General features: G+C 39.6%; 1 protein-coding gene, 1 long non-coding RNA gene and 1 other non-coding gene across 13 annotated transcripts; all 3 read right to left on the reverse strand.

The window, feature by feature from the left end:
* Positions 1–18825: 18825 nt before the first annotated feature.
* LOC137116762 (uncharacterized) lies at positions 18826–22168 on the reverse strand. The gene is made up of 3 exons (XR_010913584.1): positions 22014–22168; positions 21237–21297; positions 18826–20132 (listed from the first exon to the last, which is right to left on the reverse strand). It is a non-coding gene; the product is annotated as an uncharacterized lncRNA (long non-coding RNA).
* LOC137123083 (small nucleolar RNA SNORD67) lies at positions 21037–21150 on the reverse strand. Its single transcript, XR_010913803.1, has one exon. It is a non-coding gene; the product is annotated as a small nucleolar RNA SNORD67 (small nucleolar RNA).
* Positions 22169–25581: 3413 nt separating the features above from the next.
* lrp4 (low density lipoprotein receptor-related protein 4) lies at positions 25582–117338 on the reverse strand. Of its 11 annotated transcripts, none has more exons than XM_067495599.1 (39): positions 117003–117338; positions 102901–103150; positions 74248–74394; positions 56950–57066; positions 53183–53296; positions 52094–52210; positions 51299–51427; positions 48133–48252; positions 47845–47970; positions 46274–46399; positions 45592–45726; positions 44965–45090; positions 44320–44550; positions 43626–43782; positions 42886–43103; positions 37851–38027; positions 36009–36134; positions 35217–35425; positions 34759–34840; positions 34379–34484; positions 34090–34291; positions 33703–33892; positions 32732–32863; positions 32172–32312; positions 31998–32084; positions 31734–31905; positions 31332–31494; positions 30876–31101; positions 30459–30762; positions 30075–30293; positions 29786–29920; positions 29417–29525; positions 28916–29108; positions 28376–28489; positions 28118–28229; positions 27444–27502; positions 27184–27271; positions 26918–27080; positions 25582–25981 (listed from the first exon to the last, which is right to left on the reverse strand). In XM_067495599.1, coding segments are annotated over exons 3-39 (5565 nt in total). In that variant the 5' UTR covers positions 74249–74394; positions 102901–103150; positions 117003–117338; the 3' UTR covers positions 25582–25642. The 11 variants fall into 11 exon arrangements, with proteins under 11 accessions (XP_067351700.1, XP_067351704.1, XP_067351698.1 ...); XM_067495601.1 differs by lacking the exon at positions 102901–103150 and adding an exon at positions 26638–26699 and having other exon boundaries at positions 25850–25981; positions 26936–27080; XM_067495600.1 differs by lacking the exon at positions 102901–103150 and adding an exon at positions 26638–26699 and having other exon boundaries at positions 25850–25981.
* Positions 117339–144179: the final 26841 nt, after the last annotated feature.

Genomic DNA, 144179 nt, shown 5'->3' on the forward strand with positions numbered 1-144179 from the left:
TTGACATTAAAGACGGATTATTTTCCAGAGATTTGGTCGTTTCTAACTCATTACTATTGTGCTTGCATGGCTAACTCTAACTCTAACAGGCACACTAATATATAATCAAATCAAATGTATTTATATAGCATATAAAGATGTAAAAACAACAACCTGTTGTAAAGCACTTCACATATACAACATAAATTTATAAAATAAAAGAAAAATTTTTAACGTAAAATAAGATTGATCACAAGGAATAAAGAGGAAATAAAATGCAGAGACATAAAACCCTGATTAAAGAAAGTATTAGACTCTACTATTGTTTAAAATGGAGGAGAATAATTAAGTTTCAAGCAATGATTAAAAAGCTGCCACACCGAGGCTGCTCTGACATTTGGTCGTAAACTGTTCCATAATTTAGAGGCTAACGCAGCAAAAGCACAATTACTCCAATGTTTGTATTTGGCCCTTGGCACCTCTAAAAGAAATTGAGTTGATGTGAGGGATCTTGCTGGTTTGTGCCAAGAGAGTAATTCAAAGATGGTGTCAGTCCATTTAAACCCTAAAAACAAAAATAAGTTAAAAATCAGTTTTAAAAGCCAACTGGAAGCCAGTCAAGAGAGGCCAGGACTAGGGATGCATGGTCTAATAATTCCGAACTATCTGAAGATGAGAAAGGAATAACTTAACACCAGACTACAATGCTTAGTGGTGGTAAAGCCCGGAACTGATAGCAGCATCATTTACTAGTTAGAAAATCATTAAAAGAAGGCCAATTCACATTCTTATCCAGGTTTGGTTACACTAAAAGAAAGAAATCACTTGACTTTATTTAGCTGCAGCTGAAGTACACTTGACTTGACAACTGAGTTGATAAAATTTAATCAAAAATCCTGGTGGCTCAATGGGTAGAGCATCGGGTTGGGATGCAGAAGGCCACAGGATTGGCCTTCTGGCGCAATAGTGGTTTTTATGGATGCTGCTCTCACCTGAAGTTAGAAAATATAGTTTAGGAATCAAAAGGCATTTTAATAATATTGCTAGCATTATTTTTATAACGTTGGTTTGTGAATGTGTAGGATGTCTGGCTTATAGTTATTAACTGTGGCAGAAAACTGTCGGAATGAGAAACAGCCTTTACTGATATTACCAATACTCCTCCACAGAGAGAGAGAGAATCTCTTTACTCATTTAACTTGTGTCTTATAAATTTACATAAGGCTGTGTGTTCTCTGTGTCCTCCTGAAGTCCAACACAATTATGTTTTTATGCAATTGTAGGAGGGTCTATGAAACATAAATGTGCCATTAGGTGTCAAAATTGTGCTCTTAAAACGTGTGTATAGTTTTAAGACTGTTTAATTTTGCAAATGATCCAGAGCTTTGTACTTGTTGTGTGCATGGTTTCCTATGTAGTGTTTTCTTGTGGCTTGACACCCAAGGTGAATACAGGTAGGTGCAAAGGTTTTCTTAAATAAAGCGGCGGCTGTAGCTCAGTTGGTAAGTACACAGGGTTAGTCGTTCAATCCCTGATTCCTGGTCACTATAGCCAATCATTTGTGTTTAATAATAAAAATGGTATTGCCAGATTTCTACAATGAGCACAAGTTGCAATAAAGCTCTATGCTCAGACTTCCTACTGAATAATTATTATTCAACAGCATTGGGTTAGACATATCTGTAATATGTGTGATAATCAAACATTGAAAAAATAGAAATAAATCTATGACTCTAGTGGGGAAAGTTATTTGTTATTGATAAAAATATTGCATTTTCCACTGAAGATGTAAGGAAAGAAAGGCAATTTTCTTTGTTGTTGACAAGCACAAGCCAATAGAAAAGACAACAAAAATACTGGTATCTTCACATTTTACAGCTCTAATTGTAAGGCTATTACATTTTGGATTGCAGAATAACATACAGTAGCTATTGTACACTTTGGACTGAGTTGGAGGCACAACCGTACTTAATGTAAGTTAGAAACTTCATAATTCTCCTGGGGAAACCTGAGGCATTCCCAAGGAAGACGGTGGTAAGTTATCCCTGTTTGTTTTGGTCCTGCCTGCCACGTGTCACTACAAGTGTCTGGAATGCCCCAAGGAGACATCCAGAAGACTTTATGAGATTTCTATACCACCTCAATCACGTGCATTCAGTGTCAATGAGCAGCAGCTCTACTGCTTTACTCTTAACTCCTCATCATATCGCCGAGCTTGAAGAAAACTCATTTCGGCTTCCTTTGTTTTCACTTTCACTTCCTTAGTTAGTACCCAGAGTGTGTGTCCCCAGATCAGGTCACGAATGTAGATTCGTAAAATGCTAAATGCACAGCTCTCAATTGACCAAACAATCTGGCACAACACATTCATCATTGCAGAAGCTGTACTGATTGTTTTGTGAAAGCAATTTATTAAAAAGCATGTCAGAAAAAGAGCCGCTGAGCCTCTAACGGTCCTGTGGTTTAGTGACTGGTGTAAAAGTTTCCTCTATGCAATTCAGACAATATTCTCCCTCTGGGCTTAGAAAGGGGATTAGATTCATGTCAAGTTCACTTAAAGCAAGAAGTCAGTATAGCTATCTGTGACAAAATGCATATTTTATTTGGAGACAAAACTTACAATGAATAAAAGTTTAAAAAATCTTACCTTTCTAATGCATAAAAAAAATGCTCATAATAATGAAAGTGCTATGTTCTATTAATAATACAGCTATTTCTTTAAAACTGCCATTATTTGATAATTTACATGAAATTCTCTTGAGTTGGTTCAAGATAAGAAATACACATTTCTCTTTCCCTCCTGGGAAATACAAGACATGAGCAATATAAGAAGTGAACTGCACACCACCGCAGCAGTGTGGTAGATGGTGCACATGTGACACCAAAAGCAAGAGAAAATCATTCACACGTATTCACTGGTGGACATGTAGGAAGGATAAATGAGACACTAAGGACTGTTCACCCCAAATGGGGTTACATTATCTTTATTCTACCTCAAGCAATTGAGACAAACCTCTTATTGCTTAACTGGAACTCCTTGCTAATTAATTAAGCTTCCAGGGCCCCTGTGAGGTGAGTAAAATGTATATTTTAATTAAGAAGAAAAGCTGCAAGGTTTCAGTGGTATTCAAATTATTTGGACTATTCATTCATTAATTTAGGAAATTCCATTCCAACTGCTGGGGAGGGTTAGATTAAGGCTCTTGAAAAACATTTATCTAAGTATGGTATGTAAGGGTCTGCTTTCTTTAAAATGTTACACATTCCACCAATTTGATGGGCTAATAGAAATGGGTCACTTTTTTAAAGTAAAACAAGGCAAAACAAGTCGAGTCAAACTCTATAACTAGCTCTTTCAAAGCTGCATTAATGAATGTGTTATAATAACAATAGATATAAACTTTAATGTGAAAGGACTCACGTGTAAGGCATGTATAGGGTAAATCAATCAATGCACATTTAATACTTTATGTTGTCACAGCTGTTGAGATTCAACTGTGCCGAAATATCCAGACCAATAATGTCCATCTACAGTCAGAGAAACGTGAAGGAGGAAGAAACTGAGCTGTGCCAATGGCCAAAACCTCTCTCTCTTCACACATGAAAGCAACACCCTCCTTCTGCCAGATATCAGATAAAAAAAAAGGACTCAAAAATCCTAACTTCAAATTAACTGTCACGGCTATCACAGCTGCCAGCTGTCATAATTATCACAGAGGCATTGAACTGATTGCCAAAAGATGATACAAGGTTATCGCTTTGACAGGCCTATCTAATATCAAGAGACAAGCCCGGGGTTGGTGTGAGCATCTTCTGAGGCCCTAGTTCCCCTCCTGTTTAAATCCCCAACCTCCCACACTCTTCTGGTGTCCTGGGAAGTGCAGAAAGGGCAACTTAAAGTAATATTTCAACAGAAATATAGAATTCTCAGTATCTCACCCTTTGCAGAACTCTCACTAATTGCCGCTTGCATCTTTGCAGGGGACAGCAGCTGTAGCTTGTGCTTGGGGACACAGTTTATTGTCCATCCATTACCTCTTTGTGAACCAACAATCTCATTTATGCCAAAATCAAATTAAATATAATACGCCCTACAGATTTCATTACCTGCATTGCACGTGTCAGATTACTGTTTTCTGTGGTGATAGCAGGTTGTTGCAAGCAAGTGTTTTCACCTCTGTGTGTTGTTGGAGGAAAAATTAAACTGTACATGGAAAGAAGACAAACAGTATAAAAAGTCCACAAACACAGGGAATGGAATCCTAATTGTTAAGGAAATGTTGAAAAACTTAAAGAATTGTGAAATGTTTTGTTTAAACTGGCAATTTTGAGAGAAAAAAAGGAATAAATTTGTGTTCTGGTCTCACAGTCATTTTCTATTAGACAAATTGTGCCTATTTTAGCAGTATTTTATTGTGATAAGAGGTTGAAAATCAGAACTTTTGTTACGAGAGTTTTCACAGAATGAGACAATTTACGGACTTCTTAAAGAGTTCCACAAGTTTTCACTCAAACTAACACATTAGTTATAACGTGCAGGTGGTGAAAGTGTTGCATCTGTGTGATCAGATCATCTGCTGAGCTCAGCTGTTGGACTATCACTCCCACTGTTAAAACAAGTCCTTTTTTCAGGAAGTGTATACTGTAATTTTCTGCAAAAAGTATCATTATTAACAGCCACAATCTATAAATAACAATGCTACAGTTATTTGTCACAGTCAGTATAACAGATCATTAAAGTTATTCTCCCCAGGAGCAAGGCAAGTCTTCCTGCAATAGTGTTTTTGATTTTTAGAAACAGATCAGATTGAATCCTGTGAGTAAAGTCAGTGGCACATTGGTGGTATCAGACATGTTCTGTAGACCTGGCCGCAGGTCTACAGCATCAAACTTCATTTTTTCTTGCAGCTCTTTCCCTTGAGAGAATTTAAATGCAGCAGTTCTTATACACCTGGGTAAATCAGCAGAGGCTCCACAACCCGCTGCTGTATTTCTGAACACACTGAGCCACTCAGGTCTACAGTACATGAACAAAATCTTGGACAGAAACCAGACAGACAGCAAGAGAAGATGGGGGAGACAGATGACCAAGTCAGAGAAACAGAGGCCCTGCTAGAGTGAGGAAGTTATGGGAAAGACAGATCAAGAGTGAAATGGGACTGCTGAAAACATCCTAAATGTTTTCAGCAGCAGTCATTATGAGGTCACAAAGCATGTTGATGATAATGCCTTTAATCCTGCAATCTGTAACATATCGCAACCATCTAGAGGTGAAAAATAGTAAGTGCAATATGTGGTCAAATGTTCTGAATATGTTGTTTATACACATTTTTTTTTGTTTCGTCCTTCAGGGTCGCCACAGCAGATCATTCTCCGCATGTTGATTTGGCAGATTTTTTTTACGCCGGATGCCCTTCCTGACGAAACCCTCCCCAATTTCTACCGGGCTTGGACCGGTACTGCACAGCTGGGGAGGGGAATGGGCTGTTAGGTGTTCAGTGTCTTGCCCAGGGACACTTCAACATATAGCCAGGGCCGGGGATCGAACCAACCACCCTGTGGTCCGTGGATGACTGCCTTTTACCAACTGAGCTACAGCCGTCCCTGTGTTGTTTATACACATACTTGCTTTATACAAAGTATTCGTCTTTAGTATGACAGGCGAGGTTTATGTTATGAACACAAGCTTTTGTTAAATGGTTTTAGAATAGCTGTGGATAATGGAGTCAATTTAAATGCATTAGACTGACACGTGACTAGACCTGCCTGTGTATCACTGCAGCAAGTATTTGGGGCAAATTAAGCCAAAAACCCTCCGGACCATCTATGAACTACTAATAATGAACTCCCATGCAGTGAATATAATTATGCAAGTGCTATAATTTAAAATAAATGTGAAACAATGAGTTATGTATTTCACTATAGGTATAGTGTTTTTTTCTCCTAATAACCTTGTGTCATAAAAAAACTAATATTCTTATACAATTCAACTGCAATTATGTTATGTAGGGAACATAATGAATGGGTTGGTGGCCCTGTGGTTTAGCAACCACCCAACCACTTTTGGGTTTTGCAAATTTCCAATTCTGTAAATTAACAACATATTGTTAATTTGTTAATATGTCAGCTGTTTAAAGTAATGAGGAATGTGGCAAAGAAGTGAAGAAGAGAGTGAAGGCATGGTGCCGTGGATGGAGAACAGTGTCATGAGTGATCTGTGATAGAGGTTTTTCTGCAAGAATTAAAAACTATAGTGAGACCAGCCATGTCATACGGCCTGGAGACAAAGGGTGGAGCCGAAGGTGGCAGACTTGAAGATGCTGCGATTTACATTGGGAGTGAGAAGGATGAAGAAAATTTGAAATGAGTATATTAGAGGGACAGCACAGGTAGTACGCTTGGAGACAAGGTGAGGGAAGAGAGACTTAGATGGTTCAGGTGTGTGCAGAGGAGTGAACAGGTTATATCAGGAAAAGAACATCAAAGATGGAGTTGCCAGACCGGAGGAGAAGAGGAAGACCAAGAAGGAGGTTCATGGAAATTGTGAAAGAGGACATCCGAGAAGTTGACAGAGTGAGATGGAAACAGCTTATCTGCTGTGGGGAACCATAAAGGGAGCGGACAAAAGAAGAATTTTTTTTAATTAAAAAAAAAAGTTATCCTGTTTAAATTACATTCCCCCCAAACATAGATATGTGTGACTGCAGTTTGGTTGTACAGAAAATTACTTTTTAGGAGACACTGGTTGAACTGTCGACCAAGGTGTGTATTATAGTAGAAAATGATTTACAGATTTGCACCCAAACAGCAATACACAAATTTGCCATTGGAGTTGTTCCATGCATCACTCTCACGTCTAACAATTGCAAAGGTAGATTAAATTTAATAATCAGTTCTTTTCACATGTAGCCTAACTCTAAAAGGCCAGGTAAAGAAATTTAAATTAAACACCAAAACTTGGCTCAATGATTAGTTTCCTGTCAGTCTACTTTTAAAGGTTATGAAACACAAAGAGTTCACTTTCAGTTTATCTCTTTAATAATTTATTTCACTGTGAAGCCCGTCTGAGAAATTGAAATGGAGACGTACAGAGGAGAAATGACATTCTTCTGTGTCTTTTCATGGAGCAGCAAAGTGGAAGCCGGGGTTAATTTTTCTTTGAACATTCACTCACTTCATGGAAGAGCTTTCAAATATTCAAGACACGTCGAGTAAAATGTGTGGGAAATGTTAAATGTGAGATTTAGTATCTGTGAATCAATCAAAGGGTCACTTGCATTTTTTAACCAATTAAAACAAAACCCTGTGGCCACATATAGGTGTGTTTATATACACTCATCATGGACGTGCTTTATATGTTTGACGTAAGTTCTTAGCTGGGGGAGGCAGAACGCTCACATAACATGCATCTTTAATTAAAAAAATGAATTTGGTGCAGAATAAGTCAGAAATCAACATACCTAAGGCAATAAAGGAAGGGTTTGTTAGACAGCATACAATGGACTGACCGACACACAGGAAAGTCCAAGGAGCTCAGTGCAGAGACGTTTGTTCGGTTGACCACATGGACAACATTTTGTAGGAATAAGGCTGAAGCAATCAAGAGCACTGAACCTACTTTTAAGCACAGTATTGGTAGCGTGAAGCTCTGAGGCTGTTTTGCTGACCTGTTTTAGACCTGGTGCATTCACAGAGCGGGTGGAATAATGAAGGAGGAGACCCAACTCAGAATTCTTTAGCATAAATTCAAACTATCTGCCAAATGGTTCAAACTTTGAGAAAAATCACATGACAGATACAGCTGCCGTGTCGTAAGGAAGTGAAGCACCAAACTGTGTTTATTGGGAAGAGCTACTTTTGAAAGGAGGGGAGGATAGTTTGTTTGGTGCGAATACAAACAAAAACGAATACAAACAGTATTCGTTTTTGTTTAATAATTATCCGCTGATATGGATTATGGAACCATTCAGAAAAAGGACATTTTCACCAGTGTGGGATGATGTTAATTGTGTAAATGTTTTCCTTTCCTGGTTCCACTTTTGCTCAATTTTCATTGGAGATAATTGCGTTTAAATTCCTTTCTGAAGGACTCTACATTTAATTTTCTTTTCATTTCATTTGCAAGTACCCCTCACATAAATAAACAAGCACTCCCACTTTCACTTATTTTTCATGAATGACATTAACAGAAGTTTCACTTCTTACAAAAAGATTTCTGTAAATTTTGCATTTGTGCCATACACTCCATGAGTGCACCCAAAGGCTACTTCATGAGACGAAGTGCTCTAGTTCGTTTTTACTGGCATGTGCTAATCCAGGACGTGAACCCAATAGTGTTCTGTTTTTCTACACTTAGGCAGAGAACGGTGTATCCTGACAACTCATTGTGCTATTTGTGTGTGAGCTTACGTAGAAAACAACCGATGCATTTCAAACCCAGCTGGTCTTTTAGTAACATCTTGAGCTTGGTGCTTTGATTTAATTCACTGATTACAGCAGAGAAAAAGATGACAGCAAAGCAAACGTAAATTTGAACAATTAGACCTGTAGAATGTACAAATTGCCTTTTAGGAGTCCACAGGGCTCCTTAATTAAATGGCCAGACATAGCTATTTGCAGTACTTTGTGCCTTTCTGGGACTGGTTATGTTATTTCACATAGCGGGGGTAGGCCGTTTTCTATTTCAACATCTACCCCTGCACAAAGTCCATAAAGCCCCTCTCTACTCTGCTTGGCGAGGACCAGCTTGAGTGAAGCCTGCATAAACCCCTGATCTCAACCTCATACAACACCTTTTTAATGAATAATAGTGAACCTGTCATGTGCTTTTTCTTATGGTTGTTCCTTTTTTGTTTATGTAAGCATCATACCACAAAATTCTTGTATAAGTGGCTACAAGTTATTTGATGGTAAACCTGAGTGAGGACAACATTACAACTGATTGTCATCTTTCCTACTGCATTTGAAACCCTTTTTGAAGGCCTGGCATTTCAAGCTGGAGAGCCCAGATCTCCTCATTGACAGTCAGGGCAGCTGCATCTGAGCACATCTCACCGCCAAACTCAGCAATGCAGCACAGATGGCATCAAATATACTGCTTTAAGTCATCATTCACTTTAATGTTGCAGCTGCCTGGCTGGCAGAGGGCTGCAGTGCTCTCTTTTCACTGGACACTAAAAAAGTTACCTGCGTCCCCCCACTGACTTACAACAACCTGCTCTGTATTCTCGACCACAGGTGAAAGGCAGGGCGGCTCCCTTCTCACCTCCAAATTGAACAAAGGAGAGTAGACTTTATACTGAGCAATTCTGTATGTTATCAGCCCAGTATATAGTCAGCAGAAATAACAATGTATCCACCTAGAGCTGTAATGCCCCTTTTTCATAAATGCTCACAATGGCCATTTTCAGGACAAATCCTCTTTTTTTCTGTTGTCCACTGTGCTTATTCCATTTTTTTTCATCTGCAGACTTAGGAGTTTGCTGCTTGTATGAAAAGAATGACATACTCATCACAAATGCCTTTACAAAAATTGAGATATGATCTCTGAGTAAAATACTTTAATTGTCCCTGAAACAATATCTCTGTTCAGGAAAAATGTGGTGTGCACTTTTTTCACCCCCCTGCACAATATCTCATGTGAGGTAAAGCAGCCCCATGAAAGTATGATATTAGCAACATCGGTGACTCTGAAATAATCCTCACTATGACGTGACTATTCACCTGGATGTGACAGCTTAAAGGAGAGACAGAAGGAGGGCTTGAGGGTCTCTACAGGATTTTAAATAAGATGTTAGAAGCGAAACCAAACACACCAGCAATTTGACTTCACTACATCCTAATCGCTCACTGTCTGCACTCGCAAACTTCAAATGAAAGAAAGCAATTGAACCAAGAGATTGAATCTAAAATGAAATCCCTTGTATAATATCCGTTTCGTGCTCGCACATACAGAGAATAATAATATTCCATCTTGGAGGAAACCCAAAAATAACCTTATATGATCCTAAGAGCACATTACTGTACACGTACTGTCTGTTCTCAATGGAAAGTCATTAGTATTTAGTCTCTTACGCTTAATTAAACGTGCTCTAATCAATTTTATATTAACATCACACCAAATAACATCACATTTAGATTCAAGATTCAAAGAACTGTGTTAATCCCGAACGGAAACTGCTTAAATGAAATGTACAAGAATGTAATAAAAGGGAATTACCACCTGACTCTCCCTCAGCTCTGGTAAACATTTTAGCTTCTTTCAGCCCAGTGTTGTTGATTGTACGCTCCACAGCTTAATTGTTTTAGTTCACCCTCAACCCAGAAATTATGGATGTTTCCAGCAGCAGAACACAGCTGTTTTCAGGAAACAAAGACTAGTGTTCACTGCCTCCAACGCCACAAACAGTAGTTTATAGTCCAGCTGGTAGACAGTGGGGCATTAGCAGCTAAAGAGTCATACATTTCAGTCAGGAGTTGGCAGTTAAAAAAAAAAAAACGATGCCAACTATTAGAATGAGATTTTATTTTACTCGTAGTGCGAAAGAGTCAAGATACACAACAGGAGACACTTGACTTGACTTCCTGTTCCCTACATTACTCGTTACATTGCTTTGGCATTGCTTCTCAACATTTCCATGCATTGTCATGTAGTTGCCAGTTAACATAAGTTTAAACCTGGATCATTATTATGATTTTTTTTTTTAATAAAGTGAAGTAAAATATATATAAACTGTAGAAAAGATGTTATGCTTCCGAACGCCACCCAGTAAAATTATAAACTGCTTTACAAGATCAAAAAGATCATTTTTACACCACAATGACTCATTTAAAAATAAGACATATGTTTAAGTGGTATAAAAGCTGCATTTAATCAGCCTAACGCACAAAAATGTTTTGTCGAAGAAGTAATTTTCACTACTGCTGGCAGGGGTCTGTGACTTCATGATTGCAGCTCCTGTGGCAGAGAGGACATGACTCCCAGTAGTCAGCAATGTCCTGTTTCTCTCCTTCTCAATTGCTGCATCACCACTGTTATTTATGTAAAGCAAGGTACTTGTTTCACAACTGTAATGTGACTATTGGGTTCTGGAAAGTTAGGCATTAAATTACTGTGGTGGATCAGTGGTAGAGCATTTTGTTGGGATGCAAGAGGCCGCGGTTCAAATCCCATTTAAAATGTAAGGTTAGCAGCAGGAAGAGCACCCGGCTTAAAAAAAACTCATGCCAAATCAACATGTGGAACACGTTTCACTGTGGTGACCCCTGAAGGGACAAGCAGAAAGCCGCTGATGCATTAAATGACTGTGTTATGTGATTACAGTAATGTTGATTCTCTTTTGTTATGCAGCGTTTCCCTTTTGTCTTAGATTTGGTGATTCTGAATATTTCAAATTTTCTACTGAAAACAGAATTTAATGCTGGATCTGTCATTTTTGTGTAGACCGATGGACCTTTTGCTGTTCTCATTATTGCTCAAGACATGAGACGTAATTAGAGTTTCTTAATTTTAAAGAAAACCATAACAACATATTAGAATATTTCACAAATTAATGGCTGCAGCCTGTGGAATTGAAAAGAAATCTTTCAATAATATATATATATATATATAATATACATGTGTTCAAAAGCATTGTTTAGAAAATCTTGCATGATTTCAACAACCTCTCCAGTTTTTAATGTTACTGGCTGGACATGCACATTTTCTAAATTATTCTACTTGGTAGTTAAAACATCATGTAACATGATTTGAAATCTGAATATTTATGATTTCTCTAGCCTAGTATTTCGTTTTGGGATTTATTTGTCTAGTGGCTAAACTCATCTTAAGATCTGTTTTCAGTTGAGGACTCACTTTTTTTTTAAAACAATTATAGTTAACATCAAACCTTAAGAGTCAACATGAGAAATTCGCTCTCACTCCATCTCACAGTGCAGACTTTCCCATGTGTTGAATATTTTTCTACACAATTTACATTGTGCCTGCTCTTTAGAAAACTTTGGCAGATACTGTCCAAAATTTTTCCAAAAAAGTGTTTTCAGGCCAAGATAACAGAATCAAATTCTATGACTTTCCCATGTTTCCCATGGCCATACAATCTCTATAAGGGACTGACCTTGAGGCAGCATGGGAAAAAAGCTTAAATACAAAAAGCAAAGCACAAAAAGACCAAGACACCATGTTGGGATGTCAGATAAATATCCCAGCAGGACATTAGGGATAGCGCATGGATTTGTGCAGTCTCCTGGTGTATGTCAGAATAGAGGTGTGATCAGAGCAAGACAAAGAAGACAGATAGAGTTTAAGAAGCATGTAATTTTTAGGAAATATAACTATAATAACTATATTATCTTGAGTAAAGATCTTCAGCACTCATAAATGGCTACCTATGAGTTGAGTTGAGTCTAACATTGCTACTTGATTCAAAAACATGTATGCCTGCTGATTTAACCCCAAATCTGAATATCTTTAAAAAGAATGGGGTTCATTCCTTCAGTAAAGAAAGAGCAGCACTGTTCATATGTGCGTACTGTATTCTCTAGCCCTTATAAATGTTGTACTGTGATGTTTGCAGACACATTGTATCTGCACTTGTTTCTTCTAGTTTCTACTCTTTTTCCCCTACAGCTCTGGTCTGGTCTCATAGAACAGGTGAGGCCGATAATAAACTGTGGTCAGACTGTACAACCTGCTCTCCATCTGGATTCAGATGCCATAGTAGAATGAGAGGAGGGCGACAAAGGAAGAGAGGAGGGTGAGTTAACAGGGGCAGAGGAAATTTGGGTCACGCTTGAAGTCATAACGATGGCATAAAGCACCAGCACAATCTCTGCTACAACACTGAATAAATCATAAATGCAACACCCTTTGCAGATAATACCTAATGAGTCCTCTCCACACCCCAAGCAAGTGCGCAACAGGAATCTGCACTCAGCAAGTTAGACAAATTAATCCAACACATGACACTGAATACCACTAGTCACACACATGCACACACCTTCATCTCTCAAACTGTAGCCAATGACATTTCACAACCACCTTCAAGGCACCCAAACAAAGATTGATCAGTGCAAAATGGAGCAAACACATTACTGGACCGAGTTGTGTGAATTTCCATTACTGGCCTTCTAATCTGTTTATAAGGATCTTTTCTTAATGGGCATGAGCAGGGCAAGGTGTGTGTATTGTGTGAGTGAGAGAGGGGTCATCCGTCATGGACAGACCTCCCAGGATGTGAGCGGACAGCAGCGAAGGTTAATGTCAACCTAGATCTAACTGAAGCTCACATCTATTCAGCATCCAAATCTCAGGTGACAACTTTTAAGCGAATTTCCTGCTTTCTCCTTCGCTTGTCATCGACATCTGTGATACATATGGCTGCTAAACATGGATCATCTAAACGCAACATAATAGTATTGTCTCACTGCATTGTATTGCCCCTCAGTCAGGTTAATAATAAAATATTAATATTGAATATTTTGTTGGCTCTATAAACATCATCAGTAAATGTGTCAGTGTTTCAAATTTGTGTTATTAATAATTATACCAGGCTGGCCTGGATTTGCTAAAAATGCTCAAAAGTTCAACCACTCTGGTCATTGTCTGGGCATGGCAAACGGTTACACCCCATTAAATTACTGAAGAACTGTATTTTCTGAGAAGGTTCTGTGGTGTTGAACACCTAAACTACTCATCATCTTTGTATTTAAAGGATATACCCAAATTTGACACGTACCTATCTACCTACTTGGGTATATTCTAAAAATGCAACAGCACAAACTCACTCCCTTTGTATTGGGAAATGTTTACCAAGCCCACTGAACCACCCATCAACTCTGTATTTTCTTCTGTTTTACATTTCAGCAGCCCACTACTTCTGTCTATATTCTGAAAAACACTTAGATTTCCTTCTAAAACGCTGAACAGATTAGTTACTGACTGGGAAAGGGTGAAAATGAGAAATCTGAGAACAAAGGAGAGAATAATTATTAACATTTCTCTCTGTATAATGCTTAGGCGATGTAAAGATCCAATTCATTTCGCCACAGACAACATGAGGTGACTGTGTGTGTCAAACATGTAATTTCACACCTGCTGACTGCTCCATCACCTGTATGCCTCTACTGGTGCACGGGATACCAAGAAGTCATGATGTATTCATAAGCTCCACATGACTATGAAAATCAGGGGCTCTTTTTTTGGATGCGTCTCACCATAGAAATAAAACAGGCATGTCATGATTTCAGAGCAGAGGTGTTGCAATATTTTTGAAAGCCACCTCTGTGATATCAGAACGTGCACTCGTTGCTTTGATTTGCCCAAAGGCATAAGCTTTATGAAAATAACCGGCATGTTTTGGAACCGGATTTCTAGCAGAAAGACGTCTATTTAACATCAGCCTATTTTAGTTGCATTTTCCTGAGGTGAAATAAACAAACACTCTCTTCCTTTGTGTGCTCCCTTGTGGTTTTTTTGAACACCTACCGTGTCACTGAGCGGGATACGAATGTGCTGCATGCTGCTTTTATTAGGCAAGCGGGATTTCAGCCAAAGGCATTAGCTGTTCCTAATTATTATAAACCGTTTCCGGTTTTAGCCATTTTTCCACTTAACCTTATGATGACTCATAGCCAAATAAACAGCATTCAGAAAAGCCTCTAGTCTGGCAATGTGCACGTCTTAACATTAACATATTCTCTGCTTTTAGACACTTACCGTTGTGAGGTACAAATTAGGTTTTTGATAAAATTCATCAGTGTATTTTTATATAGCTATATCTCCTTTAAGGGGCTCATTTCTCCTAAATGAGCAAAAATACAACAGGAATGTTTCTTGTGCAACAGAAAAAAGTGAGAAATTATTACGTACATTAGTGTTTAATTATGTATTTTTCAAATATTTTTTATGTCTCATGGCTCTTTGTACAACAGAAGTATTATATCTGACACTAAGTGGAATGAGAAAGGAAATATGAGGAAGGATGTTTATAATGACAATGAAATGTTTGAAATTGCACCCTATCTGAAACCACACTGTTATACAAGGGTGCAAACACCGGTTAGGATGACAAGAAGTGAAGAAAGGTCAAACATTCAAGTCACAGCTTGTCACAGCTATTCAACAGACTGCACTAATGACACATCCAGTGTTTCCTATGTAGTCATATCACAGCAATTTTGATAGGGATCAGCAGCACTTTCAAAACAGGACCAAACAGGTTTTAATGCACCAACTAAGGATGTGAAGATGTGAAAATCTTGCTCATTTTCCCATTACATGAGGAGACAGTCCAGCAGAGAATTTTCAAAGCTGGGGCTGCAATGAACGCTCTTTATTGATGAATAAATGGACAAAACTGCAACGTTTGCAAAAGCCACAGCTCTTCCGTCATCCAGGCTGTAGTATTTCCACATGTTCAATTTGGTGGCAAATGGACAGCGGAAACAAAGAACCTGAGACTAAGAAGAAAAGTTCAGTTACAGGTTAAGCTCCTGCAGTTTAAAAAACAAACAAAAAAAAGCCCTAAAAATATGACCATGTGGAACTAACTACTGGATCTTTCTGCATAGCTGTTAATTAACAGGGATAGTGACTGTGAAATGAATCACACACACTGAGCTGCATCTTAACACGGTCATGTTCTACACTTCTGTCAATCCCAACCCTGAGTCAGTTTCTGTGAGGTTAGAGAAAAAAAAGAAAGAAAAAGAGGGGGGGCGAGAGAAAGATGTTCACCATCAAGAATGTCTATAGCAGATTGAACTTACTAAGGTTTCTAATGTCTGCTTTTGAAATTTTAAGGGGAAAAAATTATATCTATTCAAGCCATCTGTTTGTTGGAGATGAACTCTGTCAGACTAAAGAGCATATCTCCATGTAGGATATGCCGATCCACAATTAATTATTTTCCTCAAAATTCTAAAAACAATACTCCTTAATGACAACGTGAAAGAAGTTTGTTTGAAATAAAAAATTAAAACACATGTACATACGATCCATTTATCACCCTTAAGTTGTTTCTACAACTTGATTGGAGTCCACTTGTGAGAAATTCAGTTGTTTGGACATGATTTGGAAAAGCATACCTGTCTATATAAGGTCCCACAGTTAACAGTGCATGTCAGAGCACAAACACAAGTGATGACGTCCAAGGAATTGTCTGTAGACCTCCAAGAAAGGATCGAATTGAGGCACAGATCTGGGGACGGGTACAGAAAAATGTCTGAAGCATTGAAGGTCCCAATGAGCACAGTGGCCTCCATCATCTGTAAATGGAAGAAGTTTGGAACCAACAGGACTCTTCCTAGAATGGGCTGGCCAGCCAAACTGAGTGTCTGAGAGAGAAGGACCTTAGTCAGGGAGGTGACCAAGAACCCGATGGTCACCCTGAAAGAACTCCAGCATTTCTCTGTGGAGAGAGAACCTTCCGGAAGAAAAAACATTTCTGCAGCACTCCACCAATCAGCCCCGTATGGTAGAGTAGCCAGATGGAAACCCCTCCTCAGTAAAAGAAACATGACAGCCTGCCTGAAGGACTCTCAGACCATGAGAAACAAAATTCTCTGGTCTGATGAAACAAAGATTGAACTCTTTGGCCTGAATGTCACGTGTCATGTCTGGAGAAAACAGACACCACTCGCCACCTGGCCAATACCATCTCTACAGTAAAGCTTGGTGGTGGCAGCTCATGCTCAGACCTCAGACTGGGGCGACGGTTCATCATTCAGCAGGACAACGACCCTAAGCACACAGACAAGAGAACAAAAGAGTGGCTACTGGACAGCTCTGTGAATGTCCTTGAGTGGCCCAGCCAGAGCCCAGGCTTGAACATCTCTGGAGAGATCTGAAAATGGCTGTGTATCGACGGCCCCCATCCAACCTGAAGGATCTTGAGAGGTACTGAAAGGAAGAATGGGAGAAACTGCCCCAAAATAGGTGTGCAGAGCTTGTAGCATAATACTAAACAAGACCTGAGGCTGTCATTGGAGGCATTATTGAACCATAAGAAGAGAGATATTTTTATATAGGGAAGTCAGAGATAAGTTTAAAAGCATTATTGTATGTTTACACCCTAAACTAAAGCCATGGGGAGCAAGTTGAATATTGGTCAAGTTGCCCTTTAAAATATAATTTCTTGACCAAACCCCTATCAAAGAATTGTGACCTGCCTGGAAGACTAAAAGCTTCCATAATTGTGACTAAGGATGTGTCAAGCTACAGTCATCTGTACACACATTAGAGGAACACTGATATTCAACTGCCACCTGGTGGTAAAATCATATGGTAACGTGAAAGCTAAGATGGATTGTTATTTAAATTCGGCTTTTCATTTTACTTGTTTGAAAGCTCTTCTCCACTAGGGAAAGCAGCTAATCTAGAATTAAATGACTATTAGGACTCAATATGCAGTTTTCTTTTTTAGATCTGATATGTTAGAGCTGCATTTAATACTGAACTGGTCTAATTGCATCAGCAATACAACTACCCAGGGTCTGGAATAATGTATACAATATGTGAGCATCAGGGAGCTACTTCTAATGTGCTACAGACAGCAACCGATTTCCTTTATTCACTACAAACATTTTGCATTTAATAATTTAGGACTGTGAACAACTATCAAACCCGCACACCATCAACAACAGTAGTAAAGGTTTGAGGTAAGAATATCAGTCCTGATTACATTCAAAACTGAAAGGTGACCAGTACAACTCCAACGTAAACCCCCGTCTGTGGATTGAAGTAGAACTTGATCACAAGCACAATTCTAGAAAAGGTTAATCAGCTGGACTTTGTCATGGTTCATGCTGGGACTGCAACTGAATACAACTGCTGCCTTTACTTTTACTTACCAGGGTGTCTACAGGTATATGACTTTTAAATAAATGGAATGTGAAAACTTCTTAATACATGCTCAATTTAAATTTGAACTGAAATTAACTGAGTTGCTAGTGCTGGTTCCCATTTCATAATCTATATAGCAAACATAAGTAAATTCAATCTGAACAATTCCCAATTTCTACATGTTTATGTAGAATCCAAACTTCCATTTTTATTTGTCAACAAATTTAATTGTTTCCTATTAATTACCTAGACTGTGGCAGCCTCCACTAGTCTAATCAGTACTGCCAGTTATGCCACTCACCTTTAAGTGGTGAGACACAACATGTAGCGTGGATTGTATTTAAAAGTGTCTGATCCCACATCAGCCACTATACCATGTTAAAGTCTAACCATTCAGCATTTGAAACAATTATTGGAAGAGACGTGTTAGGAGTATTAATGTAAATAAACCAAGAATTTACCTGTTATTTATACAATGTATTTTTATATTGTACCAAAGGGGCTTAGTGCTAAACATTTGAGTCACTTAACAAATTTAGTAGTACTGCAATCAGGTTGCATAGATAAATGTAGCCCTATACATTTATCTACAGAATTTTACATTTACATACAGAAACCAAACCAAATCTTGGCAAACAATGTTCACTACAAAACACAAATCTTTTAAATCACTTTATTGCCTTATTAAAAACTTAAAGGGGGCAGTTGTAGCTCAGTTGGTAAAGGCAGTCGTCCACGGACCACAGGGTGAGTGGTTCAATCCCCGGCCCTGGCTATATGTCGAAGTGTCCCTGACACTGGGCAAGACACTGAACCCCTAACAGCCCTTTCCCCTCCCCTGCTGTGCAGTGCCGGTCCACACTTTACTGTATGACATTTAGTGTGGATGGCAAAGTATAATTTCATTGTGCAGGGAAACATGATTTCTGTCTGTGCATATGACAAACAATCAATTCTCACTCAGAAAGCATGTTGTTATAACACTGACCACAGGTAGCATTACATGAATTATGAACTTTTATCTTTAAATAAATTAATTCACATACAAATCAGCATTTATATAGGAGATTCACTTGGTCGCCCACCTGACAAGCATGAATTAAAAAAGCAGCTTTTTACTTTAACGTCACTTACCTTTGCACATAGTTCTGTGCTTGTGAAAAATAAATAAGAAATATAGCTTGTGAATTTCAAAAAAAGGGATTCAAAGAATAAAAATAAAAACTTAGAAAAAATATTTTTTACTAATGAAAGGAATTTTACAAGGCAACCCTACTTACATGGCAGTAATACAGATATATTGCGTAACTTTAAACAAATAGATGGATTATCAATCTTGAGACCTTGATAGAAAACCCAAGACCATGCAGATCTGTATGAGCAATGGCCTCTGATGATAAAAGGCAAGCACGAAAACATGTAATCCCATAGATGAATCCATGAACAGTCAAACCATTGCAGTCACCTCTGCAAAACTGCCTCAGTAAAAGCAATTACTGTCATGTATGACTGCTCTGATTCAAAGAATTTTTGAACAGCTGAATGCTATGACAAGGCTGTCAGGAATATAATAGCTTGTGCATATTTACTACAGTATTGACCATGTTTTCTGTGCTGCCATCAGTTAAGGCAACTCGTATTTTAAGTGTAACGTAGCAAAACAGGACTCTGGTTACCAGCAGTAAGCTTACAATAAAGCTACAGACCCGAGAGGTCCTCCAAGTGTACACAACGGTCAGTGTTACTTAAAACCCATTTGCACAATTCATGTCAATATGGGGCACACAAACACAAAGAACCTTATTTTTGAGGGCATTGTTAGAAAACTAGGAAAATTCTTGGAGGCTGTTTGCTGCAGCAGCTGTAAAAACAGCAAACAGGAGATTCTAGATTACATTAGGTTGTGGAGGACCTATAAAGGCAAGGTTTCTATTTACTTTTAAAGCGATAATAAAGCTGGTGGCAGTTTGTGCTTTGCAGTACTAATGTGTCCCAAGTGTTAGAAGCCCTAACTACAACGTGTGCTTATCTGCCCAGTAAAAGAGAGAAAAAGCAAATCGGCGCAAAAACTGAGCAGAAATAGAAAAAGATCTGCAGTAAAGAAAATGTCTCAGTTGTTTAAGCGTAGAAAAACAGACTTAAAAAGCATACAGTATTTGTATTTCACGCAGTCGGCCGTTACTCTGGGATCAAGGGCAGGCGACCATGTGCAGCAGGTGATGATCTACCTGCTGAGCACTGGTTGTGACCTCTGTCTGTACCAGTGGTGGCTGCTGTGGAAGCTGGCAGGAAATTCTGGGCGTGAGACTGCCTAGGATAAAGGGCAAGGACAGAGAGAAAGAGGACAAGGAGAATTAAAAAGCAAAGTCAGTTATTAAGTTAAGGAAGTGGTCTGGACACACACAAAATAGAGAAACAGCAGGAAAAAAAAACCCAAACAACTGAAGCCCAACTATTATCTGGGTCTAGCTGGAATAAGTTTTTTCTGGGTCATTAGTGACCACCAGTGCAGCTCATGGAAGCAGCTATATCAAAAATAGAAGTGTAGCAAGTTGTAAACACACTAAAACAGATAATGTGCTGCACAGACCTTCCCTGCCTCATTGAAGAAGAAAAAAAAAAACAAAAAAAAAACACAAAGTGCCACTTTGCACTGATAAAATGTGACTAAAAAGCTGCCACCAAGAATACTCTGCATATTGCACTGACTTCTGTAATGAGGCCACAGTTGCTTTAATCAGAAGTGCAAACCAGTGAGGGTAAGGGTGCCATCTTTCATATTGAAAAAGAAACCCAGGCAGCCTTAGAAACACCAATATTAGAGGCCAGTAGTAAGATTGATGAATGGCCACATTACTGCCACAATAAAGAACAGTTGACTTTTGCACACAACAGCAGCATTTAAGTATTAAAATGTCCGTATTAGACGTTTTCTCTCCCATAGTCATTATGGCACCAGCCCTTAAAAGGGTTGAATAGATTTAGGGGCACTTAGACAATAACAGTTCAATAATTAACGGACAAATAACGCCAACATTCAACTGACTTAGTCCAAATAACTGAGCTGCACAGGAAGTCTTGTGGCTAAAAAAGGTCTAAATCAACTGCAAATTTAAAACCTGTCCAAGTAATCACTAGTTGAGACAATAACGAAGAACTTTAAAGCTGGTGACAAAATGTTACAAAAATGTGGTCTTTAGTTATTATGGGGAAGTGTTGAGTCAGATGGCCCCTGTGCACACTGTGTGTCTTCAGGTTGGGTCAGGTTGGGGTGATGATGACACTGCAACAAACACCCCAACTGATTAGTGCAACTCATCACTCTCATTCACATCCCCCAGATTGTACCATACAATGGTTTATGAAGCTGTGTCGGTGACACGCCTGTAGGATTTGTGTTTGATTTCAAAGTTACCTTGTGGCTTCATCCAGTCTGTGTCATCCACAACTGCTGCGAATCTGGGTGTGTAATATCACTGCAACAGAATACATTCAAGACTTTAGAAAATCCGGCCAGCGCAAACGATACAGCAACTTATATAACTTTTCTGTGGATGGACTGATAGTCCATCTCAACGTAGATTCCAATGCAGGACCATAGATCGAGCTTAAGACGTATGCAAAGCTTCTTTGTTGAGATCGACCTGCGCAGGAGAAAGTCCGAAAAAGGGGGGGGGGGGGGAAATATCGGGGGGGGGGGAATATTCGCCAGGCCTACTAAGTTTGCTCGCAAGGCCATCGCTTCTTCTAATGAATCAGATAAATTTGTTACTTATGCTTGATTAGTAAATTTTGTAGCACTGTTCTTGTTTAATGTAACGTTAAGTTCTTAGTAACCACATGCGTTATGTGAATCTCTAGACGCAAACAATAGCTTTGTTCATTTGTTAGCCGAAGATAGCAGAGCAGGGCCCTAAGGAACGTTACACGCCAATGATTTTAAATGTGAAGCCATTACTAGTTTAGATTACATGTCCTATAATGAGAATGACCTGGCTTATAGAAAATGTACAGTGATCAGGTGGCCAATCGTAAAGAACTCATACAGTATTACAGTAACTTTGCGTTAACCAGTAGTCACAGTAGCGTTAGCCGAATTAGCTTAGCTAGCCAGGTAGCGCCAAGGATTTGCTTCAGTTTCACCTAAATGCCACTGTCTTTCCTAAGACACACCAACCAAAATCATACTTACAAAATCAAACAAACAGCTTGCTTTTCTTTCCATAAAACATATTTGTGTGGTGCCGTTCCTCGTCGTAGCTGTGACCCCACACTCACTTCCCCTCTTTTTTTTTTTTTTTTTTTTTTTTTTAAACAAGCGACTCGAGTAAAACCTTGTCGCCGATTGGATTTAAGGATGAGACGTCGTGGAAGTTCATTGGATAGCTGTATTCGTTAATGTTAAACAGCCAATAGTAGCAAAATGTTAGATGATTAGTAGCCCGTTACGTGGTTCAAAGCCTTTGTGTTTAGTGAAATTTAAATGTATTTAATTAATTCAATTCAAACATGAAGTTGTGTTTGTATTCTTTTACATTACTCTGCACGTCAGTTTGACTTTAACCATTTCCATTCTCACTGTATGTATGTTTCAGGAAATTATAAACTACGCTTGATGTTTTTGGAGTTAATAATCCAGTAAGTCATGTGGCAGTTCACCACACAGCTCTGCACAGCTGTCCAAAAATCGACACTGTCACTGTCGCACAATGTCATTTAAGGAATTAAAATATTATATAAATTATTTGATCCCCAATTATGATGCAATGCAACAACCTAAGAGGTGCCCGTGAGTTGAAGGGTGATGAAGAATCAATAAAGGCTCTATTTGACATCCATGATAATAACCCTTTTAAGATTTGTGGCGTTACAGTTTATATCCATTTATCATAACAAGGTAGCATTAAAAAACAAAAACAAATACATCTATGATACCCCCCCCCCCCCCCCCGAACTGATTCGCGGTTACACATAATATTGATGGATCTTCTACCTCCAAAATGGATCCTTGAGTTTTGCCTTTGTTTTGCTTGACGTCTTCTCAGAGTCACACATTCTTCATTCTGTACAAAACTCGTTAAGTACTTAATTCCCTGCAGAAAGGCATTTGTCTATGAGAAATTAAGTGCACAGATACGTGAGTCAAAAGTTTCACTGTAATGCAAATGCAATTTTATATTAAAAGATAGCAAAGGGATAATTCACTATATCACACAATACAGCTTGTTAGTACTGCCATGGAAATACATATACAGTCTTTTCATATTTACACATCAAGTGACAACCAAACCGAAATCATAAATACCTGTTTTTGTTAATTTTACAACAGCTATAAGCAACCAGTATTTCATAAGATAAAAGAGCACTATTAAATAACTGGCATCTTCCCTATCATTTACAAAGCATGGAAAACAGTGGTTAAAATAATCCAGCAAAAACAAACAAACAAACAAACAAACAAACAAACAAACAAACAAGTTCTCCAGTGAGTAAAATTAATATAAATCTAAAAATGGTCACAAAATCCCTTTGTACAAAAGACTATACAATTTAATTAATGCAATATCTTTAACAGAAATGTTTGCTTATATCCACATGATAAAATCTGTACAGTTTTAGCATTCCTGCAGCAAAGTTGGAGGGACTGTGAGCCAAGATGATTGGTTACTGGGTCACTGATGCACTGTAGGGCTACTGTCAACCAACCGTCAGACACCGTAATTATGTAGCTGCCAAGACCCATTTTCATTGGCCTCAGTGCTTCATCTAGCAGCAAATCAGCAAGTTGCTGAGCTTGTAGCAGATACTTCGAAATACATAGGTCTATGAAGTCTAACCAATATATTTGTCAATATAGTATTTTCCTTGTACCATATTTCAGCGACAACACAATGGTACTCTAAAGTTAAAGCAATGCATAATATCTTTACTTGTATTAAATTCATTTTTCAGTAAGTTGTAAGTGATATATTTCTAAACTATAACCCTCCATGTCTGATGGGGTCATATAAGCACAGTGTTCCTAAGTTACCCATTTGTTATACAGTATACCTGTGGTGGATACTGTGAATGTATCTATGCATTACCGATTTACTGAGTTGATGCATCAATACTCAAACCACAAAAAGAACAAATGTTCTCAATTACCTCTGGTAATGTTTGGCCATGCAGAAGTTGTTTGTACATGTATATACCAAGTCCTGATTTACTGTACCTCTGAAACTTGCAACTGCCAGAATAAAAGAGAGACCGAAGCAGAACTGAAACTGGGATTCTGTTACAGAGGTGAGAAAACCTTATTAAAACACACACACACACACACACACACACACACACACACACACACGCGCACACACACACACACACACAAACCAAAGCACCGAAAATAAATTGATGGTAAACTAAAAATCAAAAATGAAAGAGCTTTAAATTGTAACAGTAAGTGCTGTCATAAATAATCATTTGTCTAGCAGTAAATTGTAGTACAGAAAAAGTTTCACATTTTTTGGAAAGTCCAATGAGACTGTGCTGATAATGTTCCTAGAGACGTATATCTAAACACTTGAGCAAATAAAACCACAACTATTTGCAGGGCTGAATAGCATTAGTGGTAAGTGAGAAGATTAGTCTTTTTTGTGATTTGGGTAACCAAAACCATATAAAATGAATGCCATGTACATTTTAAAACCTCTGAGAAAATAAATATACAGCTGAAGGAGGACAACAAACAAAATGTTTGGCACTTAGGTTGTTACTTCATCGTGGCTTCCTCTGCTATGCCCGAAGATCAGCAATGGTTGAATTAACAACTTAAAAAATAAAAATCTCTCTCTCTCTCTCTCTCACACACACACACACAGACACACACACACAGAGACACACAGACACACACACACACACACAGCACCTTTCCGATTACTTTTATGAATGATGAATGGACTCCTGCAACCAAAAGAGAGTACAAAGAATCCTCACCTTTTGGAAGCTGCAAAATAAGAATTCACAAGCAGATGTAATAAATGAGATCTCTCACCTGTAAGGGAAAATCAATAAAATCAAAGAAAATTAACAATCCATAATAAAGATTAATTTCTGTTGAAGTGTAAATGCAAAAAGAAGTATGGAGACTCTGTAAAGCCCCACCCTTTGGCACTGTCATAAATACAACTCATGAATACCCCGGTCCAAAAAGGTTTGACACGACACCTGCCGTTCTCTGAGAGTCAGCAAACCCTCTACAAGTACAAAACGTTCATAAATAAGAGTTCATAAAGATATGAGTGGCATTAAAGAGAGCATCATGGTACATCATCCAGGGAGTATGTCATCTTAGCTTCATCCAAAAAAACAAAACAAAAACAAACTTAAAAAAAAAAGGTGTAGTACACAGAGAAGCCTTCGTCTTGTCCAAAGTCTGTATCCTTAAACAGAAAACACTTAGGTCTCTGTGTTCACTTCCTCCCCAGAATACTTTGCATCTTATTCCAGCATGCTCATAAGTTTTTTCTTTTTTCTTTTGCCTAAAGGCAGTAGCACTGAGGGTATTGTTGGAGGACTGTACTATGTGTGTGTGTGTGTGTGTGCGTATGCAAGGAGGACGGATCCCCAGTTTCAGACAAAGGAGTTGTGTTTATTGGAGCTTAGTTGTGTCTAACCAGGTCCATATATGTCTGTTCTACATATGCATATATACTCTACATATGCAACTGTTAATTGTGTTTGTACCTACTTAAACTTTGTTTGTTTGTACCAGCTACTGAGTGTATGTGTGCAATAGGTTATGGAGGTTGAGATAAAGCACAGAGGGCTGGGGGGCTTCCCTCACACTTCGCTCTCAGTGGAGGGCTTGCGCATGGAGGCCCAGCCTGTGTCGGGCAGGCTGTGCTGAGCGTGACGCTGCGGGGTGATGGCTGAAGGGGTTAGGGTTGTTATGGAAGAGCATTCAGAGGCCTCTTCCTGAAGGAGCTGCTCCGTCTCGCCATCATCTAGTGAAGCACTGCTGGCCTGCAGGGACACGGTGTCTGTACGCATGCAGGCGTGCAGACCGCCTCGGGATGGCTTGATCTGTTTTAGGTCATCCCAGTAAAGCTCGTCATTGGAAAGGAGACACACGCCCTCTACAATGCGGATCTTCTCCTTGTAGCCTCCGTCCACACCCCCCTGCACAACGAGACACCAATAATTCAAAGTCTTAGCAGTTTATAGGGAAATCTGGCTTTAATTCTTAGTTGCATGCAGTCTTCATTGGCTTTCTTCCTTCCTTCTCTAAACCATCCTTCCTTTTTACATAATAATTACTTTATTGACGTTAACCTCGGCTACACAAAAAATGTTAAATGCTCAAGCGTTAGGGAATAATCAGCAATCAACTGCTCAACACTCCAGAAAACAGATCAACTTTAAACACAGTCCATGCACAGCAAGTTGGCTTCTTTTAAAACACTGCACAGTCTTGCAGGATTATTCTTAATTTTTTAAGATTAAGGTGCTACAGGTATATACAGTAAAAACCATAAACAAAAAACAGACTGCCATTCCATGTAATCTGAAGTGAAATTAACCGAATGTCGTTTTTTCCTCACATTTAAATAAAAATGACATAATGGTGTTTAAAAATAATACATGTAGCACCTTAAATAAATTCTATGTTTACACTACATGTGTTTTCTGTTGATACGTCAGTTTCACAAAAAACCTGACACCGATCGCAGGGCTCAAGAACCACACCAAAGAGAGAGATTGCTATATTTAGACAGCAAAGTACATGCAGTGAAAGGAGATAATGAACACAACTCTCCCATGCTGCGTGCAACTACCTCTCCACGGGACCAGTGGGTCAAAAGATAAAGGGGGAGAGGGAGTTGTAGGGATGAGAGGGCTGCAGTGAGGGAAATAGAGGGGGAGAAGATGAGTGCTGATGTCTGTGACCTGCTTTTGTCATATTACAAAAGTTTAACACAACTGGCATGACAGAGGGAACATTAAATTCATTTGTCGCTGTGGTTACACCTACAGTATCCGAGATCAGTCTATGAAAATATCATGGATTCACCTTAAATCCTTTCAGATACTAAACAAACAAACTCTTGTTCTCACTTCAGTGTTGGCAGTCACCTCTTTCTTATATCGAAGCTGGTTGTATATTGGAAGCTTCTGCGATGCCTCAATCTTCACCTCTTGTGTTGATGTCCGATACGAAGGGTTACTGTAGGTCAGGTTACTCACTCCAGGGTCAGCAAACTTTGACTTTTTATGTCTGCTGATGATATAAAGGTCAGAAAATGGCTTAGATATTTAACTATCCATCTTCTATAACATGTAAGTTATTACATTCTCCGTTTAAAGTAAATAAGGGGTCTAACCTGTAAATGATCAAAGCAGCAATGAGGATCAGAATAGCCAGAATGGTTAGAGCTCCACCAATCACATAACTGATATGGAGTCCTTCTCCTGCAATAGATGGCACAGATGTTAAGTCTTTACAGACAAAATATAGTAACTTTGCTGAGAGTTTTGCTTAAACTTCAAGTTTTTTTCCCCTAAAATACATCTGTGTTTTCTTAAATCTTTACGTGATGGTTTGAATCTGCAAACTCATGAGAAAGAACTTTAGTATACTGACCATGAGGAGCTGTCACAACATCAGAACAGTCTTCTACATTTAGGTTCTTGTCAGTGCAGCTGTAAAAGTAAAACAGAAATTCACAATATATACTATAACCCCGAGGACTTTACTTATTTTTTGATCTAAAAAATATGTTTTCTTTTATTTCAGATTTATACTCTGTAGAGCCTTTAGGGAAGACTTTTTTTCTAACGGCTGGTTGAAAATTTTTGTGTTTTATATTAAATATTAAAAATTGGATTATAATCTTACGTGAAATTAAAAAATTAAAAAAATCAAACCTCCTAGAGGCTTGGGAGCATTCAAAATATTTATGGTCAATAAAAAAACAAGCCACTTCTCTTTTTCCCCCATTATTGTAGGTCTCATAATGAAGTTATGCAAATCAGATGAACAAAGCTTATCATAGGAATATGGTAGAATATTACAGCATCCTATGCAGACAAAAGGTTTAGAATGCCTTTAATTTTAAATTAATGATGCTATCACAGTTGGGAAACAAGCTAACTGTCATTCTTAGCGCAGTGGAGTTAAAATGTCTCGAGTTACATTAAATATATTTATTATTAGAGCCGGGTTGATTAGATGTTGGAGTGAATGAACAAGACAAACACTTTAGAAAGGAATCTGTCTTCTAAATAACTATTTAAAGTGACAAAAAATTAACTTACTTAACCAGTGGTAGTGCCCTGTCTGGAGTGTCTGTTGAAGCTTTAGGGATCTTGTTGGGGACAGGAGTACTGCTGGTTCCTCTAGCTGGAGAAGTGGGGATGTAACCTGAAACTAATAAATATATGTAGATCAGAGGTTAAATGTGGTACAGAAAGTTCATGCTAAGTACTCTGTCAGTATATATTTATTAAGTTGTTTTTAGTTGAACTTTAAAATGTACACACACTATTCACATTGCAGTTAGAGTGGTCACTTACTGGTGGAGCACGGTCTCCCATCTGGTTCATCAGGGCAGGCACACACAAAACTGTTAGTCTTTGCAAAGCAAAGGTGAGTGCAACCACCATTATTTGCCCCACAGAGGTTGGTCCCTGAATGAGAGGAAAAGCAACATTTACAACTACCACCAAATTTTCTGAGTGGTATATTTGAAATCAGAGTGTTTAAATTAGGTTGGTTTATATCAAAAAGCTTAAGGTACCAAGAGTAGCACATTGGTAGTATGTAGTAGTCTCACAGCTCGCAAAGCAACAAATGATGCTTGTGCACAGTCACACTAATATGCAGGCTTATGATATTGGTCGTTTTTCAGCTCGTACTAACCAATCATTAGTTACCATACTGACAGACCAATCAGATAATTGCATTGCCCTGTGTATCTAATAATGATAGAACATCATGAGAAAGACAAACAGGTCTTTCTTTGTATTATCATTGTAGTTGGGAAAACTATAAACATATTCAAGTCTTGGTGTCTCCCCTGTCAGCTGGAGCCATCAGAAGAAAAATCTCCTCACCTGTCTGTCTGTGAGGTGATACCACTATAACGTCCATAAGGCCTTCCACATTTGCCAGCACAGTTTCCTTGTTACGACCAGTGTGTTTGTCCACCCGTTGGATGGACTTAGTCTGCCAGTCCGTCCAGTAAATCCAGCGGTCTTGCTGCGAGAGTCGGGAGAAAGGAGTTAGAGGAGAGGACACCGGCTTCAACTGGGGAAACGTGGGAGAAGAAGAGAGGAGAGGAAAACACAGACAAGGAGCAGGGGGATGGGAGGAAGAAAGGGGCAGGTAAAGGGGAGGGAGAGAGGAGGAAGAAAAATGAGGGTCAGAGTGGAAGGAAAGCAGAAGAAATGGTTTAGTCGAATGGGTTCGGTTTGAGTTTGAGGATGGAAAGATGAACAGTGAAAGTCATACGTGAGCCAATGAGTGAAAGAGAGCAGGTGAGTGGAGGAAGCAGCCACGAGGGAGGGTCAGCTCAGTGTGGCTAGCAGCTGAGAGTGACCAGGGGTAGTGGTTACCTGTGTGAGGGCAAATGGGTGGGACACCGGGCTAACAAGGACCTGACGCAGTTTCCCATTTAGGTCAGAACTCTCGATCCTATCCAAGTGAGCATCCACCCAGAAGATCCTGCCAAAAACGTAACACATTTCTTTTAATTAACAATGCAGTAACAGATTTGTGTCCGACAGTCTGCGGAATATGCAAAAATCCATTTAATAGGTGGATTTATCTCAGAATGTTTAGTAGTGATACAATCATTGGCTAATGTATAATCTTCAGTACTGCCCTCTTGTCCTGTTATTTTATTTTTTTAGATCAAGACATTTTCATAATATCTATTCACAAGGCTTCTATATATTACCAGCTGTACAGGCAGTAAAGCCCACCTTCTTGTGTCATAGTCTAGTGTGAGACCATTTGGCCAGCCCAGGTCGGTGTTGATCAGGACCTTTCGGTCGGAGCCGTCCAGGTGAGATCGTTCAATCTTTGCAATGTGACCCCAGTCAGTCCAGAACAAGAACCTGGTGAGCAGTTTATCTTTTTTATTATAAAATACATTTAAAAAACTCTTTGGCTTTAAGAAATTTTTTGCCAGGTCAAAAACAGATATACTTTAACGGCATGTGAATAAAAACTTGAATTTGAGGGTGCATGAAGCATAATCCACTCTTATACCCTTTGCTCGGAAAGACTGCAATGGCCCGTGGTTCATCCAAACTGTTGTTGACCAGGACTTTGCGACTCGTTCCATCCAGCCGGGCCACTTCAATGGTGTTACGCCCGGTGTCGGTCCAGTACATGTTCCTGGCCACCCAGTCAACAGCCAGCCCATCCGTGGTCTTCAGGCCTTGGCTGATCACAGTCTCCATACCACTGCCATCTAGGTTTGCACGCCTAAGAAACATTTTTTTACAAACTATTATTTGATAAGAGCAAATAAAATTATTACTGTGAGTTTTTTTTCTTGTTCTATAATAATGTCAGCAAATGTTTCATTTTATTTAAATCCTATAAGATAAAATGCGAGAGAAAGTTTGGATTTAGATCTTGCATTTGCACCTTATAACATCCAGGGTAACATCGGTGTAGTAAAGTTTTCCGTCCACGCTGTCATAGTCCAGTGAGATAACATTGTGTAGCTCAGGCACTGGTACGTGTACGTCGCTGTGGTCGTTTGTGTCTAGGGAGATTCTGCGCACACTGACACGGTTGGAGAAGAGCAGGAACGTCTCAGGTGAGTCATCACAGGACCTGCCGTCTCCCTTCAGTAAGATGCCAGTGGGACAGGCACAGGATGTGCCATTGGGACGAGGCAGGCAAAGGTGGGTGCAGCCCCCGTTCCTTATGCCACACTTATTAAAACCTAGAGAGGCCAGAAAGAGAAGGCTTGATAAAAAGAGGCAATTAAAAACTGGATTCTAGAACTCCCATGATGCAACACTGAAGTCTTTCAAAGGTCAAAATTCTTAGACCCACCTAGTGGCTTCTCTCTGTCTATAGCCTGGATGTCCATGAGGCCTGGCAGGTTGGCTCGCACAGTGATGGTGTTGGCTCCAGTGTTCTTGTCAGCTCGCTGGATGCTACGGCTCTGCCAGTCGGTCCAGTAGATATAGGACCCCAGCAGGGTTAAACCATATGGGTGCTGGACAGGAGTGACAAGGGTGCGGCGGTTCTGCCCCTTCAAGTCAGATGCTTCAATACGCTGGAGAGAACCACAGAGACAACAGGGTTTACCTAAGTTAATGCATTTACCTTTATAGCAACTTAAAAAAAAATAATTCTTGCATGTTTTTGCGTTCTTTATTTTGTAAAATGGTGAAATTATTTAAATTAAACAGGTCCTCTGATCTAGATTGACTTGCAACAAGTGGATTTAAGGGAAAAAACTTGTCTTATTGATGGTTTGTGAGGTGAAAATTCATCCCAACTGACCTCAGTGTGAGCGTCTGCCCACAGTAACTGAGAGCCAGCAATGTCGATGGCCAGGCCATTGGGCCAGCCCAGACTGTTACTGATGAGGACCACACGGTCTGATCCATCCATTGCTGAGCGCTCCAGCTTAGCGTGCTCACCCCAGTCGGTCCAGTACATATAACTAGAGAAGAAGTGAGAGAAGGGGAAGATGCGAAAAGGAGGACACCAAGGTCAAAGGTCAAACAGCATGAAAAAGGATGGACATGCTGAGTCATGATATATTTTCCTCTTATTTATTTATTTTATTTTTTATATTTATTTCAAAATCATAATTTAAGACCTATTACAATGTTTGCCTGTCTAATAGGAGGTTTTAACCCGAGGCTCTGAAAATAATCTTTGACACTAAAGCTGCCTCACCCCATCTCATGATAGAGAGCAATGGCTCGAGGACTGTCCAGGTTTTGCCACACAAGAACTTTCCTCATGGAGCCATCCAGGTTGGCCACCTCAATGCGGTTAGTTCCTGTGTCTGTCCAGTAGATCTTCCTGCCAACGGCATCTACTGCTAGACCATCTGTCGTCATCAGCCCTACAGGAAGAGACACAGAAACCGAGATGGAGTCATGATACTGTAAGTGGGGGACGTGAAACAGCATCGTAGATGTAAGCAGTTCTCCTCACCTGTAGATATGATGTCTTCGTGTGCTGTACCATTGATATTGGCCCTGCTGATTTTCTTAAGTGTACTGTCAGACCAATAAACCATTGCTGCAGGAGGTGACACATAAAGGTAAGGAGGCTATTTCTGCAACATTTACCTTTTTAAATAAGCATTTTAAAAGTAGTAGTACAAACCTTCTTTGGGGTCAACCCCAATGGCAATTGTGTTTTTCATGGAGCTATTTACGGCCAGAACCACATCCGCGAAGTAGGGAATATCCAGAGAAACCATCCTGATATCTGTCCTCCGTGCAAAGATCAGAAAGCTGCTCATCCCTACACACACATACATACACACACACACAGGTGTCATGTGACAGGTCATAATATAAAGGGGGTCGCATACTTTTATCTTCCTGACAGCAAAGGCTTTTGACATTAACCCTTTGAACCCTCTAAGGTGTTTTTGAGACTTTTTTCTTTTATTTGATGGCTTATTTAAGATATGTTTAAAGGCTTTTGTCACTGCATTGAATAGACAGACATTGAATATAAAGTTGACTCAAATGTCAACAAGTTCCACTAGGTAGAAGATTTACCAGATGCCCATTTTCTGGGTTTCAGTCATTTTGGTTCATTGCCACCAAGAGAAGTTGTACTACATAAACTACAAGCAGTTGTTGTTGGGTTAGTTTATAGAGCAGTGACAAATTTTTGGGTCAATATTTCGGAAATGCAGTGAGGTTTTTTCGTACCAGACGTGCAGGTCTTTCCATCTGTCTGCAGGTTTATCCCGGTGGGACAGGCACAGCTGGAGCCTTTGGGAGCAGGTGCTAGGAGACAGAGGTGACTGCACCCTCCATTATTCACTGCACATGGGTTATTTACTACAGAAGGAGACACACAAATAGACTCAGCTCATCCACCATCCTTGTTTCTAGGTCAGTTAAGAGGGAAATAATTGAAAGCAAATGGAAGAAACTGGAACAAACAAAACAGAAACACCCAATATTGAGAGTAAAACTGAAATTATTAACTCAGGAAAAGTGAAACCCTTCAGGCAAAAAAGGAAAGCCTCACAAATCAGTGAGATCAGTGAGGTTTCAGTTTGGTATGAGGCCCTGAGGTGCTCTGCCCACTCGCCTGGGCTCATTTTACCTGTAATCCTCCCAGTGTGAACAGAGACACTGGATCTGAGCTCTGAGCAAAGATGGCTAAAATCAAAAAAGACAATGTGGCAGGAAAAAATTCCCTTGTCACAAGAGACTACAACTTAACAGGAAATGTAAAATGTTGTCCAGATATAACAGTGACACATCTTTCTATTGTACGTTTCATATTGCTGTACTATTGCACACTGGAATTGAAATAAACTATTCACTATGATTTTAGGTGTGTTTGTTATGTGTTCACTACACCTACATTCTCCTTTGGATGAGCAGTTGTGAATACTTAAGACATTTTTATACACATTTGACAACTCAAATTATGAATATTATAATCTCAACTCTTAATTGTAATCTTAACTCCGGGCCTGTATTGATAATATTAAATACAATGTGTGAGCATAGCCACAAGTTTATTTCCATGAGGGGAAGGAAATTACAGGTGAAAGTCTACACTTTACCCTTGCAGTCAATGTTTTATTCATCTCAGATCTACATGGAAAAAAAATACACTACAAAAGTACATAAGTTCGGACTTGACCTAGCATGTGGACGCGCACCTGTCTCGCGGTGTCTGTGGAACATATGAATGTCCATGAGGTTCTCCAGGTTTTCGGCCAGTGTGTGACGTCCCAAGCCGGTGAGCTTGTTAGCACTCTGGATGCTCTTAGACTGCCAGTCTGTCCAGTACAGTTTGTCCTCATGTACAGTCAGACCAAAGGGATGAGGCAGCTGACTGCCAATCAAAACCTGTATAAAAAAACGCAGTGCAATCTGTGTGTTACAAATGTGTTTACAGTGCTGATTCCAACTTCACAGAAACACTAAAAAGGATGAACAATTCTAACAAGAACATCTCATGCCAAAAGTTTCTCAAATACATTAGCATTAAAACACCAACTCCATGAGGTAAAAGTGATGTAATATCTTTAAAAACAAAACTTTACCTGTCGGTTAGACCCATCAAAGCTGCCATATTCAATGGTCTTCATGCCAGCGTCAGCCCAGTACAGGCGTTTGGTCTCGTAGTCAATGGCGAGCCCATTGGGCCATGTCAGATTGGATGAGATTATGACGATGCGACTTGAGGCATCCATTCCTGCACGCTCAATCTTTGGGTTAGCACCCCAGTCAGTCCAGTACATGAACCTATGAAGAATAAATTGAATTAATAATAAAGAATTAGAGTGCCAAGCAAAGCTCAGGTTCATATATAATTTTCATTATTCATCTCACCCTCCAACTGGGTCGACAACGATGTCCCTGGGCCTGTCCAGGTTTTCCCATATGAGAACAGTTCGCATGCTTCCATCAGCATTTGAAACTTCAATACGATCTGTGCCTGAGAAACCCAAGACATGACATGAAGTGTAGATTCATAGCCACAAAATCAAAAAGGCAGCATTAGTGAATGCACGCCAAGGTTCAGGTGTTGGCCACGGCCCCGTGGCACAAAAATGAAAAATATTCTTTAAGGCGTTGGAAAGGCGTTGGTGAAATAAAGTTTAGAATTTGTGTGGCCTTGTTTTTCTTTTTTGTGGTTGATGTCATGCAAGTAAAATAATATATGCACATGTATAATGCACCAGAAATACCTAAGAATATGCTAAATTTACCTGCATCAGTCCAGTAGAGTTTGTTTGTAACCCAGTCAATCGCCAAACCTGCAGGGCTCTCCAGACTGGTATCAACAACCACCTAGAAAAACAGAAACAAGTTCTAAATTGTTTTAGTCTGCCACTGACATTAGTGAATCAAGATTGTAAGAGGTAAGCCCCAGTTTTACAGCTGCCTTTGCTATTTTTAGTTCTTAGTGTTTGTTTTGTTTTTCTGTGCCTGATCACAGGCTGATTTTGTTCAGTGGAAAATAGTATAATCTGAAAGAGATATTTTAAAGTCTACACCTAAAAGCATAAATTGTTGTCGCAGAGTAATATCAGCCCCACTAGATGGCAGTGTTTAATAAACTTAAATCCTCCTGTCTTCTGCTGTTGCTCCTCTGTGTTAAGACTAGAACAGATGAGACCTTTTCAGACTTCATTGTTAATTTCATTTAGACTGTAATGTCACTGACCTCCTGCTTGGTACCGTTCCAAAGCGCTCTGTTTATAGAGTCAGTGGTGACATCTGTCCAGTAGATGAAGCCGTCTTTGGAGTTCCAGTCCAGCGCCACAGCATTTCGCACATCAGCCAGAGGGATGACATCATCTGACATGTCCTCTGTATCGAAGCTGATTCGTCGGATGTCCGTCCTTCGGGCAAAAAGCAGGAACTTGTCAAGACCTGATTAAAGACCAAAGGTCTTCTGTCAGTCTTCTAGGTTTAACACTGGGGTCAACAATCAACACAGCAGAACAACACTAGCAGAGAGTAAACTTGGAACCTAATAAAGTCAATTTCAAACATACCGGTTCACTGTCAAGCACTGACATAAATACTATAAAATAATCAAGATGTTATAAATTGCCATTACAGCTTCATCCTCCGCATTTACATTTTCTCTAGAATTTTGTTTCCTATGAAAGCACCTGACTGTTTAATTGGTAAAACCGTGTTATTTCTTAAAGTACTGCTGAGGCTTTTCCTTTATAGTCTTGAGCCACAAAAAAGATAGAGTTTCTGTAAAGACTAAAGAAGTTACAATGTTCTATTGTGTTGTCAGTCTTATTCTAGATTCCAATTTATTCAAGGTTATTGAAAATGTATACACTTATCACCAGGACACCAACATGGTTGTGGGTCAATAATAAATAGCATCTAAATGCAATCAACAATACACACGAACTAAAATGGTTGTTGTTATCATTTACTGTTACATAAATATGACATCTACTGAATTAAGAGCTGAAGATGTTGAGGAACTCACCATTTGCACAGTTGTAGTGGTCCACTTTCTTGAAGCCAGTAGGACAGGCACATGTATATGTCTTGTTGCTGGGGAGACACAGGTGGCTACAGCCTCCATTGTTGTTGCCACAGCGGTTCCTTCCACCTATGGAGAGAGTGCTAAAGCTCAGCCTATGTTTTTGTGTTTAAAAACTGCTGTGTACACCACATTAAGGCAATATGTCCAAGCTGATTTTAGAAAGGTTTTTTTTACTCATTGATTTAATTGCTGACATTTGAAGATGTAGCAATTATATACAAAACATTGATAGCAATATCATACTTTGTAAATGTTTTCAATTAAAATTCTGATGACCGATAGAGATGAACAAAACTGAGAAAATAAAATGCATTAAATGTTTCTTCCTGCTTCCAGAACTCATGCTACACTAGAACAATCCTCTTCTGGTAGTAGCTTCAATTTTAGCATACACACAAGTGGCATAATTTCTTCATGTAACTCCTGCTAATAAAACAAAACTAAAATTGTAATTGTCTAACTATTCCTTTAACTAGTATTCAATAAAACACTGATCAGCTACATTAGATACACCTAATCCAACACAGCAGCTCTGCTATGTCTCTACTTTTACAAGATTGTAAGTTGTTGGGTAAGTTGAAACTGTCAGAAAGGTGACAATTTTATTATGTGGTCATTATTGAGGTCATACTCAGTAGGGGAGTCAAACTGGAGTGCAAGAACCACCTCTTCATATAATGCACAATTCCACCACCCACTAAACAGCCCCTACCTAATGAAGTGGCTCATGGGTGTATAATGTTTACGTTTCATATTGGAAAAGATTTTCATTTGAGTTCGGAGGCGTCTTTGTTTATTTTATGAGGAGTTGAAATCTGTCAATGACACAAACTCAAAGGAATCACTGAATCTCAACCAACACAAAAAGAAAAGTGCCAACAAACTCATGTCAGACTGTTATGGTATTTCATCAGCATGATACCATACTTTCTCTTGGCCAAAACTCAAAATTTAACATGGGTTTTTACAAAGAACACAACTCTTGGTTGTCGTGCTAATAAAACACTATAACAGGCTATTTTCATCCCAGGATCTAACACTAAATCATTCTATTATACTACAATCACCATCATGTGATAAAGGTCTTAAGCTCTCTGTGCAATTATATTCTTAAAGAAGGTTCCTATCTTAAATGTCTCTCCCTGACCAGCTCATCTTCCAACCTGTAATGTTCAGTTTTTGTTTGATGGTTTGTTGTTCAGCATTTTATCTTTCTGCTGGTTGCAAACTTGTATGTTTTCCCAAATGGGTCTGTTGTTTTGACCCAGAGATTACTTTAAAACACACCACATCCCGTAAAGATTTGAAGGGATGGGGAAAAACAAATGATCACTAAGCCACATGAACAATACCTCTCCAGTGCTCCGTGCACTTTGTTAGTGTACTTTGTGTTATTGTCAGAGCTTTTCTTTAACTAAAAAAAAAAAACACAAACACTGAAATCTGTATAGAATCTGTATAGGCCAAGTCACATATTGTGACTTCAATGAAATGATGACACTGACAATTCTGTGGTTTTGTCCAAGTGAAGAAACTAGAAAAATGTTTTTTATTGTGCTGATTTGTGTAGTTCCATTTTGACCTTGCAGTAATGTTGCAACAATTTCAGTGAAACACTATTGTATTATATAAATAAGGGAATTTACCTTGCAATTTCAACCAGCTGCTAACTGTCAGCTAATTCTAACTTATACTAATTATTCACAGAGAAAAATTTGCAAAAAGCAAGCAAATTTAAAACTTTAATTCAGCATTTAGCTGCTGACCCAGCTGTGTACCGACCTGCCGGCTGTCTCTGAGGGTGCAGGGTGTGGATGTCCATGGGGAAGTGCAGCTTGTTGCGGATGATCTCCTGGTTCTTGCCGGTGAATTTATTGGCACTATTGATGCTCTTAGTGTGCCAGTCAGTCCAGTAGAGGCTGTCCTCAAACACAGTGATGGCGAATGGGTGGGGCAGGCCTAAAGGGAGAAAGAACAGAGCTAGAACAGGCCGCAGACATTTTCCATTAAACAAGAAGCACTTTTTTTCTTTAAGAGAAAATCAAATCAAAGTAAACAAAGTATAAGGTTTACAGCTTTATAATGAGCAAAAATACTAACTCGGAAAGGTTCACTTTGAGATTCCGAAACCTCTTATCAAATACAAAAATCAGACAAAGAGCAAATGTGGCATTTGCCTTGTTCCACCGACATGATACAAACATCCTCCCAGCGCTGCGGGCTTGGCTGATGTCATATTGTCCCCATTTAGAGCTGCTTTCAATTACTCTGGCTCTCATCGGCATGTACTGTAGCCGTTTTAGTTGTGGCCAAAACCTCTAAAAGCAGAGGCACCCCATGGGTTTCCTTAAGTAATGCGACTTTTCCATTTAGAATCTGAATGTAAGATCAAGAGCAGCCGTTAAACCATGTCAGACTGATACAAGAGGCTGATAATGGATAGATTTTGGCCAATTCCCGCCTTACTTTACAATGACATTTTAATGACTTTGTACATTTTAATCATTTTAATGGGTAATTGTAATCAGAAACACTGCAATATATCACAGTTATTCTCTACCATTTACAAGAATTAAAATATATGTATCTAATCCAAAAGTAATCTTATAAGTTGTAAATGGACAGTTTTAGGGCCTGTTGATGGCCTAAATGAGAGGTTTTCCTACAAAAGGTAACAGAAATACTTTGGTGTAAACACCAAAAAGTAAAAACACTGTAGTAAAACTATCATGTCTGAAGTAGAGTACTGAAAACAAATCTTTCTTACTTTGTTATTAGAAAACCACACAATAAGTAAATAAACTACATAAAAGTGAAACCTCTGTACAAATTGTTGGCTTACGCAGAAAAGTGCTCAAAGTCCATATCAGTAGAAACCTGGCATAATTAATAGCATGTGTAACAAGGAACTTCCAGCAGATTTGTCTCCATTGGGAACATCTGCTCAGCGTTACTCCTCCACACTCATTCAAATTAGAATAGTCTTTCTCTCCATTGCTTAACTCTGCAGCAGCAAAGTAGCTGCACAGCCGTTGGACGACAGTGCTGAATGGATGGAAAAAGTGATTTCTGCTGCTACACAGAGCTGCGGTGGTGGTGGTGGTAGTGGTGTGGTGAGCACACTGGCACAGTGCTTTTTAAAACAGCAGTGCTCATTTAATGACAGTGTTTTACAGGACAGCATAAATGTCAAGTGGTAAATGGCTAAAACTGGAGACAGATCAGAATGATAATGAGCCACTAGCATCAGAGTAATTGTGGAAATACAATAAAACTAAAGTTTTATCATTTTAATCTGTTTGTTGAGCAATAGTTTAATGACTATAAAGTCTGGGTGAAAACACCTCAAATTTACTTTACCACTCAAATCATGGCTACAAAAAGAATCAGATTTTATTTTAGTTGAGGTCTACTAGTATCAAGACATTTTAGCTAGTAAGTAAAACAGAAATTACATAAAAAAATTATAAAGATATGTAGACATTGTGTTGTTTTTACATAGTTTGTCCACCAGAGAGCATCAACAGGTTAATTGTAAAATATCTTGACCAGTAAATATCTTAGTCCTAATTCTTGTACAATTACTCGCTGTGATCATCTCAGCATCTGTTGATACATATTGTTGCCCTGTTATCCTTGGAAAGCTGATTTATCTGACAGGCTTTTATTACTTATAACACCCACATTCTAATACATGCTTGTTTATTTGCTTTCTGTTTTTTTAGCCCACCGCTGCTCTGCTGATCAAGTGAGTGGAAATTTGGCTTTTGTACAGTATTAAATGCTTGAATGATCAATATGCTGTCTCATAAATGACTTTTTCCTTGCACTAAAACACTTTTTCTGTACTAAAAATTTTTATTTTACCAAATCTATATTTTACATTAACAAAAATCTGTCAGCACAGTTAAGCAAAAAATTTAACTGGCGCCTCTACATTTTCCCTTGTCCCTATGTCTCAGACAGGTCCAGGTGTGTGTGAGGTGATTCTAGCTGACTGTGAGCATTTTCTGATCTTATCCTAACATAAGGGAGACAACAGTACACCCTCTTGCCTTTCTCTGTATCATCAGCATCTAAAAAGGCACCTGTTTTTGATACGGTCACCTTCTTCTTTGTCATCTCTGCACCCTCATCTCCCCCCAGCTCGTTCTTTCCGGGACAGCTGGAGGAGCAGCTGCAGGCTGACGGGGGCATCAAACGTCCCACCCAGCCTTCACAGTAATGTCCCCTTTAACCTACATGTGGCACCTCCCAGTCATTTCACGCCTAGACTGAATCTGTCACACTAGCTGCATGTCATCAGCAACACAGCACTTCATCCAGCTGGACAGAACGTTGCTTAAGTTTACAGTGAAATGCACTGTACAGTACAGTACAGACAGTTTATTAGTCTTTTTCACAGCTTTTCATGTGACAAAGCAAGTAAACAATTTTGACTGATCATCTAATAACATACATAAATAGTGCAAGATTTAAAATGACCTGAAAACAATTAATGGTAGAATTAGAAAGCCCTGCTTAAAGCGTACTTTACACACTGAGACCATCTGTGATCCATAGAGGATGAATCCTACGGACTTATTAGGCAAAAATGACTCAACTAGAAAACTATAGGTGTAGGGACACACACACTCGTTAACATTCCTGGGCACAGTGGCTCAGACTGTAACCATGTGCACAAAAACACACACATCCCATTTGTCCTTTGTGTTGTCTGAGCAAACAGAGGCTGTGGAGGAAGGACAGGGCCAATTACACCCTTTTATCCAGAGAGCACACATCATTAAGGGGAGCTTACAGGGCTGAAGGTGCGCGTGCACACACACCCACTTCCCATACACATCAACCCACACCCTCTCCAGACACTTTTCCTGTCCTCTTTATTTTCTCGCTCTTAAAAACTCTTGACCATTACTGTGCCTAGACCACGTTGTCACCTGATCAGTAAAAAAATCCCAAATCTGGAAACCACTCTGTCATGTAGAACCTTTGGCCAGACTGCACAATTTGTAATGTTCTCTCAAATCAATTTGCATAAGCTTTTTAGAAAACACTGTATCCATATTTTATGACCTTGAAAATACCAATTTAAAATTCGCAATCCACTTTACAACTGTTTTTCAGTCACTGCTAAGAAATCAACTGTATCTAACACCTCAGGATGACAAGTCAAAATTAAACTCTTTCAATTTTAGGCAGGACAGTATCCTAAATTTCATAGAAAATTGTCATGACCGGTGCAAAAAAAAGGTAAGTAATATAGGATACTGCTCTAAAGGCAACTATGTTAGGCTTAATGGTGAAATAACTTACTGAAACTGCATCCGTCCTCATTAATTTGCTGTTCCTGTTAAACACGCATGACAACAATAACGAAAACCAGAAAAATACATATGTTACTGCGACATGTGGACTCACAGTCAGGCCCGAGTGTATGTGACAGAGGAGTATCCTGCCTGCTTACGTTGCCAGATCCCCAACTCCTACCGCATGTATGCAACAAATACACATACGCAAGCTGTGAGTTTACTGTAGGAACCAGAAACATAACCTGAGGCACACACAGCTTTATGTTGTTATTTATGGCATCTGTTTGTGAGTGTGTGTGAATGTCACTGTTAGGCACATGCATATGGTTTTTAGTGGAAATATGGCATTGATTATTCAGCATCAATGTGACATGTCATGTATGTATCCCTTGATGTATGTGTTTCTGTTTGTTTGTGTATAAATAAGTACATGTTTTCGATTGGTTATGTGTGGACCAGTGATATTTTGATATCATTTGATATCATCATTCTGACATTCTGATCAGTGCAGAACTCTCAAAGGGCTGTTTGGGAGATAGAGAAAGCACAGGGAGGGTCATTGAGAAGCTACAATATGCAACTTTTGGGAATCAAGCTAGCTGTAGCGTGAGACTCAAAATAATCCACTCTGGGTGTCAAATACTGAAGGTGTGTTAAAGCCCATGGTGTCTCATAGGTGTTGGCATCTGAGTCTTGGTTAGAAGAATGAGCCTCGCTCAACAACCTTCCAATTTTCTCACAATTTCTGCTGGGGGGCTTGGCATTGTTATTTCACATGTGGAGCTTTCCACTGGCCAAATAAAAGGTAAAACCATGTCTTCAATAATAATACTGTGAATATCATCTGTACAACCTTATTTTGGAGAGTTCATAAAAGTGTAACTCCATTTTGAGAGGTGTATGTGTGAACGCAAACACCCAAGTCTGTTGCCCCGGACATTACTCGGATTTTACCAAGCTTATTTGTGAATAGAGGAGGTAATACCCCGGAGAATTCACCGTGAGTGAGTGGGCATGTTGATGATGTCCATTTTCTGCGACTGCCGCGAAACCCAGCAAATACACCATACAAGGACAATGAAATTCTTGAACTTCTGTTGGTAAAGGGAAATACAAGAAACAGCACAAGATGCTGTGGAATACAACCAGATTACAAAGCAAAACACCTGTCACTTCCGCAGCTTTTTTTGTGTCATGTTCTGCCCCGTGCTTGAAGTGCCCAAGCACCACCCCTTACCCAATTACACAGTATTTCTTCACAAGTGAGAACGCATCTGGGACGGACTATGTCCCAATGTTAGCTACATATGAAAGGGAAACTCCAGACAATGTCAGAACCTGATCCTCCTGACATTTTGTAGAGTTCATGTCTGAAACAGGCTTAAACAAGGTATAATGCAGGATTCTATATCTGTACTTTGCTCTTAAGGAATTTATTAAAGGAAACGATAAGATTTCTTATCAGTTCTGACAATCCAGTAAAAAAGATAACTGTGGGAGTTTACCTTGGCTGATGATGGCCTTGCGGTTGCGTCCATCCAGGTCAGCCCTCTCAATGACATGGTGCTTGGCATCCACCCAGTACATCCGCCCGCCGGCATAGTCAATGGTGAGGCCGTTAGGCCAGAACAGATGTGTGTCAGCGATGACCCGTCGGTTGGAGCCATCCATATTGGCGTACTCGATGCGAGGTGTGTTGCCCCAGTCTGTCCAGTAGATCTTACTAATAAAAGGAAATTAGACAGTCATGGTTAGCTAACCTGTTTACATTTGTGGGACTCAAGAATAAGCAAATACTCATGATGTCCACTAAAGACAAGAGGCAAACAGACTGTTGTCAGCATTCAAAGCACAATACATATTTCCTGTCCTCGTCATTCATGTACTCCCCAAAGTCACTGACTGTCCTTAGAGGGAAAAGCTACTTTTTTGACACTTTTCATTTATCCTAAGCTTGTAAGCTACGTTATAAGCTGAAAGGGTTTTGTAGCTTTACATTTTTTGTGATCCACAAATCTCTCCTACTACTGCACCATATGAAACCGTGGAAGAAAACACATTCTGCAGCTGGTTTTATAAAATAAGTGTTCCCCACAGATACTTGCCTGTGGGCAAGGCTGTGCTGCCAAACTTTAATCTCCACTATGCTACACTACAACTGCGACACATCTAGAAGGGATATGTATATTTTAAACCATCTGCAACTAATTATACAAACTGTGTGTGTGTGTGTTTGAACTCCTACCCTTCTATGGGGTGCAGGGCAATGGCTCGAGGCTTCTCCATGTTCTGCCACAGCAGCACCTTGCGATGTGTCCCGTCCAGGTTGGCCACCTCAATACGGGATGTCCCAGAGTCTGTCCAGTACAACTTGTCGTGGATCCAGTCTATAGCCAGTCCCCCTATAGAAGAGAAAGAATATATTAAATGTATACAAATCCGTTTTCAAGCTGTCTCACCTCAGTTGGGCAAGTAAGAGCTCAATCCTTCCCACAGAAGACATAAGAATGATAGAGCTTTTTTCTAGTGTTGAACTAGTCCTTTGAGTGTTACTTGTAAGTAGTTGTTTTGTTACTTCATGTCATTACTTTTTTTGTTTAATTGTGTGTAGTATTTACTGTATTCATGTTTACACAATGCGATCAAAATGCCATGGTGAACTGAATTTAGAGAAAGAGGGAGAAGATAGATAGAACATATAAAAACAATTAAGATAAAATTTTTGTAAGACAAAAAATTAAGCAGAAAAAAGAAAAACTGAAAAACAAAAGACATATGACACTGAAAGTAAGAGGGAAAGCACAAAAAGACAACAAGGTGATGGATGAAGTGAGTGACAGCCGAGTAGAGTACAGAAAGCAGATTCTTTTAGTAAATTGGATAAATGATAAATGGTGTTCTCCCCTCTGAACCTGAATCATACTGGCTGCCATACCCACCTGGACTCTCCAGACCGGTGGAGACGACCTCCTCTACATTAGAACCATTGAGATTGGCCTTCATGATGCGGTCCAGGGTCACATCTGACCAGAAGACCAACTCACGGTTGTGGTGGAAGTCCAGGGCGATCGCATTCTCCAGGTTGTTGAGCAGCAAAGTGTACTCTGAGCGATGTGGCAAAACCTGACGGATGTCAATGCGGTTGGCGAAGAGCAGCACTGGCTCTGGACCTAAGAGAAGATGAAAAGACAGACGGAAAGGGAGACAATGTGAAATGAAGTGGAAAAGAATTGGGCTAGAAGCCAAACTTGTAGCAAAATTTACAAACTGAAACAATAGAAGAAAGAGTAATAAGTTCTAGTTGAGACCAATAACTTTTAATGACATTAACCATTAATCCCAGTGGAGGGTGAAGGTCTGACCTGAGTTTGCAGCAGACTGACGGACTGCACATCTAAATCTAGTCCAGACTCGGTGAATGCACCGAATCCATTCTGAGTCCAAGAGCCCGAAGCAGTCGAATGGATACAGTTACTACTGAGGCACGCATAACCACTATGCAACTGTGTTTTTATTGGAGGTCAGGCCCTGGCAACTCTCTGCAGTCACATGTCAAATTTAACACATAGTAGATTGATTTGTACCCAGAGCTTTGCAACTGCGCTTGTCAGGTCGAAGCTCGTAGCCCTGAACACACCAGCACTGGAAGCCCCCTTCTGTGTTGGTACAGCCCTGACTGCAATAACCTTCTTCAGCACACTCGTCCACATCTGGAACAGACGACAGAGGCAGAAGACAAGAATGCAGGGAAAAGAAGAATGAATTTAAGGCACAGAACTGCTAGAAGGTAAAAACATTATTAAAACTTTGGAACACACTTGACAGTCAATTAATTTTTTTTTTTTTTTTTTATAACAAGGTCCAGTATCTAATTAATATGACTCTTTTAATTATATATTTTTATGTTTTCCATTTCCTATACACTATTTTGGGGCCATAAAAAAGTCAACACATAGTCTGCTGAGGAGAGGTGAGCAGCATTGCTGCACAAGCTATAGTACTGACATAATTACAAAGTAAGCAAAGCTATGACATTTAACACAAGGTGACTGGGGCAACTGTCACACAGAGGTCACAAATATTAACACCCTCAGCCTGCTCAGTAACTTTCAATGCAAACCCTGATGTCAGATTGTAATGTGTATACACACACACACACACACACACACACACACACACACACACACACACACACACAGAGACAGAAATACCCTGGCAGGCTTTGCTGTCGTCCATCAGTCGGTATCCAGTGTGACAGGTGCACTGGACCAGTCCCCTAACCATCTGACACTTCTGGGCGCAGCCTCCGTTATTCTGGTTACAGTTGCCCTTGCTGGAGCGTGGACCTGCACACCACATGGAAATATTACAGGAACATAAACACCGCTTGCTGATTTAGTATAAAAGTAACCACACACTGTAAAAAGTATTTGACTCCCCTGGTGTTAAATATCTTTAGCCGACAAGCAGTAAGGCCCAATAATGGTGATGTGGGTCAGTCTGGTCAAAGCTTTGGAAATCTAAGGCCTAAGTCTCAACTTGACCAAGACCCGAGTACTTTCACTGGGTTTTGTTTTTGATGCTTTGATGCCATCTTCCATGACCAGACCCACCAAGTCTAGACAAAATTATGAAAAACTAATAATTCTGAAATCCTAACAAATAATAACTACAATACTGCAATTATTAAGTAATCCTACAATAAAAGTATAAACCTACCGATCCCCCTAAAGTTAGTGTAATGTGTAAAATCTGTTCATAATAACATCATTTAAAAAAACATGTCACTATAATAAACATCAATATATAATACAGCACACCTTCAAAGTAAGGGTTACTTTATATTCTGTGGACACTTGATTTCTGTCTTCTCACTGCGATGCTGATACTCACGACAGTCATGGTGTGGGTGCTCATCAGTCCCATCTCCACAGTCGTTGGCCTCATTACACACCTTCCTCTGGCCAATACAGCGTCCATTCCCACACTGAAACTGATCAGGAGCACATGGAGGACTGTCTGTGGAAAGATGTGATGATAGATCTGTGAGACTTCATAGATCTGCTAACCGGCGAAGAACTTTCTACAGTGTGTATGCTGTATTTAGAATATCCATCTTTAAATATCTCTGTTTGTATTAGATATATCAGGCAGTGGAGTAATTTATGGGCTGTAATGTAATGTAAAACAGGTTCTCAATTTGAAGAAATAGTACTGTATGTTTTATTATTTATGTTGTTTTATAAAATTAAACGTTAATCTACATTAGATTTTATCTACATTTATCCAAACCCAGCTCCTCTTTCTTTTCAGTAACAACTGTACTGTGAGCTGAGCTTGTCACTTCATGGCTGACTAAACTAATTAGACCTGAAGCTTCAGAAGAAAAATAGGCCACTTAACAACAATATCAGGCTAAAGAAAATCTAGGAATAAGTCTTTTTTTAATTGTTTAATCTCAACCTGGAAGGTACTGTTTTTCTCAGTTTTTAATCATGGAGCCACGATTGTTAATGTCCAGCAGATAACAAAAGAAAAGAGGACTTAAAATGGTGGTTAAAATGGTGACCATTTCATTAGGTGTTTCCTACATGTTTGATGGTGAAGGTCAAAGGTCTCCAAAGTCTTGTAGTAACAAGACTGTGGAGAGAGAGTGAGAAAGACAGAGACAAAAGGACGAGCACAGTGAGGGAGAAGGAGGGACTTTTCTTCAAGTCTGGCTCCCACACGCAGAATCTTGATCTTATTTAAGGATCATGATGCAACAGTTGGAGCAGTCCTTAACAACACTGACATGACATAATGCATTTGTTGATGTCATTTTTAAATACATAAATGAGTAATGACAATGAGCAATGAAAGCTCCTAAAAAGTATCGGTAAAAAGGTAAAGAAGAGAGCCTTCTAGGTGTCAGCCGTTGTTCACCTCAAACTCTGCCCCCCCATAGGACATTTATGTAACTGATAATTAGAACAACTCTTTGTCTCCAACTCTGCCCTTTACTCAATATAATACTGTTTGTAACACATGGCACCATACATAAAATTAGTTTTAGCCTAAAGTATATCAACAGCCTTTATTAGGAGAGCAAGTGTTTTATATTACATTTCCATTAACCTCTCTCACTGAGTCCATCTTGTTTGAAAGCCTTGCAGAGATCTCAGCATGTCAAAACACTCAAGAGCCCTTAAAACTTTCCACCCTCTTGTTTCCTCAACTCCCTATTCATTGTTTTTTTCTCTGCCATTATACAGGTCAGTTTCATTTCGACCGCAGGTTAGGATTCCTTTCATTAATAAAGAAAGGGCAAATTGATGAGTCTGCAGCTTAAAAGCCAACTGTGTTTCTCAAAAAAAAAGTCAATTTGCCAGTGAAGGAGGGTTGTTAGGAGCTGTTGTCATGACTACGAGTGAAGTGTGTGTTATATTTAGCTTCTGAAAACAAGATAACAACCACAGTCCTACCAGTTTTCTCACAGCCCTCTTCATCACTGCGATCCGAGCAGTCATCCTCACCATCACACCTCCAAGACAACCGGACACAGCGTCCGGTTCCACAACGAAACTGGTCAGCTGTGCACATGGATGTGGCTGAAGATGCACACAGACAAGTTTTGTTTTTTCAGTCTTAAAACAGGTGGTTTGAGATATTCTGAGTGTTTACCAATCACATGAATGAAGTACACATTTATATTTTTAGATACACAATAGTTGGTAGTTAGTGGTTTGTTCAGTTATTCAACAGCAACTCACTGCAATTCTTCTCGTCTGATTGGTCATCACAGTCGAACTCGCCATCACATCTCCAGCCAGCATTGATGCACATCCCACTGCTGCACATGAATTCAACTGATCTGCAGGGCTGATGGGAAGCTAGAGAGACAGACACACACACACACACATTAGAAACATGACACCACTGTAGGTGAAAACCTCACAGCTGTAATTAATACAATGTTTATTAATTAAAAATAACCCTTTGTAGGCCAAATCTCATGGTCATTCATGCTTTTTATCTTGGTCTCTTGGTATATCTTGCAAAAATAGGTTTTGAAGGTCTAAGTTTTGGTAATAAAATAGGCTAATGATATAACATAAAATATGATATAAAAAATAACTTATTCATGCATTTACAAATTCTTGTCCTATTTCCCAGCAGATGCTCGACATCCACTGACAATTACAGGTGTAATTCTTGACTTATTAATCAAACAAATCTCCATATAATTAGCTCCTCAAATGTGAGCACATGCTGTTTTTTTCCGTTTCGATTATTTCAATTGAAAATTGGAGGTGTTTATTTTACCTGCCTTGTGATCATCCCTGTCTAGAGATCATAGCCCTGCCACCTTTAAAACCTCCCACCACATCTCTACATTGGATCGGATCAAAGTGAAGCCCACACTAGCAGCAGATGAGGGTGGAGGTTGACGAGAAGATTAAAGCTGAATCAGACATAAGCATCCTAAATCCAAAACGTGCATCTGTGTGTGTGTGTTTCTTTGACATGTTTCCTCCTGAAAACACAAACCAGCTCCCATTGAAGCTGAAGTGGGCGTTGAAATAAGGGAGGAATGAAATGACAAGTGAGGGAATGCAGGAAAAGAAGGACCAAAAAAAAAAAAAGTGTTTCAGTGCTTCGAGCTTCCTTTTGCAGGCTTATCAGCTGGGCAAGAGAAGAGACCGAATAAGAGAGATGATCAACACAGCAGGTGGCTCTCCCACAGAGACCGAGACTTATGGGCCACAAGAATCTGCGTAGGATGTCGATGATTACACTGACGCCCACATACGCGCTTAAATGATTCATGCACCCTTCATCTTTCTACCTCTCTCAAACACACACACACCTGCATGCCTTGTTACTGCTTGTGAGCAGTGATACTACACTCACCTCCATAGGTGATTAGATAAAAGAACATGGTGTGTGCGTGTGTGTGTCATTCACACGAGAGGAAGGTAGTAAGAGAGGGAGAGAAACAGAGACAAACACACACACACACACACACACACACACACATGCACATACACCTCCAACAAAGCGCCCTTCATGTGTCTGGAGAGCCTATGCCAAGGAATGCTGTCTGAGGATGGGCCTCTGAGGAATGTCTGCTGTGTATATGTATGTATGTATGTATGTATGTATGTATGTATGTATGTATGTATGTATGTATGTATGTGTGTGTGTGTGTGTGTGTGTGTCTATAACTTTTCACTTAATGAAATGAATGAAACCAGTTTTGGTTAAATAAATTAACCAGCTGATGTGAGAAAAAACAGGATCATATGTTATGGTTTCTTTAAAATCTGTATCATTTAACCATTTTGCAAATCATTTAGCTCACTCCCTTTCAAGTACTTTTTTAAGTTTAGACGCAAGCTTAATTTTCTAAATAAATATGTTTAAGACTTCAGGAGTGAGGTAGCAATTTAAAAAAAAAAAAAAAAAAAAAAGGACATGGAAAGGCATGAGACAGATGAATGAGAAAGATGCGTGAGAAAGAGAAGCTGATGTGACCTTACAAATAGGTCAATACAAAACTTCATATCTGTGCTAATTGCACTGCAGAAAAATACATTACAGGGATTATACACAATAAACTAATGAAATATACATGACATCAATCAGAGACAAGAGCACAAGGAGGGAGATGCTGAGAGACATGTCAGCAGCAGGCAGCATCTCCAGGTTGAGGAGAGTGAAACGTGATAGTCTGTGTTAATCTGGAACATGGCTTCAATCTCCGTGAGGGAGTGAGCCTGTGTGTGTGAGAGATGCAGTGACAGGAAACATCTAACAGGCTGAGTGATTTCAGCTTTTGACAGATGCTGCTAAGCAGTGCCCTGCAAACAGCGGCTGTTCCTGTGCTCAACCTGCCATTAGTGGAAGGTCAAGACATGAAATTCACACTAACATGCTTGACACAAAGTACATTTAATTTTAGTTCACTTTAGTATCCCAGTACACTATAAACATTTATGAATAAAAGAGTAAAGTCAGTTTCAAAGCAAAACTCTTCAAGTTTGAAGATCGGCCTCTTATCTCAGGTTTCAATCACTGTAAAGTGGCAAAGTTCATTGACCATACCAAAACTAAGGATGTGAACTTAGGCTCACAGAACTTGTGAGTAGCATTTCTTAAATATTTCCTGACATAACACGAAGAAAATCAGCAAATCAAATGAATCAACAAATCCCAAAATATTCATAGGTCAATCGATGATGAAAACAAAAATAAAATAAAAAAAAGCCTAAAATATACCTTCACTTTCCAACTGAACTGGTTGAACCAAGCTTTAGAACGTAAGGGTGACTCACGGTTTTGGGACACATGTGGAATGACGCCAGTGGGATATATGGAGCGAAAGAGTGAAGCAGAGAAGAAGGGATGAGAGAGAGAGAGAGAGAGAGAGAGAGAGAGAGAGAGAGAGAGAAAGAGAGAGAGAGAGAGAAATCTGCCAAAGGCAGAAAAGAGACTTAACTCTTATCTAACAGTGGAGCAGAGGACTGATCTCTCAGAGGAGCTTTATCTTCATCTCCTGCTCAAGATGCTGTTTAGTGAGAGCCAGCAGCGCTGCCATGGATCTTAAGGTGTGTGTTTGTGTGAACAGATAACAGCAGCTCACTGGGAGCTTTACGCTAGCAGACAGGCCGGGTCACTCACTGCAGTGTAACATGTTCTGTTTTAGCCCTGGACTTCCAAGTGAGGACCTTTCAGTGAAACAATGTAATTTTACCCAGATTTGTGTAAAGATTGAGCTCGCATTTAGGATTAAGTTTGATGCGTTTTAGGGTTTTGTGATGTATATGTTTAAGGCTAAAATACATGACAACTGGATTAATGGACGTAAAAGTACTATATAAAAGGGAAAAGCATTTTCCCTTTTATATAGTGCATTTGTGTAAGTGGTGATCTTACAGCAGTCTGACTCGTCCGACCAGTCGCCACAGTCATCGTCTCCATCACAGTGGTAGATGTCCAGGATACAGCGTCCATATGCACACTGGAACTCCTCCACACTGCAGGTGGCTGTCATCACATCAGCGGCTGCACACAGACACACACAAACAGACTTGTAAGCAGATGGCAATGTTGCAGCAGTTGCCCTTCTAAGGCTTTGTAAAATCTCAACTGCTTTCTGCTGACTTTGTCCAAAAACTACAAATGCTTAGCTCTTACTTGTTTACATTATTGACAGTCTGATGTCAGTTAAGAGGCAGCTGGTCAGTAACCAGTAACCCCTTATTGCAGACACAATTTTGAATCCTGATACTGCAACCTGTGGAGTCTGAACTTTATTTTCTATAGGAGAGTTTCTATATAGAGTTTGTCCTGTTGGAATTTCTCAAATGACAAACTGCTAAGATGTGGAAAGTTATTTTAGTTATTTAGAATCACTTGAATTTTTGAGTTTTAGTCTGACTTTGAATTTAATTACACTTGAATTGAGGACAAACCATTGCTATGAGTAATGGCTCCCCTTTTCATCTAGCCGTTCTGCTGCTACACAGATAAGTTTCCTGTTTGAAGTCTTTATGGAACAGTTGCTGTCTTAAAAATACCCTTTTCAAAAACCTCTCAGTCTCTTGACTGCTACAAAAAAAAAAAATACACTTATCAACTTTGAAAGTCTTAGCTCTCCAGACCATAAAGTTAAACTAATGTTTTCATGATTTAACATAAGAAGCACTCTGCCTTTTTCTTATTACTTACGGCAATTTTCTTCATCGGAGCCATCCTTACAGTCCGTGTCTCCGTCACAGTACCAGTGCTCAGCGATACAGCTGCCATCTGTGCAACGGAACTCCTTATCCGAACATTTACGCATGTCTGCCATGGAAAAGACAGTATAAATAAATATGTGCTTGCATACTAATGTACTCAATGCATAACGGCTTGTCCTCCCTGGGATGTAGTATCCTGAGTATCAAGTTCAAATTGTCACTAGGCAGCCAGCATATGACTTGTGTGTTTCGCTTTTCTCCCTCTCGCAATCCCCTGCTCTTTGTATGCTCTACACGTTCTAGGAGCGCTAATTTTTGAAATATCACAGCCCCACATCAGGACCTATCCTGTTACCATGGTACCACTATCAATCCATCTCCCACTCATGTTATAAGCGATTTAAAACAAACGCACACTTCAGGCTAAGCTAACAGGGATCCCCTAAGTAAAGAGCTCAGAGGACAGACACAATACATTAGAACTCTAGGTATATAGGTAGTAAGTTATAATAAGTTTGAAGTCAACACCACACATTTAAGTAACAGTACTGGCCAATACACAGCTGGATTGTTAAAACTGAGGTGTTTTATATTTCACAGTGACTAAAGGCAGGAGGAGATAGAAGGGGGAGATAATGTCAGCGTGCTAGATGGAGAAGGTAACCTAAGGAAGGTAAGCAGAAACAAGTGCCATGTTTTTCCTCAAAACCCGTCTACTTTTCTACTTTTACCAACTGAAACCTATGGTAAGGCTGTTAAAGAGGTGTGTGCAGAAGTAAAGACTGTAGACTCAACTGTCAGGTTTCGTTCTGTTCAGCCGAGAACCAGGCTACAGCATGTAGGTCTAAGATATTATTTATTTTCTTTCAAGAGCTGATACCAACTTCCTGCAGAGACTATTCGGTCGACATATTGGTGTGATTGTGTGCATTAAGGGATTAAATAGAGCATTTATGGCATTCTTTACAAAAGATTCCAAAATATCGAGTTATGTATTGTGTATTGTGATATAGATGAAAATACAGGTGTATTATTTATAGGCCATTTATGCACTAGTAGTTCATGTCTTTATACCCACCACACTGCTCATCACTGTTGTCCCCACAGTCATTGTCACCGTCGCAGTGCCAGAGGCTGCGAATACAGTAGCCATTCTGGCAGTGAAACTCATCCTCCTCACACTCCCTGGGAGCTGTATAATAAAACAAGAAAGATATTTCAGAGGACAAATAACAAGGACACAACAAAAGCAAAGAGCAGGTACTGTATAGAAATATGATAAGAGGAACCTGTCCCTGAGCTCTACTGACATTAAACCTAAAACTGCACTGACATCAGGGAAAGCGTGGCTTTTTATATCAGGCTCAAAACATAGAGCTGAGAAGAAGAAACTGGGATTTTTTTCCTCTCTCCGTAAACAAGCTCGGCTCTCCTGAGGCTGAAGGTCTAGAGCTCAAAGACTCCTGTGGTTCAATCTCAGCAAAAGAGACATACGATCGACAGCTACTGCAACACAGTGAGTAGGAAGGCAGACACTGAGTCTGTGTAGTTGTCAGTTACCAACTGATCACAGTGAAAATATTTACTACAACAATGACTACATTTATATAGCACTTTACTAAGATGAATAAGATAAAGGAATGAAACCAATGCAAAAGATGAAAAAGATGATGAGTCACCCTTCAGGGAGCACAGTGGCAGTGGTCAGCTTGGGATAATGTTGGTTACAGTGACTGCCAGTAGTACTTTTATGATCAAAATTACACTCAAAGAAATATCAAGCTGCAATTTAATCATAACCCTCACCTCTCCTGAGCTTAAACACAATGCAACCATTCAATCCGTAAACCCACACAAAATGGCTCTTTAACTAAATATAAGACTCGGTGGAACATATTAGAAATGTAAATATTCTCCATGCAAAAATGTAAATGTTTACTTGAGTTAGATGTCCTCACATTAGTTGATTCTGGTACATTAAGACAAATTATGACTATAACTGACAATAAAACCTGCTAAATAAAAACATACAACGGTACAACACTTCGTTTCTTTCCTTGTTTCAGTCCACAATATTTTTAGCTTTCAGTAAATGCCCAGTAATGAATATAATATCAAACACAGGTTTCCTTAATGTATGACCTTAAACCTGTCTGAACTCAGGATTGGTTCAACCCACTAAACCTGACATTGAGCAGCTTGTTTTGGGTCTAAATTGTAGTGACAGCTGTAGGTTAGGTAATGTTTCATCACACAGTTAACCTTGAGACTGTAGATAAAAGACACAATTATCATTCATACCAACAGCCCTGACGGTGCATTTAGACCGTATGCAACCCTTCCGGTTTCACCACTGTGAAACTGACAGTCTTTCAGCTTTAAACCTGTTCATTTATCCAAACAACTCATCCACCTTGCATCTTTAATCATATTTCTATTGACAAAAGAATGGATTTTCTAAACACAACCTTCTACAGTTACCACCACAATCGATGTTAAAGCCCCGGGCCGAGTAAACAGCTTCGTCAAGGAGAGCTAATGATGGATGGCTCCTGGCAGGAGGTAATCTATAATTTATCACTGCGTTGTGTGAGTATTGGACAGCTGAGACAAACAAAGAGAGATAAGGAGAGACAGAAACAGAAGGATGCCCAGAGAATAAAGGGACAAACAGAGAAGAAGATGAAGCTTCTCTTTACTTCAGTGAGATTTTTCATGTTTTCTCTGGTGTGTTGCAGCACGGCAGCATGAGCCCAGGCAACACACTCCACTTTTGAGATAAATGACATGACATGGGCCTCCTGAGTCTGACTGTGTTTATGTCCATGTATTCAAGAGCTCTGTGTGGATTTCTCTGCATCCCCATGACAACACCTAGAAGGAATTTTGGTCATGGTTTGACCAAGGTCATTGGACAAAATAGAAAGAAATAAAAATAACAACGACAAAACCTACAAAACTTTTAAAAATTTTGATCAAATGTAAACAAACTGAGTAATCAATGTATTTTATAAAAACAGATTTACATAATATCCTACTGGGTGAATCCAGTAATATTTTATGACAAATCTCAAACTTCAACTTACAATTTTCTGTTTTCTGTTCTGTTTCTGCACAGTTTATAAATCACATCAAACATTTGTATACAGTTTCTATATTACAATTTCTTCTTAGTATAATCTGAGAAAAGGAAGAGTGATAAGCAAATATTATCGAATATATCACTCTGTCAGATTTATCAGTTCTACTTTAACTGCTAAACCTCAGCTAACCTCAGCTGACCTCACCCCCACTGACCTTCCCTCAACCAGAATGCCCTCCTCCCAACTAACAAAGAAATAAGAAATAAAAGCCCGACAGCACAATGACAGGCCCAAATGAAAATGTAATTTTACCTGCATCCTCAACAAATACACTAATTTAATCTTTTGTTCAACTTGAAAAAAAAAAGGAATCTCTCCCTACTTTCCCTCCTATGCTCTCCCTACCCTCCCATCAGCGAGGTAAACAAAGGGAGGTCAGAGGTCAACAAGACCTCAACGCGCTCATCATTCACACAGCAGCCAAACGTCAAAGGGCAAAGGACGCTGGAGGTCATTACCGGGCTGTCTGCATGTCTGCGTGGTGAAATTATGCCTTTACAACTTCAAATATCTTATGATTGAACACACATCCACTCTGAGACACACCTCAGGTTCAGCGTTTGTCTGAAATCTTGACAACTGCTTTGGTTCCAGCCAAGCGTGGAGGATTTTCTCCCCATCTCTAAATAATAGAATAAAACCACCGCATAGAAACACAATATATTGGGAGGTGAAAAATGAACCAGGGTGAAAAAAAATGAAGAGAGAGCATGAAATAATAAGTAGTTTGGGGAACAGGAGAGGGAGGAAAATATACTGAGCATGAAGATAAAAAATTCATATCTGGCTCGCAGCAGACAGACCCCCCATCAGAGGTGATTCCGTGTCTGGCTGAGGACACAATATGTGGGTCAACACAGCAGAAATTACTGAATGATAGACAGATAAGAAATCACTTAGAAAAGAAAAATTTAACCTTGAACTGTTATACACACAAACTACATGAGGTCTAAGTGCATATAAAAGAGGGATTATGGAAAACAATCATCGTAAAGATAAGTGACATATAATATAATAACAATACAAATGTTATTGTAAAGTAGTCTTTGAAAGGCTACTTATAGTTAACATCAGTACCAATGTTGGGTAAAGAAAGGCAGATTGTAGAAATGGTCCAGGAGATAACACAAAATTAATATTGGGATTCAGTGGACGCAGCTCCACTGTTTTTTACCCGCAGGTTAAAGATTTGGTGAACCACTCAGAGCATTCCCAATACACATTTTAGTTCATAATGACACATGATCAAACTCACTACTCTGTTTCAAGTCCAACAACAAAACCCCGCTTATGTGATACATGTTTGGTATTTTTGACTTTTGGTGGATGAAGATCCTGGTAAATGTCCAAACATGAGGTTTCCTGGATGATATTGTGTTATACTGTATAATATTGATAGGTGTGTGTGTGTGTGTGTGTGTGTGTGTGTGTGTGTGTGTGTGTGTGTGTGTGTGTGTGTGTGTGTGTGTGTAGGTGTGTGTGTGTGTGTGTGTGTGTGTGTGTGTAGGCTAGGACTGAGAGCAAAGGTCAGAGACTGCCTTGTGCCCTGTGGTTTTGACTGTGATAGCCAGGTGAATTCCTCAGACTAAAGAAAACACCTCTATGGAGCAGATCTAGAACGTCTTTTTAGTGTGCGAGACATAGCATATAAATGCCACTTAATGTTCGTGTGTTTGTGTTGACAAGACAGAAGTGTACTCACGACAGTCCTGTTCATCTGAGTCGTCCTCACAATCATTGTCTCCGTCACACACCCAGGAGCGACGGATACATTTGCCATTGTCACAGTGGAAGTCCAGTGGCGAGCAGGTGGGGAGCACTGCAAACAGACAAGGAGAGACAACAAATATGTCAGCAGGAAAAACAAACAAACAAACCGTGAAGCTGAGAGCAGAAGAGGAAAGACAACACTGGTGTTTAACATTTTATTTTAGGCCCAGACCTCTTTGAGCTTTAACACATATTCAGTAAATCCTCTCTCCTTAAAAAGCTGTTAAAATGTAGCCTTATTTAATACAAAGTCAGAAAGATTCTACAACATTCCTAAGGCAGTATGCATATATTAATGCATTTGTTGTGATTAAATGTTTCTTTCTGGAAAATTTGAGATCGTGTTTTTGTCAAATCAGTTTAACGTAATAAGTTTGTATTGCTCAACATTATTGCAACTACTTAAATTGTGGTAATATTGCTTTATATGTAAAAACACCTCAGGTAAGAGAAAATATCTCAGAATTAAGTCTCCCCAGATTTGGCAGGCAGCAGGAATCAGTTGTAATATCCATAGGCCAACAGGTTAACAGACTAACAATGACTGGGTCCACTGTCTGACTCTGCTATATGAACAAATCTGGCGAGCTCTGGAGTTCCCGAGCACTCTGTTCAGCATTCTTCAGCGTACACGCTGCGGTTCAGTAAGTACGGGAAGTGTCAGGTTTTCTGTGGGTTTTGGACTGTTTTTTGGACAAAACAAACTATGTCAATATGTCAACTTGAGAAGTTCTGAGAAGATGGGAGTATTTTTCAAATATTTTTGGACACAAAAAATTAAATAAATCAATTGTTAAAAAAAATATTCAATAGTAAACCCAGCCCTAAAATAAAATATACCAAGAGGAAACAAACTAAATCAGATGTGATCAACACAATACATTGATGAAGATTTGGAAGATTTCATCACCCTTGTTTAGCTGCAGCAATGGAACTTGTCAGATTTAAATGACATGGAGTTCTGGACCCGCATATCGTTCTCTCTTGCACCTTTTTCTAGCCTGAGACCCAGAGAGTGGCACTGAGCTCAGCTCAGCCTAGCACATTCCTCCTTAACTTCATATCCGCTCTAAATGCAGCAACCCGCTATCTAAGCAGAGCCTGAATGACTGGCCCTTTGTCATCCCCAGACAGAGCTAATTTAATTATGGGACAGAGAGGCATAGACAGAGGGGGGAGAGGGGAGGAAAAGGAAGAGTGGGAGCAGTAACTCCTTACATCGGACTTTCACCCATCTGTCGATACTAGATATAAAATATTGACCAAGCGGCACCGACATGAAAAATGTATGACGACACGTAGCATGTTAACCACCAAGGCAGACAGACAGACAGGACAGGGCTCTGTGAGTGAATTAAATAAGTGTGTGTGTGTGTGTGTGTGTGTGTGTGTGTGTGTGTGGTGCTGGTCTCTAGGGGAAGTAAAGCCCCACTGACCCACATACCGCTGCAAGAATATTACATTATTCAGTAAGACGCAAGGAAACAGAAGTAACACTCCCGCTTGCCCAATGTCTGTCTTAATGGAATCTCTTTTTCTCTTCACGTTGTGATGAACTCTGGTGGTGTAGTATATAATGCAATTCTGCAAACAACTATCCAAATCAAACCATCACTTTTGTTGTTTACTTAGGGAGAAAAATGCTGCTTCTCAACACCTCTTATTTCAATAAATAATTCTGCTGATCTGAAGAGGAAGAGAGTGCAGCACCAACATGCTCACACTCACACAGGCAAAAGAAAACATTGCTGCACAGGCTAAATAAACACTTGTCCGCAGTGCAGAATTATTTAGGACCACAAACTTGGAGAGATGCAGAATGTATGCAAATAAATACCCTCCTCTCTCACACACAAACATACACAAAGTAGGTGGGGCCTGCTCTTGGTATCAGGTGGATCAGCAGGGCGCAATGCTGGGAAGGTTGATGAGGTCTCTGGGCGCTTTGATCTCTCTTATCACAGAGATTCTGCTCAGCTCAGCGCTGCTGTTCTTGCTGCTGTTCCCACATTCCTCTGAGGCTGACACACACACACACACACACACACACACACACACACACACACACACACACACACTCCTTTCTGAACTTAACTTCATCCACCACGTGCCGTTTGTTGCTTTCCAGGAATCAGTTCATAATGGAGTAAATGCCTGTATGCCTACTTTCCTTCTCTCTGCTTCATTTCTACATTTCCCAGAATGTTTTTCCATCATAAACATTCTGTGTGCTGAATTTGCTAAATTTGTCAGTAAAATTAATGATATAGATATTTTCCCCAATCGTGAAAAAATTAAGAAAGCTGACAAAATTAAACCTTCATTGGTGGGTATGCTTCACAAGCTGCTGACAACAGATCCACAACACATGGTCCACTTTCTGCCCCTGTGGTTCTCCATTAAATAATATCATCACCTTCTCCTGACCACATTCACATGACAGCAGTAACTGATTCAAGTGTGCCTTATATCTTTCACCTTGTTTTAGAAATGTGCTTAACAATAGCTAAGACCTTACTACTCTTTGAGTGTTCGTTTACAACCCAGGCTGAAATTTTCAAGTAGAAAAAAGTAAAAACAAATTAAAAAACACAAACATGCAGTCTTTCTCTGATATAATTTTAAAAATATTTTCACAGAACATTCACCATTTATCCTCCTCAGTCCTGTTGAGTGTGTATATTACATGTGTTAACATGTAACACACACACACACACACACACACACTATTATCACACAGTAAAGACTGAGTGAAGTTTACCTACTTTTTTACTTTTTAGAGATTTGTAGCCTGATGTCTGCATATATATGTGCAGTCATCTCTTATGTCAATCATGGGGTCCCTCTGTAAATCTAGTAAAGATGACAGTACTCTGGAGGTGAACTGACCTGTTTAGGTGTGAAAAAGCACAGCTTCATTTTACCTTGAAAGAAATGCTCTCAGTAGATTTGCCAGCTTACCCATCCTGACATAGGTGCTCTGCCTTGACCAGAGCATATGTGTGAGTGGGAGGAATAATAAAGTCTGGATCATCTGGAGGTTTGAGTTTTATTCCATAAAAAGTTTCAGTGCTGTAAGCACCACAATCTAACATCTATTTCCCTCCACTATAATGGGCTTAGAGTCTCACAAACAAATATCCAAAACTGCATCAACAGGGCTAAGTAGCTTTGACAAGTGAGAAAATACATAGTTTTAAATTTCTTTTAGAAATTTTTGTTCCCACATACTCATAAACTGACATAATTTCTGCTGTTAACAAACCCAATACATGAAAAATGTATTGTATTTTTGTGTGTGCATGTGTATGGTGGTATATTCTGCTTTTAAAAATAACTGAAAATCCAGCTGCATCTGAAAGCAAGAGTGGGCATGACTGACTTGCATAAGCTGGCACCGGTACTCAATTTGTTGATGAAGATGTATGTGTGTGTCTTCAAGTAGCCTTGAACAGAGTTGATGGCCGCTCCTTAACTGCAGAGCAGCTGAATCAAGTAGCTCTAATGGGACCAATATATCTGCTTAAACACTGCTTCTTACACCAGTTTAGTGGACAGGAGGATGGAGAGATGGGAGAGAAAAAGAGAGAGGGTGGACACTGGTTTTGAATGAAAAAAAATGTGGATTCCAGAGGGTGACAGGAGTCTGTAAGTCTAATGAGAACAGACTTACAGACTTTCATGCGAGGAGCTTTAATAAAAGCTCTCTCTTTCGGTCCAAAACAGGTTGGTTAATCACAAGAACATTTATTAATAAACGTGATCGGTAGCTCTGTGTCCATTTTTATTATTCCGACTGCATATTTGTCATGTTTTTAATAGTTTGTTGATGTCAAACACACACCTGCATGGCTGAGCTTGAAGCACCTTGATGCTGGTGCCACTGATGGAAAAAAAAACATTTCTCACAAATAAAATTATCTCCTGCATAAGAAGGGCTGTAGCACAATGTATGAACAACTTGGATGTGGAAAAAAAAGGGCACAGTCATTCGAAGGGCCATTCGACAATGTCTTTCTCAAGACATAATTTTTGCGAATATGTTTTGGCAGCTTGTTCATTTATTTTATACCTTTGAAACTTAATAAGTCGTGTTCCTGCTCCTCTCAACTAATTTGTGCATCTACTGACTGCATTAGAACTTTCTCTGCACTATGTGTTTCTTTTTCCCCCCTACAGGCTAAATAAATGCCTTTAATATAAAGCTAAATTATATTGTTTATGAAACAGCATAGATTGACGATCCCAAAAAGGATATCTACATCATCTTCCTGGGGAGTCATACCAGCATATCATATGCAGCATATCATATCTGCATACCAGCAGAGCACCCAGAAATCAGTGCCAGGGAAAACAAAGCTACTACATCCACTTTATTGTTAAAGCTTAAACAACATTCAGTCACAAAGCAAAGGTTTACCAAATTACAGAATAAAGTAAAACCATGTCTGCCACAGTCCTGATAAACTGAATGTCAATGAGGAATTTGTTCACGTGGTGTTTTTTTTGTTTTGTTTTGTTTTTTCTTCTTAGGATTCTTCTTTGATTCTATTCCTTTCAATTATAAGGGGTTTTCTTCTTTGTCAGTAGTGATGTCCATATACCGATACAAGGATCAGGTCTGACACTTTCCTTGTGTTCTTGCACTGTGAATTGGAAAACTTCTCAGATACCGGTGACAAGAGAAGGAGATCCACAATCAGTAGAACTTTACCTGAATTTCGCTTTGTTTTACAAAGTTATTTTGGAAAACCGTTCAAGTGTAAATTGTCCAGTGTTAGTTAGCCTTCAGGTTTGTCCTCACTACTACAGTATTTAGACGTCATCAGCTCAACTGTAGAGTGGACTGTGGAGGATTTTACTGTCCAGCATATCATACTAGAGGCACAAAGTACATAAATACAAGTAATTGTACTCGGTCTGGGAAAAAGTGGTGTTAGGACATTCCTACATTTGATATTTGAAGGTACCAAGCAGAAATTTAAGATCAAAGTAATGTAATTAGCTAATGTTCTATCCTGACTTCATTGTTTTATACTGTTAAATGTTTGCGCGTACTGCTTAAATTAATAACACTCGACAAACATGTAGACTTTCTGCACAGCCGCATTTTAAATTCAATGTCTGGTCTGTGTTTGTTTTCTCCTAAAATCTTTTGAAAGCTGTTGCGAGTGTTTGACAGAGATGCTCATTCTTTATTAAAACCAAACTTAAATCTCCAGATGACTAAAAAGACTGAATTGTCCAAAGTATTTTCATCATTATTTTTATGTTCTGACTTTAAAGTATCTCCTTTGTCCTGCCTGTCCAGCACAAACGAATCCCCTCTGTCTCTCTCATCCATCTCAGTCTCTCCTTCTCCACTCTTTATTTCCCCTCATGGGCCATCTCGACGGAGGCGACTTATCTGATTCTAGGCAGCTCTGGTCGGTAGCCAGCACATATTTCAGTTCGTCTGAGCTGAGTGGTGCTGCCAGTAGTTTTTCTTGGCAGTGTGTCTGGCAGCGGCCTGTGTGATGGGCTTTCTCCATCCTCCTCCACCCCTGCAGTAGACAGCCCTCCTTCCAACAGCACGCTGCATTCATAAACCCATCACATACTTGTTAAGGTTTACTGGCTTTTTGTGGCTTCTCAATCTTTATCACCTTATTACCTGGACTATGGAAAAAAGCAACAGTGCGATGTAAAATACCTTATTACAAGTAAAAGCTCTGCACCTAAAATCTTCCCAAAGTACAAAAATATAAGCTGCAAAACATGCTTAAGGATTAAAACCAAAGTATTCGCTGTCCACTGCTGGGTAGTATACGTGCTGACATAACTTAGTATCTTGAACTACCAACTATATCTACAAACTGTAGTGCAGATCAGTAACTATGAATACATCAAAGAGATACAATACTGTATGTGCATCCTATGAACTATGAGTGTATGGTTTGTAATGACACCACTCAAAGACATTTTTAATTCTATTAATGCAGAAACATTTACTTGTTGCCATGACAAACTTTTACTGAATGCCTGTCACCAGTGACTAACTCGGGAAAGCTGTCATCTAGTCAAAACACATATTTATGTCTTAAGAGGCTAAATGACAGGAAATGTTATAATGTGGTTTAATCGTGAGATTATAGGACTATTATGATTGTCTGCCACTGGCTGAATTAAATTGTAATGTCTCTAATGTTACTATGCACGTCCTAGGCCACCCACATAGAGTAGGTTTTTAATCTCTTTGCACATTATATTTCAGTATTTACTGGCAGAGAATAAGTAGTTTTGCAGGTCTGATTCGGAATAAAATGAAAATAAAACCTGCTCCAAAAAGATGAACAAAAAGGAAATTGTTTCAAAAGGGGCAGAGAGGCAAGAGCCTAGAGGAGAAATTTGTGAAATATCCTCTGCAAATGCACTCAAATTGCAAATGAAGTTTGTCCTGATGGTGCAACCAGAGAAGAGGTTCGTGGGAACATTAAAATTAAAGTCATTGCATTTATTTCTTGAGGTCACAATTGCTTTTTCACACAAGTGGATATTATGGCCTGGCTGAGGTGCCAAAATAGATTTAATAAAATTGATCATTTGTGTAGCACTTGTGAACATATTTTGCTGCGAGTCAAAGTGATTGTCCTTGGAGAAAGAAAACGAAATAAATTTTATTAAAAAAAACAATAAAAAAAAACTGTGTGTAAGAAAAGCTTTGAATTTAAATAATAGGACAATCTGACAAGGGTTCAAGCAGGTAATGGACATGTACACACACGTGCACATTGGCACATAAAAACTAATTCAACCAAAGCAAACACAGCTGCAGTTGTCTGTCTGGTTATATGACACAAGATGAATGCATGTGTCTACTTCAGATAGCTAAAATGTCAACATGTATCCTGACGTCTCATTGTGAGTGATATGATTAACAAATTAACAAACGCCCCATAAGTTCATTGGCTCGCTACAAAGCTAAAATGCTGAAAAGCCAGGAACACTACCTACCATAAGTGTGAGCAACAAAATAAACATGTTGGCTGTGGTAACATGAACACTAAATTTTAATCAGGGAACCTTTCAACCTGCCTTGTTTTGTCCTCCCATTCAGCAAGAGATAAAATGTCTTGATCAACCTTCCCATCCCATTTGATATGGTGCCATCATGTCTGGAGCTGCAACTAACAAATTATGAATCATTATTTTCTATCAGTCCGTCAATTATTCACCCTGTAAAATGTCAAACCCAACTACTGCACACTATAAGTTCTCAGAGCTCTAGGTGATGTCAGCAAGTATTTATTGTTTTCTAGTTATAAACAAGCGCACAGCATTAAGTGTTGTTGATTCTTAGAGGAAAAAATAATCAGGCATTTTCTTTGTGTAAAAATAAATAAATAACTCAAAAATGCTGCTAGAATGTCTAACTTTTTTTCTTTTTTTTGCATTAACAGTCTCTCTAACCTTTGCTATTGCGGCATGATAATCAGAGTTATAACTTTTGTGTTTTTTTTTGCTGTGCCAAAATATTTGGACAGTGGGCGTAAATGAAGACTAATAAACATACCAGATGAATTTAAAGTTAAACTCATATCCCATAATTTCTGAGGTTCCTTACACATCCTTAGCCAATCTGATCCTCACAGATCTGTGTCTCCTAAGCCTAACAGGTGTCTGCCTAAGAAGAACGATGTGCCAACGACAGTATAGTCTAAGTCAACAACATGACAGCTTTCATTTTACAGGAGCTACAAGTACATTATTTTAATTATGAATAGGTTTGCTAATTGTGTTCTCGGTTGACTGGGTGATTTGACTTAGATTTTTGTAATTGTTTGCACAACTGCAGAAAAATTAAAACCAAAGTCAAAACCATTCAAACTACTTGATTTGTTGAACCATCTGCAACCTGAAGGTAGCATTGCTATTATAGCAGACAAAAAAACAGCAATTAGTAATTGTAACATAGGGACAATTGTTTATTGTTAATGGAATTACCGGTATGCACAATCAAACAAACCTCATTTTTAATCAGCCAAAAAAAACTCATGTCACACCACAGCAATCTACCATCGAACAATGTCTGGTGGTCCCAGCACTGCACAGAAGACACCAAGCAAAACTCTTGAGCGCAATGATCCCACAATGGTGGAAAAAGCTACCAAAGTCTGCACGCTCAGCAAACCCACTCCCAATATTCAAAAAACTGCTGAAATCAGAAATCTTTTTTAAGTCTAAATGCAATCATAATTGAAGCAGACCACTGTGTGTAATGACATCTATCTGAGCATTAATTTCATTTCTAGTTTTGTAGTCCAATAATAAATTAATTCAACCAAACTGTTTAATATTCCTCCACTGCTATCCCTCACTGACTAGAGGGAAATTAATCTGCCATTTACAAAAAATGCTTTCATTAAATCAATGTAATTGTTGTATTTCATATCTATCGCTATATCTCTATCCATCCATCCATCTACTTTATCAATAAAGTGGTATTCTTTCCATCTTGCAAACAGCAGTTTAAAAATCTACTCAAGCGAGCTTGTACAAGATTTACAAAGAAGGTAAAGCCTGGCATTAGACCAACAGCACTTTCTTGCCGTCTATTTCTCTGCCCTTATTATCAGCCTCTAATCATGTCCTCTTCTGTGTGAACAAGTGGGCTCAACTCGATTGCTGAGCAAGGAGTAAATATTTAGGAAGAAGGCAGAGGAGAGGACACTGGGTAGGGTGTGTGCTAAGGAGGTGAGCAGACGATGAAGAAAGAGGAGAGGAGAATTATGTGAATGTGTGTGAACAACTATTGTCAAATCCTGAGTCAGAAAGACAGACAACAAGACAAGAAGAAAGAGACCGTGAAACAGATAAACTGAGTGCAGGATCAAATGCATTCACTCAGTGAGATATAAATGAGAAAGTCTTGGGTCAATTGATTTGGGTTGGTAGGTTACCTGTGATCTGAGGGCAGAGAAAAAAAAGAATACAGGGACACAGGGAGATATAGAGGGAAGAGAAAATGAAGGCCTGGACGGAGAAATTGACATGTCGAGAAGGAAGGAATGGGGTCCTAATCTTCTCCGCTCCTGTTTTCAGATCAGCTGGGCTCCTGTGGTCACAGCTGCCCTTTGATTGGCTAAGATTGCAAAGAGTGGTGGATAAAAAGGACGGGGGGGATTTCTTATTTTCTTGGTCATTTATAAGTGTGTGTATGTGTGCGTGTGCATCAATGCCCTTGTGAGAAAGAGTTTGACTTTTGGATATTTGGAGCAAGGACTATGTGGTTTTTCCTCAGTTGTTGTGTTCAGAAGACTAGTTAAGAGTCAAGATAAGACCAAACGTCTAAGCAAGAGGATGACTGAGCACAGGTGGAGCAACACTATAGGATCAGCAGTGTACTGTCATCTACAAGGACAATAGACCTTTATTTAAGCAAAACAGTATCCACATTTTGGGCATAGAGGACAGATGGTATAGATGGTCATAAAGGAGTGAAAGAGGCCAAGTGGAAAATCCTTTGCTCAAGAGAGGTGAAGGTCCCACCGGAGGGTTCACACATACGGCTACAAATTTTGAAGCGAGCCAAGTTGACCAAGTACCAACTGCTGTGGACTTCACAGGAGAACAGGAGAACAGGAGCCCCACTGAGTGACAGGGGAAAGTTGTGAAAAGCTGAAGTTTATGCAAATACACTCTAAAGCAACTCAACTGCAGCCAGGGGCAAGTTAACTTAGGAACATTTTGATTCCACCAAACCGCAACAGAAAGTCCATTTACTATCCAACATGTGGAAATCATAAATTGAAAGAGAAGAGGAAAAAGGGTATCACCATGGTTTCCTAATTATCAACAATGTTTGGGTTTTTTTTGGCATTTAAGTTTTTATTCATTTTTTGGAGTAAAAGTCGGTACATGGTAGTACTGTAAAAAAAAAAAACACAAACATATTATTTTACAATTACAGTTTGGATTCTATTTTCAACAGCATAGCACAGAGTGGCATTGTCCAGAAGGATTAACATTTAAAAAAAAAAAGATCATGAAGGATCATCTGCTATTTATCCAGATGTTCCATCAAATTTCATATAATTCCAGATGAGGTCCCAGATGGAGATTTTGTCACCTGTACTGCCTTTTAATTCGCTTAACATGAATTTGTAACAAGCATTTTCTACTATTGCCTCTGCTAATTCTTTCAAATCTGGAGCTTTAGCTATATTCCAATGTCTTAGTATAATCCTGGAAGCTGTAATTATGCCAACAATAATAACAGAATAAATACGTTTTAACAGATCTGGCATTAAAGATTTATCTCCCTCTAAACCATAATATGTCAAGTTATTAGGTTCATGTGGATTTCAGTGGACACCAAAGGAAAAAGTCAGATCACTACCTGACAGGGATTAATTATAAACTAAAAGGAGGAAAAAAGTAATTGTTGGGAGGTTACCGATTATTAACAATGTGTTTGAAGGTCATGATACAACAGTCAGAAATTTGCCAGTGTTGGACCATAGAACAGCGTCCTTCAAACTAGTCTTAGAAGTGTCATACTCATGCAGCACAGTTAGTGGGGCAGAATAAAAATATGACTTTAAAAAACAATTTGACAACATTGTTGTGTTTAGCGGCGGCGAATAGGACAACTGGCCAGTCATGTAAATGCCATGTAAATAATGTGCTAATCACATCACATCGCCAGAAATGCAACTTCAGAGGCCAGCGACAACCTAGTACAATGCATCCATATGTGTGAAAGCCTGGTTATTTCATTTTTAATTCAATCTACATAAAAAAAGTCAATAATGGGAAAATGGGTAATTTTTCTCCTACTCGGCATGCATAAAAGACTAAAAACTAAGCCGGCCTCTGAAAACAAATGAAGAAGAAACGGTATACTACTTCTGCTTCCACTCTGTGCAAATTGTTTATTGCGAGCGGACTACAAAAGTTATGGCTTTGTCACAATAGCAGAGAACAAGCAAAATGAACCTCTTTGTCCATTTAGATAAAGAAGTCTGACTGCATTTAAAAGTTAAATGTTGTGCTACGGCCACCGCCTGTTTGGGTTAAGTTTTAACACCGTCTCTACAAGAGCCTAGTTTTTTTCCTGTATGCACTACAAAGCCAAGTAGGCAGTTTTGGAAAAGGTCCAGTTAAGGAGCAGAAAAATGCTGTTTCCCTCTGGACTGACAGACAAAACAGAGAGTCACCTTAGTTCATTAGGGATAAAGATTATTTTATTAAAAGTATATTCTTCAGACTTTAAATCTAAAACAACCGAATGCATGAGCTTTCAAAACATTTAGTTACAAAGTTGCAAATACCACTTCAATAGATAGAAACTATATGTCCTGACCGATGAAAAAATGCATTCAATGGATGGTCTTCACAAGTCCGCATAACTAATAAGGCATCACCTCCGCACTTGTCTGGTACTTTATTTAAATTGTTGGGACTTTAAGTGTTTTAAGAAATCCTTACAGATAAAAAGTGGTGTGTGTGTGTGTGTGTGTGTGTGTGTGTGTGTGTGTGTGTGTGTGTGTGTGTGTGTGTGTGTGTGTGTTTGTGTTTGTGTGTGTGTGTGTGTGAGAGTGAGAGAGTGAGAGTGAGAGTGAAAGTGAGAGAGTGTGACTTTATGGTAAACACCCGTTTCCCAAATTTCACAGACCTGTGTGAGCCGACTGCGGGGGAAGTCAAACCTCCTGCAGCCTTTTCAATCACGCACAACAGAGACTTTTACTATTCCATTTCATCTCACATCCAACCCCAACAACAAACAAAAACACACCTATCTCCTCTGTACAACTGGTGGAAAGCATTTACTCTTATACAACCGTAGCTGCTTTCAACTCTGCAGGACTCCAACAGTGTGCAATCCATCTGTGTGTGTGTGTGTCTGTGTGTTTGTGTCTGTGCTCAAACCCTGCTTACTTCAGGGTAAGTAAAATGCAGAGAGTAATAACTTGAAAAATGATCTAAGACAGGAGGAGGAGGAGGAGGAGGAGGAGGAGGAGGTGGAGAATTTGTAGGGACATAAACTTTGAAAGAACTGAAGATGTATATGTAGGTTATCCTGTCTTATCTGCTGTGGTTACTTTTGTTATAACCATGAGTGTATCGTTGTAGGGAACTAAATTCAGATCCAGATGAGACACGATAAAAGACAGAAACATAAGTAAGGCTCAATAAGACTGTTGGCTTTGTCCACCATTAAAAAAATTAGCAGAGTTCTAGCAACATTATGAATAGATCAATTGTTCCAAATCTTTCCCCATTTAAAAACCATCAGCATATGGAAGGAAAAGAAGAGGGAGACTAGTATTTTTTGACATTTGCCAGAATATTTAAATTAAATCAGATTTTTAACGATTCACCACGGGCTGAAGCTGGTGAAAAGTGTCACTTGGATGTTCCACACTAGTGTGAAGGATTAGTATTAAAATCTGTGTGGGCACATACTCAAAGAAAAGAAAGATTAAATAATGCAGACACTTTCTTTACTTAACTCTAATGTGTTTTAACCATCTCAGCCTGCTTATGATGCAGTGTTAACGTCCTTCACAGCACAACATTCAAAGGACACTGGAAATTTAGAGTTTGTGAATGTTAAAAAGATATTTTGGACACACTGGCGAGTGACTAAATGAGTTCAGTCTATGGTTCAGACCCTGAGATCAGCAAAGTGCACAAAACTGTTTGACTAAGTATTCTGCACGGTTTGTACCATTAAATTACTGGTTGAATTAACAAGTGTCATGCATGGCAGATCATGTTAGACGTTACAAAAATAGATCTATAACATGTTGATTTTTAGCTGATCTTTAGCTGGGGTCTGTACTCCGCTAAAGAGTAGAGTACAAAAGTACAAAGTTCGAAAAACTGCAGTAACTGTGTTATCCACTTAAGCTTCCCTGCTCTCACAGTGCAACCTTCAACACAGGAAGATGCTGCCTTTCCATAGGAACCAGAGTCACAAAGGCAGACTGTGACCTTCACTCTCTTTTGAGTGTTTATGGATGTGAAGCTGACTGCCAAACCCATAAATGCACTCTGTATATTCCTCTAGTGCTGCCATGCAGAGTCTCTCATAGCTCACATCAATGGGCTGCAATCAAGCATAGTAAAGGAAGTTCTTCTGAATATGTGCAAGCCAATCCAGACACCTGTAAACCTCTTAAGCTCAGACAACTATATCAATGACTAAAGGGCGTTATTAATTTGAGGGAATGTTTGTGTTACATTACGCCTCCACTAAATTTCATCAAGGCTAATTAGAGTGTTGTCCTTGAGATGTGTGACCTGCTAACTGTGCTCTCCCTGCTCTTTGGCTGGTGTAGCATGGACACAAAAGCTTTCACATAATGCTGATTCATTTAAAATGTTTTCCACAGGTTGCCAACTTCAGTTAGGTCTCATAATTGATTTTACCCTAACAGGTTGTGGCAGCATCTTCATTGATGTGAGGGTTTGTACCAGACCATCATGGTGAAGAGGAACTGTGCACAAAGGCAAACTCTTGATATATAGGGCTGTGTTCAGACTGACTGTCCTATGTGTAAAAAGCTCAGTGTCCTCATTCAATTGGATGAGGTCAGTCTGCTGATGCAGAGGTGCAGGCAAAGCAAAGAGCACAGGATCATCTGGCTCAACTTTTGCTGGACTACATTGCCATGCCATCTGGCAAGGTGCTGTGGTACCTGAATCAACACACACCCACCAACAAAGCCACCCTGCATTTTTATGAGAGCTGCACCACTATCATTTCAGACAAGGTGAAGAAGGAGGGAGTAAATCCACTGCTCCTTCATATGAAAGGAGCTAGTTACAATGGCATCTGATCAGCCTCCTGAAAGCTTCCCTCTGGATAATGAACACATCAAGTTTAGAGAAGACCCTAAGTTAGACCTGGAACACACTGGAGGGGCCACATATCTGATAGGGCTGTGAATGCCTCAGAGTCCCACAGGATGAGCTGGGGACCATGTCTGGGGAGATGGACAGCTTGGCTACTTTGATTAATTCATGTGACCATGACCCACATCCACATATGGGGAAGTTAAACCAGTTGCTAGGAGGTGAGTTGGAGTTCTTTTCTTTGCCTAAGCACCCATGTTTATTGGATTATATTTATTCCTTCCACATCTGAAATCAATCTTTTCTAAAACAAACATTACGCTAAAAGTGATTTTAGACAGAAAAATAATAAAATAATGCATATGCTATAAATCTAAAACAGCACCACCATCATTCAAAAGTTTTCAGTAAAACATAATTTGTAGTTAAGGGGCTAGACTTTGAAAACACACAGGTAAGGACCTTTAAAATTTTAAGATTTTTCTTAAAAAGGGCAGATTTATGATCTCCCTGCAATGACCTGTACCCCTCATCCACCTAGTGTGGTCTACTGTAAACAAACGTTACATGAAGTTGTAACGTCCATTTCCTCCTCTGCCAGCAACTTCTTTCAAGTAAGATTTTAAGTAAGAGTTCCTACGCTGACATCCACAACCCCACATACTTTATCCTACACACATGTGCCTGTGTATGAACTTAATCCATTCGTGTTTTTCTCAGTCCGTTCACCACGCCCTCTTTGCTGACATTTTATCTGTAGAAACACAAAGCTTGCACACTCCCACACATACACACACACACACACACACACACACACACACACACACACACCAACCACAGTGCCCTACACAATTTCCACATGATTCCCACATCGTAATTAGATCACAAGTTTACACAGATAGCTTCATAGACACAGTCAGCCACTTTCCCTCTGTTCATAATCTCACACACACACACACACACACACACACACACACACACACACACACACACACACACACACACACACACATTCCTACAGGATGATTTAGGACAATTGTCCTTACTCTGGAAATTGGTAAATTGGTATAAACTATGTTAAAGTTTAAAAGGACTAGATGTCAAAAAGTGGGATTCATTCTGCAATTGAGATGATTCCATGTTCCCATGGTCTCTCTTAGACACACACATACACACACCCTGCTAAATTTTGAAATTTGCTCTTTCTGCACCATACTTTGAAATTGTCTAAATACTGTTCTTTGCTGCATATAGAAAAGTATAGAAAAAAATAAAAGAAAACCATAGGAAGTCAAGCGTCTATTTTACGATGGGATTTGCTACATTTAATCAATATAAAGCCTATTTCAGGCATCCACTGGAATTTTGATAGTATGCCTCACTTGTGATACACAAAAACACACACAAAAGTCCTTAGAATTTATTATCTTTTTTTTTTTAATACCATCATTCCTGCCTTAGGAAAACAACCAGTTAGCTCAGAACTATAAAAATCTGACCCCAAGATGAGACTTCTTAAGGCATAGAACCTAAGAATGTTAGGGTGTGTGTGTTTGTGTGTGTGTTCTGATCATAAATGTATCAGCAAATGTAATCTTTGCAGCTACGATGGGGATTTTAATTAAGTATTAGTATACAAAAAAATAAGTAAAAAAATAAGTATAACTGGAGTTCCCCACATTTTAGGCTGGTGTCCCCTTAAAACAAATCAACTTTGATTTGCAACCTGTTATCACTGGTTGTATAAATGTAGCATGTTAAGTCTGATTTTCCATTCTTCAGTGTGTCAACCAGAATTTAGATTTAAAAATGCCAGCACATCAAGATAGATAGTATCTAGTGTCTAGACAGACATGATTAGGTTCTTTGGTTGTTTCAAATATACCAGGAAACTTCAATTTGAAATGCATACTTTCTTCAAAGATTTGCATTTTTTTCTTTATGACTGATGAATGGAAAAAAGCTGATCTGAGCACCTCTTATGTGAAATGGAATTCTGATTTAAAAAAAAATGTTTGAATGAGCTGATGCTGGCAGGTGGACAGAACATTTGTGTGGGAATAAATACTTAAAGGTTAAAGCTATGGTATTGGAAGACTGGCCACTGCAAAACTATGAATCTCATTAATAAATGCTCTGCGATTATGAGATTGACTGGAGTGAGTCCAAGAGGACAATCGCCCAAATGCTGAACAATGGAGCAGATGGATCAATCAGACAGTAATAATGGATTAGGAAGGTCCAGCTAGATGCTCTGATATCTGTCAGCTCCTTACATGTGTCTCCTTGAATAAGTGACGTACCACAGATCAATACATGGCGATCAGACTCTCTGAACATTCAACTGGCCAAAAATCAATAACACTTAGCATCCCCTCTCCCAATCCCTAACTAGGCTAATGTGACAGCAGAAGACTGATGGAGAAAGGATATCAGCACACACACACACACACACACGCACACGCAAAAGCCAAGCAGACACCTTTCAAATAGGCTTAGGATGTGTCAAACAAAAGGGCAGCATCTTCTTGTCTGCTCTATGAGCGAGTAGGTATAAGAAAAAAGAAGACACTCACATTGACATTTCACATCAATACACAGAAGTGTAAAAGAGAAGTAGTGAAGATCTCCTCCACTTGACAAACCGACATGCTCTGCAGGAAAATAGTCCTGTCTGGCTCTGCTGCCAAGACATCCCTCCAGCCAAACGCTGTCTGGTGCCAAAAGTCACTCAAGCATTTTTCTGCACGGGGCATACTGTACACCATGCAGTGCGCCTCATTCCATTTCCGCATCAGAAATACTATCCCGCCTGGACCAGTGACCCATTCACTGTTTCACTGTGTGATGATGAGATCCATATGGGCCCCATTACATTTTTTTTTTTTTTTACAATTTTGGCAGAAAAATTCTGCGAGAGCACACTTGTACCTCTACAGACAGCTTTGCACCAGTTTTTGTTTAGAGTTTTGGTTGTGTAATGGTAGGGGAGTTCTATGCTCAAGGGACCAATGACCTTATTCACACAGCAAATTGTCCCTTTTGTACTTGCAATCACAGCAATAACTGAAGCAAAAGGAGTATTAAATACTGTAAAGTTAAAATATGTGCTCATATTTATGACTTTCCTACTTATTTTTTGATTAAACTGGGACAATGATTTGACATCAGAGACATCATTCTGAGTTTTAATTGCAAGCTGGCCCCCACAGAACAAGTACGGTAAACTAAGAACAAGACATAAAAATCACTTCAAATCTAACAAAAAAACAGATTAGTACACGCTAGTACTTTGGGTCTCCTTGATGTGTACAACAACATGACATTTTTTTGTTTTTATTAAAGTATCAAAGAGGATTATAACAAAATAAGCAGATTGGCAACTCACTGCATCCGTCCTCATCACTGTGGTCTCCACAGTCGTTGTCTCCATCACACTGCCACTGGGCTGGAATGCAGGTACACTCCCCGAAAGCACTGACCGCACATGTGAAGTGATTTCTCCCACATGAACACTCAGTACTGCCCTGAACTCCTGCAAACAGAAAGAGAGAGTTGGACCTGATTAAGTGATTTGTAAATATTGATTTCACCACAGTAATTAAAACACTACTTATATATGCATAGCATTACACAATCGGGTATATTTCAGTAGTTTCTGCTGGTACCTTGTATAAACTCCTGGGATTTGATCTCAATTAATTAGCTAGTCTCCACCTTTATTTTAAGTGTATTTTTCCTCACAGTGAGGTAAATGATTGTGCAGAATTCTCCTGGTAGGCCAGTGGTTTTATTTTCAGTTTGTGACCCCTTTAAAGAAAGCAATAATTGGCCCTCTAATCTATCTCCATAGAGGCCCTTAGAAATAAAATATCAAATAAATTTAATGAGCAAATTCCACCTTGCGTGGTGATATTGCACCTGTGTTGATCATGTGACAAAAAGGCCCAAAAGGTTTTCCCTCAAAGAGAAAAATTGTAAAAACAAGCAGCTAAAAGGAGCACAAACTATTGTTATTAGAATTTAATTCTATCAGTCCATTATCATTTGTAAAGTTTAGTAGACGTGTAGGATTAGCTCATCTTATCCCCATTAATGTGTACACGAAAGCAATAGCTGCTAACTGGGGTTTAGTGTCTTGTCCAAGGACATGTAGTTCATAAACAACCGCTCTACCAACTTAGAGGATCCTTTATGTAGCCCAAAACATCAATTACTGCCTCTTTAGTCTGACTGTGCAAATGTACACAGACAAATGTATCCAAAAAAACATAAACACACACACAAACATTCACACTCTGCCCTGATTCCCCATCAGCACAGCAGAACAGTAACCAAATCTTTGGATGCGACAAACCAAATCACATTCAGGAGAGGAAATAAATAAAGGGTTTCACATTTTACTGTCACTTTGAAGCCTATTAATGACCATCTGTGTGTGTATGTATGTGTATTTGTGTGCATGCGTCTATTTGCTGAAACTGGCCTACCGCAACAAACTCAGTTTCTTGGAACGTGTGTGTGTGTGTGTGTGTGTGTGTGTGTGTGTGTGTGTGTGTGTGTGTGTGTGTGTGTGTGTGTGTGTGTGTGTGTGTGTGTGTGTGTGGTTCCTGGCCTCCTCACAAAGGCATTAGTCAACCCAGGAGGGCCTGGCAGAGAGAGCTCAGTAACCTTCAGATCCCTCCCACAGCACTAAATTAATGGCTTCTTTCTTTTCATTTCCCTCTCTCTCTCTCTTCCCATCATCCTCTCCTCATACTTCCCCTTCAGTTGCCTCTCTTCTTTTCCCATCTTCCTCAGTTCATTTTCTCCCCTTTCCCCTCCCCTCATTTCCAGAACCCGCTAACAGGAATAGCGTCATCAAAATCTTTCTGTCTTTAAAGCTGCCCCTCTAATTTTCTTGCCCAGTCTGTACTTCCTACAGGCTTGGCCTCTGGGGGCATGCCATTTATCCCTGGAGACAAAGACAGGACAATCATTGCTAGACAGGTACAAACAAAAGGCCCTGAAAATCCCCAACTAAGAATAATTCTCTATAGCACAACACAGTTAGCTTATACTGCAATGTTGTGAGCTGTGTGGGATTTGTGACTTTAAGCATATTATGCGTGTTTTATTAAGATGTGTGTTTGTGTGGGTTTGTACAGAGCTAAATTACAGTCTGTGAGCTTGAACAGAAGTAGTGTCAACATGAAGCCACATCACAAGTCATGCATTTGTCAAACATTCTTAAAAAAAAAAGAAAAGGCCACTGGTTTCCAAGTAGAGCCAAAGAAAACGTAGCAGGAAACCATTATACATTCTATGCTCCACATGCACGTGCATGTACAAAGACTGAGAACAGACTGAGGATATGAGACACATGTTGTATGTCGCAAGATGTAGGAACGATTTGTCAAGGGGTGAAGATTTAAAGGTTATGTTTCTGCCTCTCACCCGACCCTTCAATATTTTTGATTGTATTAGACTATTATTAGCACTATTATTAGCACTTTTGTTAATTAATAGGCATAAATGTTGCTTAGTCAATTAAACTGCTTCGCAAATTACTTTCCAGAAAATGTTTAATTTCAAAAAATATTTTACTAATACAAAAAGACAAACTATACATTAGCTCATAGGTAGATTTGCCATATGTTGAAATTATCATCTATCATCTATGTATATAGGCTGTTACTCAAGATATTTTTCACTAGCAAGATGAGAAGTTGTTACATTTGAGCACATTTACCTATAATATAATGTTATGGCAACATTTTAAGGCCAAGTGGACAAAAAAATATGAGCTGTCCGAGAGAAAAATAGTGTGTAGTCGAGTTCGACTATATGCACAACCACATTACACGTTAATAAGCCTTACTGAAAAGGTAAAAATACTTTTTAAAGCACAAAAACTTTCAAAGCTATCAAGCTCAAAAACTTTCAAGAATACATTATGTGCACAGGGGGCACAGACTTGTTAAGCCCGAGTTTATGGCCGTTTTCTTCAAGAGCAAACAAACCGCCACAAAAGTAATGCAAACATTGCTCTACAGTCTTACAGTAACCCTGCCACCAAAAACAATCACAACTTCAAAACTTGGATTAAGGAAGCAAACGGAACGTAATCTTAACTGATGAGACTGATAAAGATGAGCGAAATATCAACATGTAGATTATTAGTTTAAGAATCTAGCACAAACATGTGACACACATGCGCGCACACACACACACGCGCGCGCGCAGTAGTTGTAAGCCACATCTGCCCGGCGCTTTCAAGAGCACCAGCATGACATGCCTCTGATGCATCCGAAAGATAGCAGATCACATGCTGGGTGTTTTATAGAAACAGTGGTTCTTTGAGTTGTAAGTTTAGCAAAAAACACATTGTTAAGTTTATTAAAGGAAGTTTAAGTGGACCAGGTACAGAACAATCACCTATTTTAATATAAATCCAGATCACAATCAATTAACAGCCTGAAAGTCTGAATATGCAAAACACACTTGCGAAATATATGTATGGTGCCACAGAAACAGTGTCAGTGTTAATCCACCCTTAATGTTAGTGTTAATCAAGAATATACGTCGATTGAAAACTACAGTGGATCAGTATTACAGGAATGAGGTACCTGTGCTTTCAGGTATATGACAAGAATGAGTCAGCAACCTAATACAAATATTCAAAAGGAGGTCTTACTGCAGCCAAACCAAAGAGAAAAAATATTTTATTCTGAAAATCAAATAAACCACAGACATTCAGTTTTGTGTGTTTTCAGCAATAGAGCATAAATCAAAAAGCGTAACTGCATCAAACACACAACAAGCCAAGTTAATCGATTGGATTCATACCAACGGAAGAAGGAGGAAAATGTGCGTGTACTCTTTGTTTACAGTAATGGGTGATGAATGCTGACGTGTTGAACCTGCTCTTCAGGCCGTCGAGACAGACAAACAACTGAACTCTCATTTCACCTGTGGCTGCCAGAGGCCAGTGTTTGAGCTATGAATCAGACATGAAACTCCAGCTGAGAAAAAAAATATATGTAATAGCACAAAGACCACCAAAGATCTTCTACTGCTGGTTACTATAACCTGAAACTGTCTAAACAGGCATAGTGGGGAACAAGACAGGTGGTCCCCCAATGGTAAACACAGACAAGCCCACAAACCCACTTTGACACCAAGTCTAATCCTGACCAACCTACAGCAGCAGAAAAGCCTATGTTCAACCAACGTGAGCCGGAAGCTGGCACATGTTAGGAGTCTCAGATCTGACCAGGAGGCCCTAACCAGAACTCTGTTTCACTATTTCACAACGTGGAGTTGTTAAATAGTTAAATGACGAGTGTGATGAGTTGAGGAGAGAGCAGTGGGGCCAAAACACACAATGGTAACCCAGCCTGGAGAGCGGGTGGCCACATGCTTTGAACGATGTCAAAAGGCTGCGGGTTAATTAGGCGTGGACCTCCCTGGAGACTACCTGGAGGGTCGGAGCTGCGTCTTTCTTTCACTATGTGAACCTACCACTATAAAAAGTGATAGCGGGAAATGGGAGTGGGGATGGGGGGGGCATGAGCCTGACAATATGAAGGGTAAGACAGAAGGGTGGATAGAATAAAAAGGAATGCCGTCTTTCTGCCACCCTTCCGCTGCTGGTGTTGAGCTGTAAAAGTGTTGATTCGGATAGACAGCTGCGTCTCAGCATGTCAGCAACTGTTCAGACTGAACAGACCAACAACAATTGCATTGAGCAGCACTGCACGGCGTCACACAGCACTGCACAGTGAGAATGGACTCAACTGGCGCCCCACCTCGCTGTCAAGCAACAGTATTCATTTATCACTTCATGCACTGTGCAAGACGCTCGACCAATGATGTAATTCACCATTCACACTGTTCTGGTTTTCTCAGTTTTAAAATAATGTAGAGGTCAAAAGATAATATACAAGACAAGCATGGCCATAGGATGACCCTCCCTTTTGCAACACCTGTTTCCAGGTAAAGAAAACAGACAGATGTACAATTTAACAATGTTAGAAAACTTTACTCTTTGCAGTTTTAACTGGGCTTTTTGGACAGTGCAGGCTAATACAAACTTACTGACTTAGCAACACTAAGGATATGAAACAAACAAAAAAAAAGTATTTTAATACTACAACTTTTTGCAAAAGGAATCATGGTTTTTAGTCATTTCAGATAAGGTGGATGAATTTATATATGAGGCTGAAAACTAAAATGTTTTTATATATGCGGAGCAAGTGCTTATCAAAACTAACCTCTCTAATTTGAATGCAACTTCATGACTCTGTCACTTCCATGGTCAATCTAGTCTGTCAAATTCGAATTGGGCTGACATTGCAATGAGAGTCAGGTGAGCGTGAGTAAAGATGAGAAGGCATGACCACACTAGTAACACCATCATATTCATATACTTTGTAGGTGCCCATTATTCAAACAGCTCAGTGTCAGACAATACGCTGCATACCTATAATTTGAAAATGTGTGAATTTGCATCAGTTGTGGAAGCCAATGTCTGCTGCTAGAATGTGTGTGTGTGTGTGTGTGTGTGTGTGTGTGTGTGTGTGTGTGTGTGTGTGTGTGTGTGTGTGTGTGTGTGTGTGTGTGTGTGTTTTTCACTGGCTGTGTAATGTTTGATCCTAAGCAGGGAACGGCTGCCTGCAGATGAGAGCGGTTGGACTGAATTACAAAGTACAAGTTTCAAATAATTTTTGGTGGCTCTTACGTCACTTCAATTTCCCAAGCTCCTGCTTCTCCATCATATCCATATTTTTCTCTGTTACAACATATGGAAGTTCTGAAGTTGCTCCAACACTAAACACATTCACTGAATTTCCTGCGGTTATGGTGGCTCTGGGTTACGCTGCAAGATGCCAAACAGCTCATCCTCCCTGTCCGTTCCCGCTCTCTGTCAGCTCATCTCCACCTACTAATTTACCCAGTGTAGGTCAGGCTTGCCCTGATCTGATGCAATGAACTGGTAACCACAGCAGCACATGTTGATCCTCCCTTGGGGGAAAAAAAAAATAGCACACGTGAGCACGCGCATGCATGCATGCACACATACACACACCTCTTTTTAACTTAAAGAAATTTCCTAAAACACTTAAACTATCCAGTTTGAACTCCCAACAATGTAAACAAAGTATCATATGCCTCATCTTCAAAGCACGGCTAAAACTCATTGTGGACAGTCCCATCATCACAAGCTCATCGTACTGGTTTGGTCAGTTACTCACAAAGCACATCCAGGAGTGTCTGAAATGTGCAGCAGTTGGTCAGCAGCAGGGTTCTTTTCATACCCGCTCATCTCCGACTTTCATTAAAACTCCAGCCTTATCACACAGCAGCGCTCAATCACCTTCTTATAACGTAACTCAGCAGGAGGGAGTGTGTTTGAGCACATGTGTGAGTGTGTTTATATCTTTGCATGTTATTGGCCTGCCTGTAAAGCCTTATCAGTTTGACACATCCTTAAGCTGACCAGGTGCTTCATTATGGACCCTCTGTGCTGCATATTTGTTCATCAGGAGAAATACTTCATGTAAGCAAATAACACCAGGCATGACCACACACACACAGGCTAGGCTTTGCCTAGTGTGACCCAAAAACATGTAGGAGGATAATGTCCCTTATTCTCTTGAGATAATGGAAAACAACATAATTACACGCTTTGTAATATATTATCAGTCTGCTCCTGAGGGTTAAAAGTAAAGGCATTCAAGATCGAACAAAATGGGGTTTGGGGTTCTGCTGTGGAGCTGTATACAGTACATACACTTACAAACACCAACCCCTACACACACCCACCCCTACACACCCACAGACAGTGTCATCATCTGTGACTGGCCAGCAGTGTCTCTGAAGTCAGTTCAAAGACAACACTGATTTGGCCAGGGATGAGTGGATGGTGGCTGCATGGGCATGTGGGCTAGCACAGGGTGTGGATAGGCTGGGGTGGGGGTATACCAAGCAGAAATATGTCTACAGTCAGAAAATGCAAGTCTTATCCATTTCCAGTGGATTCTTTTAGGGGTTAGTGGTTAATAATTTTAAAATCACATCATATTGCAACTAAACTAAGCAATTTTCAAATCCCAAAAGCCGCAAGTATTTCAATGCTACAATATTAGGACAAGCATTCTTTCAGGCTTCATATGCAAAGATCTGCCCTCCCTCTCTGCAGAGTAAAGGTGAATAAGAGTAGATGAAGACAATTTAAGACACAGACAAGTTAAACTGCTGCTTTTCACTACCCTTAGGCTGCTAAGGGTAGTGAAAATTGACTCGGCAAAAGCAAACCTCGATGTCAACAAGCAAGAGACCACACTAACCAAAACTGTAAAGGCTAACTGGACAATATATTTTATAGTTTTAAAAGAGAGGATGTTTAGCAGGAACAGGTGTTGTACTGAAGTGACCAGGTAAGGCAATGCCACAAATGTCTGAATGTCTGATGTAAAATTCCGTGAGTGTTTTACAGGCAAAGTCTAATCACTTGATCCAGCAGAAAAGTAGCTTTGATTTCTCACGGTGAGGTAAACTAATTTAGCTTGAGGAAAATTAAACTGTCCTATCCAGCTTGGCAGATTTGACCTAAAAATTACTTTAATACTCTATGAAAGTCCGGAATATCCTGCCGTGCGTTGTGTTGTGATCTGTCTGGTCAGAGGGCCTGAATGAGTTAAGGAAGAAGAGGGGCAACCATGTTGTACCACGTTTCATTTTCCACTACTGTCAGCCCTTTGTGATGACTCTGGCCTCTGCATGCTTTACTTATGTGCCTTTGGGACTCAACACACGCGTCTGTGTGTGTGTGTGTGTGTGTGTGTGTGTGTCTGTCTGTGTGTATGTTAACATGTGGGTGCACTGTATATAGTCTGTGAACTAGGAAAGGACTCTGTGTGATGATCAAAGAAAAAAGATCCATCACAACTATTTCCATTTGCTATGGTTTATGTGTTGGACACAAGTTTTACGGTTTTTATGACCTTATGGTAAGCTGGATGAGTACTTTTGCACACAGATGTTAAAGGGACGACAATAGGTCAATGCTGATGATTAGGTCATTGTACAGAATGGTGGCTGCATATGGATAAGACAGCAGAACCAGTGAAAGACTAGAGGATGACCTGCAGGGAGGGATGAGGAGGGCAAAGAGGTGAAAGTTCAGCATCTTTGTTCAATTACTGCTAAAGGTAAAAAGCTGACACACTGAGATGAAAAGAATGGCATGTAGAGAAAGAACGCTCTAAAAATAAAGTGACCTTACAATTAATGCACTAGCAGTGTGTGTGTGTGTGTGTGTCTGACCTGACAATATAAACACAGCAGAGCTCTGAGCTTGTGGCTCTGTCTGTGAACACTAGACCTGCTGGGTAATGTGCTGAGTGAGCACTTGATGTCCAAGCTCATTCTAATCTACAGATTGTCTCTTTGGACAGCTGACCCCCCCTCCCCTCTTTCTCTCTCACTTACACACACACACACACACACACACACACACACACACACACACACTCTCCCAACCATTTTAACCCCCAAAATCCCCCAACAGGGGCCTCCGTCAGAAATACATGGGTCACAGCATCAAATGAGCCCAGAGCTCAGTACTCCTTCCTGTGAAAAGTTTTTTTTCCAACTGAACTATGTTTATCAATAGTCAAATGTGAGTATTTTCTGCCTTTTACTCTTTTATCTCTTTCTAAAATTAATCCATTCGTCTAACAAAGTGAGCAGTTAGAAGATAATACCTTTGACTCTGGGAAATTGAGCAGTTTTTAAATTTTTTCTGACATTTTACTGATGAAAAACAGTAGTTTGGCATGCATGTAGCTGTTAACTACAGAACACTTGCATGATGAAACACGTGTGTGTAAACAATGTTGGGCCTAAACCAGACATTTGCTGAATTAAAAGCACGTGTTGCAGACTTGTGAATTTAACAAATAGCCGTATATCAATGTTTAAGAATAATACCAAAGAAAATGTAAATTTGAAACAGAATTTAGAGATTAGTGTCAACAATATGCCCTAAGAGGGACATCCATAAGTGTGTTAATGAGTCACACGTTACTGTTCTAAACTGAGCTATAAAAATTGGGAAAGTAACAAAATGCTATGTCTATACCGCAGGATGCAAACCTCAAAAATGTTCAGTAAACCAAACTAAGACAATCGTCTCCACTGCAAACATCTATTGTTCTGTGGAGGCAAATCAAAACCATGTTTCTGACTTCAAACTGAAGTAGCTAAACATATAGTAATGTTAAACTTTTGGTGCTTAACCCAGAAGTTGAAAGGTGAACTGGCCGGGTCTAAACATTCTTTGTGTGGGACATTTGTACTATTTCTAAAAGGGTGTGTTTGCAGCACATGTCTGACTTTTTGATCTGTGTGTGTGCATGTGTATCTGGAGTCTGGATCAGGTCCAATCCAGTGGAGTCAGTCTGTAAGCCCCACCTACCCTTTAGAGATCAGTACCTCTCCCGGGGATTTATTGATCACCTGCTCTGGAGCTGCATGCTGACAGACTGAAATCCATCTGACATACAAATCAAAGGGTGGCAGCCTACAGAAGAAAGTAATAGCAAACATCTCTGAAAGCGTGAAGACTTTAGCTGGGGCCACTTGATTCGTCATTTAAATGTTTTAAATGTCCCAAATAGGTGGTTGCTGAATCCTTAACCTTCTTAAGACTGAATGCACAATACAAATCAAAGTCAAAACTTTTTCACAAATATTCTCTGAGTAGATTACTCTCTGTAAAAACATTCTGACTATGAACATGAGTGAGGGAAACCAACTATTAACCTCTTACAACCCTAATATCTCAACTCAAGGTGTCACAGTTTACTAAATTCTCACATTTTTCTAATTATAAATGTGTAAGGTAGTTGGTAGGTAAGAGACTATTGTGGTGGTAAAGATTAATTAATTTAATTAAGGTGGACACGTAATTTAATCTGACCAGTCACAAGTGGTCGATGCTCACAACGCTTAATAAAGTTTCTATCTGCACAAGTACGAGCGTAACATTTTTTTTTAATTCTAAACTATTTTTTTTTTATTTTGTAATGCACCAAAACCAAAACAGATTTTACCATGACAAAGAGCAGTGTTCCTGCATAGGCCCCATGGCATTGTCAGATGCCAGATCAGCATTAGCAGCTCCATTTGGTCCATGAATATGAACTCACAGTGAAAGGATAAGTGTAATAAGAAGAGATTAATTTATGCGGGTGAGCTATAACTCACTTTACAGGCTTTGACTGAATGAGGAGAGCAGGCACTGAGGTCCTGCTCTATAATATCCAGTTATAAAATGACGCTGCATGAGGGGCTCTGCTCTGCAGTTCTAAACTCCTCCATGTTGGTCCCCACACACTCTATGATGTTAACATTTGGGATTTGGGGCAAAAAGTGGGCTTGTAAATTTCAGATCTCTGAGTGAGACTTTGCCAGTTTCAGTAAATTGACATCTCTGTTTTCTACATCAGTCCAACATGCAGCCTATGAATGAAATGCTCACTACGACGAAGGCTGAAAAAAACATGCATGCAGAAATGCAGACACATAAGCACACACCTCAACAAATGTTCTTTTGTGTCCAAAAACAAACATATGAGACCATACATTTATATAGTACAACCGTCATCAAATACGTATCAGTCTAAATGGAAATTAAGCCATAGTTCACATTTTTATTCTTCAGTTGTCACAAAACAATCTGACCCCATTCTCTATCAATCATACTCAATGGTGGTGCTACTACATACACAATCAGTCTAGTACATAATGAATTCCCTGTCTGATATCTGGGGGGAAGAAAAAAACTGTTTTCAGACAGGCACTGCATCCTTAAACTTCTCTGGACATTAATCAAGTCAGATGGCCCAGACAATTCCCACATTTTATCCCATAAGCCTAGAGTTCCGGTAATGTCCAAATGAACCTACGTTTGAATAAAGCAGCGAATTATCCACAGGGTTAGCTGAAACCAGGTTGGTGTGTTCATATTTACATTGGGCAACTGTTGGGCATCTCACACAGTCTCCTGCTGTGTGCTACATGTATGGCAACACATCCAGATAGTGTCCAGACCTTATTCTCCTCCAAATCTGAAGGTCACAGGTAACTTAAATAAATGTCTCAGTGGAAACTAGACAGACGACATGAAGAAGGATAGTTTTTATCAAAAGGCATATACATCAGAAGCAACAAGGAAAAAGCAAAAATGTGACATGGAGGTGTGAGTAGGTTCTGAAAGGGAAAAAATAAAATAAAATTATAATACAAAAATGGATTGTATACAAAGTGATGGCGACCTAAATGAGCTTATCCCAACACTGAGAAGAAAACATGAAGAATTTCACTACTTGGTGCGGGAGTTGCAGTTCAACCAGTCTTGGACATACTTAAGGAGGTCTGAGAGACAGTTTCAGGAGTTTTTGGTGATGGAGACACCACATTCGAAGAAGCAGAGGAGCAATTCCAGGGAGCTGATTAACCCCGAGCAGCACCTGGCTGTGTCTCTGACGTAAATATTACACTTTGATAAACAAGCAATTAACCTATAAAGTTAATAATAAATCAGTATGATTATCTTATATGAGCACCAGTGGAGTGACAAGAGTGCTCCAACCTGAGACACTGAAGCCAACAGTGGTGGATGGTGATCATACGGTGAGAACACCTTTCTAATCTCGTCCACAACCATTACAATTTTGCATATTGACAGATTATTGATCCAAACAATATTTCTGAAGTACAAGAAAAATCGTTCAGAAACCTCACCTCTAGTTTGTAAAGATCTTAAGAATCCTTGCTCATCGTAAAGTTATGAAACCTCATGAGACACATACGCGCATCCACCCAGGACAACAACACTGCCAGCACATTCCAGAGAAGGTGGGTGTATAGAGTTTGGAGGGCGGTGAGGGTGGAGGGATGTTAAATTGGTGACTTGGAAGACAGAGCCCTTCGCAGAAGTGAAGCGGACAACCTGTGGTTGGAGTTGAATTCTTTCCCTCTCTTGCTTCTTTTAGAAAAAGGAGAAAACAGCAAACACAGACCCCTCCATTCAGAGTAATTTATCCCTATGGCCAGGCCTTCTTTACCAGCTGCAATAGCCCCCTTCCGGGGCTGCCCAGCAGGATGCCTGCGAGTGGCGTGTGAAACTCTCCTGTCTCCTTCAGCTCAAAAGGGAAGGCCGAACAATGGCCCTCGCCAGGCGCTGGCCCCGAACAATCTCTCTCTACTTCACTCTGCCTTACTTTCTCCATCTCTAAAAGCAACCACAAGCTATTCCCGCAAAACCCACATTCTGCTATCCATCCAGTATCATTCGCCAGCAGGCCATTTCCCTCAACATAGTGTAAACTATGTTCTTTCATCCACGATTCTCTCGCTTCTCTCCGTCCACTTCTGTATGCATCAACTCTTTTTGTCATAGTTTTTGGTAACACTAAAACAAACACTCTAAATCAAGGCAGAGTGTAGCACGATGCATCCCACGTTTTCTTGAGTTCTGGGTTCTCATGACCTTGTTTGACCCTCCCATTGCCTCATCATCAAAACATGGGTGACTAACCTTCCACCACCATGCCTTACCCTAACCCTCTTTCCATCTTCGAAAAGGGCCTGCTGGATCTTTACTGCCTGAAGGGGCTTGGACCAAACTCAGAGAGCGAGTGAGCGAAGCAATTATTGGCCTAATTAACAGCACATTTGTCAGCAGTGAAATTACAACTGACTTTGATTTACCGTACGCCATGTGAGATTTCAACAACAAAGAGAAAACAATGAAAATGAGTGTGGACAGCAAGACAGCTTTGTGCTATTACAATGAAGTCTTTCCTCAAGTGGAGAACTTTAGAGAGTGAGCTGGGCTTCGGTGGAACATGTGGCTCATCGGCTCACAGGGCGACTCTCCAACTGGTTCGGGTTGAGAAACAGGCAAGTCACATGTCCATCTGATCAATCAATTTAAACAAAAAAAAAAGGGGGGGGGGGTTTTCTGCACCCCTCTGTGAGAGTCAGCAGTTGGGGAAAAGAAATGTGGACAGTTTCCCCACAGAAGTAGTCTCAGCAACAATATACGCAGCTTTTGCGGGAAGCCATTTCCCCCAGCACTCAACCATTCACTAGTGGCTCCAACAGAGCTATTGAGCATTCACTAGGCATCTCCACATCCTCGACAAGCGCAACAAAAAGCATTTTGAAGCAACACTCCCTGCAGTTCCCACACTATTTCACCTGTCAAACGCATACAAAACTGTTGTGGAAGGCCAAATACTCCTCAGGGGCACCACAGCACACCTCTTGCCAGCCTTTGTCCCTTTAAAGATGTAGTTACTCCTCTTAAAGAATGAATATACTATAAATCTTTCCCACCTACTACCATGAGCCTCAAGCCCCAGACAGGACCTTCCACCTAGAAAAGTATCATATAAAGTCAAGCAGAAAACTTGAAGAAAGCCTTTATTGCAGAGGCAGACTCCCAGAGCGAGAGGATGAGTCATCTGGGAATGATGCTCAGAAAATCAATACAGACCAATTGTCTGTTTGAGGAAGGAGACAACAGAAAAAGCAAAGAAAGGACAGTGCCAGAGCTCTGTGATGCTGTAGGAAATGAGAGGTGTCTGTAAAGTCAGAACCTTGTCTGGTTGATTGATCATTGTTGAAAACTAGAACAATATCAGGGCCTTGCGTAGCTACACAGAGGTCTGACGAGTAGAGTAAGAGCAGCTTTTCAGGTTGATCATTTACTCAAGTCTTCTCTGTAAATTCAGAGAAACATAGCTTTGTGAAATAAGGGTCTAATGATACAGTTAGCTCACAGTTTAAATGTGACATCTGTACATATTCATCCACAGCATCCCTAATACAGAAGGTGACACAGATTTGGGGTCTAATAACTGATGTTTGACATATGGTGATAAAATATATAACTCTGTAACCTAATGACAGGCTTTTATCTCTCTCCTGTTTGAATTAGAGACAAGTGCTTGGTAAATGTGCAAAACTGCAACTCCTCCTGCAAACCAAAACTCCCACTAAACATACTTTTCAATGTTTCACTGTGTATGTGTAGGATGGTGAGGTACAACTTCACTTAGGCTAATTATAGACCGTTCCTAACTTGTTTGGTTGCTATGGTGCATGTAATCCATTGCGTACCAGGGATGTCAAATTATAAAACTGGATAAGAATACATTTTCTGTGTATGGACTAGAAATTCTGCAAAAGAACAATCTGTTAATGCAAATACAAACTAAGAACACTAAACATATACACAGGTTTTAGGTTTTTGGTTTATGCTTGTATAAAACAAGTGCATCACTTGAGCTTCTCTCCTGGCTCCTGCTGTGAGAGCATTCTACAGCTCTGCAGCTCGGGTTGATTCCAGGAGAGAAGTCAAACATCACAAGAAGCCTTTCACATGTCTGCAAGTAGAAATGACAGAAGCCCACTCTGCTGCCCTAATAAACCTCCTGTTTAAATAGACGGCACAAATATTTGCTCTGTCACTCTGTGGTGCTAAATGTGCTGCAGCTTTCAGATCATGTTGGACTGAAGATGCTGTTATGCGTCCCTTTTGGCTGCAGAATAATAACACTCCAGTGTTATGATAACTGTTAATGGATCATCAACAGATATAAGAAGGTGGTATAATAATGCTCATTAATCTTTCATTTATAGAAACCGCAATTACTGATTCACAACATATTCTTCGAGTTAAGCCCCCCACCTTGATCAACAATAAAAGTTAAAACAATCAAGAGTGTGTGTTAGTGCGTTTCTCACTCCCAAGTTATTGTCTGTTTAATATCTGCCTGGCATGGTGTGACTGGTATCCTGTTTTAGACCTTCATAAAAATAAAATCAGGATGTAACTCAATAAACAGTAATCTGGCCCAAGGCATTTTGGAATATGAAGACATCAATCTTAGTGCCCCTCCTTTGTCCCCCCATCAGCCTGTGACAGCTGCTTCAGCAGATCAAGTCATCAACCAAAACAGCGCCAGTGTAATGAAGGAGAAGGAGGAGAGAGCAAAACAAAGAGAGGAACTATTTCAAAGATAATCTTGTTTTTTACAACTTGAGCCTTGTTTTCATAGCTAGGGTTATTATTTCCATTTCTTTTAGTTTTATTACAGTTGTACTCACCTCTATTTCAGAGTGCTTATTTGCATGAGAAAACAATTGTGAAACTATGACCCTGAATGTCCAATCCTCTGACTTCTCTTTCTAAGTCCCTTTAAAGGAATATATATGCTAGTATTTCATTTGGACAGTGGTACATTAGAGGGAGTCATTATTGCACACAAGATGGAGCAACTCTGCAAACACAATGTAAAAACATAATTGTTGTTTAAAAATAAGAGTTAGTTTTATACTTTTAGATAAACTTTTTTGTCATCAGATCTAGAGCCTGATCTATACTGAATTTTGGAGGTAAACATAGATTGATATTCTTCAAACTTAAAAAAGAAAAAGAGATGAAATGTTTGTTTTACACAAAACTAAACATCTTCCCTTGTGGATCTAAAGAGGAAAAAACATGAAGGACATTCTTCAGCATGTTACAATGTATCAACACCGTGGCACTGATATGTCCATGTTGCAGTCATCACATCTTTTATTCAGATACATTTGTTTCAGCCTCAGCCATAACAAACAGTGCCTGAGACATCTCCTCATATTTTACTGTTAGGACAGAGTAAATTGCTCGCCTGTCACATACACAGCTCAATTATCTGTTCTACTTTTTCCTCTCTGCACCTCCATCTTGGTGTCCTAAATCTCAAGCTTTCTTAACTTATGCTTGAGATCCCTGATTCCCTCCCTCTTTTTGCATCTTTTCTCCTACTTCTTTTGGCTGTCCCCCCTCCCAAGGCTGAATGACAGCACTTCTTTTGGTGAGTGTGATGTTGATATTACTCCAATCTTCTTTAAGCCAGCATTGATTAAAAGAAAGGACCTGTCTGGGCCACAGTGACACCCACACACACACACACACGTACACGCACACACACGGACACGCACAGGCACACACACGGACACGCACACACCAGGCCCAGACTGGGTGAAGTCATAAGAGGTAGCATTCAGCCTGCTCGGGCCTGCCTGTTGGCTCAGATGCCTGCAAGCTCCTGACCGACAACAGAAAACTTGTCAGCTGAAGATGGCCTAGCATCAATTTGATAAACAGAACTCTAATTGTTGGACGATACAGGTTGAGGCTGCATAATTTAAAACTGATATTTACAGTACAGCAGTATGTTTTGAAATATTGTGATCAGTTATAAATTATGATGTTCAGTTTTTTGGAATCCAGTTAGTTTTAATTCAAATTTTTCGATGTTCTTAGGCTCGGACCTATAGAGCTTGTGTCTGTGCATGCATCAAAATGTGTGTATTGTTTACAGTTTTAGGGACAAGTGCAATAAATCTAAATTAAATATACAAAAGACCAAAGTGATGTGTCAAAATCTAATCACTTTGTCAAATCTGTTTCATTAAAAAAAAAAAAAAAAGAAAATTATCTGACACTTTTCCAATTATGTGACACTAAAACTTTAGCTTATCAAGTTTGCCCGTGTCATGGTTGACATTGTCAATGGTATTAGCCCAATATATGTACCCAACCTGAGTGAAAACAAATTCACCTGAGGTTCAACATACCTTCCTAACATTAGGAAGACCATATACATTATAGTACAACATTTATGTCCTAGCTGTTCTGCAGGTTAACATTATATCACATGGACATCTATCCATTGGATAATCACAAAAAAGAAAAAGAAAGAAAAAGTAATTGGGTAAAATCCATCTGCTGATTAAGATTATGTACTAGGCCTGTAACAGCCACTGTTTAAAGTTAGGCTGTTTTCTCAATAGCCACCATTTACGTGACTCTTCCCTGTTTATTTTACTTTCGATAAGACTTCATGGAAAATGGATTTGTGAGACAAATAGTGTCAGTATTGACCCAATGAACACCAAACCTATAGTGTTGTTTCCATTTTGTCTCCTTTTTGAACGATTGTTTAGCTTTTACACATTTTTACCAATCCCCAAAAAAGTAATATCCGCTTGTTTTTTGTTTTAAACTGGAAACCACTTCAGTTTCACTAGTTTTCAAGTAAGGAAATTATAAAGACTACTGTAAATGATTAATAAAAGTTAATGTAACATACAACACGGAAGGCATGAAAGCATAAGCTTCACTAATGCAGAGAAATCAGTTTGCACAGGTTAAATTATTATTATATCACTTTTCTCCATTTCAAACTACACTTTCCTTCGGCCTCCCCCATCATTCTGACTAGGTGACACAGATCTCTGTGTTCCTTCTTCTTCTTTCTGCAGTATCCAAAACTTACACACAGAGCAGAGGCAACCTACTTTATTGAAAAAGAACTTTTAAGCAGAAGGGAAAAACATGATAAGAGTAGAAAGATTTACAAATTGTGAGTGCTTTGGAAGAGGGAAGTGTGAAGGAGGAATGCTGGCAGAACCAAAGAAAGACAACACCACTGATGTAATATTCTAGTCTTTGATTAAAGGCTGATAAGAGCAGCACCACCATGTTCTTCTTCATGTTCTTCATCTGTTCTACCAGCACCCAACCTCAGTCCCTCATCACTGTTCTTTCTACTTTTTTGTGAAGAATGTGAAAGAAGACACCAATGTGCGTGTGTTGGTTCCTTTACTTCTTTATGAGAAGTACAGGAGGTTACTCTGATGTAGCTGGCAGATCAGATATGTGGGGTAAAAGCAGGGATCAGAATGATTGAGACGTAAACACATTCGCTTTATTTCTTTCAAACCAATGCTGTTTGCCTGCCTGCCTGCCTGCTTTGAGTATAATATCTCAGAAAAACCTTGTCAGAGACAGAGACAGGCTTCTCCAGAATGCCAGCTCAGAATAATGTTTTTGTGGGTAGTTTTTTGGGTTTTTTTGCATTTCATACACACTTTTCATTGCCTTAATGTCTGTACATTCGGCTGGAAAAGAAAGCAACTGAGATTGGATAGATGTACAACCTGCTGATCCTCATTAGACCTGCAGGCAAACAAGCTGAAACTTTGCAACTTGCCTCCTCCCTGTGCTGTCAACAACCTGACGACAAACAGAGCTCCTTTGTGTAAAAAGGAGACGATTACTGACCTCCAGACAGACTGGGGGAATAAAACCTGTAATGATTAAAGGACCTTTTAGTAAATGATTGGCTGCTTTTCATGGCAGAGCCATCCAAAGTCGCCTGAAAGACTGGAAGTGGAGGTGGAGTAACTGAAGAGAAGGGGAGGGGGTATTTTTCTTTCTTTAGTGCAACAGCCAGTAATATGAGATGTGCTTGAGGCTCATTACAAGGAGAGAGGCTGAATTCATTTAATTTCCCCCACCCTATCACAGCACACACACTTAGCAATTTCACGTTTTCTAATGTTGGTTAGGTGCATTTTTCTCACTTAATCTGCAACAAAAGTCCAAAAATGCAGGAAATCGGTAGTTAAAAAAAGTCATGTTGACAAGACTGTCAATAGAGCCAAAGTTCTACAAACCCTTTTTGAAAACATAGGACTTATATTATACCAAACATCCACCCAATTAAACTAGTGAGTCAAACTTGTGGTGAGTAAGAAGACTGACTGACTAAGACTTGGGTTGTAAAAGGTTTTCCTTTAATTCAAAGCCAGGAGGTATCCAGTGAGACTAGTGGTCTACATGTCTGGTTCACATTCAAAATCATGTTGTTTTCATTGCAAGTCTCTACATGCCCTGTACTATAAGAAAATTATAAAACAGAGATAACGCGCAGACACACACGCCCCTCTGTTCATTAATACACACTCACATGCAGCGCTCAGGTGTTTAAGAGGTACCCTAGTATAATGTCGTTCAGATACCAACCATGTGGATTAAGTAAAGGAAGATGAGGCTTCATTGTCCATCTGCACACTTTACCACTAAGCTGCGAGCAATTAACCACTTACTTTGTGGTGGGTCACACAACTGACCAAAAAAATAAATAAATAATATACATGTTCTCTCTCTCATATTGTGTATTTGCACACACAGGCTCTCCATGTCCGAAACACACTCGTCTCACTCACACACACACACACCTCATGTCTATCCCATTACAAGAGCCCCCAGGCCCAGCTTGCAGACTCAAAAGCCCAATTTGTTTATTCCTGTGGGGATTATGGGGGGGGGGTGAGGGGGTGAAACACATCTAACAGAGTGCAGGGGCCCCTCTCTCAGAGCTCTTTAATTACTGCTCCTCCTCGCCCCCCTGCACTCCCTCCAACACTACCACCTCCCAGTACTTAAGCACACTGAACTTGAACTAGAGTTAACCGCACACGAGAACATGCGTGTGTGTCTGTGTGAGAGAGGGAGTGAGATATAGACAGAAAAGGAGGAAGAAAGTGACTTACTAACACTGTCTTCTCCCGCTATCCAGGCATTTCAACTTCACAGCAGACCCACACCTGTGTGAGTGATAAGGTGTGGTGCTTCATTCGTTTATCCAAAATCCTCTTCATTTCTTTCATTAGACCAATACCAAGGCAGACAGTATCCATAGCAAGGTTCTTTGCAGAACCCTAAACCTGACTAAATGATCGTGGCAACACAATGCAGCATTTTCCCCTCATCTCAGATACATATTGTGCCCCATATTTTGCATGTAGATCTTTTGAGTAACAAAGTTGCCTCATTGTGTCAGTTTTATATAAAATGGAGTTAAAACATATATTTGGTAATTGTAACTATAAAAGAACTAGTTTTGTATTATTTTGCTATAGGTATAAATACATTTATTCAGGGACCTATACAGCAATGAGCGTAACAGTTCTGGGGCAAAGATTAATACATCAGCTGTAATGTAATAATATGAATTTGTGACCAGACAAAATAGGCGTCTCTGGTTAATGTGGTGAGAATAAATGTGTTGACATGGACTTAAGAAATCAACTTCCCAGAGAAAGTCATCTGTAATCTGGTTATATAAGTTTCACAGAAACAGGAAACCTGGTTTCGCCTGGTAGGTTTCTTCCAGAGAACGCTAATTTCTTAGCCATGTATACTGGTAACCAGGTTTCTGAACAGCTTCCTCCAAGTGTGCAAGTGCATAACAAAAGGCTGTAGACAGGCATCTGCAGCTGAGTGAAATAAAGAATAAAATGAGAAATCATTAATGTGGCAATTTTTTAATCAAAGTCTACCTAAAGTCCAACAAAAAAAATTCATAAACACCTTATAGAAGACGCAGATTTTTTAAATTCAGACAGTTCCTGTTTTAGATCAGCATTATCTCCCTTTACTTTTCCCCTCCTTTTCTTCCCCCTGTGCTGTCACTCTGCTGCGACAAAAACTCACACACAAAAAAAAGGAAAACAGTCAGCAAGCAGCATTTTCTGACACTATATACTTTCAGAGAACTCTAAATCTCTATGCCAGGCTTCCAAAAGAAGTCCGAGGTAGAGGAGAAATCAGATTAATCTTCTGTTGCATGTATACATGGCTCTCCAGTAATCAGGTTTCTTGCATGCATGTAAACGCTGTTACCCAAATTACCCAAGGAAGCTGATTTCTCCGAGTACCCCGGTTACTTGATAAAAAATGTAAACATTTCCTTGTGAAAAGCAACTTTAAAGCAAAGGTTTGTTTTCTCCATGCAAACAGGAGTATGACATCATATAAAGAGCGATGGATGACGATGCTAGAGCAGATATTTCATTCTGCTTGTTGATTTTCACAAACACCTGCTACCTCAAGCTGCTCCCACAATGACTGGTGTGAAGCCACAAGTCCGAGACAAAAGCACCTGGGCAGACTGGGCCACAGACAAACCTGTTAAAGAAACGTCCTTCATGTCTGCATTTTACTCTCTCTACTTTCTCTCTTTTCTGACTCACCCCCACCTCTGGAAGGCCCCAACCTACAACTGCCTCCTCTCACTTCATAAGAAGAACAAAGGGAAGAAAAGAGATTCTCCTACTACAAAAAAGAAAGAATGATAAACAGTGTATACAGAGGGAAAGAGGGGCTCAGCGACTGATTAGAGGCAGAGGAGAAGCAGTTTTCCTCCCGGACACACATTTTTCTACACCCAGCCAAAAAGCAAAAGATAGTAATAAATCAAATAAATAAAAAACACAGGCTGACTCTAGCTGGCTTCAAACTTGTAGGTAAATACTAAATATAGATGTTGACTTTGATGGGAAAAAAGCTTAAAATCTGCAAGTGGCACAATATGTCCCAGTAGATGAGGCTGTTTTGTTTGCCCCTCAGACTTGACCTGTACTATCAAGACAAATCTTGAATCCCTGAAGACACATCATGGGACTTTTCCTCCTGCCCTCCAGCATAGTCATTAAGAACTAGAATAAGGGCTTTTACCTTTAGAGGTGATTAGACAGTGCTGCGTTTTTTTTAGCCCTCCTTGAAAACATGTCAAAGCCTTTGTCTACTCTACACTTGATTAACGCAATTTCCTGTGTGCTGCTCTAACAATAAGGCCAAATAACATCTCAAGAGGTCCCCTACACTAGCTGCTAGTAGGAATCTAAATAGTTTTCTAAAGATATGCAGTAGTTTCGGCATCCTTAGCTCATATCCAAGGATATCAACACTTTATAAAACACATTTTAAGAACATTTTAAAAGAAACTCGTACTGTGTTTTGTACTTTTCTTGAGTTTATGGATTGTCTTTATCTTGTTTTTTTCCCTCCTTATATTAAGGATGTAATATTGTATCTAATTTTGCAAAAGGACAGTAACACTCTTAATTGCAACTTTATGTGCAAATACAGTACATACCAACTTCTACTATTGTGACATCAAAAGGGATCTATTCGTATTATGTACTACAGCACAAGTTCATATAGTAATGGGACTGTAAAACACCAAATCAGTTGCTACTTCTTGTCTTAATCTACGCTAGGCCAGGCTCACTGTCTGTTGTTGATGAAGGAATGAGAACAGGTGGGCTACTGGCTCCAGACACACAGACATGCATGTAATTGCAATGAGAGAGGGATTTGGATGCGTCTAGGACATGCAATATCTTCTGACATCATGTTAGACAATGACTCTCTCTGTGTTTAATATGTGGATTTATATAATGTCTGGCTCTCTGTAAATGATCCCTCATTGTTAACCTATATACCTTTTAAACTATAATCAAGTCTGGAGATACACTTATGTGAATACCATTTTGAAAACTTTGCACTAGAAGTCTTTATGGCTTCAGGTTTAGCAGATACTTAAGAACTCCATTGTCATTTTGTTTCACAAATGTTGGCCACAATGGCTTAGCAAAAAATTAATGCATGTCACTGTATATCAAATTAATGCAAAGTCTAAGGAAGAATTTACAGGGGTAAGTCCCAGGGGACTTACAGAAAGTTGGGGACAAAGTGGGGATGAGCAATCATTTCTTTAGATTTTTCTTTCTTGACTTTATCAATGACCCAGGGGCTCAACATGTTCTTCAACCAGCTGAAGGCTAAGGCAACTTCAACTTAGCTGCCAGTGATATTGTGTAATCCCGTTTGTAGCGAAAGCTTCTCTTCACCAAATCCACGCATAATGAATTGCCTTGATAACTTGTTTCCATGTTTTCTTCCTCTCTTTGCAGCATTGGCCTTTCCAGTCTTTCAGTTGGCTTTTACTCCTTTACATCCTGTGGATCTTTAACCTCAGCCTATTTGTTATTCTCTTCAGACATCTCTTCTCTGGCCCTTGCTTGTTTATTCCTTTCTTCATTTTAAGACTACTCTCAAAAAAAGAAAGAGAGAATCAAGGGTTTCACAATATTGGGCATGTTTTTCCCCTCATCATAGACGTAGCCTGCAGGTCTGGGACAACTCATCCAGATGCCCGGATAGGAGACTTATCTCTCTCTTATTTATTTATTTTTTTATTTGCCTCTTAAGTTACAATACAGACAATTGTTTAAGGAGAGCTCCACGGCAGCCAAACCCTGCTATAAATATGGGCTGACTTAGACTGCCAAGAGAGCTTCCTGGACAGACCCAGACATGATGGGTTTGATTATCTAGCTTGGGTTTAAGTGAAATTGTGTTAATAAGAAAAAAAACAAGTCAACAGCATTACTGTTGCAATCTGCTGATGTGTAATATGTTAGTATTGGCTACAGGGTTAAATTCCTCTGCAAGAGTACATGATAAAACATATTTTACTGACATGATAACCATTTAATAAATTCTAGCAATATTATTATTCTGACAATAATATAAAACTATCTAGATGAGACCATCCAGCTAATTATATATTTAAATGAATTAAAATCATTAAGAAAATTAAAGTGCATCAATATAAAAGTTTCATTAATCCACCTATGCCATTAAACACTCACATTGTGGAGAGCTACCAAAGAATAAATGATGTCTGAAACACAAAAACTACTGAAGTATACTACAACTACTGTACACTGTCATATCACTCAACCTTTGTAACAATGTGTTTGAGAAACCTTCTAAAACATCTCTAAGCTCTATGTAGGAGGATAGGCATCAGGGCAATTGCAAAGCTGGACAATGTTCTGAGAAGAGCCTTTTGATCGATAGGCCTGCCAAGTAGAATTAGTCTTTCTGGTCCTCTCTGGACACAAGAGCACAGGGACTTTAACTGTGATCTTATTTATGAGCACACAAAGGACAGCACAAGGGGTCTTTTGGTGGGGCCTGTTCAAACAGAAGGCCGATGTGGATGGATCTTTGAGGGGGCCGGGCCGCATTGACTCTGGGGAAGAGAGCGGCTGACAGGTCAGTCTTAAAGCCTTAAAAAATGGGGCCGGGATCAGGGGGTGCCATGGGAGGGTAGAGTGTTGGAGCCTCAGCCTTCTCAATCTGCTCCCCTGAGATGAGTGGGGAATTATAGACAATGAGACTGCACTGCGGAGCTCTGGAAGACAAAAATGAGCTCTGACTAAGGAAAAGTAAAAGCAAAGAGGCAGGTGGGTGGGGCACAGGGGGTGGCCAATGTACAGAAAGGGGCTCCACCTTGTCCCAGCTGTCACACAGCCCTAGACAAGTGTGTATCTTACCTCTACAATGCTTGGGCCCATGTCCCTATGGACAAAGGAAACCGTACTAAATCAAGAAGTAAGCCAGCCCCCTCTCCAGGCTGGCAAGACAGAGTCTGATTTTGAGGGGAAAGAAGGGCAAAAGATCAAAGCCCTCAGGAGAGGAACACAACAGACCTATCCAGCTGGACGCTTTCCTCCTGTCACCTCAGCAAGGGGGTGCTGATCAGGAAGCGGTTTTGAAGGGGGTTGGTTCTAGTATCATAAAACACAAACCAGCAGGGTACGTGGCTGTATAGCATGTGTGTGTTTATGTGGGAGGGGGTTGGCTAAAGTCAGATGCGACACTGTGTGAGCCAAAGCGCAGATCTGTCACGGCTGTCATTGTTGCTAAGCAATGAGGTGAATGAAGAAAGTAGTGAGCAGAGGAACAGCTTACAGTGGGAAGAGCAGCAAATTCTAAAGGGAAGAAAACTATGAAGAACATCAGCAGAAAAAAAAAAAAAATGCAAAGCTGGAGTTACAGGTTCTTTCACCTCTATGCTCACAAATACATGCACGTGCCATGCACGTCGATGCATGCGTTTGTGTGCATGCTAACAATAAAAGGTCAGCAAATTTATCAAGCAGCACAAAAGGTTGCCCAGTCAACCAATTTATGACTGCCTCAACCCAATCACAACCCCTCACCCCACATCCACTGACCTGGAAGTCGTGTCCATTCAGGGCGGCCATTTCTTGACTCTATAAAAGGAGGCAGCGGAACTGAAGGAGAGTGAGGGTGAAAATGGAGGGGCAGAATCATTAACTACTAGCACAATAACCACAACTGTGTCTGAGTCCAGCCCAGCATTTTGGAGAGGTCAACCTCTAAAGATCTGACAGGCCCACAGCCGGCAGCACACAGAGCCTTCACAGCTGAGGGGGGAAAAAAAACATTGCTCTGACAGGGCTACAGGCAGAGGAAAAGAAAGTCTAGAAACAGCTGGCCATGCTTGCAAACAACAAAAGGAGGAAACTGCCAGAGGTTATCCATGCTTTTCCAACAACTAATAAAAATTAAATAAAAAAATAGATCCAAATTGACAAAAGGAGCTGCCACGAGAAGTGCAAATGATAATTCTTGAGTATCAAATGGCCAGATCTGAAGGATTGTGTTGGATGCATGTCAATGTCTTTATCCTCAGCTACCAGCAGTAGTATATTCCCAGCCCCTGCACTTTACAGTTCTATGGCTCAGTGTCCAACCACAGGGGCCATGAAGTAATGCCAAACGGGAGACAGAGGCTCTTGTCTGGGCCCAACAGTCTGTCGGGCCAGTCCTGGCTTGGAGCATATCAGTAACATGATGTCCATTTGTGCAACAATCACTAGAGCTGTCAAGGTTAAATCGAGGATCACATAGCCAGAAACGACTGAAGAAGGGAATATCTGGCAAATGCCCAGATTTAATTATTTCAGAGCCAACTGATCCTAAAATCTGAACTGTGTTTAATGCAAAGTCCAGAATGGCAGATAACATTCATGCTACTCTATCAATGACGCTGTCCCAATGTCCCTGCAAGGGCTATACACAAAAGACTGATGTTTGGCAATAGTTCAGATAAGCCTTCGGCAAAGTCAACAGTGTGTTACCGAGATGGGTGTGTGCAATGCATAAGAAAGTAATGAAGTGACTAGATGGGAGACAGGGAAAGGGGAGAGAGAGAGGGAATGAGTGAATATGTGTTTGACTTCATAAACAAGGATTACCCTTTAACTTTCAATTTACTCATCCCTTTGGGGGTTTGCTGTCAGTGTATCTACAGCAGCCACCATTTGTCAGTTTGGCTCAGTCATTTTTAGACATGCAAGTTTGAGGTAAACAACATAGCAGCAGAGTCTTAACACTCAGCTTCTGATGCTGTGCAATATGTGCACTAAAAATACAATGTAATGTTTTACCTTTACAGAATTATTACATTCTGTTAGGACTGGAGATTAGTTGAAGTTTTACATTTTCCTGCTAATTACCCCCCCACCACCTTAATTTAGGAAATAAGCAGAGTGCTCTTCTACAATTTGCTTCATTCATTAAAACACTCACAATTTTTAAATGCCTAAAACCAAGCAGCCATTCATGAATTCAGTATTTAATGAAGATTCTTTTGAGCTTTGTGTACACAGCTTTAGACACATTTCACTTATTACGTTTTTTTAGATTCAATGCTACTAAAGAAAAACATGGCCTGATGATGTATATATCTGGTTCATGTCATCAGTAGGTTGAATCAGATACAGAATTACAAATAAATTTAAATGCCAAAAGCATCTTACCACTCCTCTATGTCAAAAACCTCTCAATAGTCTGAATCAGTTACACGATGGGTGAGCTTCCTCTTGTGAAGCCCACACAGAGAGATAGAGATGCATGTGTAAAGTATATTTAGCATCTTTCTTTTGATGTTCTCCCCCTCTCCTCTGTCAGCCTGCATCTTTTTCTCCCTTTCTAGTGCCATCACTCTTTAGATAAGAAAAGCTTTTTGCGCCCAGAGGAATAGAAAATCTGCAAGGACCATTGAAAACAGTAAACAGGACACAACAACACCATTAAGTTGTACATTACTCAGCACTGGCACAGAAATCCTGACCTGCTGCTTTTAACAGGAGAATAATTGTTTAGAAAAAAAGCCATTACAGAATATGAAGTGTAATCTGTTACAGCTACAGTGACCACTTGTCACCACTCTTTGTTGCTCTTGCTAATCCACGGTGTGTTTCTCCAATTTGGTTTTTACATCTGCCTACCTTCTAAAAAATAGATAGCTAAAAAGGTCCAGCTAAGGCACGTAAAACACCAAAGCTTTGAAAAAGGTGAGGTTTAGATACATGTAATAGGCAGCCTACGATTGTGTGCAATTAGAAGATCTAATCAGTTGGCCCTATAGGCTTCAAGCAAGAAATCCACACTGACACTTTGTACCACTACAACCACTACTTCACCTAATGATCATGCTTTCTTCCTGGAATATTTTTAAAACCGGTTTACCAACTTTTCCATATGATATTCAAACAGATCAGAAGGCAACACATAAAGAATCTTGAGTAACTTTTAGTATGCCACCTGCTAATCTTTCTTTAGAGTGACATAAAAAGCATTGTTGAATGCAGGCACCTTCAAAAAAAACAAAACACTATGAACTTAAGAATTGGACAAGTGACTGAGGGACAATAAAAAACATAAATTACAACACTTTACCAAAGACTAACCAACAAAATTAAGCTATAAAACTGGGTAGTCTATCAGAGGAGGCAATTATATTTTTCTACTAAGCTTTATGACGTATAAACAGATACAGAAAATTGAAATGCAGCAAATAAGGTCTTCTACAATTATCACACATAAACATCACATGAGGTAGCCATTAAAACATTAAAACAAAAACTTACAAACACATGCATTTTGGTGACTGGTGATATTAACTTAAGGGAGGTAGCAGTGATACATTTTGTAAATGCTCCCATCACCAACGTGAGGTTAAAATGCCAACTTCTGGGTTGACTGCAGAGGTTATCTGGAACAAGTCGTCATGTGAACAGACTCATCTATTAGTCTCTCCTTACAGCCTCACTGAAATAATAACTCGTTATCCCTAGCCTTGTCAGGTCATAATAAGAAAAAAAGGCTCTTCTAAAAGAAGTTATTGTGCTAATTCGAACCATGCATAAGTTTAGTGGTGATGACATTTAAGTCATGTGACCATGGTCAAATTTGTTTACGTATAGTTTATAGCTTTTTAATTAAGCTTTGACAATCATAAAAGGTTTTCATCTGTGCAGATTATCTGGATGAACAACCTGTGTCAAATCAGAAACCTCTGTTTGAGGTTAAAAAGTTAGCACGATTTGGGGCCACATTTCTAAACAAGTTTACGACCAAGCATTTCAGAATGAAGAAACAGTTAGCTGAAATATAATAGGGCTAGTCTAGGATATTTCAAGTCCTTTATCAAGTGAAAGTCACAAAAAAGTCACTGCTCATCTGTTCATGCTCAGCAAGCTCTCCTTAACAGCTTGTCACAACTGACCACACCATTATAGTATTTATGGGTTGACCAACAGCTGTGAAGCAAACTGATATTAAAGAACTTTCTTCACTCTACACTGGACCATGTGAAGGACATATTACATTAAAGTCAAGCTGCTACAGAACATGGATGACAGGTACAACATCCACCCATTGTCCTGATTCTGAACACAAACTTGTTTCAGAGGCAGTTCAAGGCTAATAGAAGCATTTGTTTGCATTCCAGGGATGCTTACTTAAGTAGCCAGACAGTCAGGGTTTGTCAGTCTTGGAGGCATATAACTTCTAAATCTCCCTCTGAAGAGCAACAGGTCATTTGATGTGGGGACAGGGTTATTGTGGGCAAGAGATGAGAGTGTGCAGTAGTGAATGAGTATTCTTCTCTGCCAAGAATAGCAGTCACCCAAAACCCCCAGGCAGGAGGATAAGGTAGGGGCGATACTCTACACTTGGTAAAAAGAAAAAGTAAAAAATTAGTGGGGTTTACAGTAACTAGAGTGTGGGTGAAAGGCTCTTTGGCATCTAGTCTTCTACTAGATCCTAGGATGGTGAGGGCTGTGTTAAAAAAGCGGTTCCAATTTTGGATCTTGCTCCTAAACTTTAAGAAAAACTATATCACTTTCTAGATTCTCATCTAGCAAACTGTATGTTCAATGCATTCATATAGAAATGCAAATAAAGAGCAAAGTTGGTGAAAGCTAACCCTATTAAGGCCTGACATGGAATCAGAAAAAGATTCATTTTTGTTAGGGATTAATACTAGATACAAAATACAAGATACAAAAAAAAAAAAAAACATCTCTATACCCTGGCCGTTTACAAAAACAATGTCGGCAGACAAACTACAGCTGACTTTTAATCAACTTATCAGATTAGAAGAATAGATAAAATGATATCATACTCACTAACCAAGTGTATTTCAAGATATTCACATCATCACTCAGCATAGTTACAGGAGAAGCTGCCGGTGATGCTTGTTGGCCTCTGTCACATTCAGTCTCCTAGTCCTCCCTCATAAATCAATGCCATCCAGCTGAGGAGGAACGAACAGTGCCAACACTAAATCCAATTATAAAACGGGCTGGCACCACTCAGCCTGATGATGGTGTCTACCTGGATCTCTGGGGGTGGTAGCAAAGTGAGTGTGCCAGCTTCAGTTCTAGAGAGAGTTAGAAAAGGAGAACGGGGAGATGTGTGTGATTGTTTTGGAGTGCATGTGTGTTTTTGTTGCAATCAACAGGTTTAGATAAGTGGCTCCCGGTGTGTGTGTGTGTGTGTGTGTGTGTGTGTTTGATGGCAGACTGCCAGAGGCACATATCTGAGTAGGCGCCAGCTGAACCCTTTTTATTTTAGCCTGCTGCAACTGCCCAGCAGCTTGACTGCACCCTGGCACCTGTCTGACATGCATACACACCCAAAACATGAAAATGTACATAACAGAGAAAACAAGGAGACTGTAACAAGGAGACTCACATACTTCTACTTGGATATCAGTTGTGAAATACAGTACAATTACAGACATTTAGGTACCAAATGGATTAACAATTAATCAGACCAGTTTATTCAAAACACGCGTACACTAAGTTGCCAAAAAGAAATAGAAAACCATTTATTCTTCTGAGTCTTACTATTTACCCAAAAGGTTGGCAAACATAAAATAAATGCTTCACTGCTGAGTAAGAGCACAAATGAAGACTAAAGAACCTTGAAATATGGTTTTGCAGTCGTTTGCTTAAAAGAGAGCAATGCACAATAGAGCATACATTATGAAATGAGCAATTCCAAAAGTGACTGTGTTTTATGAACACAGCTCTTTAGTGTGCCCCTACTTCCCTGCAGACTGCCAAAATTATATCAAGCATCTAAAGTAGCCTGTAAGAGGACAGACTGTTAAGACTGAAATTGCCAGTGGGCCATAGCAAGTGTGCCCAAACTGATGATCTATGCATAGCATGTACAGGAGGGTGGCTGTTAATTCAGGTGCACAGAGCGGACAGTATACAGTATATAGTCCATAGTACTCTAGTCCCCACAGACCTCAAGACACCCAAACAGGTCATTATAAATTAAAAATTAACATGCTGATAAAACGTGAGGTCAAACCTTAAGACTACAAAATTTCTCAACAGGATTGAAACCAATTTACCCATGGCTGTATCATATGGTGCTTAGATCTCATATACAAATTGTGCATACTTTGCTGGATTATACTGCATTCAAAAACATTTTACAGTTTAAACCTTGAAATTTGAAATTCTCTTTATTTTCTCCACGTGAAATACATTTTTGTCATCAACCCCATTTGACAACAGGGTATCTAACGTGTTTGCTTCCTGTCCGATTTGCTTTGGCTAGTTAATAAATGAATTCACATTGAATAAATTAGTTTGTGCTTTAGTTACACATGTCTGTGAATTAGCAGATGTTCAATGGATTTCTATAAAACATCTTAAATACAGCAAAAGGTTCTGCTGCTGTTATTACAGAAAATGTAGCATACGCACCTTAATGAAACTGAAGCCATCAGAAAAAAAAAAGTGAAAATGAACAGGCCAGCTTGTACACTGGCCAGAGTTTTTCAATATCCCAATCCAACCCCTGCATGCTGCTCCAGCTTATATAGCTGTGTCCAAGTCTGGCTCCAATTTAATTGTGCCCCAGATTTTCTCTCCCTCCCAGGCTAACACCTGGACAGGATCTGTAAGCAGCACCAGTTTTCCAGTTGTAGACAAAAAAACATCCCTGCCTGCTCTATCCACAATTACCTCATAATATCGGAGCAATGAACCCACTCAGCATCTGCCACCAATACTAAGCTATTTCAGAGAAACAGAAAAACATTATATATCAGAATTTCCTGTGACGGGATTGTTGCTGGTAAAATGAAGCAATTAAAGTTCAATGCATTGTCTAGAAATAAAATTTTAATCAGGTTTAATTTGTGTTACATTTTTTTTCTCTATTAGCAGACAAAAATGCTAGGTGGATTTGCTCTAGGGAAACCAGTTGGTAACAGATACCTGCTAGTTACTAACTGGCCCAAAATGCAATCCTTGGCCTTCCAAAGTAAAGACAAAAAATTGAAGCAACAATTATGATCTGCCTGCAACCTGTGACAATGTCAGAAGACAAAACGGCAGTAAATAAAGAAGGCCAGGTTAAACACCATTTATATAACAAAAAACAAAAACAAGTCTAATTTTTTGGGCCATGACTGTAAATTTGGAACAAGCTCTCTAAAATAAATCTGGGTTAAATAAAAATTAGGCCAATGTGCAACAGTGGACTTTGCTGAACATAGGTGGATTTGTCTCTTGATGACCGATACAATACCGTAAGTAGGCGCTTCTCAGAATAGAAGCCCCATAGATCAACCACCTAGCAACAAAAGTAGAATATCATGCTGACCCAATTAGTGCCAACTCTCAGCAGAATTTTGTTATGGCCCACTTCACTTCACTTCAATTGCGGCAGATGTTTCCCCTGGTTCTGCTGGAGAGTCTTGTTTGTGTTTTCGTTTTGCTTCAAGGCATAAAGACCAACTCTGGGCCCTGGGAGTGGCTACTACAGCCCTCAGGCATAGCCACTTTACTTTACCTCGTATTCATCCTAGCCTTTTTTTCATTTGACGTCCTTCCAGCAAGTCTACATCAGCATCAGTTCTCTTTAGATGTGAAATGTCTTTGCAGCTATATGAAAATAAGGATTTTTCACTCAATTCATAATATTTTTTAATGTTTTTAAATCATAAATAAAAAGAAAAAAAAACTACATCCAATATAATTTCTTACATTTTGAAGTGGAAGCCTAAAAGTCAGTTAATAAAAGATTCTGGATGGTATAATAAATCTTATAACCAGTCCTATGATTACATTGAACCAATTCTTGTTGTAGCACTGTATTTAAACCATCTATGTAATAACGGGGACGTCAAAGTTTTCTAAAGCTGTGAGACTGAAAACTTTTTTAATCGTACGAAAACTGTTGCCTTGTCATCCCTGATAAAACTATGCAATTTAAAAGGCTACAAAATCAAGCGGAAAAGCAGTCACTTTATAAGTGGTCGAATGATTGCTGCAGCACTAGTCCTAAACCCTGAAATGTTCTCCTCCCCTTTGCATATTTTAGTTTTCTCTTCTGTTTGTCAATTTATTGCAAATGAATACAACAGTGTCCACTCTGCTTATTATAAACTCTGCCCAACAAACAATTGTGTCCCTTTTTAAAAAGAGAATAACTCCCAATCACTGCACTGTAAACAGTGGACTCAGTCAGCCATGGGCCCTTATCAGGCGCTGTTGAGCTCAGTCCTATTCTGAAGGTGCTGTTATGAAACACTGAGTGGGAGCTGTAGTATTATACATAGCTGGTTGTGTAGGCCAACTCTTTAATCAGTCACTGTAATTGCCGGGATGGACTTTGAACCACAGACATATTTCTCTCTGCTTTTCATCCATGGCTAAACTATGAGGAGGGAGGCAGCAGTCGCTCAGGCCACGGCCGTGCACAGCTCCTGGCCCGGCCCCGTGAGCAGCCAAGCACGGAGGAGCAACAGATGGGTCACAAACAGAAGAAAGAGTTTTGGCTGAGGGTGGGACGAAGAGGGAGAGATCAGGAATGGTGGGGGTTGGAGTGGCTCAGAAAGAGGGAAGAAGGGAGTAGAGGCGGCTTACGGAGGGGACATGATGGTATACAAGTCCCTAGTGGCAGATTGAATGCTTTGAGAAGGCCAAACTCTCCTCTGAATACTAAGACCTTTCATAGAAGCAACACTGCTACAGAGACACAACTCCAAAGCCTCTCCTTTCAGCCCGCTGATATATATGGGGCTTTCTACTGCTTGTGCAAGAGTAGGTCTAATTAGAAGTCGAGGCGATACAAGGGGGGGTTGGGGCGGCAGAAGAAGAGGAGCTAAGGAGAAGAAGAGAGACAAAGAGGAGTGCTTGATTTAAGAGGCCATTGTTTTAACAAGTACATTCTGCCTCCCTCTTCTTTCTCCTCATGGCCTCCCCTTCAGATGCCCACACTCCACGGAGTCAAAAGGCGGCGTTTAGCCACTGTGAACGAAGAGGGGCTGGGCTTGTTTTGACACTTTGTCCTCCTTGGCTTATGTGAAAAGGCCCTGCTTCTATGGGCCACTTGAGTTCATTAGGGAGTGCAGTGCTTTCAGCCGCGTCCCCATTCCAGCTCCAGGCCTCAATGGGGCCTCCAAAGCTTCACTGTTTGTTTAATAAAGGCCCTCACCACCTTCACATCTACCACCTCCATTTCCCTCAAAACATGCCAGGCTCAGTTAGTGCCTGCACAGTAAGGGTCCACTGAAAGAAAATGGTGAAGGAGAAGAAGTAAGGGGAAGGAGAAAGAGTAAGGGGAAGGATGTAAAAGACAAGGCATGGACATGTAGACATATGATAAACAGGGGAAATGTGGGAAAAACATTCCCCTGCTGCATGGAGTGTCAATTACACAGCTACAGTTCTACTATCTGTAAAGCTAGTTCACTCTCTCGGGTCAAGCATTGTGTATGTGTGTCCAGTGTCAGGTTTCAGCTCTCACACTTTCAGGTGACATCACAGTGCATCAGTATCGAAGGGACAACAACAGTGAGAGATGTCACTCTAGAAGGGCAAAGGCACACTGAGATCATACGAGCCCTGAGGTAGTCTCGGCCACCACTGAGTGTGCTTGTGTGAACACGAGCAATACTCTGAGATAATTACTGTGAGAAAGTAAATGCGGGGTGATTAAACATCTCAGTTTTCTACTAGCTAGTAGTTAGTTGCCTGTGCTAGTATGAGATCCCTCTATTCTATGTACCAGAGACACAGAAGTATCTTGGGTAGGATACACTATTCAAGAAGCAAAATGGTATACATGTTCCAGACTTTTAGATAGTATATTATAGGTAGTATTACTGTGTAACCATTCCTGTGTTTTAGATCATATTTTAGTTTTACATGTAATACACATATTGGGGAGATTAACAGTCAATTGCAAAAACAGAATTACTGGGAAATTATTACAGTTAAAACAGCTGCAGTGTCACATTCTACACATTTGTCCCACAACACTGCATGGGTTACACTATAATGTGTTTTCATAGTCAAACTTTTACAGGCTGCTTGAAATATGAGGGGAGAAGATGTGAGGATTTGCCATTTTTTGGTTTCAATTCCTCTTCAGTATCTTTGTGTTGAAACACAAACCCCCCGTTTGAAAATGTAACCTTGGGCTCTGAGAAACAGCTAGCCTTTGGACACTGGTGACACAAAACGAGTTTTTGTTTCAGCAAGAAACATGTTTCAGCAGACAGGACATCAGATACATAGCTGGTGCTCGCCTGCAGTTGTGGAGGGTCGGCGAGGTGTGGGAGGGAAGGGCGACATTGATACACCATATGCTCACACTGTACGCACTGGGATAGAAAGTCATTCATTGTCCCTTCAGCTGTTTTTTCTACAGAGTTGAGCAACACTGCTTCATGGAAAGCTGCTAAATGTGAGATCTAAAAGAAAATGTTGAGCTTAATTAGTCATTGGCCATCAACAGCCGATTGGATTTCATTGCTTCCTGTCACAAAAATTGAATTAAATGTTGAGTAGATCAATTTCAAACTTCAAATTCCTTTGATAATTTAATTCACAGGTGTAGCTGAGATTACTTGTCATCAATAAATGACACCACAATAACTACATGTACTATAAGTAAACTGAAAGCTTGTGTCTTTTTGTACAAATTTTATCAAAACTTTGCCAGATTTTTGGAAAGGAATAAAAGTGTTTTAAATACTAAAGACTTTTCCTTTATGCAAACAAAGTCCATTCTTATTTTTGAGAAAAAAAACAACTGAAATTATAACCTGTGAACAACTGCACAGCCCTTTTAGCTCATCACAAAAAAGTGACAAGACAAATGTTTAACTATATAAATACAGTGCTTAAAACATGGATTGATATATTTTGGTTTGTTTGTTTGTCATCAAATTACAAAAATAGAATTGTGGATATAATTGTAGGTGACTACCTAGGTTGTTATTCCTTAAATACAAACTAAATCATTACTGCTGCATTACTTGTTCCAAAAGTCAATCACTTGGTTAAATGAATATCACAGAGGTTCACTAAGGAATTGTCTACAATGGACACATAAGGATCAGAACTGGAGCACAGAGCAATGGAAGAAGGTGGCCTGGTAGATAATGAATGTTTTATATTTTTTAAACATCCTGTGGATGTCTGGGTGCATGTGCGTTGCTTACCTGGGGTGGAGCTGTCACCAGGATGCCCAGTAGGAAGAAGGCAAGCGGTGGACTAAGGGATATGGAAACCTTGTGTCACACCTTTCCCGTGGATGTTACTTGGACATCTACAACCTCCCTAAACATAGTTGCTGACCAAGTACACTCTTTCACAGAAACAGTATTCCCTGAAGGCAGTGGCCTTTTTCAGCAGGACAATGCACCCTGCCCCACTGCAACAAATTCTTCAAGAGGGGTTTGAGGAACACAACAAGATCAAGATCCACCTACAGGTCAAGTGAATACAAGGCCCCCACGGGTCAGGGCTGTTTTGGGAGACCTACTCAATGTTAGGTGGGTGGTCGTTATTAAGTGTCTTGGCCAAAACTACACCAGGAAAACAAAAGAATACTCCAATCAACTCAGTAAAATGTTTACTAAAAAGCCGAAACCAGGAGGTGGAAGTGAGAATGTTTCCTAGTCACTGAATCTCTCGTGGAGTACAGTACATTAATAAGAAATGGGAGAAACACTGCACAAGTATAAATCTGATTAGAACAGGCAGTCCTTAAAAACTGAATAATGGTGCAAGAAGGAGGCTAGTGAGGGAGGCCACCAAGACACCTATAACTTCATTGACAGCATTACAAGCTTCAGCAGCTGGAGAGACTGTGCATAAAACTGTTGACTAGGTTCTTCAGTGTCATAGTGTTTAATCTGATGGTCTCACACTACAGAACAGCATCAAGTTGACGTCAGTCTCCCAACATGCCTTATGGCAAGCTCTTGCAAAGATTTAGTTTGACCTTTTTTTCCTCTCATTGTCGCCGTCCCATAAAAAATGATGAATGACACTGACCATGTTTGAATGTGGTGATGGAAGGTGCATGTGCATGCATATAAACATGTGCCTTACCAGGCTCTTTTTGCATGCAGGCATGTTGACGGAGGTAAGGAACCTTTATACAAACATCTTTTCGAGCCATTTAATGATACAGCTGCAAGCCCACATCTGAATAATCCCCAAAAGTGAACAGAAAAGACTGGCAGCACAGCGGTGATGATGGTGGACAAGGCAACCCGGAACAGTTTATTGTCCTGAGCAGGTGAGGAGCATAGATTTAATCAGGAAAACAGAAAAACAAGGTTTCCAATCACACATAGTAAAAAGCTACTTTGTGTCAAAAACTTCTAGAAGTACAGAAACTGAAATGCAGCTCTGAGCTGTGATTATTTTTTAACAAAACTCTGTCCACCTCCTTTACTTATGATGAAGCTTAAAGTGTTTTTCAATATTGCAGTTAATCACTAAAATTATTTGCAATCTAAGCTGAAGGGGGAATTAGAAACATTTTGCATCTTACAAGTAGTGAGTGTTTACTACTCAAAACACAGATTTTCAGTAGAGTTTTCCCTTGTAGAGGAAAAAAGGACTAGTCAAATGCTAATGTAAAGAGGCAGGTGTGTGTGTGTGTGTGTGTGTGTGTGTGTGTGTGTGTGTGTGTGTGTGTGTGTATGTGTGTGTGTGTGTGTTTTCAACAAAAACAAAATGGTGGCATGAAGACAAATCTTATGGAGAAAAACAAGTCCCAACTTTGACATTAATTCAAACAAAGAGCTTTGTCTCTCATGAAGCTACAAAGATGGCAAGCTGTTTGTGAGCTGTCGTACAAAACAAGTATGAGCACACACTTACTCCCTGACCTCATCATAGTAAATAGGGCCATGCCCAGTTAGTAAAGAAGTCTGTGTGTCTGTCCGGTTATTTATATCCTGAACACATACACAATGTGTTTTCTGTCTACTGTCTTCATGGTTAGAAGAGTACAGCCTGCAATATATTTTTCTTATATACTTAAAATCTGAAGGAAAAAATGAATGCATTGGTCAACAACCATACACAAAAGACAATGACAATACAGTAGAACATAATAGAAAATAATTCCTGGGTGTGTTTACTTCCAATCATGAACATACCCAAAATATTCCAGAAATTGTAATAATATTCATGATGTAACTGCTACAACAAAAACCTTCAGTCTAAAGAGTGGCTCAACAAAGTTTGTTTAACAACTATTCTCACACAAAAGGGGTTAATGATGATTAACTGTCGTCTAGTCAAAAAGAAAACCTTTCAACTGGCTATTCATTTCCAAAATTGCTGGAGACGCTTAAAAAAAAATGACAAGGGGACAACTGTCAGCACTGAAAAATTGTTCAGATGTTTTTACTGCCCAAGACAAAAGTCATCTTCAAACTCTGTTTGTGTGTGTGGTCTACTGTGCAGTTTAACCTATTAGATACGCTGGAACTATGGCCGCACAAATTTTCCTTTGCCCTTCAATAAGCACTGAATCCATACAGATACTGGCACCAAACAAATGTCTTCTTTTTGTCTGTGAAAAGGATGATGTCTTCGTTACAGAAACAATACACACGCATAAGTGGCTTATTTTTAATGCACGGCTGAGACTATGCTCTGGGATGGAAAGAGACCTTTCATTACAACAATCTGGCAAAGACTTGATCATTTCGCACTGATGTCTTCTTCTACATTTGTTAGAATTTCATTAACATCCTTGCAAATGCCTTTCCCCTAAGTCATAGCTAGAGAGGAATGAAGCCACTGAAAAATTAAGTTACTATGGATCTGTACGTGTGTCCTTCAAAATGTCTTTGTGTCCCTGCCCCCTTCCCTGGGTTGTGCTCAGACAGTGAGTCTCCAGCCCTGCTTATCTTTCTGTCCTCTACAGCAGACCCCCGCTGACAGAGAAAACCAGAGTTTATTACAGTCTCCAATAATCTGCAACCCCCGAGGAAGTCAGATTCATACTACAAGGTCTTAAAAAAAAAAAAAAAGAAAAAAAAAGAAAAACGCAGCCTTTTTGATACCAAACCTCTGCAGTGATGTGGTTTGCATTCCATGTCACAAAGACACCAGCTAGTAACAGTATCCTGTCACATTTGCTGAAGCAGTGAGGTCACTTGACATACTGCATATCTAAGTGTTAACTGAGGTTTCAAACTTGTTGTTGAGAAACATTGTTGTAATATAAGTGATGGAAATCTGTCTTTGAAGCATTTGCTTTGACAGTATTCAAAGGTTTCATTAAACTAAAACAAATTTTAAAATAAATGCTTTCAATTAAATCTTGTTGCTAGTGTGAATCATCAAGCCTATGATAAAGTGTGCCCCACTCTATATTTTCTCATAAATCAGCTAATTTGCATAAACAAACATTGCCTCTCAGCATCTGTGCAGTGTTTGAAAGCAACAGCCTAAACAATAGGACAGAATTAAAAGCACAGATTACTACTAGCAGATCAGTTCTGTTGTTACACTTGTTAGTCTCTGTGCTGAGGACTCCAAGTAGTTGCTCCTGCGCCCTCAAGGCTGACATCAGTGATATACATTGGTGCTGCAAATGACTGAAACGGCCCCGGAGCAACGACATTGTTTTACCGAAATCAGAAACTACCCCAAGGACCTAGGGGTCTCTTGCAGAGGAGGCTGACCTAGCAGCGAGAGAGCCAGGTGATCTATAGGATGGTAGAGGAACATGAGGAGAAGAGTGGAGAGGGGTGGGGGGTTGCAATTCCAGTCCCTAAGCAGAAACACAAAAAGCACGGTGGGGGTATCATGTGGCCCACTCTGCCTTTCCATCGGTGAAAGCAAAAGGCTGACCAACACCAACCTAACCAGCTAGACCAGGAGGACATGGACTAAATCCCACACACCCACAATTAAAAAATAAGAAATAGATCAGACAGTCTCATCTAATACACAGCTTGGGTTTCATATGTAACTTCCACCCTCCTCACCAGGGTGAAAGGTTAAGGTGCACATGCCAAAACAATCAAACCTCGCCAGGGGTAGAGACAAAAGAGTAGCAGTTCATAGACCTGAACCACAGCCACATCCCCCTTAACAACTATTGCACATCTGAGGAAAGTATCATCCCCTTCACATTGGAATCTGTACCATAAACAGCTTATGGCAAGTAATAAATCTGTCTGTAGCATGAGTTATTAGAAATACTGTATTAACATTGCAACACTAATACTACCAACACAATTACTCAGAGGACACTTAATCAAATATGGTGTGGAGGCTATTGTGCAAGACAAAGTCATAAATTTACATTCAAATGCTTGCTGGGTACACAAAACCATGCCTGTGGGTTCTGTGAAAGAGCACATTATTGTAAGTGTGTGTTAGTCCAGGATGAGGAGGGCACTGTCAGGGGACTAATGAATGTGACAAGGGAATCCAAGTGGCTGTGAAGTGCACAGAGGCTGGCAGTCACCTTAACCAAAAACCAGCGCAGCAGAGCAAACAAATGGCTAAACTCCCCACTTCCTCTTCAGCCTGTTCTCTCAGATCCTGCTGTACGCCGATTTTCTTTCTTTTGTCCCTTTTCTAGTTGCCACTCCTTCACTACCGCTGCTGCTGCAATGATCAATCAGGTTGATTGCCTTGTTAGACAACAAGAAAATTGTTTATTAACATAAAAAAAACCATGACATTTTTGCAGAGAAGTTAAGGGAAGGATCTGACAAATCCTGGCACACTTGATCTCAAGGGATTCATGAGGTGTAAAATTTCTGTCCCGATATGATTTTTCGGTTTCCCAAACCAATATCACAACTATGCTTTTTCAATACCTTGCCTCATTTAATATAAACATCTTCCACTGCCGAATATTTTGTTACATTATTCAAAAGAAGCCAAATTTCTTAAATGCTATGTTGTCCCTGAAAATAGCCTTTTCTAGAGCTAAAGTAAAAGAGACAAATTTGGTGATATATACAACGCAATATGAAAAGTTACAGAAATTTTCACCATATTACCTGATTAGCTGAAAGGAATAAATCAATTCTAAAGTGATCAGAGTAATTTTTGAAAGGTTGTGCATCTGCAGAAATTGAGAATCCACACATTGCCGTGATGGTGCTGAAACTATAGATCATGCAGCCTTACTGTCCAGGCATTTTACCTCTTATCTTCTTCATTGATTGGCTGCAGTGGATAAAATCAACAGACCCTACTAAACAAAGACGTTTTTTGGACAGCTGCCCACCTGTCGGCTTTCTGGAGCGGCACTGTCTCAGTTTATGGCTGATCAGTTCTGCAACATAGAAACTGAAATTTTGACCCCACTCCTGTTGGATTATGGATTTATCTGTCAATATTGCTCTACTGTAAAGACAAACCTTATGTGCCACAGTGCTGTAAGTGGAACACCAGAGGTTCTATGGAGGACCTCTGGTGCTTCACTCCAGTGAAGACAGGCTAAATGGCAAACCTATAACATTATGTTATTCTTGCTTTGTAAGTAGAGTCACAGTGATTTTAACAAATAATAACGTAGATTAAGAAGTAAAGATTTGGGATAGTCCACATTCATTTTAGGACAGTTCACATTCATTGTGGGACGGCTTAGATTTTATTTCCGGACGGTTCTGGGAGGATGGTCAGAAATGCTATCATGCTAGCCCATAACACATCATTAAACTGTAGAACACACTCTCTGACACACCATCTGTCCAACTCAGCCCATTACTACAAGGCTGAGATGGCATCTTGACCTCACACACACGTCACACTAATAAATCGTAGTCCTGGGTCATGTACTGTCAGCCGGGACTGGCGGCTGCCCTTTATAATGCCATTTACTGTACACAGTTCAGACATTATAGCCTTTAACACTCGGCTCATCTTTCCATAAATCCATAGTGTATATATGAAAATACAAGAGACTAGGTCAGGGTTATACCAATATTTGTAGCCAATAGGATGAATGATCCAAGTCTTAGCACACTAGAATTCTTCTTTTGCTTTGAACAGTCTATTTAGTCAGAATTGTTCAAATGAGTATTTATCGATGTTGGTTTTCCCCTGTATCCTGACCATCGAATAGCTGTGGTATGAGATGCTGCCTTTACGAGCCACTATCTCTAAAATAACGCCATTAGTGGGAGTTTGACTGCCAGTGTCACATGCCTTTAAATGCCATTTCCAAGGCTTTTCCATCTTGACAAAAAAAAAACTCCTCAGGGGAAAAATGTTATATTTGGAACTCCTGGTATGGAAATGATCACATATAAATTGAAAAGTGAATGTTAGATGCCAAAAGCAGCGGTTCAGATTCACACACAAGAGACCGTGGAGTGTTTAAGACAGTCCCCGACAGATATAACAGCTTTATGACAGAACAAGCCCACAATCAAACAAGCACAACCACAGTGGCAGATAAAGAGTTGAGGCAGGAAAAAGTTGATAAGACCATCTGAAAGGATGAAAGACAACCATAAATAGGATGGGGCTCATCCAGGGGGGCATTTGTTTTCAATGCGATATTGAGTCCTATCTGGCTGACATTTTAGAGACAGTCTCCTGGTGACATTTAGGAGATGTAGCAATTACAGCAACCTCCTTTTCAGGTCCAACCAGCTAATTACTGGTGTAATTTTTTTCTATTCTGCCGGGTTAATCTTTTGTAATGTCACAGGGCATGGCACCTGTGTGCAACTGTGTATGTATGAAGCTAAGCCCAGCATGAATGGCTGTGTGTGTGTGTGTGTGTGTGTGTGTGTGTGTGTGTGTGTGTGTGTGTGTGTGTATGCCTGTCTGTTTAGAAAATGCTTCAGTAGGGTCATTGCATTCCAGCGGCTGTTCTAACATGTTGTAAATACAAGGTGTTAGAGAAAACATAGGAAGGGGTTGGTGGAAATCCCTCAGACTTATGACAAGTGCTGTTGGAGGGGGACACAGGATGTGGGGTATCAAAGATAAATAATCTAGTTCACCTGCAATCACAGTACAAAGTTGTGTGCCTGGTTGTCTGTCCTTTTCTTTACGGAACAGAGACTAGGGGCATCCACAAGCTTGCTGCCATACCACAAAGAATCAGTTTTGTTTGAAGTCAGGGGATTATTTGCATAACAGACACATAAAAGTAAATTTTTAAGTAGCTGTAAAGTACTTTCTACCAGCCTATGAACCCTGCAACAGCTCAAAATCCATTACATATTCTCTTTCATGAATTTAAATTCTTATTCTTGGCTTCTGGGCATATAAGACAAGACAAAGCTTAGAACTGCATTTTAAAAGATTTAACATAAAGACTTTTTATTCTCATGTGACCCAGGAGCGACGGCAATCAAGTTATGATGCAGATCTGTCAGGGCATCGGGCATATGCACACACCCCTTCAATTGTACTACACACAGTCCTTATGTTCTGACACACTCACTCCAAACTGCGTGCAAAACCAAAAATTACACTCACATCGTTTCACGCAAATAATCAGTTCAGTGTACTACAGTATTTAAAACCCATCGACTTCCAAACGCACGTAGGATACGTAGGCTGATCTACAAATGAAGACAGTCAGAAGTGATAAAAATAAGATAAAAAATATATATTTTCGTAAGTGAAATGACTCAAAAACAATCAAATGCTGCAAATCTATGAGCTCGCACCACCGGCTTCAACACTTTCACACAGCATGTTGGCAAGATTTAAAAAAAAAAAAAAAAAAAAAAGAATGAACGCACATTTTCCACTACAGTTTCTATTTTCACCACCTAAATTACGCACTCATTTAAGGGGTAAACTTGGCTGCAGGGTGTACGTGTCTGAATGTGCGAGTCAACCCAATGTTCAAAAACACAACACTACCAAAGCACAGCAGTGCAAAACAACCCAGTTCACCTCCTCCAAAACACGCTCACATGTGGTTTCACACGCACTACACCGACATTTTCTTACCTGGACCCTGGCTGAAGGGCAAAGTTAGCAGGGCGCCCCACAGCACCGCGGCCAGCTGCATCTTGTACCCCGCTTTTCTCTCACTTCTCCGGGCTTCCCTTTTCCTTTTCCCTCTTCTTCTCCGCACTGTTAAGTATAAACGCACTTCTGTTGCTAGAAGACGCTCCGACTCTCACACTAGCCTCATACCATGACGGACTTTCTAGCCTCTTTTCTCTCCCCGACTTCCTCCAGCAGCTCCTCATGGATATAGCGACAAACCCTGGCTTAAAAAGTTCACTGTGAGAGGAGCAGCGCGGTTATGGTCTCCAACATGTTGTGCTCCACTTACCGACGCTGTAGCCACCAAAAGGAGCTGTGGACTGTACCAAACGCAAGCTAAAGGGGTGTTGACAGTATCCACCGCGGTGCTCTTTTCATCACCATGTATGTAAATGGGCAAATGTAACAATTTTCCGCATGTAAAGTATTCAAGAATAGCAAATAAATAATAAAGTAAATATCTAAGTGAGTTAAATAGGTTTTTTTAGCTCGCAAGTTTCTTCACATCTCCAAACTTCCCCACCCGTCAAGAAATTGGCTCCTCCGGAACCTCTGCTTTCGTTGTGTCATTTCTTAAATTACAAGGTCTTTTTAAAAGGGGGCTGGTGGTCAGCTATTGAAATGATAAACTCAGACAGCATCTGGAGCCTACACTAGACTGAGATGAGCTACTCACAGCGAGGAAAAACTTATTTTTTTCCCTCTCGTTGTGCCATTCTTTCCCACACAATTTAATGCAGAGTGAAGGGAAAGCGCTTCACTTAATGAAATCAGTTTCCACAGTTATTACACACTCGTTATTCAGATTACAACAAAAATATTCAGGGATTTTCCTATGGTTAAAATGTAATAAAGGCAAAAAAGTCACTAGTGATAACACATATTGTCTTTCACAAGTACATTTGTCATTATGCCAAAGTCACATTTCTCAGGGATTAATAAAGTATTTCTGGTTCTAAATGTAGATTTTGAAAAAAAAAAGAACATAAGTTTAGTAAAATATAAAGTACTGTATACCTTAGTATACAAGTATGAATGGTATGAAACCCTGCAATCATACTTCAAGGCCTACAACTAGACAGAAGGGGACAATGGGACATTGCCTCTTTACTCCTGCTAAGGTACATACATAACAAAACAAAGAAGTTGAAAACACACACAACCGGCCTACTGTAAAACAAACAGCAATAACAAACAATTTTTGGTTTTTAAAAATGCAGATAAGAGTACAAAGGAAATATAGCATGACAAAAACTCTGTATAGTGCACTAACATCTACTTAGCTTAACAAATTTATAGATTGATTGATAGATAGATGGATATTTCTGAATGACTTCACACTCCTCTACGGTCACGCTTCATGTCTCCCCTCTTTCTCTAAAAACGAGGCTTTAGACCTCACTCTCTAATTATGAGGCAGCTTTAGTTGGGATGTGAGCTCCCTCGTCTCTAAACAGGACATCATCATTCTGCACACGCCTCCCCTCTGCTCTCCTGTGGAGCATCCATCAGAGTATTGCATTTCATCCCCATAAAAGTGGTGTGCACCATCACTTATTTGTGATTTGATACACAGCATTTTAATGAACAACGTTTTGGACAAAAATATGTGTCAGTGTATTGAAAAGTCATAAAGACAGCCAGTTCCTAAAATATTGCATTGGTATTCATGTCTTTAGATTATTAGTTAATCCTGCATGTGGGATCCCAGAAAATGGAATAATATATTAGGCACAAATGCTGTTGGTTAACTGTGTGGTCAGTGACAACCAACACCATTTTATGAAGCAATTTGTCCACAAAGGCAAAATTAAAATTACTCTTTTCTTTTAATTCTTTACTCATCCACTTCTTCTTTCTATTTTTGTTTACAACAAAGTAATACATCAAGAATCTGAGATGAGACTGATTAATTTTACCCATTTATTTAATTTGATACAACAAAGACACCCTAAAGATATGGAGCTCATGTAGAGAGATTCAGGAGGCAATATGGTGCAGTCAAGAGAAGGCTACAGTATGACAGCACCCTTACCCTTATTTACCCTATGGCTATTAACAACAGGTATAAACAATTTTGCCTTTAGACGTCTTGGGACAACGTCTTGCTGTCAGTTGTTGTGACTGAGCAATAAGCAAATCCAGGATCAGGACCTGAATGGGTCACACTCTGGGCAGTAGGCCCGGCTGCAGTATGAGCAGACAGCAGCTGTGGCCCCTTTCAGCTCCCATCGTGTCTATGGGTGAAGAGATGGAGACATTTAATTATAACCTGTGATTAATGTGTCCGCTTGTACTGCACCGAGGGCTTTCGTTCAGGTCTCAGACTTGTCTCATACATACAAACAGACATAAGCAGACACACTGACACTGACTTTGTGTGTTCTAGGATTTTGAAGAAACAATTAAAAGGCTTTAAACTCAGATTGACAAAAGCTTTTTAGATAACACACTGTATATTACTATGTATATTATATGAAGTGATTTTTCAGTGTAAGAAATCATATGCAAATTATTTTTAATGTTAAAAAAGGTAGAAACACACCTTAAATTTATATAATAAATAAATATTACTTATATTGATTTATTTATAATCATAGTTTATTTCAGCCTTAGATTTGGACAGTTCTGCTTGTTCTGAAACCTTCTCATGTTAATTGGGGGTGGCACCCAGAATGACCAATCAGTTTTTGGGGGTGGATAATGCCACCCCTGGCTTCCCCTCTGGGCTTACAACTTTGCTGTAGTACACATATTTCAACAATCTAATAGCCTTATCACTAAAAGTGCCAAAAAAAAATCACACCAGGGCTCCTCTAAGTTTTGTGTTCCCTGTTGCTTTCCAAGACAACGCTGGCATCTGACACCTTTTGGTCAGTGTAACACATGGCTGTAAGAGTGTGTGTTTATATTACTCAAGTTGTGGGGACCAAAGCCTGTTTGTGTTTGATATTGGTAGAGCAGCTACGGGCTTATCACTGATTTGCTTCTGCTGATAAATAAAGTAGTGTGCTGGGAGATGAGGAGGCTCCTACAGATGGAAGATCAAGTGGGTGTTGGGAGTTCAAGGTAGGCTACATATAGCTATGCATACATGAGAGTGTGTGTGTGTGTGTGTGTCTGTGTGTGTGTGTGTGTGTGTGTGTGTGTGTATTTGTAGAATGCATATGTGACCTTCTCTATCCACCACTTGGTTATTTGAACATTCTTCTGTGAGATTAACACGGGATCTGATTAAACTGAACATCTTCCTGAACATTTATAGCATCGTAGTCAATTGACAGTGGTCACGTGTGCGACAGAAACACACAGTTATGCATATGTAGCACCATGATGACCTTTGCTTGATCTAATTACAAACTATTTTAGCTTTTGTCTTGTTGATTTTAGATTTTAGCCTGACCTAAGTTCCAGGCTCTCATTTGTTTTGCAAAATTTTAATCAATGATTAAAATCCAGTTGCAGTTGCTTGAAACTAATTTGGATTAATATGAATTTGCTTTCCATCAAAGAGATTGTATTGACATTTTGCATTATCATAGTTTAATAAAAGTATAAAGACTTAAAAGCGATCTGGTCATGAGCATGTAGTTAGGATCCTGAGCCTAAAAAAATAAATATCTGATATACGAAAAATGACAATCTGACAGTACACACAGTAACAGTGCATCTAGAAACAGAACTTTCTATCTATTGTTTCTTTTACAATGTATCAAACAGAAATTATAGAGACTAAGAACAGTCATCTTCTTTTAGCAATCAAACTTGTAATTAATATTTGATAATGAAGCGTTAATAATTAATGTGCTTTTCAAATTATGTGTCAAATGATCACGTACAGTGTAAAACAAGTTCCTCATCATGTCAAACCCCCTGACAGTCGTTACCAAATGCTGGGGGCGTTTTAGTCTAATTTTGCTTTAGGTTTTATGGTACATTTAGAGTTTGGTTCCTATGCAAGGAGACTGGTTTTGACCGCAGGCTTGTCCTAGAAAAAGGGGCTTTATGGTTAAAATCAAAACTGGCGTTATTTTAGATCATCCTTTTTGTTGTATGTTATTCAGAGTTTACTTGGAGTTACATTTCAGAATATCAGATTTTATGGCATGCTAGTGTTGCATGTTTCTTTTCTAATGCTAACATGTTTCTTTCAAACTGACAGAATTGGACTTCAACAGTTATCCTGATCAGAAACAGCAAGAACTCCTGGATGTGAAACGGTTTTCTTTTTATTTTCTCTTTCATATTTGTACATGCTCTGTCCCTAAGGGGCAACCCCACATGTCACTCAGCAAAGCCGAACTCTATGCAGAAGCTCAGCGCAAATGTATCTTATTTCTGCAAGTGAATTAATTCATTGTGGGGATTATAAGAACTTCAAATGCTTTTATTTTCAAATATTGCTTTTAGAAAAACTGTTGTGATGAAGCCCGGAGGAACTTGGGGAGGAAGGTTGGTTGACGCAGGCCCACAGTTCACTGGAAAACACTGTGTAAAGACTCAAATGAGTTGACCCTGGATAATGGATGTTAAATTTAAACAAAGCATCACTTTCACCTAGTAAAATATACAGGCTCTTTAATTTGGGGTTGGTGGGTTTTTAATTACATTTTTACAGGAATCAGATTTACATTAACATCTTTCAATGTAAGTGATACTTTATTAACATCAGCAGCAGGCGAAAGAGAGATTTAGACATGAATATACATAATAATCAGCACTTACACAAGCGAACACACACTTGTTACTGCAGGTGTACATAATTTGAATGAATCTGGGCATTCACACGCAGGTAAACACATGTACATTCCTCCTCAGCACAAAGTAAACACACTGCAAAACCCATCTATACAGACTCACACACCTGGCCTGTTGGCATCAGGTCTTAAAACCTCATTAGAAAGCCATCAGATCTTTTATGACTCAAGGTGCCCGGGGCGCCGCTGCTACCAAAAAGGCCCCAGCACTGAGGCTCCATACCCAGAGGGAGTGCACTGAGGCCTGTATTGAGAAGAGGTGAAGCTGGTACAGCTCTGGAGGCTGTGGATGGGGTTTTCTGTTAAAACTACGGAAATGGAAAACAGACTTAGAGCTTTGATATGGCTTTGTGGGCAGAATTAACTCTGAAGGTGAGATTAAGATTTTAAAACAGGATAAAGTGCTGCTAATTATCCTGTGTCATACTGCACGCATACATGGATCTCATGCACATACACAGCGCTGTATCTGAAATGATAACTTTTCACTGGCTCTGTGGGGAAACTGGATACGGATCAGAAGTTAGGTTAAAATGTGCCAGAGTGATATTTACAACTTCTTTAAATTTATAGTTTATGATATGTGATCTCATTGCAGGCATGTGAATTGCACAGTAAGTGTCACATGCTCGTACTTTAAAAACTATGCTACATTTATTGTATGACTGTTTATTAATAAAAAAAACATTTTTTGTGTTGACATACTATCACTGAACTGTTGTTAAACCTATATGATATGTAAGCAAGATTAATAACCTATAATCATGAGCATTTTACATTAATATATGCAACAATGTTCCAAATAAGAATGCAGTAAGTATTTACTCTATATTGCATAGGTTCTACAAATCTTTGGGTAAATAAATGTATCAACTGTTTATATTTAAGACAAGAACAAATGAAGTGATTTAAAAATTGTGAACAATATTCAATTGTATTGTTTATTATGATTTTGAACTGTCACACAGGCTTTTGAGACAAGTTTGACTTCTGCCTTTCTAAGACCATTGTTAGCTAAAACTTTCTGTTTTTACATCACAAAAAAGTTATTTCTGGTACAACAATGCATTTCATAATGACTTGTGGCAGAGGGCAATAACATAATAAAACATTGTGTTTGATACTGGAAATGGTATTTGGTTAATGTAGAGCAGAATATTTGTTCCTTGCTGGCTGGACGGCCTGTGGAGGACTGCACTCCAAATCTAACTCTGGCTTAATGCGTCACACATCCAACCACAAGGAATGGGACCAAATATTGACATCCATCTCTAAAAGCCAGAGTGGCTATAAAGCTCACATGTACATACCATAAGATTCCTGGTGATTTGGTGTTCCTGCGTTTGCTAGGCCCCACCCAGGGGAGCTGTGCACCCTGGCTACCCACTAGCCTCAGGAAGATTTATCCTGCATCACAGTTCATACTCATTACAGCAGTGTTACACCAAATCTGCCAGTGATCCACTCAATTCCATTGATGTAAAATCCCAATTTACACATATTTGTCTACAATCTGTAATGTCTCAAACATTCCCTGAGTTATTTTGTGGTGTTGTAATTAAAATGTTTTGGCAAATCCACATTCTCGTTAACCTGCCTTGAGTTAGTGAATTCCTACATTTCCCAGAACACTGTTAAGCAAAACCCAAAGAAGGCTTTATAATTCCATTCAACTGGAACAAAAATATTTTACCACACCACACAAGGGACACAGGAATGCATTTCAAAATTGTTGTTTCACCATTTTAATTACAATTTGGGAATTTGGGAGGTTTGGAAGGGATTCTGAAGTTACTTCATGTGAACAAGATCTAAATATTTTTATTTTTATTTTTTTAATCAATGAAGGGCTGAAGCCTAAAATTAGAATAATGCAGACTGTAGTGATACACATTCCCAGCAGAATTTTTACATTGATCATGTGTTAGAAACAAACCATCTTATAATGTGTGCCTTTCCCCTCTCCCCACCTGCTAATATCAGGTAGTAGAATTGACTCATCAATCAACTGTAAAGATGATACTAGTAAAACTGCAGTATGAATCAGAGCAATGCACCAACAAATGCAAGAAAAAAGAAGACTGCTACCTTCAAAAAGTATTAACACCCCTTCAGGCACATCGGTTTTCTTTATTTTCTTTCAGATGTGTCCAAAAAATGAAAAAAGATCGGACTTGGAAATGCATACGTACACATATATACATACATCTTTGTATCTTTCCATTATCTTCTGTTCAGGGTTGGGATTGAGAGGCAGGGTACACCCTGGACAACTTGCCAGTCTCTTTCAGGGCCAACACAGACAGACAAACAATTCACACTCACAACTACACCTACGGGCAATTTAAAGTCACCAGTTAACCTAACGTTCATGTCTTTGGACTGTGGGAGGACGCTGGAGTACCTGGAAAGAACTCACGCAAGCCCCTGAAGAACATGCAAATTCCCCAGACCTTCTAATTGTGAGGCAACAGTGCTAACCATGCTGCCCCATACCAAACAACATTAACAAATTACTTTTTTTAACCAGACTCTGATCCTTGACTAAACCCAACCAAACCATGATTGTCTATCAGTAAGTGCATTTACATTCACTCCCTTCAGTTGTCTCTCTTGGGAAAACTCATTTCTTAACTGTCATGTAACTGGGGAAGCTGGTTTCTCTAATTGGGATGGATATAAAGGAAAACCTGATTTTCTCAGGTAGATGATGCCAGATACATGAGCAAGGAGGTTTCTTATAGGCTTTGTCCAACAGCACGTGCATAACAAAAGGCTGTACTCAGAGCGAGCAGCTGTAACGATGATTGAAAGAAGATATCATTTTTAAAAACTCTTTCCAAGGTTTGAAAGTCTGTAAATTAAACTAACACAATGTTGGAGAAGATTAAATAAGTTTCTTTCTGCCACTGATGCTTTTTTCCTCTCCCCCTCTTTTCCTCTCATCCTCTGCGCTGTCAGTCTGCAGAGACACAAACACAGCAATAAATAAATAAGAGTCATAAAAGCATTATAGTCTGAGAGCCAGGCTTCTATGGAGAAAGAAATCAGATTACTCATCAGCTGCAAGTATACGCAGATTTCCAGTAACCACAATTTTTAAGTTCATGTAAACACTGTTCCCCTATTACCTGAGTAAACTGGTTTCCCTAAGTAATCTGGTTACTTAAGTTCATGTAAATGCTGTCACTGACAACAAAGGTCTATTATGCCTGCCACCAAAAGGGTGCAATTTCAGCGGACCATCCTATGGGTCAAATTAGAAGGGAGCAACAAAGAACCTGGTTGTTCAGCCAGGACAAAAAATGCTGAATCCAGTTCTGTTCTTGTGAAATCATGTGATAATGTGCTGTGTTAGTCAGTCAAACACATGAAACCCATGTTCTTGGTATATTACTTTGGCACATGAACACTGCATTTCAGTAAAACGTTACAACTAAGGACAAATCCTCTGTTCTGCAGCATTTTACAAACCTTTGAACTTATGAATTTATTCAAACTGGGCATTATAGGTTGTATTCTATCTTCTCACCTGTACCTGTAGCAGCACGGCCACACCCATGCAGTTCCTTGCAATTTTGAATACAAAACACAGTGCTATATTAAGCTTGAATGTGATTAATGCTACTTTGAACAGTGTTCAAATAGTATAGAGTACAATTATTTTAGCTTTTGCTTTCCACACCACAGTGTCAGACAGGCATGTTTTATGTACAAACCCAAAGCTCATACTGAAAAACCATAAAGCAATTTTCAAGTGTTTTCACATTAGTGTGTACATGGCCTGTCTCTCTGTTGGTGAAAGCGAAGTGAAGGTCATGGAACATTCACAGATTTTTAACAAACAGTGCAGTATGTGCAGTGGTGTACCCCAGTGTATGTGTGTCCTTTAAACCACACACTGATTGATGAGTGCTTGATCCAAACCCTTTTCTTTCTGTCTTTGAAATTCTCTAACATCGTAGATAACAAAGCTCTCGCAGAATCGCTCCTTTCACATTTCAACAAAATGATAGGTCAGACGCCTAACAGGGTGTAATTACATGACAATTTCCCTCATCCACATGTTCCATCATAAACACAAAGCTGGCCCTCTGCTGTAAAATGCCCAGGAGTTCACTATAAATAGGCATCTTTTCTATCGGCCCGTCCACCGCTGCTTCTCTTTGTGCTCCTCAGAATGGAACTTGTAATTGTGTGCCACTTCTCTTTGAGGCAACAGCACTTTCCCCACAACAGCCAGAGAGTGACAATGCTCACTAAGACACAGACAAATCATCAAAAACACATACAGTACACACCAGTATGTATGCATATATGTGTGTAGGCCTGCATGTGTGCACAGAGAATCCTAATGTTCTGCTTACAAAAGCTTTGAATCCTCCAGGCTTTAAAAAGGCTTGTTGGGTTTTTGTCTGGCTTCTTCAGAATGTCTTCTGCCCACTTGGATATTCTTTTAACCTTCAGAAAAACAGATTGCGGTGCATGTAATCTTCCATGTGAGCTTCTTTTCTTTAGGCAATATAGGCAGAAGGTGGGGCCTGCAGCTGTGTCAATAGGCTACCGAGCAACCCTAAAGCAGCCACAAAACCCTGCAAACTGCCTTTTATGTTTACCTCCTGGCTAAAAGACAGGCATGTTTACACTTTGCTCTTTATAAAAATTCTTACACCTGTGTTTGGAGGAGTGGGACATGTGTAGTTCAGCATAAAGGTGTGTGTGTACCTGTTGAATAATGAGCAGCACCTGTTGGTTAAAAGGACCCTATGAACTTAAAGAGCCTTCTGTCAGACACAGTTTGTAAATTGCTAGAAAAATGATGGAAAACTTAACACCAAATTCTATTATTGTATTTTTTTACAGAATCAGATTTATTTATTTGAAGGGTTCCCTTTTGTTTTCATTTGAAGAATCAAAATAATTTGCTTCTAGTTTATTTTTTGGCCCCTTTTACCAAATCTGCACATACAAGGTGAAGCAACGACGAGCCACTTCTTTCAATAACTGACACAGTTTTCACTGATAGGAACAAATGGGGTATTGCCCATATAAGCTCTGACCTGGAGGAATCTGAAATCCTGGGTGAGTAACCTAAAACTGTATGTATTCAGACATTTAATTTAATTCCGAGAATTTAATTAGATTGGAATTAGAAATCAGATGAAAATCACACTTTGGTTAAATCATAATTATTCTTAGAACTGCATCAGCAACACTTTCAGTAATTCTATTTAGAAATAGAATTACTGATTTATTTTTTAAACCTTATTGCCCCTTATTCGGGGCAGTTCCACCACAGAGTGATCTACAGCCACTGCACAGCTCCACTGAGGCAGCTGCTGAGGGGGACTGGGGCAAGCACTTCATTCTTAATACTCCAACCATGTGAATTTTATGATTTAAGATGTATGAATTTACAAATAGTTTTAATTACTAACTATGCAACATTTTAAGGTCAATTTTAGATTTCCGTGCAATCGAAGCACCACTGTGAGTTGTTAACCTTCGCCCTACCAAGAATAAGCAAGACATTTTGGAAATTGAATTCACATGCTGAGGGCCTGAAGACATAATAACCTAAAGTTTAAGCTGACAGTATTAATTAAACACCAAGAGAAACAACTTAATATCAAAAGAAAATAAGTATCCTGGCACGGGCCTCAGCGATTGTGTTAGCACAGTTGAAATTCAGCTGGCCCGGCCGCTGGCTACAGAATTCATTTCATGCTTCATCTCTTGGTCTAAAGTGTCGAGACAGAAAAAGCTGCTGTGATAATTGTGCTGTTGAATTGGGCGTGAACAAAACATATTTTTAACAAGGAGTGGGTTGGAGGGGGAGAGGGGCAAGCAGGCTGACATATCCATACACACTTTCAGACTCATACAAAAGATCTCAGAGACTTTGAATCAACAGAGACGCTGACATTTCTCTGGATGCAATATAATGGAAGGGTTCTTCTTATTAGATAAAGAGACACATTTACAACAAACACACACACACACACACACACACACACACACACACACACACACACACACACACACAAATACACACTGGATCCAACTGGAGATCCTGACATTTGGACATGACATAGACAAGAATTTCCCCCAAAAAACACATTGCATTCAATACCTGACAATGATTAATCATCCAGCGGATCCTCACTGAATCACACACACCCACACTCTTTTACTACTTTTGATGTATCTATTGAAATAGCCTGATGCTTATCTGAACTGCTGTTAAAGAAAATGTTGTCTACTGGCACAGCTCAAAGGGTTATTGCCTACAAAAAGTGATTTAAGCATCATTGCCAATATGGAATGTAGAATATTAACGACCAGAAATACCTTTCAGTTTTTACTTACTGTCGCTGCACTACCAAGAAAAAATGTGATCATCACATATTTAGAAACGACCTCCCAAGCCGAACCATTTGCTTTAATTAGAGCACTATGAAGATATTACATCAAGACTGAGCCAAGTGAAGCTGGGTCAAGTTCACACTTTGCTGCACAGCAATAAAGTGGTTTCAATCATAACGGCACCATTCCCAGCACACTAATTATAGTACAACAGGAACAAAAAGAGAATAAGAGCACAAAAAATACTAAATGACACAAAACAAAGAGCACCAACACTATACAGTGTAAACAAAAAGGTGAATGGAAATTTTACTTGTCTTTAAAGATACTACAGGGGAAAATGTTTTTGGTTCTCAGCTATTTACCAACCGTAAAAGATTAAAGGTTTCCATGAATTGCTGTGGTCACCTAATTCAACAAATGACGGATAACCATCACACTGAAACACCACAACCTCAAAGTGATCAATCACATGGTCACAGGAGTGAAGAGCATCTGTTTAATGAACATGAAGTCCTGTCTGCTTCAGTGTTGCTTTTGCTGCTCCTCCATAGACTCCATACAGTAGGCCCCTCAGAGGAATATTTGAAGTAATTACACACTGTCTGTACTGTCTAATAATGTGACTGGGTGCTCTAAATTCCTGAAATATTCATGGACATGCACTTTGGCCCATAGCTTTTATTTACACAACTTGCCTTCATATGGTATTACTCAAGCGGCTGTGTGTTGAACACATCTGACCGAAACAATTGCATTCTCAAATTATAAATGTGGTAGGGGTCTACGGAGCTGCTTGGCGCCAGTGTCGTCCTAAACATGTCATTACTGAAACCACAAGGTCAGCACAGCGTAACCCAGCACACACATCCTCCGAACAACAAATCAGCCCTGCTGCTCTATTAAAACATGAAAAGTATGGCAATAAAAAGCTTTATTAAACATGGCACAAATAAATTGTAAGCTTATCATGTCCCACTGATTGCAATCCACCCAGAGGTGTTAAATAATGACTCCTATCAAAACTAATCTGGCAAAAACAGTTCACAGTCATGCCACAAATAGGCACATTGCACAAAATAACTGGAAAACTAATCACAGTAATGAGTCAGTACTGTAAATACAAAAATATTTGTCCCAATGTAAATATTTGGAGGCATTAAAGAACAATCTGCTCTTTCTCCACCCAAACACAGCGAAATGTTCCTGGCAGTACCTCTATGGACCACTAAATAATACGTAACACATCATTTCTTTTAATCAATATAAAAATCCAAAGTGTAAAATGACTATTTGTTGTTTTTACTCTTAGGTTTCCACACAATTACAATACAACATATTAGTGAACTTTAGATATGTTGGGGCCCTGTGGGTCAGTGGGTAGAGCATTGGGATGGGATGCATTTTGTTATCCTCCAACAGAGCTTTTATGATCATTAGGTTAAGCTAAGTGGCTACTGACTCTAGCTTTATACCAAGAAGAAGATTTGCAAGTTGTCCTGTTGAAGAGGCCGATGAATTTTTTAATTTTATGTGATCACTTAACAACTGATCCGTTATTAAAATTCCTGGGAAACTTCTCAGTAGAGCAGGAGGTAAGTTTGCTGCCGTTGGTGTTTCATGACACTCCGCTTTACAAATGGGTATGACATAATGATTACAGCATTTTGTGGATTTCAGCTTCAAAAGACATTACAGCAGTTTATTTTTTCCTGCTGTTGGGCAGGCATCCACTCAGAATCCATGCACAGTAACACCCTCTGTGTTTGTGCCAACTGTCCAATACTCTTAACAATGTCTCATGGGTGAGTTTGTGGCCTGTGAGGCAGAGAGGAAGAAGAGCATAAGCTCAGTTTTGCTCACGGGAGTCAAAGTTTACCCTGCAGATCAGGGCACTGCTGGCAGTGCTTGAATACTAATCCTATGTCAGCATGGTGGTAGAGAGGGCGTGAAGAGGTTATTTTGTTCTGGAGAATGGAGGAAGACAAGGTGAACTTTTAAGATCCCAGGCTTGGAAGTGAGAGGGATACAGCTAGCTGCTCTGTGGTCTCCAATCCCCCAGAGTCTCATTTAGTCGTATTCCTCTTCACTACTTCCCCTATCCCGTCCACTCCTGCTGCATCCTGCTCCCACCGCCCGCCCTGACAGATTGGAGGAAATGAATGTCTGCAAATTGGCCTCAGTGGCGAGGCAAGCATGACTTCAAGACCACGTTGGTTCCACTTTCAACCAGCTAGCTTGCGGTCTTTCACCCAGCTTCTCTGTCTCTGTCCCCCGTATTAAATTAGCATCAGAAAGCAGCCTGTATGGGCGTATAGCTGATTATGGTCTTCGGGCTTTGTGTTTATATTGGACTATGTAAGAGTATCCATTAGTGGTAAATAATAATCCTGGCTGCAGTGTTAACTATTTTATGTCTTAAGCAGCCTCAGCATTTGAGACTGCTACAGACTGAAATGTCTTTATGTGAATTCAATTAACAAAGATCTGTAACATGTTGCTCTCAGATGTTTTGTAAATGATAAACAGGCCCTCTGCTGTTCACATTGCTTTAGTAGATCACAGCGTGGTTTCATGTGAGAGCTGGTAACATTATGTCTGATGTCACCCCCTAACCCTTATGCAATAAAAGAATAGTGAATATTTATGAGAATTATAGCATGCAAAAAACTGTGGAATTATGACCTAAGTTAAGGTATAAGAGTTCTGCAAAGATTAAAATCTGTCCTGGCAAAGCCATAGTAAATTTTTGTTAATGCAGTGTTTTGCAGATGACTGGCAATGTTATAGAAAAAAATGTTCTGAGACTAAAGCACAAAACAGCAAACTAATAATTAAAACAAATGTAAAACAGGTTTAAAAGTAAATATAGCTATTAAAAGTTCAAATATTGAAGTGGGAATAAAACAACAATAAGATAAATAAATAAATAAAACACGATTAGAAGGAATAAATAGCTTTTGTAAAATATACTCAAATGTTAAAAAAGGGAACGTTTTAAACATTTGCCCTCTCATTTGTTCTGACATCCTAAGGCAGACTGTTCAGAGCATACAGACTGAAAGCGGCTCACCATACATTTTTGTCCTCCACAACTAAAAGGTTTGTGGCAGAGGATCTGAGAGGTGGTTCATACGCTGGAAGCATGTCAGACAGGTAGGCTGGTGCAAGACCATGAAGGGCTTTAAAAACAAGTGTAAAAATTTTTTAATCAATATGGAAGCTGACAAGCAACCAGTGTAAAAATTTCTTCTGGCCCTGACCAGGACTGAATGTTTTTGTGTAGACCACAGAGGAGACCATTACAATGGTCCCATCTGCCTGGTATAAAAGCATGCATAAGTTGATGACTTAAACTGGTGATTCTGATATTTTTCCAGATGTTAAAACAGTCAGTTACAGCAAGTGTACCTTATGATTAGTCCCCTATTATCTGTCATACAGAAAATTAATAATGACAGGTGACATGTAATACAGCATCTGCATTCTTGTCAAACTTCTCAGTAGAAGTGAAGTATTGCACCTGCTGGTTACTGTGTGTTGCAGTATGTTAAATGTTTTGGGAAGCATTTATCCTCTGTGCACCTAGTATGTTATACATGTCTCCAACTTCATGGCAGACATTTTACTAAAAAACATAAATGTCAACCTTGTGGTGGGGCTTGAGCTAAAAAAAGCAAAGTCGCTAAAGTAATTCATCCTCTGAGGATCATGAATGTTTGTACAGAATGTCTTTGCAGTCTAAATAAAGGCTGTTGAGATTTATCAGTCTGGACAAAAGTGGTGACAGACCCCGAGGGAACCTGGCAAACCAATGGATTATCATTCTTATAACTAAGCTGCTAGCAAGGCTAAAAAATGATTGCAGACAAGACGAGGCAGTCAGCGACTTTCATCCTTTTGCATCTACAGAATGTTTTTGATCCATACTCAGAATGCTCATGTTTGCTTTGTTCCAAATACAAATACAAAAGGAGAGAAAAAACTTCACTTTGAACACGTGTGGTACATGATTTGTTAAGCTCTGTATTCCTGAAAAAAGAAACCCTGGCATTAGCAATTCTCACTTTCCCCCTCACTGTGTTCTCTGTCTCTCTCTCTCTTTCTCTGTCTCTTTCTTCTTGGCTGGGCCTCCTCCTGCCCCGTAGGAGTAGGATTAAGTTTTCTGCTGCCAGTTTTTTTTCTGAAGGTGGAAACTCACAAAAGCCTCAAAAGCCCTGCAGGCTAGTTTTCTCCCACTGCTGATAGATTTTATGTTGCAACTTTCTCCGCAGTGCACACACACACACACACACACACACACACACACACACACACACAAATTATCACACACTCTCTTACAAGCCATCCTTTAATCGTCAGCAATTGTCCCACACACACGGGGGACAACTCTGCTAGAAGCTTCACAAGCCCCGAGTCTGAACCTGTCTCAACGGAGCGATTTGTTGCAAAAGAGCAATAGACAGAAAAAGAGAAAGAGACACTAAGCTCTCCCTCCCGGTTTCCAAGATTTATATGTCCACATTGTAAGCTGAGCAGCGAGGCACATCAAAGAGACAAGAAGCAATCATCCCTTCATCTGTTCAATTATGTGCTTTTTTATGCATTTTAAAGGTTAATAAATTATATTTGATCTTATTCGATTATCTTTACTGTCTGTCAGCCTTCTCAATATTATTTGTATGATACGCCATAACATTGGTTATTATTAGGACAGTGTCTCAGTAAACAAGTCCACAGGCTGCTTTGGGCTTCTTGATATGATAATAAACGTTTCAAATGCTGTAATGGGAGTTTTCATTACTTGGATGTTGTGTAAAACTGATGAGATGTTCAAGCAGTTTTCCATTTTCAGCCCTGGATCCTATTTTTCGCAGGTCTATTCTGGTCAAATTGTCTATTTCTAAGCTATTAATCAGACTGAATGGGCATTTTCTATTTTTATGTATGTACAGTAGCTCACTAGCTAGCTAGCTGAAAGATGACATGTCTGATAGTTTATGGGACCAAACCTCTGCAGATGTTTCCTTTTAAATGTTTTTCTGTAGTTCACCTCTATCACCTCTGTACAAGATCAAAGACTACATATCCAATGAGATAAAATGGAAAAAGTTAATGTTAGTGTTTTTTTTTTTAATACTTGAATCTGATGGATGCCAGCAACACATCTTAAAAAAGTTGGGACACGAGCATGTTTACCACTCTGTACGTGTTTAGAAACGCCTCACAAAAGTGAGGAGGGTCAAAACCCACAGTCCTTTTTTTGTGATCCAATCCAAAAACAATCTAAAGTTAATAAGAGACTTCTGAAAATTAAGTGTATGTTTTGGAAGCTTATATCCTTTTTTTTAGACCAATACACACCAAAAAATTTCAATTCGGAAGATAGTTAACTCAGACTCCTGACATCAAATATTAAATTCAGAACTTCTGAAAATGTGTTGCACAAAACAGAGGCTGTAGATTTTGTCCCCCATCACTTCCATTAAAGTTGCATCAAAAAAGACTCTTGTAAAGGCCAGTAGGCAGCACATGTTCCTATTCCTTGGAAAATCTCTGGATTGGTTTGTATGTGTGTCTATGAGAGAGAAAGTGTGTGAGGGAGAGATCAAAGTGTTGGCACTTTATATCACAAGTATAAGACAGGCAGTGATTATGTAAACAGAAATATTCAACAAATGGCTTTGTTCTTATTATAGCTGTGCAGCGTAGCAGCCACCACATCTAGTACAACACTGCTGCTGTTTGAACAAGGACAGCCTTTCATTACTCCATCTAGAAATATTCACTTCAACCAGCCCAGGTTTCCACCCAAACCTACATACACACCACATATACATCACAGGAGCCTCTATGTTAGCGTGTTGTTTGCCATCAATGACACTGTCTACTTGTTGCTGTGCTGCTTTGTTTGTCTTTATTTGAATCAAATTATCCGAACAGGCCACTTCTTCGAGTGCTATTTTTATGAGAGTATTTATGGCACCCTCTTAATGGGACAATTATTTCAAAACACAACAAGATTAATGAGAGTGAAATTACCTACAAAGATCCTATCTCATGGGAAAACTACTGTATGTTGAGTTCGGATTTCTAAAGACTACTGTATATGTGTTTTTGGAAAAATATGACATGTGACCGATGGGCATATTAGAGAAATCTCACTCTCAAAAATGGGATAAATTAGAAATGTTATAATCATAGGTAATTTCAGAATCATTAACCTTTATGATGCATCCCTTTAAAATCACTATTTTCTAATTACAAAATGCCAGATCCTAATTACAAGATCAACCACTGTTTATAACTCATAAAGAAAAAGTTTCTCTTTGACAGACGCAATGCTTTTCTGGGGCTCAGATTCTGAGGATTTTATAATGCACATAAGGGTTTGTTGTGCTAAAATGCACCCAGTCAAGCAAGAATGAAGAAGCATTACAAAACTGTTGAGACTAATACTGGAGTACATAAAATAGGGTTCACATGATAAGTGGCTGCAGTTCTGCTTTAAAAAGGTAAAAACATTCTTTTTGATTGGATGTTAACATAATCATATCCCCCATAGACAACCACCGCCTACACAAACATATACACACCCCCTCTCCATGGAATATGTGTGGGTTTCAAGTCCTGCATAGATTAAGCAGTGAGGGTGTTAATGGATGGGGAAACCCCTTTTGTGGATTTAAAACGACCTTTCGTGACCTGCTTCTGTGACTGAATCTGTGATGAGGTGCAGAAAGCAGCATTACTTGTTTAAAGGCTAAATTATTCTGGAATATTACACATTTTGATTAAAAAATAAGACAACAATAAATTTCATGATAGGAAAACATTTAATTTAATTAAACATTTAATTTTACACAACAGTGCGCAGCCCAGTGGTGTATAAACGTATGTTTGGCAGGAATAAATATGGAGTATTACCCTCAGAACCTTTTTATATAGCTTAATATGGTCCATTTAAGTTCAGTGCACTCCAAAAGGAACTTTCCACTGCTGAACGGCATCAATTTACATGTTTGGTGAACCTGCATACTGCTAACGGCTATCTCCCATCTAATTAGAGATTTTCCTTAATCCTTTGACAATACCAAGTACTGAAAGAGATAAGATGTCCCAGCCTTACAGAGACCAATACTAAAAATATGTTTAGTGCAACTGTTTTCCCCTTGTGTGTCTTATGAAGGCACAGTGTATTGCGATATACTAGCCTGGGTAGTTTAAGTACTGTTGTAAGAAGTTTTATCAACTTCCGACATTTAGTTAAATTATCTGCTGGTCCTACTTAACAAGGTGGGTTGAAGAACAAGAGTCATGCTGCAGCACAGATTGGAACCAAGGGCAGAGTACATCTAACAGGAGCATGTACTAGTCTGGTTTGACTTTGATTCCAACTCAAAAGGCAAAAGATCCTGCCTTTTCAGACATAACTACCTCCACATTTGTTCTCCACTCCACAGTAACAGTCTGCCTCCATGTTTGATTTGCTCTGAAGTCATATTTGATGACACGAGCGTGAAATCCTCACTGTGATCTAACTGTTTAGTAAAAATACCAAGTGTGGAGTACTGAACCTTGACTGCTTTGTCTGGTGTGTATGTTCTTACTATTAAAATATTATTTATTCCTTTTGCCGATCACATTTTAAAACTTAAAAAATCTGATTTCCTAGTGTGTGTATGACCTCGCTCCTGTCGCGCAGCAAATCAATTTGTAGCTCTGAGCTGTGTGTTCTGTGGTGGATTTTCCCTTGAAGAGGCTGGTAAAACCTTTAGCAGTGTGATGGGAGCAATGAAGGATGATTACAGTCCAAAGAGCCAACGAGCTAAGTACTAACGGGAGGCGGACGTAGAGATGAAGGCAATGAAAGTTGCTGACAGTGGAAAAGTTAAGCATCTCTTACTCTCCAGTATTTGTGTCAACAGTGTTAGTGCTGCCATGCTTAGTCTAGACATGCTGTGAGCTGTGTATGATATCTCACAGTTGCAAATGCTGCACACAGCATAGTTAGAGTGGTTGTTAATGTACAGTAGGTTTGTGTGAACAGATGCTTTAGAAGTGCCAGGTCCTTACATCAAACACCTGTCAATCGTCACCTCGATATTGCTGCACTCCGCTGTCAGGTATGTTTATGTGAGTTACTGTATGTGCTGTATGAGAGTGTGTGTGTTTGTGAATGTATCCTGTGGCTGTTAAGTGCTGTGAGCCCTTAGGAAAACAGTTGTACTTCTTTGCAGCTATGACTGCACACACTGAATCATCAGTAAATCTCTCACGTCACACTTTTAGTAGTCAATGAAATATGTGCTCCTCAAACTCTCTCTCTCTCTCTCTCTCACTCATGCACACACACACTCACACACACACAAAAATCTGTAAAAACACCATTTTCTGCAACACTTATTCTCTGTGAAGTGTTTAATTATGGTAATAATCTTTTTACATCTCTGGATGTTTCTGTTATAGCGGAATAAGGACTTACGAGGAAAATCGATTAAAACACGTCAACAGCTGTCACTTGTAATGCATCATTGATTTTTATTAATTCTTTGATGCTGTATAATCTAAATTCCAAACTTAAACATACAGTTTCCCATCAGGGAAATAAGATGACATTCCCTGAAGCAATAGGCTACTTTAAGCTCGGCTGTGTTTGCTGATGGAAGCTGGTGAAGGATCAAGTCCTGGTCACTGCACTGCACCTCCCACACACTGGCTCCAGGAAATAGCTCTATGCTCACCCAGTCATTATTGACAGAAGCTTTCACCTTCCACATTTTTTTGTTCTTTTGCCTTATCCTGTGCATTGACAGTCTCCACAGCGGATAATTTGTCCGCATGTTGATTTGGCACAGTTTTTACGCCGGATGCCCCGATGCAACCCTCCCCAATTTCTGCCGGGCTTCACCTTCCACATACTTGGCTTTTACGTGTAACCAAACTACCCAAGCTGATGGATGAAAAAGTCTTGCTACCTAATCAATGCAGGCATGTGCTCAATGCAGAGGCTGTTCAAACTTATACAAATGTTTGGTTCTGCTTGACTTGGCTGCTTCTGGTACCACCTCTGGTACCAGTTCTTGTGCATAGCTTACTCCAGCCTGTATGCTGGGGAATGCCAGGGACCACCTGGGAGCTCTGGGGTCTGGGGCTCACCAGATTTGTTCACATATCAGTTACAGTAGTCTCATTGTTTGTTAGCCTGTAGATTAGCCTGTACATACACTAGTCTGGATTTCTGCTCCAAGTGGACTTTGGAAAACCTGCAGCTGCAGCGTAGTGCATTTCGATTACTTTTATCAACTTGAGATTATTTCTTATATTTGCCACTGTCAGAAACACCAATGTAATTGGTTTGCTATGATATCAGCCTTATGCAGCTAATAGATTTAGGTGTACTTGGTAAACTTTGTATTTACACACAGTGGAAAATAACATTTTAACATCGTCATTCACCTAACTTTGAATGATAGGTCACTTGTGCAATTTCTGCTGTTGATTTCACCCTTCTACACTGATGATCTTACTGTAGTGTGCACATATTACTTTTAACTTACTTATGTTTCTTTGTGCACTACATCTCCTAGCTTTTTGAAGTATTCACTCATTTTAGCAAGAATTGATGGTGTTTGAGTTACTTCACTGACGCTTGAAAGATTCATTCACTAATTTAAATGATGAAATGAGAATTATGAAAAACTTCAACAGGAGTAAATGCATGCCTGTACAAACACTCTGACCCTTGGATTTGAATGGTTTGGAGACTGAAGACATTTATTATTATTTAAGACGTTTATCAGGGTTTTCACACTGCAGGTTTTCACACAGGATGTGTTATTTTCAGCTAGGTAATTATCAAGATGCTTACAACAAGTCCATATTTGATACAGTTGTCTGGCCGCTTCATAAAAGTGCACTAAAACATTTCATTCATTCTGCTCAACTGTATGTGAGAATTCAAATGTCCAAGTCAGTAGGCCCAACATTTAACAGACAGTACTCTATTACATCTCTAGTTTAAAGTAAGACTGTAAGTCCATGTGTGAATAGAGCAGGTCTTTGTCAGTGTGGACTGTCAGCACTAGGTAGAACGCCAGATGGGAAACATTTGACTACTTTCTGTTGTTGTACCTGGCTTCTCTCCATCATGGAACCAGGATTATATACATGACCTATTGTTTCTAATCATGTGACTGGTATTGCTTTGATGTGTTGTAAACAACTCCACAATGCAGTTTTTGTGTTATATTGTGCGTCCTGCCTGCTCTACCAAGGCACCACCTCTCGCTTAAATAACCATGTGTCTGACATGGAAAATCTCTGTTGTGTGCTACTTATGTGATGAGTTCATGTGAGGAAATGGTTTAATTTGGGAACTATCATGTTAGTTGCATGAACAGCGTCTGCAACAAAATATCAATTTAAACTTTTAGTATAGATCATATGCACAGTTTTACTAATGAGGCTTGGTTTGGGGAAGGGAGGTGTGGTTTAGATATGGAGGGGTGGATTATTCACTCCAGCAATGATCTAAATCCAGCCCATGCAGTGCAGAGGGCAGATTTGTGAGACATTGCAACCTGAAAGATTCTAATCTCCCTTGTCAACTGTCTTTTGAAAAAACTCTTGAATCCTAAACAGCATGACATTATAGGTAAAACAGACCACACAAGAGGAGTTTACATTTTTGTAAGCAATACCTTTGAGAAAATTCCACAATGAAACCAGGAGCTTGTGATGAGACAGCTTCTCCCCATTTTTAGTCCTAGTGACTAAAGAGCAGCAACAGATGTTTCTTTAAGCCTTTCAAGTGATTATGTAAATTGTTAATGGTCTGCACTTATTTCTACCTGTTTGGTACCCATAGCGCTTTACACTGCTTCTCATTAACCCATTCACATTCACAATCATACACACAATCACACACTGGGTGAGTGTAGGCTCTACATCCTGAGCCACAGTCACCCCGTCACATATTTTTAGCCATGGCAGGTTTTGCACTGCAGCTAATGTACAGTAAGTTACTTAGATGTAGGTGTTTTTTCTTTACTCGGAGGATAATTTCATGGCTGTGAACTGTAACCAATCACAACTAATAGAGTCTGTAGCTGTCAGAGATATGATGATTCAGGAAACAGTGTGAGATAGGAGGCATGTTTTGTGGAAAAAAAAAAAACAGGAAGACAACGTTAGAAAGAATGGCAGCTAGGAGATAAAATTAGAAAAAGGCAGCTGCTGATTGGCTCAATGTGGCCATTTGCTGTGAAATTACAAAGACATTATTTGATAGAGGCTTAAGCATCTCATGCCTCCCCCGCTTGCCTGTCCGCCTCCCTGTAAGCTTGTCATGAACCCTCACACTGAAGACACTGTTTCCAGGTGTGAAATGGCTCCTCTGTGACACTTTTTTGAGGATTTCAGAGGGAAGGAAGGATGATGGAAACTTCAATTTGGTGAAGATTTCAGCTCAGAGTTCTTCTACTTCTGCTGAGTCTCTGTGGCTTAGCCATAAAGCCAATGCTGCTCTGTCTGAGTGGGCAGGATAAAAAACTATCCTGCAATAAAGGCTACTACAACCCCCACTATTTACTAATATTATTACAGATATACACTTCAGTGTCATCAACCTGAACTTGTTGATATATATAGCTGTATACCCAGTATAATTAGGATTCAGGGGTTGTATGGAAGCCTAAAAAACAAAAACAATAGCAACTTATTCAAAAATTAAGAGAAAGAATTACAAAATCTTTTAGTTAGAAAATAAAAAGAGGTCATCTCCTAGTCAGCAAAAATGTATATGAATTGAAAATTGTGTCTCATGGGCATTTATAATAAAGATTGCTGAAAAAAAGAAAAAGTGAGTTTGTATTTTCAGCCCCTTTGCCAATTTGTCCAGTCCCTTCTGCATAGGGTACCCGTTTGCGTCGGTGATTGACGCTCTGAGCTGTTAGTGTAGTAAAATGGAATCTCTGATGCGTTTGATGCCTAAAGTAATGACGCTCCATAAGCCTGTTTCAGAATGAAACTCCGGTCAATGTTAGGAGAATTCAGCCTCAGACATTGTCCAGTGTGGTCTTTTAGACATGCAACACACAGCGAGAGATCGCCCCCGTGAGATGCATTGTCAGGTGTGAAAATCCACTAAATTTAGTGCACAGGAGGCACAACATGAAAATAAATAAAACATTTGGGAAACAGTGTTTTTTGTTTACAGCACATGTGCAACTAAAAAAAGGTTCAATCACTGACTACAACGGCAATTACAACACATCCGCTTTGACGCTTGTACTCCTCCAGATGATTCGGCACAGAGCAGCGTGCTACATGCATGAACTCACGCACATAATACAGACACTGGACTACGGGGCTCGAAGGAGATAGCCCAGATAATGTCGGCAGCATTTCACTTGGACATTTTCGTTCGCATATGCACCCCCTCCTAAACAACTCAGGATAATGTCAGAATTCCAGTGCATGTCTGAAAGGGGCTATAGGGTGGTGGGTGGTACAACCAGATACAGAACCTTTCCACAGACCAGGGACCAGTGTTCGTCTCTAATGTGAGGCATTGCACGCTTTAATTATGATCGTAAAACAACGTGGTGCACAAGGTTACTATAGTAGGGAAGGACGTGTGCGCTGCTGTCACAGTTTGTAGCATTTTCTTTTCATGTAAATTATGTTCACAGAACTTAACTCTACGTAAAAAGCAGTGACATTTGACAGCTTAGGAAGCGTCAATCTCTGACGTTGTGGGATGAGAACATGTTGGTACATTTGAATTCTCATTTATACACATTAGAACTTTTTCAGTCCTATAATAAACCCAGTGGGCATCATTGTATATTGGTTATATTGTTTTAAACAAGCAAAGCTTTCTGCTTACAGACATTTGGGTAAATGGTGTAAGGTGTAAAACCATAGTCTTCAGATTTAGAAACAGAATGTTATGTAACAGGACAGCAGCTTCTGCAGCCATAGAGTATCCATATTCATCACTTCTCTAATGTGTCCACTCAGAACAGCTTGGTCTTGTCCCCCTCGCTCAAGTGGGCTCACCTTGGAAGGGGCTGTCACACCTCAATGCCCCCACACACCTAACAGTGCATGCTCTAGCCTTGAGTCGGTAGACACTGACTGTGGAACAGCAGGAGAAAGCAAGGACAGCAAACTGTTTTCTAGAGTTTAAGGTTTCAGTATGGGAGATTAAACAATGTATTCATCTACCTAACTTTAAATAATACCCACACCACCAGCACCCAACATGGGAGGTCTGTGTTATATCAAATTTTAGACAGAATACAGGCAGAACTCATGAAAAGATAGATGTCTCAGCTCATGTAAATGTTGTCAGGAGTAACTAATAGTAACCCTTGAACTGATCTTGGCTGCATGCAAGTATATATAATATAATACTAATCATAATAAAAAGAAAAAAGATTGATAATTTCCCCTAAAACACATTAAAACCAACAAGTAACAAGTCGGTTTTGAAAATGTAAGATGTCGAAAGGATGAATATTTAGGTTAAGTTATAGGAAATAAAAGTAAAAAGTTGTCAGATGAAAGAAAAACTTAATGAAAGGACAGATACATACAGTAACGTAAATTATTTAGAATTCATTGCTGTTTACCAATTCTAATCACTCCAAGCTGTAATATGCAGTTCAAGAAAGAAGAAGCAACAGCATAAAAATAAATGCACTCTGCTCTGCCTAGCTCTCTCTCCCTGCTCTGCTATGCTCTTCTACGTTCTGCCACACTCTGCACAGTTCATCTATTAGTCATTAGCAAATTACAGCTGCAAAATGTACTAATCCTCTGATTGCTTGTGAGAACAAGCCTCGCTCATAACAAATTTGATTGTCTCAGTACTGTTGTGTGAATCTGCCTTCATGGCCATCATCAACAGCACCTCTCCAAAATAACACACATTTTTAGAATATTTCCAAAAAAACAAGTGAACATATATTTGAAATGAGGCTACAGTACAAGGTTTGCATGTGATGAAGTGTTTTACTTTAGCATTAATTCAATTTAATCTAAACCAAAATTTGACACCGAATGTAGCTCAGCATTAAAAAATTGTCGTACTGTGGTCAATTCAGAACAGCCCTTTTTAATTTCCCAGGCTTATAGAGAGCCAACAAAAACAGAATAAAGACAACACCATTACAATGCTCTGCTGTAATAAAAGAACAGATTTGGCATTTGTAAATTTGGGATGAGAGCAAAATCTGTTCCACTGCTTTAATAGTTTGTATTCCAACATGGATTTCAAGCCAGAAAAGTGCCTTTTGAAAACGAGAAATTTCAAAACCACACTCTTGTTTTGCTTATTTTCAACTAAATTGTTCTTGATTCTCTTTTAATCCCCAACCAGCCTCTTGCAGTCCCAAATATGACAAACTGCTGTATCGCTGACATTTGCAAGCATGCACACCGCTATTTGTGACATTTTAAGACATGGTAAAGTCATCTAAAAGGACAGGAGGGAGGATTCTTCTTCTGCTGCTCAGACAGGCATCAAACGCCTCAGGCCTGCTGCTCTCCTGACGAATGAAGGCTGCAGGATGTTTAGTCATATCACCATTAGCCTCATTAAAGCTCACTCTTGGGTGCTGTAAAGAGATAGAGGAGGATTTGTATGTATTCAGGGCTCAGTTTAGCTCTCAGCAGGGGAGGGGTTACTGTAGACAGATACTTATCAGCTTGTCCTCAGTAGCTTGAGCTGGATGACAGCCTCACACTGACCTCACGTCTCCCTCTGCTCACACACTAAACAGCAAAACAACCCCCCACCATCACATTAAATCATTATACAACTTCTAAAGCTGGTAAGACTAAGTGAATGTTGTGGTGATTCAGTGATTAGCACCACTGCCACACAGCAAGCCATGAGTTCAAACCTAATGGGGCCTCTATGTGGATTTTGCACAATCTTCCCATGCCTGTGTAGACTTTCTGGGTGCTCGAGCTTTCTTTTACTGTCTCTCAGGCTATGTAACTGTAAGCATGAATTGTTGTCAATGCTATCTTAATATTACTTTATGCTGCATCTTAAGATGTTGTTGTGTGACTCATTTTTTGGGCCGACTCTTTGTCTCATAAAGGCAATGTCTAAGTAGAAGGGGAGACAAAGTTTTCGGATATGTCCACTACTCAGATCTGTCCTTGGTAAGATGCTATTTTTATGTAATGTTGATAATTATGTGTTCACCGAGTAAACAGTAACAGTTATTTCGACCCTCATCACAAAGCTCCTGATTTGCAGAAGCAACACCCACATCTAACAGGAAGATTGCAATTACAATTTGTGAGCCATTCGTGCTCTCCAGAGGATAGCACCTATTGATTCTGGGCACTTTCAGAACAAAAGGTCAACAGATGTCCCCTAATCAAGTTAAAAATAATAAAATTGTGAGCTGATACACAGCATGCATGGGGCTGATGTCTGTAAAGAGATTGATGTGTATGTATGTCAGAGATTCTGCGATAACAGGGATCAATTTCTGTCAGGTTCCACACAGTTAACTACATTCTCCCCGTACTTCATGTTTATATATTTATATATTATATATAGAGTTATATATTATTTCCTTCCCCTAAATAACAGATACACATATCCTATAGTTGCCATAGAAACAAAAGTTACAATTGCTTTTAAATAAAACTTTCGTATGATTGAGCTGTATGACACTGTCATATTTCTGCTGCACTCACATGCTTACTTGCATATTCCAATAAAATGGTTCTCTTTAGCAAGTGGAACTGGTGCAGCGGCACCAGAAGTGCAATTTCAGTAAATTAATTACATTTCATCGGACGCTATCTTAAAATCATCATTATACACGGTAAAGTCACATCATATAAACAGCAGTACTAACAGAAGTCTTTTTTGATTCCCACAGCGTCCTGAATAAGATAAATGACCTCTGCAAGAGTCAGTAACCCCATCAGTGTGGCACAGAGAGATGTCAAGGGACACAACTCGGCGTGTCTGGTT

The sequence above is a fragment of the Channa argus genome, chromosome 2 (genome assembly GCF_033026475.1).
Source record: "Channa argus isolate prfri chromosome 2, Channa argus male v1.0, whole genome shotgun sequence".
Taxonomy (NCBI): Eukaryota; Metazoa; Chordata; class Actinopteri; order Anabantiformes; family Channidae; genus Channa; species Channa argus.

Coding starts and splice junctions, on each gene's coding strand:
- lrp4 (XM_067495592.1), bottom strand. CDS start 117,063: ATGCAGCTGGCCGCGGTGCTGTGGGGCGCCCTGCTAACTTTGCCCTTC. Junction 38,028..42,885: donor CAAGGCCATCATCAGCCAAG/GTAAACTCCCAC, acceptor TTCTCCCTTTAG/GCCTGCCCCACCCATTCGCC. Junction 34,292..34,378: donor GTTGTCGACCCAGTTGGAGG/GTGAGATGAATA, acceptor TATTCTTCATAG/GTTCATGTACTGGACTGACT.